This window comes from Cuculus canorus, chromosome 1 (assembly GCF_017976375.1).
Source record: "Cuculus canorus isolate bCucCan1 chromosome 1, bCucCan1.pri, whole genome shotgun sequence".
Classification (NCBI taxonomy): domain Eukaryota; kingdom Metazoa; phylum Chordata; class Aves; order Cuculiformes; family Cuculidae; genus Cuculus; species Cuculus canorus.
This window is the reverse complement of record NC_071401.1, coordinates 6,702,014-6,846,192: the sequence shown is the minus strand read 5'-3', so window position 1 is coordinate 6,846,192 and position 144,179 is coordinate 6,702,014. Positions and strand designations below refer to the sequence as shown.

At 43.2% G+C, this 144,179-nt stretch overlaps 1 protein-coding gene across 2 annotated transcripts; it reads left to right on the top strand.

Moving 5' to 3' along the window:
- Positions 1-76,406: 76,406 nt before the first annotated feature.
- Positions 76,407-143,753, top strand: ARHGAP20 (Rho GTPase activating protein 20). Of its 2 annotated transcripts, none has more exons than XM_054056525.1 (15): positions 76,407-76,602; positions 86,675-86,760; positions 107,443-107,613; positions 114,180-114,332; positions 116,193-116,234; positions 117,199-117,283; positions 120,404-120,481; positions 126,253-126,319; positions 128,253-128,435; positions 133,593-133,771; positions 136,689-136,850; positions 138,243-138,352; positions 139,279-139,468; positions 139,950-140,061; positions 141,708-143,753. In XM_054056525.1, the coding sequence occupies exons 1-15, from the start codon at positions 76,504-76,506 to the stop codon at positions 142,760-142,762; spliced, it is 2,772 nt and encodes a 923-aa protein (XP_053912500.1). In that variant the 5' UTR covers positions 76,407-76,503; the 3' UTR covers positions 142,763-143,753. The 2 variants fall into 2 exon arrangements, with proteins under 2 accessions (XP_053912500.1, XP_053912501.1); XM_054056526.1 differs by having other exon boundaries at positions 114,183-114,332; positions 141,708-143,750.
- The last annotated feature ends 426 nt before the right edge of the window (positions 143,754-144,179 follow it).

Below are 144,179 nucleotides of genomic sequence, written 5' to 3'. Positions count from 1 at the left end.
GGAAACCTGATAAAAATACCTAGAAAACCACTAGGAACTCAGAAAAAGTTGGAATGTGTTTGCCTTTGTAGGAGGCACCCATCTTGTCTAGAAGACTCCTAAAATCTTGTCAGAACAGAAAGCTATGCTTGGCAGTTCCTATTTTGTAGATGGAAAGAGCTGAAGATGGTTTGCTAGGTTAAAACGTGCAACAAGAAGAAGGTGCAGAAAGTGTTAATGTAGAGCCTGGCTTATCTTCAACACAACAGAGGCCACTTGTAAAATAACACTATCAGCACCAGCATATAGACAACTTAGAGGAGTTTCAAATATTCCAGGGGGAAAAAACACCTTTAATTCATGTTCAGGCAGAGTTTCTGCACTGCTAATGTAAAAGATGGAATTTGTTGTCTTTGGGGTGGAATCATAGAATCATAGAATCACCAGGTTGGAAAGGACCTACTGGATCATCAAGTCCAACCATTCCTAACACTCCCTTAAACCATGCCCCTAAGCACTTCATCCACCCGTTCCTTAAACACCTCCAGGGAAGGCGACTCAACCACCTCCCTGTGCAGCTTCTGCCAGTGCCTGATGACCCTTTCAGTGAAAAGTTTTTTCCTGATATCCAGTCTGAACCTCCCCTGGCACAGCTTGAGGCCATTTCCCCTTGTCCTGTCCCCTGTCACCTGGGAGAGGAGGCCAGCACCCGTCTCTCTATAACCGCCTTTCATGTAGTTGTAGAGAGCAATAAGGTCTCCCCTCAGCCTCCTCTTCTCAAGCCTAATCAATCCCAGTTCCCTCAGCTGCTCCTCATAACACTTGTTCTCCAGCCCCTTCACCAGCTTCATTGCTCTTCTCTGGACACGCTCCAGAGCCTCAACATCCTTCTTGTGGTGAGGGGTCCAGAACTGAACACAGTATTCAAGGTGCGGTCTCACCAGTGCCGAGTACAGAGGGAGAATAACCTCCCTGGACCTGCTGGTCACGCCTTTTCTGATACGAGCCAAGATGCCATTGGCCTTCTTGGCCACCTGGGCACACTGCTGGCTCATGTTCAGTCGGCTGTCAACCATTACCCCCAGGTCTTTCTCCTCCGTGCAGCTCTCCAGCCACTCTTCCCCCAGTCTGTAGCACTGCATAGGGTTGTTGTGCCCCAAGTGCAGGACCCGGCATTTGGCCTTGTTGAACCTCATGCCATTGGCCTCGGCCCAGCGGTCCAGCCTGTTAAGATCCCTTTGCAGAGCCTCCCTACCCTCCAGCAGATCCACACTTCCACCAGAAATTGTGATGAAGGCCCTTGTGGGACCATGTCTTCATCTTTACAAGGATTTTATGAGAGCCTGCTGATTCTTCCAGATGCTTCAATAGTGCTGACCAAAGAAGATCTCTACACACAACTTGGCTCTGTATCCTTTCTGAGCAGCTTATGGGAACTATGGCTCAGAGGGCCATGTTAAGGCCCTGATGGTTCAGAGTCACTTCTTAAATGTCCAGGGGTAGACTCTGTCTTTGGGTTGCTGAGATGCTTGTGACATATGTGTAGAGTTGCCAGGCACTGATCACTTTGGATGGAGCCAGCAGTGAATGTAAGCACAGAACTAGTTCTTTTGGCAAAATTATTCAAGTGTTTAAACCCACAATCAGATCTCTTTCTGGACTAAACTAATGTACCCTGCTTTGGGCATCCCCCACCCAAAGATCTTAAATGAAATATCATTGTCCCTAACAAGCATGGTATTTTTATGAGTCCAGTATATACAGGGGGAGACTTTGTAAGAGATGGGGAAAGGGATTGTGGGGATCTGGGGAATCAGGGAAGGGGAATCAGAAGGATATGAATTCTGTGTCCTCCTAAGCTTGAGGAAGGAATGAATCGAGAGCTCTTCTTGAGAGATCAAGTTGCTGTGCTGTAATCACCTTAGCCAGGCATCCCCCATAGCCAGGAACCCATAACTAAACAGTTTGTCATCAGGGCTCTCAGCAGAAAGGCAGGTCCTGAGGCATAGGCCAGGTTTTTTCTCATCACCCATTACAGCCTATGCACTCTTGTTTCAGAAGGAACCAAAGTGCCATACTGCATCTCATTCTTCATTCTTCTGCATATCCAATATGAGCAACATGAGTCATCTTAGGAATAGCTTTCATCTGATCCCTTTCTGAGACCAGGAGTAGTAGCAGTTCTTACTGTACACTAAAGTGTTCTGCCTATCAGTTGGGACATGTTTCCTTTCATCATGAAAGTACTGACTAATGCTACCTGGGAGAATCACATCTCTGAGAGCAATGTGTCTTCAGTGACAGGTACGTGCCAAGCTGGAGTAGGATCAGCCTCTGTTAGGTTCCCTCACATATTCTGGTGGTACAATCTGCACGCTGCCCAAGCAGAACTTCCCTAGCCCACTCTCACCTCCTCTGCTGAGGAGGGGAATGCTGCATCCCCTTCCAGGATCGTGTCAATCCCCGCAAACTGCCATACATCTCACTTGAATTCCTTTCAATCTGCTGTCCTCAAACTTTAATAAAGGTAATGACTGTTGTCTGCTTCAGGCCATCCCTTTAAGCCAGCAAAGAGTTCTCTGATCTTGTAAATCATGCTGTAAATTGACTACATATCTCTTAGACTTTTTTAGTTTATTTGTTTTGGTTTTCTTCTGCAGCTCTCAGCTGGTGCTGGATGAAGAAGACCAGATCAGATCAGTCCAATCGTGCATTCAAGCCAGCGTGGCAAATCTGGAACATTTTCTCTTTAAATTTTTCAATTCAGCAGCAGCAAGCCAGCTTTTAGGCCAGAACCACACACTCTCTTGTGACTCTCACAGATATAAAAATCATGTGAAGTTGCTTGGTAACACTCAAATGCACGTGCTGTACATGTCACAAGGACTGCACTGTTATTTAATCGTAAGTAACAAATACTATACAAACACACCAAACTCAGGGGCATCTGCTACTAACTCGACAGAGTTAGGCTAATAGTGGTACTCACAAATTTGAAATTCTCTACATAATAAATAGGAATTGCTGACAACAGAGCACTTACCATACAATCTATAAGAGTGGGGAAAAATATGATTCGCTGGCCATTGATGGATCAAAGAAATTAGACCTATGGAGCAAAACCAAGACACAGTGAACACAGTCTGTCAGAATCAAACAAAACAGCATCCAAATTAACCTGAGCAATATCCAGACTCAGGCTATAGCCACAGATCAAAACATTCCTCTGTGTATAAACATCTTGCCATGAGGGCTGATCAACATCTCACATTAGTAATAATATATTCCCCGAGAAGGTCTTTCAAGGCACGCATCAGCACAAAAGATGTGAAGTTCAAAACCAACAATAAGAAAACAAGTAGAAACAGACATATCCTACTCAGGGACTCTACCAAGAATGGCAAGTTTTTTTATTTGCACAATAATCCCTGCAGTGGCAAAGGAGAGCGCTCAGAGAAGTCAAGAGAAGAGACAAACTAGTCTGTAAAATTAGAATAACGATTTACTAGTGGACAATATTTTACATGTGCAGAGCGGGGGAAGAAAACAAGCCAGAAAAAGAGTAACACAGTGATAAAGAAATAAAAGGATTCAGACTTAACCCCCAGGTGAGCTTCAGTTTATCTTACATATTTTTATATTGGTCCTACTCCAAAACTGAAACACTTTGCACTCTTAAATTTATTTATGAACACGAAAACTTTTTGATAAAGAGATTATCTCTATTTTACATGCAGGGAAATGAGATCTTACACCAGTACCCTGTGAGGAAACCATGAACTGAATCTACCCTTTTCAATGTGAGGCCAATCCTGGACCACGCCTCCTTTCTTTACTGTAGATTTTCTCTAATCTCATACCGTCACTAGGTATACAGGTGTTTTAATAGATAAAATAGATGTATAATGTTGTCGTATTCCATCAGGAAAAACTATTTCTTTCTGCTATTGTGTGTTTTAAAGTGTGTTATGAAAATGTTTGCATCGATAAAGGAGCTCCTTTTCTCTACTCAGGATTGCTTCAGCTCACAGATTATTGCTGCAGCTGCAGGAGAAGGCATCCCATAGTTAGTCTGATGGCACTAATCACAAAGTGTTACAGTAAATTTTACTATTTTTCGTTCAACTAGAATTATGCAATGGCTGTGCCGCTGGATCATGTCCTTTGGACTTCCTTCTCTCTGTTTTCTGCCCACTGCTCCATCATGGGCTTTACCTGCACCATCCTGGAATTGCTCTTATTACGGCTGTTGCTACAGATACTTGAGGCCACTCTGGAATTAGCTCCCCTTTTCAGGTATTTATTGTTCTTTTAAATTTTTTTGTTTCCTTTGTGAATGTAATCTCATTGATACCAAGGAACCATCAACGACAGATATTTGCTTAGAGGTTTCCTGTGCAGCAACAGAATCCAGGAGGAGTTGTGAGGCCCTTGAAGACTGCTTAACCACAGGTGAGACTTTCCTGTCAAGGAGGTGTTCAAGGCCGTGTTGGATGGGGCCTTGGGCAGCCTGATCCAGTGGGAGGTGTCCCTGCCCATGGCAGGGGGATTGGAACTGGATGATCTTTAAGGTCCCTTCCAACCCAAACCATTCTATGATTCCAAGGAGGCGCTCAGAGGGTGGTTACGGCAGGACATATTTGCCCCATCTGAACAAGACCCCTGGGATCCCCCAGTCAGTATTTTTGCAGAAATACACCATTGACAGCACTTCTTTCGGATAGGGAAGGCAATTACACGGGAAGGCTTATTCAGGGATGATCAGTCATCCCTAAATGTCCCTTATCTTTCCTATCAGCACTCTGGTGTGCTGTGTCATAACAACACTGGAGAGCTTTGGCTAAGATCCAACAGTAGATTTTTACTGTTCAGAATTATATTTTCAGAAACATCAAACAAGAAGAAACCAAGATAAAGGAGGAGGTGTTTATACCAGAGGAGTGAATCTCTGCACCGTTTCCTCTGTGTGAACCCTGATGGGCCAGGGTTACCTGCCACTCTTCTCTCCTGTGTTTGACAGCCTGAGACAAAAGGAAAGAATGGGTGAGGGAGGACAACGCTGCCCTTCATCTCATACCATTAGGTTTTTCTTGATTTCATTTGAGAAAATGTAAATCTCCCTGAGTGGGCTGCCAGTGTGAGCTGGTTTGGGGAAGGGTCATAGAGACATGACCTTGGGGTAAAATCAACTTCCCTGTTCTGATCTCCTCAAATCTTTGGCAGCCCCTAGGAGCATAAAACAAGTGATTTTGTAACTGTGCCTTATTAAAACCAAGTCATAAAGAAAAAAACCCAAGCTTTAAAAGTAGAGAGGAGTGGTGATGAGTTCCAGACATGGTCCTGAGTGGCAGGTGGTTAACGGGAACCTTCCGAGGAGCTGTACTCAGGAAATTGCCCCAGGGATAGGTTCTGCAGTTGTATCTGTTAGCAATAATTTCTTCAGCAATTCTCAGAGGTTATGAAATAAATATAGGCTTCAGTAAAATAGATGGTGCTTGTATTTAATGATGACTGTGCTCAGAAAGGGCTTGCGCTGTTTCAGGAGGGCCATAAGGTGAACAAAGAAAGTGAAATATAACCTGAAGAACATTATGCAGCTATGAAGCTACATTTGGATCAACTAAATGGATCAGGACTTAAAAAAACAATGCAGGTCCTCCATTCTCAGATATGACTTTGAATATGCTATGCTTAAATCCTGCAAAGACGTGTGCCAAGCCAAGTCCCATATGGTCATTTCCATCTTTCACTGACTGCCCTCAAAATGAAGCCCATTCACTGAACTTGATCGCTTTTAGGGTAAGATTTTTACAGGGACCCTATATCCAATAAAATCAGCCTGCTATGACTTCCAAATACAAAGCACAGATATCGGCTCTGGCTGCAGGTCCTGCAGGTTCTCAGTTTTTTTACTCTAGATGCTGTTTTCTGAACCGAGGTTGGGCACATCACCTGCTCCTCTGTGAAACAGTGGCCGATGAATGGAACAGTGAAATTGGGATGTTGTGAATAAAGCATGTTTAGATAATGTTGCTAGCCAACATGATCCCCTTATGACACAAATGTTTAGACAAAGCCTGGTCTGCTAAAGGTTATTTCTATTAAGAAGGAAAAATGATCCTACCACGAGGTTTTAATGTTGAAACATTCTGTTTACTTTTTGAGACTAATGAAGCTCTGTTTCTCCAAATCAAATAGCAATTAGCTATTTCTTTTCAGTTTAAAACCTCAGCCCTAGAGATCTCCCTTTTAGCTTGTTCTGGGACCTATAACCTTCCACCTTTTTTTTCACATTGACATAAACCTTCAGGAAAAATAACCAGTGTTTTTTCTTCATTAACATGTTGACTTGGTTTAGAAAGTTGTGCTACAGAAGCCACTGTTATTTCAGCTATTTGAGTTCATAATGGAGCGTAACTGTTCCTCGATGGCATCGTGGGTGGCTGTCAGCAGTTTATACCCCATCCATAGCAATGATTCACTAGAAATGTCTGAAGTAACTATAATGAATTAGGCATAAACTTTGTCATTGGACAAGGTGTGCGTGCAGGTACACTAACAGCAGAAACACCGTAGCAATCAGAGACGTCAATCATCTCATCACAAATGACAGCAATATCTAATTAAGCAAAACCAGTGAAATATTTTGGAAGTATCCTCAAGACAAGCCCAATTCCAAGCCCCACTACCCACAGGCTTCTGAATAATAGATTTCAACTGGGATGAAAATGGCAACAGTGCTAATTCTGTCATTTTTTACCTTAGAACTTTGCCCACATGCAGTACATTTAGTTTTGGTTTTGCCAGTGATGATCACTTCTCTTCTAATTTATAGGGCTGCTCCGGAGTGTTTGGATCATGATAGACAATAAAATGAAAGCATTAACTATCTTTTTTCACTCTGCCCTCTCTTTTTCATCAAGGATACATTAAACTATGTAAGGAAATCCGTAATTTTTGCAGCCATTGTCAGCTTGTGTCTTGTTCAGCATTTTCAGTTGAAATTCAGTTTAAATTTTTTAAGAGAAGACCAAATCCATTTCTGCATCTTGTGGTATTTTAATTTGACACCTTGAAGAAACTGCTATGAAGCTCAGTGCCCCAGCCATCATGGGGAGCAGCAGGTCTCCCAGTCAGGAGAACATCACAGTGAGACACACTGCCTGGGACTGACAATGCGCTGTGTGGCTCCTAGAGAGCTGCTGCAGACTGCCTGCGGCTGTAACTCTTTATTTCAGTTGTAACAGATGAAATGTAAAATTCCCTTTTGCAAGGAAGCCCTTATAACTCAGGTCTGGCTTATCTGTTTGATGCTAAACTGCTCTGAAGGACCAGTGCCTTATTGCTATGTAGAGCAGATAAAGTCAGTGTGAAGGTCATGTCTGGTTTGCAAGGCTGTGCGATGGGATTCATTGGGACCTGCTAGTGAGAGAGGCTCGTACATGTGTCACCGAAACATTGGCATGACACACGCCTACCAAGGGCATCGCCTCCTCTGTGTGAGCACTATCTGTTGGGCCAACTATGTGCACATATTGTCGGAAATTTAAAAGCAGATTTTGCCCAAGGCAGGGTTCACGCCTGCAAGAGAGCATCAGAAAGAGCCTTGAATTTGCAATAAACAAAGTCAGAGCTGTTCACTGGAAAAGCTTGTAGCATGCAGGGCTATTCCAAACCTTTGGAGGAAGCCCTTTTCCAGGTTCCCACCAAGATGCTCACAAATGCTGGGACTTCTGTTCACCTCTGCTGCCCGTGCAGCAGGTAGGAGCACATGTTAGAGGCTACCTTTAGAGCAGTGCCATAAATATCCTTGAATAAATGGTAAATAGTGGGATAGTAGAGGCCTGGAAAGTGAAGTGAGGAGAATAGTACCTGGGAGAAGATGCAGAAAGGAAAACAGGGGTGTTGACATCAAGAAAAAAATGGTTTGGAGGCAAAAGCATGAAGGTCAGAGGGACTTAATGAAGAGAGAGTGCGAAACCGCTATGGGAAGAAATGGGGAGATTGGGAAGGGCATGGGCAGGCTGGATATCTTTATTATACACAGCAAAGAAAGCCTAGCTACACCTCTCCTAGTAAATAACAGGCCAGGGAACATTCTTGACCACTGCAACTTGACTGTCCGTACTAGCCCTAGCGGTTTATTAGGGGTGGTTTGCACATGACTACAGTTTTGGAGGGTGAGAGTTCTGCCTATAGATCACTCTGGGCCACCTGGCCTTGCCTTAAGAGGATAGTCCTAGGCACATTTCATCGTCCAGTACAGATACACCCCTTTTGGATATGATTTTTACATCATGTACCATCTCGAGAGGTCCGGGGCACTACTGAAGAACCTGCAAAGGAATATAATAAATTGTTTTCCTGCTTCATTAGACAGACAAGTAGAGTCTAGTCTCACAGCTCAGGTGACGTGGGTTGGGTTGATATCTGTAACACGAAGTCATGTCTCACGGAGCAGGCAATGAAGCCCTAGTCAGAGCATGCATAGAAGTTCTGGTCCTTTCTGCCTTTGCAGAGTGCTGCCTGGTGTGTGTGCAGTGGACACAACATTAAAATGATGGTATATTGGCTTATGAACTTCTTCAAAGATCAAGTCCTGCTCAAAAGGACTTGGATCTTACTGTTTAGAATAGGTTGAAAAAGTCAGATTGCAAAACAGAGGGTCGATGGCTGCAAGATGATCGATGAGTTAATAAATGCCCAGCATCAAACAGATGAGGGTAGCCTCAGAAGAGCTCTGAGCCACTGAATCATATGCAGAGGAGTCATCAAATATGCTGAAGGCTCAGTGAGGTTAGAGCAAGAATGCAAAGTTCACCAAAGACCTTAGAGTTAACCAGCCTCAATCATACAGTGCTATCAAACATAGTAATAAAAAGGATCCAGAAAAGAGCTGATAAAATCATTAGGGGGATAGGTCTGGAAAAACTTACAGACACAGAGAAGGGAGAAGGCAGGGTGCTCACTGCGTATGCTTTGTTAGGGAAAGAGAGGTCATCACAGAGATTTTGAGGAACAATGAGAAGATACAAGAAAAAAATTGTCTGATGATATTGAAGACAGAAGGCTTCTCTCTAGCAGCTCTTATCTGAAATAGCAGTGTGCTATTGCAGAAACTATTTTTGTTCCTACAGTAACACATAACCAATTGTTTATTCCTGCCTGCCTGCTTTCCTTCCTTTTTTCTCTCTCCCTTCTTCCCTCCCTCTCTCCTTCCTTCCTTCTCTCCCTGCAAAACATGCAAACTTGAACACTGCAGGTCTACGGCAAGCAGATGGTTTGTAGGCAGAGAGAGATGTTCAAGCTGCCTGGCCCAGAGGCATCACTACGCATCTATTCAGACCAGTGTCTATTTTGGGCTTGGCCCCCTCTTTGGCACAGTCCCGAGCTCCTCCTGTGACTCTGCCAAACTGTGGGATGAGTGTCCTTTTTTTTTGACAGAACTGGCACATGTTGTTCTTCATTCACAATCTGTTTTTTAAGAGTCATTTTTTATAGCAGATAGCCAAAGGATACAATATTTTATTGCATAACAAGACAGCCCAGAAACAGTGAAGAGAAGATGAGAAATGCATTATTAGGAATGAAATTAATCATTAAAAAAAAGAGGTTTGAGAGCAGGTTAGCTCATGGGTTTGTGCTAATTTTATAACTCCTACTATTGCATTGTCAGGTCCTAGCATAGCACTGTGTCTGGAGCTCCAGCCTGTGCTGCTAACTGCAAAATAAGCACTCACTCTGGAATGCTTTTCTTATTTAGTAAAGCATCTTTCCATAAAGGAAAACAATTGACAAGGGACCCAGACAGTAGAGTTCACCCACTCAAGTAATGCTGCAAAGCCTGGGATGCCGAAGCCTGTCCTGGCTGTGCCTGACACTGCTTCCACCTTGCATTTGTACATGGGTTAGATGGAGCAGAAACAAACCCACTCTCCCTAGCCTCCAAGCAAGGTGTGCAAATGAGGGCTCCTCTCTAAGAAAGGCACCTCCCGTGCCAGATTTAAATGAGCCACAGCCACTCAACTGCTAATACCTATATTTCCACCCTTGATCTCTCCTCAGCCCTGCTCAAAACACAAATATAACTTCCGTGTTATTCTTCTTGAACATGTGTCATCAACGGTCCCCAAAGCAGTTGCATATCTCCCAGTCAGTCTGCATTGCTTCCACACTTTTCTCTCTTTTAAGCGCCTTATAGCAATGAGAGCTTTTCCTAGAAGGATAGTCATGGTCATCCTATGAGCCCAAAAGCTGTATCTGTGCTGGCATGAGTGATGCCTAGTGCTGGTGTTGAGGCCAACACTGAAGCAACAGGACAGGTGCACTGAAATGGTGTATTGCAAATGCCTCCTGAACTGTGTCCAGTCCACCTGGGGTGGAGTAACTGTTCGACTCCAAAATGGTGCTGGGATAGTGCTATCAGCTTAACAGGCTAGACACCCTAGGGACATTCCCTAGAACCCAGGTACAAACCAGGCTGTCTAACCAAGTGAAAGAGTTGTGTGTGCCATGTCTTCCTTGAGTAATGGGGTAACTAGCTCCTCTGAAGCTGTGCAGGACCAAGGCTCCAAGTCTGTCTGAGCAGACTGGCCCTTTTTCCTAGTCTTGGCCATCCTGAATTTTTCCCATCGGGAAACCAAAGGCATCTACAATGTAAGAAAGAACAGGCAGAATGAGAGAGAATATTTTCCTTGCTCAGATCATTCCTGCCCACAGACCTTGTCCTGCAAAAGAGAACAGTGCTGGCACGATAAAAGGAATTATTTACTTGGGAGGTTGTGTGGATGGATAGAACAATGAATGGATAGAGAGCAGGGCAAAGACCAAGTGAGAAAGAATAGTTACAGAATATTTAAAGGCTATACATACAATCATAAAAGAAAAATAAAGATAAGGAAAAGGCTGTTTTTCTAGCACCATTTTTTTATTTAGCCATCAAAAGGCATGCAGCAACATCTTTTCACTACAAGAAACCCCATCCCATTCTCAGCAGGTCTGGCCTGGCTCTGCTGAGGTCCAGCAGAGAAATGCCCACTTGCAGCAGCTGCTGTGTGTGTGGCATCCAGAGCAAGCACCACACATTTTAATTTACCTGAACTGACTAACACAGACAGAAATTACTTTGCAGGAGACTCTCCCAACAGGTTTCATGTCTGCCTCTGCTGGGAATATATTTGATCTTGGTGCCTGCGTAAAGCATGGCCTGCAAGTGTCCAGCAGGTGACCTTCGGGGCCCAGTGTCTAACGGTCCTGGGCTTTGTAGGCTGGCTAAAGTTTGTCATAGACAGCCAGGAGTTTCCTCTCGCTTCTCTGTAGCAGCCACCAACATGCTTGGTTTGCCCAGTCTGGCTTATGGGAAGCATCTTCCTACCTGATAGACCCCAGGTAACTTCCAGCTATAACTATGAAAACCAGTATTAAATAGGAACAAAAGCAGTATTATATAGGAACAACTGCCCTTCAGGTCATGGGAACCATTTCACATCTAACAGCAATGATTTTAAGCCTAAAACTTATCTCGCCTACCCTTATTTGCCCATAAATGTTGTTCTTCATAAATGCAGACACAGACAGGTACTGGTTTCATACAGGCCTTTTTAACACATGTATCAAGGGAACTAAAATTAAGAGCATAGTTTCAGCTTTATGCATTTTTGTGGGAAAAACTAACATAAAATGAAGCAAGTACTTTGCAATAAGTGCTGCACAGGTCAAACATAAGTTTTGTTACAAACTGACGCTGATTAGACTGGAGATTTTAGGAAGGTTTCAAATCTCAATGAACCAAAGAATTGCAAAGACAGCTGGAGAATTTTTAGCCTCTATTTTTCCTTAGATGTCTCCCTGCTAGGAATTCGAAGTTCATGTTTTTGCCTGTGGATGGGGTGATGTATGTGGGAATTCATGTGGCACACACTTCAGTTCATTAAAAGAGTAATAAAACTTAAATCTTCCTGCAGCCATAAAAAAACTGCTTCTCACCTGAATCACCACTATAGAGAGTTGTGGATGTTTTCAGCTGCATTATACCTGAAATATAAAAGATTAATAAAACAAAATCACTTCAACCATGTTTGACATGTGTACACCTATATGTCAACCTTACTGCGTATGCCATGAACTTAATCCATACATATCCTTTTACTTTACTTTCTTCTCTTATTATTTCTATTATTAATTAATAAAAAAGCCCCACAAAATCTAAGAAAGCAGAAAGAAATATTTCCATTTCTTGCAATGCTGCTTATTTACCTGCAGTTCTCTCACAGCAGGAATACACATTCCTTGTCTTCTCCGTCTGTAGGCTCTCATCCTTGAATGATCAGGTTGGGTTTCCTTGTGGCTGCAGGGAACCACGTCCCACCCTCCTCTCCTTTCTAGCATAGTTATTCTATGAGTCATTTAATTGGTGGCATGAGGACTATTCCAACACATAAGTGCTAGCCAGCACAATTTCTACATGAAAATCTATAGAAAAATATCCTGTGCTCAGTAGCTGGATTAAACTGAACTCTCTTCCTGTAAGAAGCTATTTGATGATAAAAGCAATGAATGACCTTATTTTCTAACTTCTGATGTTGCAATTACTGCTTCTGTGAAACTACTCCAAAATGACAAAATAAATTTTAAAACATTTTTACTTACATAATCCAAACCTGAAGTGATTTTTCCTTAACTTCAAATTCTGCATTTATTTCTTGACAGAAAATTTGCCAGGTCCCTCTCTTCTTTGAGTGTTTTTCTTTATTGCTAAATTATAGATTTCAGAAAGTCAGAGAGTGTATCTAAATGTTAACATGACCTTAACTCCAGGCTCACAGATGACGTTAGAACAGTTATTTCTGTGGAGAAAAATAATATAGAAGCATAGGAAAGAAGAAAGGACCAACATAACGGTGAACTCCATGCTTGTGCAATTAAAAAAAAACTCAATTCAAACCAAGAGAAGGCAGAGGATAAAACACCCCTGTAGTTGCAATAGAAACTGTTCATACATCAGTGAGCCTGCCCACCGCAGGATGGAGCTTCACAGTCTTCCACTGCCATGCTGGTGGGTTGTCATAATGGTAAGAATATCCCCAAGTTGCCCCTGAGTAGCCCGTGGTCAGAAGTAGACCGGCCTTCCTGGAGCTGACATGAACTATCACTGGTGGAAGTAACACACAGCTGAGCTTTTCTCCAAACCTAAGAACCTGCCTGTGCTGCAGGCAGATGGTCTGAAACAAGAGAACCTGAACCTGCAGAAGTCTCTATCCAGGCTGCCATCACCTCTGGATTGAGGAAATCTTGTGAGCAGGGATGACACATCGCAGCCCAGCTTTGGGGCCCAGCCAATTTTACCTAAAACTGGGATTTTACTGCAGGGCTGGGCAGAGACTGCCTCACTGCTGAGCATTTCCACTGCCTTCCTTGGTGGCAATTGAAAGGACACTTACAGTCTAGATCACAAGCAAGACAAAGTGAAGCTGAGCATCAGCTAGAACGGTAGCCAGGAAATGATGTAAGAACAGCGAGGAGAGTCTGTCTGTGTAAAATTTTACTGTGGTGTAAAATCTGTGGAGAAGGTGGGGATGGCGGTAGCAGCAAAGGCAGACTAAGGCAACAGTAAGGATGTCTGGCTTTGGTCAATGTTGCCTTGAGGCAGGGATTTTCCCTGGGTGAGCAAGGAGAGATCTCTTCCCCTGTCAGAGCTTTTGGCCAGACTGCTGTTCTCACACCTCTGTGTTCTCTAATGAATTTCTTTATTTTTATGAACATGATATGCAAGTGCCATGGTGCTGGGTCTTAGCATGTATCTGGGTATGCAAACAGCCACAGCGAATGCAAACAGCTGCTCAGATGGGCATTGCTAAGGCTTCTATTTCTTATAGCTAATATAGTAGAAGGTAAGGGTCTTGCATCAACTGCAGAGACTTCTCTCAAGTTGTCTGAAATGTCTCAGCCCTCCTGAACTGTGCTCAAGTTAAAATCTTGTGCTTAAGAGGTTCATGCAGAATGATGCTCTTGGAAAAATGTGTCAAAGGCATAAACCAATAGATTTTTTCTACATTTTTCCTTCCGTGTAGTGCTTCATCCATCTCCTCATACAATGTGCTGTAGATTAACACTGGAACAGAAACTTGTGTAACTTATTTTCTAACACAGAAAAAGCCCAGCTTGATTACATTGGTACTTGACATATCAATCATCCAGAGAAAATGTCAATAGTTGGGACCAGCAATTTCATCAGAGGGAATGAAATTAAAGTGAGGAAATGTAATTGTAGCTGACTTCCATTCTCTGGAAGAACACACTATAGAAGGTTGTCGTAGGCAAAAAGTAGCTTAAATTGTGAATACTAACAGGCAGAGATCATTGGGTATATGTGTGTGGGTGCATGACTGTTCAAAATTGAACCTTCGAACATTGAAGCAGAAACTGCTGCTTGCTACCAGTTGCTGGGATGGTCTGCTTGCAAATATTGATAATGCATGAGCTAAAGGAAAGCAGCACAACATGTATTCTCCAGTGCACAAAGCGCTATGAAACAAAGCCACTAGAAAGGAGGCTCATCATGTTCTGGGCTTCCATATATGGACCATTCCAGTCAGGAAAAACGTGGACTTGGGGTTCTGGAGAGAAGAGCTGGTCCCAAGGGTCTCTGGCAATTATAGAATCAAAGAATCACCAGACTGGAAAAGACCTCTTGGATCACCAAGTCCAACCATTCCTATCTGCCACTAAACCATGTCCCTGAGCACCTCGTCTACCCATCTTTTAAATACCTCCAGGGATGGTGACTCAACCACCTCCCTGTGCAGCCTCTGCCAGTGCCTGATGACCCTTTCAGTGAAAAGTTTTTTCCTGATATCCAGTCTGAACCTCCCCTGGCACAGCTTGAGGTCGTTTCCACTTGTCCTGTCCCCTGTCACCTGGGAGAGGAGGCCAGCACCCGTCTCTCTACAACCGCCTTTCAGGTGGTTGTAGAGAGCAATAAGGTCTCCCCTCAGCCTCCTCTTCTCAAGCCTAAACAATCCCAGTTCCCTCAGCTGCTCCTCATAAGACTTGTTCTCCAGCCCCCTCACCAGCTTCATTGCTCTTCTCTGGACATGCTCCAAGACCTCAATGTCTTTCTTGAAGTGAGGGGCCGAGAACTGAACACAGTATTCGAGGTGTGGTCTCACCAGTGCCGAGTACAGGGGCAGAATAACCTCCCTGGATCTGCTGGCCATGCCGTTTCTGACACAAGCCAAGATGCCATTGTCCTTCTTGGCCACCTGAGCACAATGCTGGCTCATGTTCAGTCGGCTGTCAATCAACACCCCAAGGTCCTTCTCCTCCAGGCAGCTTTCTAGCCAGACTTCTCCTAGTCTGTAGCACTGCATAGGGTTGTTATGCCCCAAGTGCAGGACCCGGCATTTGGCCTTGTTAAACCTCATGCCATCATTCTCAGCCCATTGGTCCAGCCTGTTCAGATCCCTTTGAAGACCCTCCCTGCTCTCCAGCAGATCGACACTTACTTCCAGCTTAGTGTCATCTGCAAACTTGCTAAGGGTGCACTCAATGCCTTCATCCAGGTCATTGGTAAAGATATTGAACAGGGCTGGACCCAGTACCGAGCCCTGGGCGACACCACTTGTAACTGACCTCCAGCTGGAGTTAATCCCATTTACCATATCTCTTTGGGCCCTCACGTCCAACCAGTTTTCAACCCAGGAGAGTGTGCGCCTGTCCAGGTCAGAGGCTGACAGTTTCCTAAGCAGAATGCTGTGAGAAACTGTGTCAAAGGCTTTACTTGGACTGAAGTCCAAGAAGACTAAATCCACAGCCTTTCCCTCCTACAGTAAGTGGGTCACTTTGTCGGACAATCAGGTTTGTAAGTGATCTCATAAAGAAAAACACTGAAGGAAGATCCTGGAAGTTAGAGAAGATCCTTGAGATTAGGGAGATGGGTGGAACAGAGGGGCTAAGAGTGCCCAGGGACATTGGCCACTGATGCCCCAGGCTGACAGAGGGGAGCAGCACCACAGCAGGACCTGACACTGGTTTCTGCCCAAGCACCCTGGGGCAGCCACAATCTGCCTGTGAGAAGGGATGTGGAGGCCTGGGGAAAGCGAGGGAGTGAGCGTGGGATGTAATGACAGGGGACTAGAGTTCATACTGTGTCAGCTCTCAAATAAACCCCAGTACCCAGATCCACTGTTTATTGTTATTTACTGTGTCTTACTCCCAACAAAGCTGTAATTAAACCTTGAGCAGAGCAGAGAGGACTCATAGATGAGTAATGCAAGGAGGTTTTATTTAAACGGGCATCTGTGGAACAGAAATGGGAGAATGCCTGACTGGACATTTTCTTTTATAAATAAATTTTGATTCCTTTTTTTTAAATGGGAAACCGTTGGTGCAACAGCTGCCAGTTATTTGACTGCATAAGATTTGCAAAGTGAGATGAGCATACTTGGAATACATTTTTGTTATACTATTAAAAATATGTTGGCAGGGGAAGAGACACTTAAAACTACTTTAAAAAGTGTACAGATTTTATTTTCTACATCTGAAAATTTTCTTAACCCAAAGGAGCCCTGCCAGAATTTGAAGCAAGTTGGATGGCAAGCAAGTAAATACAAGACAAAGAATGATAATTCTGTGTCAAAGAAAATGTAGGTGTGTGAAGTGCAGTTTCCTTCTGACAGGTCAGAGAAAAAGAGCTGCTTCCACAAAATAAGGCATTCCTCCAGCTTTACAGTCTGACCAGCTTTAGTATTTGGAAAAAATTATTTCTCATTTTTATTGAGATGACTTGGGAAGTCCATGGTCATGACTTACACCGCTATGTAAGAAATCACATAAGGCACGTAAGAAGATATTCTATGCCTCAGAAAACTCAAAAAATGTGGAAAATAAGGCGATCAAAGTAGCTAGTCACAGCAAGCGGGAAGGATGCTGGCAACAAAACAGTTGTGGCAGCTCTTAGCCTCCCAGCTAAGTGCATTTCCTAACTAAGTGCTCCAGAACGTCATTCCCAAGGTGGATGGATAGTGTGTAACGCTGTATACACTTTATGAAGAGGAATAGGCTGGCAAGAAGGGCTGAGCACCAGCCCATATTTAGTGCTCACCTAGGCATGGTACTAATCTGTCATGCTACAGCTGTCCCCAACAATGTTTGCTGGCTCCTTTTAAGCACCTGGGACACGCTCACCCTGTGCTCCCTGAGGGACAGCTCAGCTAGAAGCCGTGAGACTGAGCAGATGGAGGGTTGTACAAATACAAACCTCTGGCAACATGAAGTACAAGCCCAGGAACCCACCCAGAACACATCAGCTCTGCCACCTGGATCTGGCTGAAGGCACTGGCAATGGTTTCACTACAGTTCATGATAAACAAACACCAAGAGATTTTCTGAGCTTGTGCCAATATTTGCCTTCTGCAGGACTGTAGCATCTGTTTGCACAAACTCCTGATGCCTCGGCACAGGGAGCACAGCATCACTGAATTTTGGAAGGTGGCTGCAGAGGGATGTACATGTGTGCTGCTGTTCTGTGCCGCCAATACTTTTTGCCTCTGAGATGTACTTAGATGTCTCAGGGGAAGTTATCGGGGCAGGAGTGAAGGGAGGTTTGTATAAGCTGGGTCAAAGTCTGAGTAATGCACAACAACTCCTGTTTACAGTGTCTGGTCCAGGCCCTACTTTTGCTGTAGCTGAGAGGACAGACAGTAAAACAGTTGCTTTAAAGATTGATTATTATCATAGAATCATAGAATCACAGAATGATTTGCTTTGGAAGAGACCTTAAAGATCATCTAGTTCCAATCCCCTTCCATGAGCAGGGACATTCCACTAGATCGGGTTCCTCAAAGCCTCATCCAACCTGGCCTTGAACACCCCTAGTGACCGGGCAGCCACAGCTTCTTTAGGCAACCTGTTCCAATGCCTCACCACCCTCAGCGTGAAGAAATTCTTCCTTATGTCTAGTCTAAATCTGCCCCTCTCCAGTTTATACCTGTTCCCTCTCATCTTATCACTACAAGACTTTGTGAACAGTCCCTCTCCAGCTTTCTTGTAGCCCCTTCAGGTACTGCAAAGTCGCTACAAGATCTCCTCGGAGCCTTCTCTTCTCCAGGCTGAACAAGCCCAACTCTCTCAGCCTGTCCTTGTATGGGAGGTGCCCCAGCCCTCAGATCAACTTTGTAATGGGTCCCTCGTTTGGACCCATTAGCCCTCCTCTGGACCCATTCCAGCAGTCTATTCATCCTGTTTAACTGTCTTCTTGTTTTGTTTGCTTTTTAAATTCTCCTCTTTAAGCCAGAAGGCTTGTGTCTGTGAGTGAGGAAAACTAGATATGAGCACCAGAAACCTCAGTTAAACTTTCCCAGGCACAAAGATGCCTCAAACTGGTGTTTGATTAGTGACCCTAGAAATATGCACTTTTCCCTTTTTGCTGTTGATCAGAGAGGTTGGAAAGAACGGTTATCCAAAATAAAGGTCTTGTTGCTGGTTTCATGAGTGACTTAGTCTTGTCATTCCTGGTTTTCAGATAGTGAGGTTCATCCACTCTCCATGTGCTGGAAGCCCTGAGACACCTCTGGGAAGCTCCACCTCAGCAGTGATAAGCTTTTTTTTTTCCACTTTGCTCAATTATTTCTCCTCTCTCCTCCTCCATCTTTTCCCACATCAAGGCTTATGCCAGACACAAACAGTGTTTCTTCTCAAATAACTCAACCTCATGGAAGGAGACGAGTTGTCATTTATTTTTTATCTTGCTCAAATAACTTAGAATCTGAACAACTAATTTGCCCTGTGCTTGGAGAAGGAGGGAAATATCAGGGGAATGCTGATAAGCAGGCAGATTTTGCAAAGCAAACCTTCAGGCTGGCTTTGTCCATTTAAATTAATGTCCTATCCCCTCTCTCCTCTCCCTCCCTACATCCAGTGGTCCCTGAATTTCTCTATAGCCTCAAAATGTTTCTCCACTGCTATGTGCCAGAGCAAACCATGTGCATTGTGCTTCTCCTTAAAGCACTGTTTAAACGCTACCAAGCTGGTGCCCAGGCTCTGTACTGACCCGCTGCTTTCCCCTGCCCCAGCGTAGGGCAGAGTCTGGCAAATGTGTGCTCTTGGAGGCTTGGGAAATACACATTGCCCTCAAAGAACCATCCTGTAGATCTGCTGCCAGTAAGAGACACTTCAATAAACTGGATGAATGGCTGATTAAAGCCTTGCCCAGCCCTGCTGGAGGCTGGGTTTGTTACTCTGCTCCGATAGTGCTTTGGCTGTAGGAAAGTGCCTCCTGCAGCTCCACAGGGAGCCCTGGCACGATCTGCCCTGTGAAGGTGTCATGTCCTGAAATGTTAGCAGGGAAATGATTAGTTAGCAATGATTTTTCTGGCACTACAAAGCCAGTTCTGCATGTGCTGCCTTGTATCACAGCAGGACTGGGTGGGTGATAGACAGGGCTGGTGGGAAAAGCTATTTTCTCCTGAAGCTCACGAGGCCAGAAAAAACTCATGTCACTGCAGCCAGCTAGTGGTGCCAGTGCCTCAGATAAAAATCAGCTCCCTGATTGTGGGCTTTGAATAGACCTTAAAAGGCATCACAAGCTGCAAGTAGATGAAGGTGCTTCATAGCTTTCATTTACTCAAAAAGCTCTTGGAGCAAGGAATTTTCTCTTTCTTATAAGCTGTCCAATACCCACATCTTCCCAGCAAGCAAATGCACAGAGTATCTTGCAGTCATTCCTTCTAACAAACCCCGCTGTACTTCTTCACAACCAGATTTGACACCAGTATCTGCCTTGAAGGCAAGATCTTGTTCCCTTTCACACTTTGAGCTCAAAATTAACTCCCTCCTTGCTGCGGGCTCTATAGGGTATATCATCCTGGTAGCAATTCTGGCTTTCTCTTCATGCAGTTTTATACTAGGGCAAATCCTGGATTTAGTGGTTTAACCTGAATACATTTCCACTTTAGTAAGAGAAAAAGTGCTCCTTCTTTTTGGAAAATGCTGCATCTATTTCTTGATTTAGCAATGTATATTGTAATTAAGTCAGTTTACCTATCCATCCACTGTATCTAAGTGAGCACATACACATACATGTGTCTATACACGCATACGTGTCTATGTCCAAGTGAGATGTGTTTAACTCCATGCTTTTACTCACATGTGAGTGAAGCCCAGTGAGCATCCTTCCCTCCTCACTGGTCCTCCCTCATAGCGAGGTTATTTTCCCAGACCTCTTGGCTGTGCCATGTGGTAATGCAATAACAAAGTGAGGATTTTGCTGAGAATAAAGACTCATTTTCTGGAGGCAGTCCCCGTGCCAACCCCGACTGAGATGTACACTCTGATGCATTTGAGGATGCTGTGGGTGGAAGGTGATGGGTTGGGATACCTGTCACAGGCACAGGGATTCATCCTCCACAGGGAGACTGGCTGTGGGAGATACTTGCGTAGAAATGTTTTAATTACAGCTGGCACTTCTACCTTATGTCTCCTGCTGAACAAGTCACAGCATTTGTGACTGGTGCAATGGTAACTATCCCAGTGTAATGCTTCAAGACAGTTTGTGCCTGTATCTAGTTCTGCTCTAACACCCAAAAGGGTGTTATTTTTTTTAATATTGAAACAAAATATGGTTCATATTTGCACATGCAAGTCCAGTTCTCTTGAGGCTTAAAACTATACTAAAACAAGAAAAGAAGTTAGTGCCTGAAGTGACAGCTATGTCAGTGTGAATACTTTGATTACAAATATTGCTGGATGTGGACTCAGAGTTCGAGCATAGTCCACCCACACCTTGAAAGTTACTATAGACACTCCTTTCCAGAAAGACAGAGGCTGAAGTAACGGTAGTTGCTTTTCCCCTATGACAATGTTTCCGTTCACAAAGCAAAATTAATTAGAATCAAAATCGCACAACAGCCACCCTACCCCTGTGCTCTGCAGTGGAATATATTGTAGCAGATGTCTCTGATGCCCTCTAAGAGAATACAGACATGATGATTTTCAGCAGAGATGAATCCTTAATCAGAAAAAGAGAGTACAGCACAGTGGCTGTGGCCTTCAAATTGTCAATCAAGCCACATCCAGCATGTGAAGGAGAAGAAGGTGATGAGGATCCAGGTCCTGAGTTTACCAAGAGCAAATGAAGCCTAACCGAAATGATTGCTTTCTACAATGAGATTTCCATGGTCAAGAGGGGATTGTCAGAGACTTCAGAGACATCTCAACAGACGGGAGAGATGGACTGGTAGACTCCTTATATAGTTCAGTAATACAAAGACAAAGATGGAATAGCCCTCTATCACACTGCAGGCTGAGGGTTCACTGGCTGGAAAGCCACCTTGTAGAGAAGGACCTGGGGATCCTGTAGACAAACTGTTGGACATGAGCCAGCAATGTGCCCTTGCAGCAAAGAAGTTAAATGGCATCCTGGGTTGCATCAGGCAGGGCATTGACTGCAGGTTGAGGGAGGTGATTCTTCCCCCTTGTCCATCCCTGATGAGACACATTGGGAGTGCTGCATTCAGTTCTGGATTCTCTGGTACAAGAGAGCCATGGACATACATGAGTGACTCCAGAAGAGGCTACCAAGCTGGCAGGGGACTGAAGGACATGGCTGAGGGAACTAGTTTTGTTCAGACATCAGAAGAGAAGCCCAAGGGGAACCTAACTGCATCATTAGCTACCTAATGGGGGCTGTAGAGAAGATGGAGCTGGACTTTTGAAGGTGCACAAAGAAAGGCAACAGGCAGTAGAGATGAGATGCAACACAGGTAATCCTGATTCTGTGCAATGTGAATTTCATCTGAGCAAGGATGAAGAAGAGAGCAGAGGCCCACAGAGGCACCTCCATCCTGAAGGAGCTTCAAAACTCATCTGGGCAATGTGCTGTAACTTTGTAGTTGACTTTTCTTCAAGTAAGCAGTGGTGTATGAAGGTGAGATTTCCTCCAGCAAAGGTGAAAAAAAGTTTCAAGATTTTACCAGGAGAATACTATGGTTCCTATCATTCATCAGCTGGAATGCTAATGATTTCACTGATGATATTGTTTGTCTCCATCTTCTCAGCAATGCAGAAATTGTTAGGGGTTTGTTGTGATTTGCTTGGCAAATGTTGCCAACAGAAAGTAGAGTATAATGCTATGACTACACTACACGGAGTTTCTTGGTTAGCTGTCAATCCTGCTTTGTTTTTAAGGCAAATTCTACTTCTCGAAGAACATGTTCTTTTATTTACTTTTCTTTCCCCATCTAAGTGGGTTGACAAAGGATATAAGGAAGAATTCTAGACATAAGGAAGAATTTCTTCACCACGAGGGTGGTGAGGTACTGGAACAGGTTGCAAAGGAAACTGTGGTTGCCTCATCCCTGGAGGCGTGCAAGACCAGGTTGAATGAGACCTTGGGCAGCCTGATCTAGTGGGATGTCCTTGCCCATGGCAGGGGGATTGGAACTAGGTGATCTTTAAGGTCCCTTGTAAACCAGACATGATTCTATGATTCTATGATTCTATGATTCTATGATTCTATGATTCTATGATTCAATGACAAAGGCACCTATAGAGTTTCATGTGGTGTCTGTTGTCACTAGTGGACAAAAATCAAATAGTATGAAGGGAAGGGCCATTTCTGCTTTGTGGCTGGCATGATCTCTGTTTCCCTCAGCAGTAAAAATTGGCTAGGATAACTAATGTATGCAGGAAGAATATACGCACTCAGTCCAGCAACTTCACACGTGTCTGACACAAGTAGGTTTCCACATTTGCTCTTGCATTCAGAGAGAAACTTGGCTGTGCTGGGTTTGAAAACAGACTTGGAAAACATGGATCTAGCTCTGGTACATCCTGAAAAACCCCGTCTCGCAAGGACATTTAGTACTGATGTCAAGTCTGCTCAACATCAGCGTGGGGGCGTGAACACAACCGTGAAGCCTGTCGTTGCGAGCCGACAGTGTGTACCCAGAGCGTGATGGAGAGCCGGGGAGCAAACCTCCTTCTCTGCTGCTGCAACAACATTTCTGCACTACTGGGGCTTGCCTCCAGCATGCTCTTAGCTGTCACCTCCCTGCCTCCTACTGTCACCCCCAAAATTAAACTGACAAATCACCAAAACTAAACATGTGCAGCCTGAGTTGCTTGTATGGAAATAATTAAGTGTCTGGATGAAAGAGTGCATTTAACTCTCTGATGTCTAGGGGTGTCTATAGGTCCACCTCCTGAAGATGAGTATTTCCTGTCAGCCTCTGGAAGAGTGCAGCGGCACTTGGCTCCTACAGACTAGGAGAAGTCTGGTTAGAAAGCTGCATGGAGGAGAAGGACCTGAGGGTGTTGGTTGGCAGCCGACTGAACATGAGCCAGCAGTGTGCCCAGGGGGCCAAGAAGGACAATGGCATCTTGGCTTGTATCAGAAATGGCGTGACCAGGAGGTCCAGGGAGGTTATTCTCCCTCTGTACTCGGCACTGGTGAGACCGCACCTCGAGTACTATATTCAGTTCTGGGCCTCTCACCACAAGAAGGATGTTGAGGCTCTGCAGTGTGTCCAAAGAAGAGCAACAAAGCTGGTGAGGGGGCTGGAGAACAAGTCTTATGAGGAGCGGCTGAGAGAGCTGGGGGTGTTTAGCCTGGAGAAGAGGAGGCTGAGGGGAAACCTTATTGCTCTCTACAACTACCTGAAAGGAGGTTGTGGAGAAGAGGGAGGTGGCCTTTTCTCCCAAGTGACAGGGGACAGGACAAGGGGGAATGGCCTCAAGTTCCACCAGGGGAGTTTCAGGCTTGACATCAGGAAAATATTTTTCACGGAAAGGGTCATTGGGCACTGGAACAGGCGGTCCAGGGAGGTGGTTGAGTCACCATCTCTGGAGGTGTTTAAGGGATGGGTGGACGAGGTGCTGAGGAGCATGGTTTAGAGAGTGTTAGGAATGGTTGGACTTGATGAACCAGTGGGTCCCTTCCAACCTATTGATTCTATGAGTTTATGATTCTATGATTCGCTTATTTTTGTTGACGTATTATTCTGTACTGGTAGTGCTGAAGTTCAGCATTTTGGGGAGTGTTTTTTCCTGGATGTACCTGGTAGTAACTTCTTGCCAAAGGGGTATTGTTGTTTCTTAACTGCTTTTGTATACGCATGCGTTTTCTCTGCATTTGTTCATTTAGATCCTATTTCATACTTTGTGTCCATTTTTAGAAAGCAAATCTACTGTTTAATCCAAACTTTCCCATATTCTCAACAAAGACAGCCTAATAGTGATTTGCACAATTTTCTCAAGAGAAAAAAACAGTGTTGAGGCTGTTTTATGTTAAAGCTTTCAAACATAGTTGTTTAACTTCTTCTAAGTGTCAGAAATTCATTCTTTAAATAAAGGAGAGCTACAAAACCCTAATGGGACTATGCAAGTACTTAAGTGTACTGTTTAAATGTCACCTGTTTCCATTACGCATATTGTAAGGAATCTGTTCAGCTCTCCAGTAGCTGTGGTTTATGTCTTGCGGTGCCGTGTACCCGTATGACACGAGCGTGAAGGCTCCAAATTGCAAAGGAGTTACCGTGATGTTTTCTAGAAGGAAGGACGACGTGTCTTCTAAATGACAGCATGTACTTAGGGACCACAACTGTGCATTTCAAATATCCTCAGCAGGCAGCCTGATAGCAGGCGGCTAACAAAATAAAAAGCAGAAAATGCCTTTAAAGAACATACATTTGGGTCTGGCTGACCTCTGTGCAGAAGTGATCATCAATCCCTGCCATCTGCTCTCTCTTCCAGAGCTGCAGAGGGATGCTGCAGCCTTCTCATGGGTTAGGGTAGCTCCTAGGAGTTGTTCAGTGTCCTCCAGTTTGTAATAGGCCTTCAGATGTTGCTTCATGAGTTGGGGCAGGTAAGACAACAGCTTATAATGGGGATAAAGTTTTCTCGACTTCGCCAACGCACTGGACACTACTTAGCTTCATGGCTGGGGGTTATTCACAAAATCACTCTATGCACCATTCAGTCGTAAAAGCTGTGATGCTTGGGGAGGCAGAGATACAAGAAAGACCTTCGTGAAAACCTGACAAATGAAGTGTACCTGCTGGGAGACAATCAGGAACAATTCTGGCTGCGCCCCGCCCCCAAGAGCAAAGAGGGGTAAGGAGGACATCGAAGAGGAAGTCTTGAAGTGATTAAACACCTAATTTCAGGTGTCCAAATTAAGTACTTAAATTTAGGTGAGATGACTCTGGGCAAGGTTGTCCTTATTGCAAACCATGGGGAGCTATTTGTATTTTTCTAGCAGAGGTAAAGAACATTTTGGCAATAAACCTGATGGAAAGCAACACTTTCCCATATGCCAGGTGTGGGCCAGAGTAGTGAGCTGGGCTTCTGTAGGTCTTTGCTGGTAAGGCCTCCCGGCTCTAGACTGGAAGTTTCTTTCACAGTCTTGATGACCTCCAGCTAGTTTTGCGTGACATGTTAACCTAAGAGCAGGTTCTTGTGCTTTTATTCTTCTTGAGAAATGTTGTCCTTCACATCCAGCCCCATGGAGTTACCTGAAATAACTTTTGTCAATGTCAGTCTCTGTAGTGTATTTTTTCCCAGTGAGGAAACAGCAAAGAAATAAAAGGTTCTTTATATCTTCTGACTCTGCAATACCTTCTCTGAGACATACAACAGCCTTGGAAGCTTCATGTAACACCTCATTTTGCCTTTCCCTGTTATCGGTGAGTTTTCTCTAGATTTGGGAAAAAGGTACTGATTCTGATTCCTGTATCCACCTGCCACTGCTGGAGCCAATGGACAGGAGGCACACAGGTCCTGGAGAGGGGGATGCTGGCTGCATGCTCACCGTACCATCATCACAGCCATGAAGATGATCAGAGGGCCGGAGCACCTCCCATATGAGGACAGGGTGAGAGAGTTGGGCTTGTTCAGCCTGGAGAAGAGAAGGCTCTGGGGAGACCTTAGAGCAGCCTTCCAAGTACTTAAAGGGAGCCTACAGGAAAGCTAGGGAGGGATATCCTATGATATGGTGGAAGGTGTCCCTGCCCATGGCGTGGGAGAGGGGGGCAGGGGTGGGACTGGATGATTTTTAATGTTCCTTCCAACCCAAACAATTCTATGATTCTGTGATTCTACAATTCTGCCTGATACAACCCAAAACCTCTCGACTTCTGTAGTATGTTACAAACATGTTCTCTCCAAGTCCTGCCCCCTGGGTAGTCAAGAATGAAGGGCAATGAGAGACTCGGATTTTCTTTTTCCTTTTTTTCTTGATGGATTGATTCCTGTCTCGTTAGTGCTAGGTTGTTTTAAAAATACAGTTCTGGCAAACAGTAAATTTGGCAGAAAATATGACCCCACATCATCCTGTAATCAAGCTAAGAAGAAGTTAAACTGAATTCACTAGAGGGTTTCACTTGGAAAAATATTTTTCTATTTAGGACTCCTGTAATCATAGGGTGTGATGCCATGCCTCCTTCATCCCAGGGCTCATCACATTTCTCCAAAATATGCAAAATCTATATTCAGGGGCTCCACCTGCAGCCTGAGAGATTCTATCCCTGTCCAAAAGCACCTGTCTGCAAAGTGTAAGGTATGTGGCATTCAAGGGCAACCTGAGATGACGTGTTCAAACTTGGTGTGGACTATATTTGACCAGTGCCAAAAGCCCATCTCTCCTCTGAGTGCCCCACTCCAGCATAGAGAGCTTCAAGAGCTCTAAAGCAAGTTGGTGGGATGCAGTGCTTCCCGCACTTGGATATTCTAGGGTTGTATCTCTGTGTAGGACTGCTAACCCTTCTCTTCAAGCTGTAGCCTTGACTTGCCTGACAGAGGGGTTACCACATTTGAGAAGAAGCTTGTGTCTCTGAACATGTTATTTGCAGGTCCCTACGTTTCCTCTGCCATCTAGCTGCATAGTGGAAGGGTTTTGGAGTTACCTTGCTGCAATCAGAGGATTATTCTTAAGCATTCATTTGTCAGCCCCAGCAGGAGAAGTAAAGGGAAGGAAGATGCATCCATAACCAAGTAGGGAAGGGCCATGCAAACACAAGTGGTGAGAAGTAGAAGAACACCAGAATCACTGGTGGCCTTCAACCCCTCAGTGTGTGACAAGTGATGGATAGGTGGGTCCTCACTTCTGGTCATGGTTTTAAAGAAGTTTTCTTCTATTTATGCATGTGTCAGGGCTTCTTTATTTAAATCCTGATGGCAGCTGGTGGGCAGGCAGCAGCTCGGGCTCAGAGTGGGCTCCTGGCTCTGACAGCCTGTCTGGTACCTTCTGTACCTTATTCTGCCCCTTTGCCTCTGCCACACGTGGCTGTGCTGCCTGCGGAAAGGAGCACCAAAGGTGTAGGGCAGCCCCCAAGCAGCTGCTGCATGATGCCTTGCTCAACTGGAACACACAGGGAAAGCCAGTTGACTTATGCTTTATTAGCACCATTCTCAGAGAAAATCTACTCTCCGTTCACCCGGCAAGGCTTAATGGGCAAAGCAATGACATCCGTGTGAAAAATAGCCGCTAGGATTGCAGTGAGGTAAGCGTGGCTGGCTGCGGTGAGCCACTTTCTCACAACTGTGTGACGCTGCTGACTTTAATGGAGAGCCCCCTAATTTATAGCCATGTCAGTGGAACAAGAATAAGTGCTAATATGTCTCTATTTTTTCCCTTTGGTCTGCTCCAGTTCTAAACAGCACTACCTGCTGAAGTCAATGCAGCTGGACCTTGGGCTGAGGTGAACCATGGCTTGCCACTGATGATGACCAGCAGTATCAGCTGATGCAAACTCTTTCTATAATAACTGATTTTACTCCCTCAGTTCCCTACCCTGTTCCAAAAATACTCAAGGAAATATAAACCCTAAGGTGCTAGAATAGCAGAAAAATCTACAAGAACAACAGAAAAAAAGTGCCAGTCCTTCGCAAGATTTGGCTCAACCATGTCTGCCACCATCAAAAGAGAAGGCTATAAGCTAAACACCTCAGCAAAACCCTCAAGCAGAACCAACACAGGCAAATGGCATAAAACTCTAAGGAATTTCCCTAAAAGAAACCAAGCTGCAGCTCTGATAACCACATAAGGACTGGAACAGGTTGTCCCGAGTACTGGATGTCTCATCCCTGGAGGTGTTCAAGGCCAGGTTAGATGAGGCTTTGAGGAACCTGATCCAGCGGAAGGTGTCCTTGCTCATGACAGGGGGGTTGGAACTGGATGATCTTTGAGTTGACTTTCAGTTCAAACCATTTCATGATCCTATGATTCTATAAACTTTTCATAAGCAATTTAAAAAATATTCCCTTTCTTTGTTTTGTGAAGATCATGAGCTATAACTCTCGCTACTACAGTAATTATTGAAAGATGAAGTATTTTTTTTTTCTGATATAAAATGACACACAGAAACAGGGTGGACGTGGTGGGATCACCCACAGTTGGCCACAAACACATGCCCTGTGTTGAACAAAGGAAAACTCGAGGATCCAGCAGTGTCCTTTGCCTGGAGTCCACTGGAATGGGTGGTTGCCAAAACACTGAAGAGTAAAAGAGCTCATTTCTCCTATGTTATAACATAAACAGGAGTGCATGGGGCTCTGCCAGATGAGGAATTGCCCAAGATCACATGTTTTCCATGCTCTGGATGACCAATAAGCTGCTTTGAGTGGAAACAAACATCAAGGTAGATGGGTTCTCACCAGAAAACATCCGAGGAAGGAAGCAGAGAATGCTGAAGAATCATAACCATTTTGGTTATGATTTTTAGCTTTAATATATCAAACAGGGTCCTGCTACAGGCTCGCTTCATTCCTGCAGTGCCCTCATCATGTGCGTGTTGATAAAACTTACCAAGCAAAGATAAAGCGCAATGCTGAGGAACCCTTTTAGCATGTGTTTCATGTAAACGTATCCCTTTGAATGCCTTTCCCTTTAGATCAAAGTCCTGTCTCGACCTGCCGAAGTGAATAATGAGGGGCAGGGAAGTATTTTTAACTTCACAGCGGGAGCTGTAGGCATAGCCCAGAAGGGAGATGCGGGGTAGCAGCGGCACCAGTCTATAAAAGGGATGGTTGAAACAGCCTGGCCTTGAGCTTGTGGGGCTGGGGCAGTGACCTGGATTTGCAGGAACCCACTCAGCTCTCTCCCCAGACAGGGACATTGCTGTGTAATCATAGAATCATAGAATCACCAGGTTGGAAAAGACCTCTTGGATCATCGAGTCAAATGGGAAGGGGATGTTAATTTTTAGATGGGGATTGATGCGAGGCCAGAGACAGAGGGCTCTGGGGAGGTGACGTACATTCTTCTCCTGGTGGAGGTGGTGATGAAGAGTTCTGGTTCCACCACTGGTTGAGAATCAACCACCTGTGCACCTGGCAGCTAGCAGCGACCCCACCCTGGCATGGCAAAAAAAGGAGGATGTAAATCCAAACTTCCTATTTCATATTTAAACATCTGAATATATGAACCAGAAAAAGCTTCTTTGGAGCTGCCTGTTACTCAGCATCCCAGAAAAAAACCAGATCTAAGTGCTATCAGTATGAATTATGAAATTAGTGTGAATTTAAAAGTCCAATTTTTGGCACTGAAATTACAAAAATTTTAAGTTTTCTAATCTAATCCATTGTTGTAAATTCTCCTTTTCAGCCTTTGCCAGCTTTCTTTCCCAGTGTGGCTACATCTGAGCAATGTAACATATTTCATTTTGATTTGTGAGGCACTTTGGGGCAGGAGGCTAAAGTCACTTGCTATTAATATAGAACTGAAATCCTAGGAGCATTTTTCTAACAAATATTATGAGTAGGAAAAGGGAAAACAGGGAATGGGGGAGAGAGTAGAGACATGGCATCTTTAATAAAGTGAAAATGGAAACAATGGAGTATATATAGTTTGACTACTATTATTACTGTTGTTGTTGTTGTTATTGTTACTATTAATTGGACAGATCAAATGAAACGTAGACTACCTTTCCAAGAAGCCCACTGTGTGAGTCTAAGAGCGCTTACAAGTACATGCGTTTCTCATCCCCTGACATCCCGGAGATTTGGGGATCAGTAGATTTACGGCCATTGAGTCAAGATAATTCTTTTTCATGGACTTTATTTCAGTAATATGGGTAGCACTAAATTCAGTCGAGTCATAAATCCTGTGCTGGTAATTCAGTTATAAGTGATGATGCTTTGTCAGCGCTGTCTGCACACCCTCCCCAGCAGGGCGGGTGCAGTCCCTACACACGCCTGCATCTCCAGCCCTGGCTGTCCTCCCCACCCTTGACTCCTACGCAAAAGCAAGGGTCCTGAGGAGAAACCTCAGCCTGCTGGAGCAAGGAGGACACCACTGCACTCACAGCTCAGCTATGTTTTCACGGAGTAATGTTTTAATTACAATATTGTTCTCAGTATGAGAAACGAAGGTCCTCAGGTGGCAGCGAGAAGCTCCTCAGATGGGAGTGATGTCCTGTACACGGCCCTCCTGCCATCCCTGATGGAGCTGGAGACAGCAGTTTTATTCCAAAGGATCTGGCTGTAGCACAAGTTGTAGAAGGAGATTACCTGAATTAAAAACTGTTCTGCTTTTAGGAAAAGCTGCAACACCTTCCTTACCACACAAGCACCACTCATCTGCTCCCAGGCCAAGTTCTTCAAGTGCTCTGTCAACACAATTGCCAACTAAAATAATGACAAATTACTACAGCCAAAAGAGGGACCCCAGGTAAAGAGCATGTCCTGAAGATACGCCAAGAACTCCATGAGGTCTGTCCACCTTTCGTGGTTAAGTTCACCTGAAAGATGCTCAGCTGTGACAGTGGTGGAGGGGAGCGGGAGGCAGGGAGGCAGTGGTGTACTCAAGCAGCTTTGCAGAAAACAATGATGTAAAATAGGACTAAGCAACAGGAGCTCTTCCAGATGCTCATTTTCTGATCTCACCTAATGTTAGACACCCAAAATGCGTATCTCATGTCCCCTACTCTGCTGTGGTTTGTGTGGTGCTGCAGGTTCCCACATAACCCACCTGCCTGAGGCAGGGAAGAGTTACTCTGAGGAAGTGCCTCACTCCCTCTGGCACAAGATGTTTAGCTTGGAAATTTATCTTTAAATTAATTACCTTAACATGAATGAATTAATTACAGCTATTGTCATTAGAAGGGCAGCTAACTATTTGATGGTTCGTGTTAAATGAGACATATCTTCCTCTTGCTTTGTTTAGCTCAGATAAGGATACTGCAAGCCCTAAGGAGTTAATGTTTACTGTAAGCTGAGAATCAGGGGTTCCAAGACAACAATCACTGCAAAACTTTTAAGCACAGCCATACAAAGAAACCGAGCCATAAATAGAGCAGCAGACTCTCCCATTTGTGGTTAGGGATAATCTTTCTTTTTGTCTTAAAAAAAAAACCAGAAAGACCAACACACAACAAATTTCATCTCTTTGATGAGATGTGAGATTACATTCCTTTTAACTTGAAATTTTATGATATGCTGTCATGGAAAAGGAGTGATGAATCTTCTGCATACAAACTATTCCCAGCTGTTGATAAAACTGTGATCACCAGCAGCTTGCCCTGGCCAAATGCTGTACACAGCCACTGCAGCCAGATTTAGAGGAAAGAAGCTGCTGCTTCTGTCCAACTTGGGAAGCCTGTTTTACGGATGAGCTTTGCTAGGGCGCATGGAGAACTAACCAAATTTAACGTAATCTACCAGTTTTCTGGAGGTAAGTTGGGGTTCATCTTATTTTTGAAGTCTTAATAGTTCACACTTGATAGTTCACATACTTCTCCACATACAACTTGAGTGGTGAGACACTGGAAGAAGTTGCCCAGGGAGGCTGTGCATGCTCCATCCCTGGAGGTGTTCAAGGCCCGGTTGGATGGGGTCTTGGGCAGCCTGATCCAGTGGGATGTCCCTGCTCATGGCAGGGGGCTTGGAACTACATGATCTTTAATGTCCCTTCCAACCCTAACTATACTATGATACTATGATACTATGATACTATGATACTAGGAACTTCACAGCTTGCCCGCAGAATTCGTGGATGCCCCATCCCTAGAGGTGTTCAAGACCAGGTTGGATGAGACTTTGAGTAACCTTATCTAATGGAAGATGTCTCTGCCCATGGCAGAGGGATTGGAACTAGGTAATCTCTAAGGTCTGTTCTGACCCGAACCGTTCTATGATTCTATGATTCTTTGATTATACGATTCTATGGTTCTTTGATCATTCTTTCTTCACATTTTTCTTTTAAGGTGTGTGACTGCAACTGAAGTTGCACTCTGCACCTCTCATTCCAGGTGGCTGCTGTTTCCTGGGGACACACAGGAGATGAGTTGTGTCTCACCTTCTTAGACGCAATTGATGGAGAAGGCAGAGTGATACAACCTTTTTCAGCACTCTCCTCTGCCCTACGGGCTTGGTGAAGGATCTGTGATGGGTGAGACAGAGCAGTGACACCACTGGGGACAATGGGCAGCGCTGGCTGGCCTGTTTTCCAGGGTCTGGGATGGAGAGAAACAGCATATTGCTGACACCCTACCAAAACCTGCACTGCTCTCAAACAGGGCAATACCAAGAAACACCTCAAATAGTTTGCATGGAAGAAGCTTCTCAGGCTGTAAGGACATCCATGTCTACAGAGGGCAGGACAAGAAGTCCTGATGCCTTGAAAGGCATCGGGGTCAGTTTGAGCTAGATTCACAGGATCTCATTCATTCATTCATTCATTCATTCATTCATTCATTCATTCTTTCACAGTTTCTAATGGACAGACAGTGAGAAGTGGAGAGGATGCCTGAGAGGCACTGGCTTGTCCTTTGCTGGAAATTTTTGATTAAACAGGCCAGAGGATTATCTATTGAGAGCAAAGGTTGCTCTCCTCGGGCAGTAGGACAGAACAACAAGGAACGGAGACCACAGATACCCAGAAATTGTATTTCTATAAAATACATCACATGGGCCCAGAAAAAAAAACCCAACTTTTTTAGGGTCTCTTATGCATCTTTCTTCTCTACTGAGGCCATTGCAGCTGTGAGTAACAAGCAAATCTACCTAAGTAAATGAATATGTTTGATTTTATTACCAATTGCAGAACTGGGAGGACATCAAGAAACATAAGAGACTATAGTGTCTTCAGTTTAACTCTTCCCTTAAATTGCACAAGAACACATTTACACTGTTAACAGGGGGGAAAAAAAAGGAAGCCTATTTCTTTCTTTCACTTTGAGTCTCTCTGCCAACAGTGACACCAGTTCTACCCCCCTGCCCCTTCTTTTTGGAGTGATACTCTCTTAGCTTTTAGTTCTGAAGTTCTACTGGTTGCAGTTTTTCCAGACTGCCCAGGCTTTTCACAGATGTCTATACACAGGTCATAGGCATTTCAATAACTTGAGGCTCGCTTCCCAGCTTCCCAAGGAATAACTGCCGGAGATATTTATTTTAAAGTAATAGAAGGCTGAAATTCTGCAAAACATATTAGGAGCTCAAGAAAGACTAATGTATAGTACTGCCAGAGGGTGATTCCTCGCATCAGTGGCAGATGAATGTTAAAATTTCTGTGCCGATTTTTAAATGTTTTTGAACAGCAATCATATTTACAAAATACTTTTTGCTTTCAGTTTATTAACAGAAACAAAGAGGTGTGTGCTGTGAATTAATCGTGTATCCTGACCACCCTTTAGTGGACCTGACATCTCCACCATTGGGTGCTGGAGATCTTTCCCTTCTTCATTTTGATAAATGCTTTCTGACACAGGAAGATCTGAGATTGATGAGTCAGAAATGCATCCTCTGGGTCTCTTCTGAAGAACAGTGGCAGAGTGGGGAGTCCAGAGTGCATCTAAGTGATTGCTGCCTGCCGAAACGTGTTCAGAGCTCTCGCGTCTGGAAAAGAGGTTAGACAGGTCATGAGAACAAGCTGTTCAGTTCTTTCTGAGATTTTGGCCAGGTCAGTAATAATAATAAAACTCTGTCATACTGCATATAACCTTATCTAGTCAGCCTGCCATGGCATGCGTGCTGTGCTTATCACCCTGGTATCAGAGTGCTTCAGCTCAGAAAAATGATTGCGGTGGTGTCACCAGGAGAGCCTCAGAGTCCAGGGCAGGATACATGGGAAGAGATAATATCTTTTATTAGACCAACAGACAGAGCTGACAAAATGTGCACAGCCCACTCCTCTCTCAGATCTGAAAGGGGGATGAGGTCTTCCCATTCCTTCTCTTGGTGACATCCTCTGCTCTCCTGAATACTTTTTGCTGACTGTCTGGCAGATTCATATATTCAGACTAAGCATGAAACATTCATTCTGGACTTGCATCAGATCCTTTGGCTGTGCCAGTTCTAAGGCAAACTCTGGCTCCCTTAATGCTTGTTTACTACAACCAGGGCCATCCATCTAAGATGGTATTAGTTCTCCCATCATTTGGCTCAGTGAGAGAAGCCGATTCAGGCCAGAGAGCCAACCAGGGCACAGAAGGAAGTGGGAAATTAAAGTTATAATATACAGTAATATTCTATTCAGTGGCTTAACCTGGTACACCGTGATTTTGTCCCATGCCTCAGCTTGCAGAGCTGTTGACCTTGCAGATAGCAGCAGGCAGCTCTTTAAAACCTGATAGAGGCTAACCTCACTGGTGGGTAAATTCAGTGTTTAGTGGAGCACTCAGTGCAGCCCAAGCAAGGTCCTGTTTGGATCATTAGCCCACTGCAGAGGTGGCTCCAGAGTGTGCACGATTCTAGGGCAAACCCTGCCATGCACCGACGGGAAGGGCACAGATGTCCCATCCCATATGTCTCTGAAGGAGCTGGCTCCTGTCTGCAGGCAGCAGTGGCATCTGAGTGTCTCCATGAGTCATCCCACCAAGCACCCTGATCCGTGGGAGCTCACACTGGGAGTAATAGATGGGTTTATTTCAGTAACCAGGTTGTGCAAGCAATTTCTGCGAGAATTCGTCTTCTTCCCTTCTCATCAGTTTTCAGAGTGTGTATTTTTTCCCTTCTCTCCTTAGAATTTATCTGCGTAGTTTTTTCATACTGATTCAGACACAGATGCTAAGATGAGCTATTAGGGGATCAGCCGGAGCTTGGAGCTGTATTCATGTAAACATAACAAAGCACAGCAGTGTAGAGCACTGCTATGCAAAGTAGATGGCACTTAATCCTTTAGCCACAGATAGTCTCTGCCAGCACTACTATGTAAGAAAATCTGATCCCAGACTGACGGAGCTGAGATAGTAATGACAATTCACATACAGCCTGTGCAAGCAGGGTGCTGTTGGCACAAGAATGGATTCTTTTATCTGGGCAGAACAGGTAGTAAAAACATAAAAGAGTATACATCCACCTGCTGTAGGTCCAGCAGGTGCAGAATCATAGAGTTGTTTAGGTTGGAAGAGACCTTTAAGATCATCAAATGCAACCATAAAACTAACACTGCCAAGCTACCTTCCAGTACCTGAAAGCGGTGTACAAGAAAGCTGGAGAGGGACTATCCATAAAGGCTTGTGGTGATAGGATGAGGGGGGATGGATATGAACTGGAGAGGGGCAGATTTAGGCTAGACATTAGGAAGAATTTCTTCACCATGAGAGTGGTGAGGCACTGGCACAGGTTGCCCAGGGAGGTTGTGGCTGCCCCATCCTTGGAGGTGTTCAAGGCCAGGTTGGATGGGGTCTTGGGCAGCCTGATCTAGTGAGAGGTGTCCCTGCCCATGGCAGAGGGGTTGGAACTGGATCATCTTTAAGGTCCCTTCCAACCCAAACCATTCTATGATTCTATGAAGTCCACCACTAAACTCTGAATGCCACATCTACCCGTCTTTTAAATACTTCCAGAGATGGTGACTCAACAACCTTCCTGGGCAGCCTCTGCCAGTGCTTGACAACCCTTTCAGTAATATTTCCGAATATCCAGGCTGAACCTCCCTGGCATGACTTGAGGCCATTCCCCCTTGTCACCTGTCACTTGGGAGAAGAGACCAACACCCACCTCACTATGACCTCCTTTCAGGTAATTCTAGAGGGTGATAACGTCTTCCCTCAGCCTCCTCTTCTCCAGGCTAAACAACTCCAGTTCTCTCAGCCACTCCTCATAATACTTGTTCTCCAGCCCCTTCAGCAGTTTCGTTGCCCTTCTCTGGACATGCTTCAGCATGTCAATGTCTTTCTTGTAGTGAGAGGCCAAAAATTGATCACAGTATTTGAGAAGCAGACTCACCAGCACCAAGTCCAGGTAAGGATCACTCCCTTACTCCCTATGTCTACACCACTTCTGAGACAAGAAAATGTGGCCACCTGGGCACACTGCTGGCTCACATTCAGTCAGCTGTCGACCAGTACTGCTAGGTCTTTCTCCACCGATTTTGATGTTGTCTGATGTTCCAGAGAATGTAAACTGTACCATTCTTGGTACAGCCCCCAGTGCACACTAAGTCTTCCTGCTTCCCCTTCCTTATTGTTGCAGCAAAGCACGCCAAGATTCAGTGCAATTCTTTATGGACTGCCAAAGAAACAAGTTATTATACACTACAAAATGAAACTGGCATTTTAAATCTAAAACACATGACATCAGTATTACATGTGGAACCAGATACCATCAAATCACATGCCACCTCATAAATATTCAGGTTGGTGGGGCAAAAGAAATGAGAGGTGAATTGCTGGCCAGCAATGTTCCCTGAGGTCTGCTGCTTCGTAAAAGGCTTTTGAGCAATATAAGGAGTGTACATACAGTCCACTCTGAATAACTCATGAGGTGCTGACTCTACAGTGCTTGCAGGTTTGCTTGGGAGATTGTAACAGGGGGCTTTTCTGCATCAGAAAACTTGGACAGCAGTGCATGTCCATCAGAAAGGCCACAGAAGGGGCCAAGTGCCACAAGGCCAGCGACAGGAAGAGAAGTAATATAAAGAGCAAAGTTATTTGGCTTGAAATCCTGGAGGAGTGTTCAGCATCACATCGCCAACCTGCCAGTACATGTGGAAGTATGACAAAGTGCCCGTTTGCTACCCCTTCAGTAGAGCATCCTTCAGAGCATGGAAGGGCTGCTCAGCTTGTCCCACAAAGCAACACCTGTGGTACCTGCTGCAGGGGGACAGAGCTTGGTATTTGCCTTGCCAAGAGACCAGGAAACTCATGCAGAAGTTGGAAGTTGTGATTTGGTTTCCTGGAATCAGCCCCCAGTGCAACCCCTTCTCCAAAGGAACTTTTAGACACTTGAAAAGTAAACTGAAGAAACTTAGCATTTGATTAAAACAAAGTTCACCAATTTGTCTTTTTTTGGGGGGTGGGGCATTGGAAAAATTTTAATTTTCAGAGAAAGAACTCTTTCAGCCTCCAGAAGAGCTTTGTACATTAGAAATATGATTCTCCCATTATCCCTCTGTGCAACCTCCATGATAAACTCTATTTAAGTCACATTTACATAATTATGAGAATAAACTATCCTGCTCTTAGTATCCTTAATTTATTATGAGTTTATCAAATATTTGCCATTTCTTTCTGTACGTAAAAAGGGTTAGAAAATCATAAGCATAACTTGATGCAAAGCTTATGGAAGATTTGGAAAGCATACTTACTATAAGGCACTTAAAAACCACTCCTAAGGGTGGTGTAGGGTGCTGGAAGCAATATGCTGTAGTAATAACCATTTCCTGATTTTTATACTTTACTTGTGAAGAATTGTTCCTCGGATTCAGAGAGGATGAGTAGAAATTGCAGAGTGCTCAGGAGACAGAGGATGGATTAGGGTTTATTTACTCCTGCAAGATCTCTACTGATCCAGTGCCACAAGCTATGGAAGGGAATCACTCCTCTGTAGCACCCACTGGAAGAGGATGAGAGGGGCAGGGTGCTGTAGCTTGAGGACCTCACTGCAGAGACCTAGCAGAGCTGTCACAGGCATGGCACTCCCGTGCCAGTTTTGGCTCCAAATGGGGAGAGACAAAAGCATTGAGTGAGCCTTTAAATGAACAGAGCTGCATAGCCTCTGCAGCTCAACATCCTCAAGCCATGTAGACAGTGTATTTCCAACAGCTTTGACATTAGATGGCAAGCAGAGCTGGGTAAAAATGTGGTTCGAGCTAAAATTTCATGTAAAAAAAAAGTGTGATTTCAACTGAATGGCCTTGCTGGGCTTTTGCAGATGCTTCTGCTGTCTCTGTGTGGCTAGAGGACAAGGAATGGTGGAACCCGATTCTGTAGAGGTGGGCAGAAGAACTCTGTATGAAGCCAGATTCTGCTTGGATAGGGCCTTTATGTGAGTTTGAGGGACATGCTTATCTGTGGAGTAAAATAAACAGCGTATTGTGGGGCTGCAGGGGAAGCCAAGGTGGAGACAATCCTCCTGGCATAGCCCACAAATCAAGGGGCGTATCACCAGAAAGGGATGTAGCTATGGCTGAAGATGCCTTGGCCAGAACTGCTGGAAGCATGAAGGGTGGTTGTGGTGGCCCAGAAGGGACTACTGCTGGCCCTGAGCCGGGATGTGCCACGAGTTTGCCATTTCCTGCACAGCCGCAGCCAAGGAGGAGGGCGGATTTAATTTCACTTCTTATAAATAGTAAATTTCCAACTATAACAATTATTTGGAAAACATGACCCACAAAGGGTCAAACACCAGAAGGCAGGGAACAAGAACCCATTATTCATAACTTTTATGATATTTAGAGCCAGCCCGCGGCTGGGCAGCAGTGTTTGGACAGCTGGGGCTGGGAGCGGGGCGTGGGGCAGCTCGCACCCCCGGGGCGCCCCGCCACTCCTGGCCCCAAGAGACTTCTGCCCTGCTGCAAGAGCTGCCTCTGCCTCTCCCCTGCTAAAAGCACACACTCATTCATAATTAATAAAAATAAGATGATTAAGGTGCAGAGCAACAAACGACAGAAAAGCAAACATGAACGCATCACTAGAAGTCATAGCACAGCGAAAAATAAAGCTCCTTTAATTTACATTTTGTCTTTTGGTTTACTTTTAGTCGGCTTAAAAGTGCAGGAAGGGTCTCTGTCTTCTTCCTGCGTCCTGATATAATTTTTATTAAAGAAAATGTTTTTCCCTCTGCTGCAACTGTACAACAAACCTCTGAAGAGGGAGAGCGATGGTAAATACAAAGAGGCAATAGATGGCTGCCAAGAGATAGAGGGCTGTGTGAATGCACAAACAGGGGAGGGTGGGGAAGCAAGGAATAACAGGGACTTCTACTTCTGCCTTGTTTTCATTTGTACTGAGTTAAGGTTTTATTTGTAGCAAGAGATGCTAAGTAATTCCCAAAGGCAGACACATTAATTTTTAAATTGATAGTGCTCTTGTGAGTACTAAATTGTGTTTCTAATAAATACATTTAGTACAAAAAAAAGATAATAGAGGTGAATCTCTTCTAAATATGGGTTTTGGGTTTTTTTTGCTGTTCCCACAGACCTCTGGCTTTCACTGTTTTCCCTACAGAGTGAAGGACAGTGACGGAGGGCCATAGTTTGCCCTTCTCTGCTGGTAGAACAGACAGAAACTTAAAGTGAAATTTTATTTAAAAAAATACTAAATGGAATGGAATAATATGTAGTAAATTGCCATCACCTTTAATAAGTACAGAGAGGATTGCAGAGGTTAATAAGGACATACTTTAGAGTGCCTGCTTATCCTGAGCTTGCAGTCAGTTAGCCAGTGCAAATATTGATGAATACAGGTGGGAAGAGCATGGCTTATTATGATTATAGACTATTAGAAGAAGCAATAGGAGAAATGCAAGAAATAACTAGATATATGCTGTGACACAAAGGTTCTGTTTACCTTACTGTTTTATTACTGCCTCTTGCCAGCACTTTCCAGCACTCCTTAGGCTACATCTTTAAACTTGGTTAACCACAGTTTAGACCAAGCCTTTCTCCTTTTCCCCACCTGTGGGCCCTGAGAGGCTGTTCAGTTAAGGTAGACTGTGAGCGTATGATCTGTTGGGGTTTCCCAAGTTATCATCTACTTCCTTGAGTACCAAAGCTGACGAGACAGAGCTAGTCAGCCCTGGCTTTGTTCAATTGCTATAACCAAACATCAGGCACAACTCAGCCCATCTCTGCCTAGGGACAATGGGGACATCTAGTGAGAGGAGCTGTGCCCCAGAAGTGCCATTCTTGTAGGGGCACTTTTGGGTGAAGCCACTTGCAATATCCTTACCATAGCGCACTTTTGTGGAAAGGAAACACCCTTGTGAGGGTGGGTGATTCCCATCAGCATCATAGTACTGACAAGGCTGTTGGCAGCTCAAGCCAGTATCTGGCTAACCCTGCCCTCATCCAGACCAAGGATGGGGTGAAGGATAGGAACAATGACCTGGAAAAGTGGCTTGTGGGAATAGGACTGGGGGAATGGGTATAAACTGGAGAGGGGCAGATTTAGGCTTGACATTAGGAAGGATTTCTTCACTATGAGAGGGGTGAGACACTGGCACAGGTTGCCCAGGGAGGTTGTGGGTGTTCCTTCCCTGGATGTTTTCAAGGCCAGGTTGGATGGGGCCTTGGTCAGCCTGATCTAATGAGATGTCTGTGCCCATGGCAGAGGGTTGGAACTAGATGGTCTCTAAGGTCCCTTCCAACTCTAACTATACTATGATACTATGATGTTCTAGCGTTCACAGGGCATGTTTGGAGCAACCTTGAAGGGTTGCATCATGAACCTTAATGTGGGCATTGAGAAGCTATTGAAGAAAACAGAAGCCAGAGAAGCTGAGACACCCTCTGGTAGGCCAGGCTGAGACATAGGATGAATGGAAATATGAGGGGGATGGAATCTGCAGAAACAACTATTAGACACATGTTCAGATGCTGCAAGGACCTCTCTCATGGACTGCCACTCATTCAACAACCATCAGTCTCTGGATGATTGGGCTGACAGGGCATAGCATTCCACTACAAAAATTTGAATTGTTCTTATCAAAACAGGGCTAAATAATGATGATTTAAACTCATTTCTGGAGCTGAGAATTGTGGCTGAATAAAAGGTGTGCTTATTGATAAGGCTTTCTGGCAGAAAACAATGATGATTTGTGGCAATCAATGTGTCATATCTATGATGATTGTTGTGCTTTCAGATTCAGATAAATGATTACAATCTGATATATGACTGCTTCTTGGCTACCAAAGTTACGAAGAATTAAATCTGAAAGTTTTAAAGCACTCAAAGCAGCCAGCTCCAAAAAGCTCGTGCCATTTCCCAGGTGTCTTCATCCAGCTTTGGAGCTAAGCAACGCACTCATTTTAGAACAGCACAATCCATTTGGGATTTGAAAATTAACATAAAAGTTTAAATTCCTTTTGATTATTATTTCTTGGTGATGAATTGGTTTTAACAGAGGATATTAGCTCATAATTTACTGCACCATTAACCAAATGACAGGATCTCAAAATCATGGCTATTCCCTGAGTAGTCCATTCTGAATTAAAATATTCACCCCTTAATACATGTGGTCCCCTATTCTCAAGTGAAGGTCAATGTTAAAGTTAAACTAAGAGAAGAAGCGAGGACTATCGTATTTGTTATTATTTTAGCATCTCTAAGGAACGTCAGCAGACTTGAGTTTTAAAGTCCACAACTGTTTCAGAAATTATGCTCTCTCTAGGCAACATGCCACCTCAAGACAGCTTTTTCGTACCAGAAGTTCCTCATCATTCATTTCACTGATGAGATGTTTCGGGATGAATCATACGTTGCTGGAGTTCATTTTGAGAGCTGTCTTGTACCCATCCCTACATCCAATTCTACCATGAAATACATGACAGCGTCTGGTGCACAGAGACATGGAGATGACAAGCCACATCACTCGATGAAGAGTGAAAACCCCGTAAGTCAAGTAGTTGGCGTCATCACTTCTGAGAAGCTGTTACACCTGGATAAAGCTCGTGTTGAAGCTGCCAGACCCCGGGTATTCCATTTTCCCCACTGTAATCAGCAGCAACATACCACTAGACCAATATCTTCTACTTTTAAACCCCTTTTTATTGAAAGCAAACAGGCAAAACCAGCTAATAAACATTCTACAATTCAAAGAATTGTGCCTGTTAGTATATTCATCTCCAGAAGCAGGAGAGGCAAATATCTGGATCTGGCAAACTGCTGCAACCCATCCCCAAGATCAAGATCTAATTAGAATCCCGTACCTTGAACTAACATGCATTTAAATTGTTCTAGCTGATAACAGAAAGGCAAATCCCCTGTGCTTCAGACAGGGATGGCCAGAGAAGGGCTCACCCTGTGCTTGTGTCATCCTCTGCAAGAAAACCTTGTGTGAAAAATAGACCACTGAGGTGGTAGACGCCTCATGCTTGGAAACATTCAAGGTCAGATTGGGCAGGGGTCGAAGTAACCTGATCTAGCTGAAGATGTCCCTAGACATCTTGCATTGCAGGGAGGCTGGCTACATGGCTTTAAAGGGTCCCTTCTAAACCAAATACTTCTATTATTCTATGGTTAAAAACAAGCCCCTAAGGAGATCTGAACAATTTAAGCCTTCAATAAAGGTAGGTGGATCCCTTGGAGCAGTGACAATTCAACATCAGATGTGCTTCTAGAAATTTGTATGGTTTCCTAATTAAGAACCTAGTAACAGCTTAAAAAAAAAAAAAAAAAGGAGATTCTGATAGAAACTTGCAGTCTTTTCCTACTAGTAATTGGTCAGGCAGCCCATGGACCAATGTGCAGTGGTGTAATTTGGGGGAAAAAAAAGCACATTTTCCATACTAGGTATGTGTGATGTCACCTCTACCAAATGGAACTATTACAAGCATTGCAGTAAATTTTGCCACAGACAGAGGTGGGCTTTATTTCTACTAGCACCCACTATGCCATGTTACCAAGCTGTGAATATGCTTAAATAGAAAACTTGACAGCTGTTAATTACCCAGAAGTCCTTTCTCCTCCACTCCTCCTTGTTCCCCTGATCCCACCATCAAGGAACAAGCTGTGATTGGGACAAGGGACCAGGCTGTCCTTCTCACCATCAGGTTGCATGGGCTCAGCCAAAGCATGAAGCCACAGCCTCACCCTGCACGTGGATTTTCACAGAGACGCTGGAAACAACCAACCTTACTGAACAAGGGCTGTGTGCATGGAGAGGCAGACTGATGCTGTCCATTTGCATTATAATGTTTATACTCATGGTAACAAATTGCAAGCTTCCCCAGTGACAGTGTCTGGACACCAGCCTTCAGCTGTGTGCTCACTTAGCACCAACGGTAATGCAGAGATGTTTCAAAGTGCCTTGCAAGATTTTATAGAATCATAGAATAGTTTGTGTTGGAAGGGACCTTGAAGATCATCCAGTTCCAACCCCCCCTGCCATGGGCAGGGACATCCCACTAGATCAGGCTGCCCAAGGCCCCATCCAACCTGGCCTTGAACACCTCCAGGGATGGGGCAACCACAATTTCCCTGGGCAACCTGTGCCAGGGTCTCACCACTCTCATGGTGAAGAAATTCTTTCTTATGTCAAGCCTAATTCTGCCCCTCTCCAGTTTATACCCATTCCCCTCGTGCTATCACTACAAGCCTTTGTGAACAGTCCCTCCCCAGCTTTCCTGTAGCCCCTTCAGGTACTGAAAGCTCGCTCTAAGATCTCCTCTGAGCCTTCTCTTCTCCTGGCTGAACAAGCTCAACTCTCTCAGCCTGTCCTCATATGGGAGGTGCTCCAGCCCTCTGATCATCCTTGTAGCTTCCTCTGGACCCATTCCAACAGCTCCATATCCTTCTTACGTTAAGGATTCCAGAACTGGACACAATACTCCAGATGAGGTCTCACAAGAGAGGAATAGAGGGGCAGAATCCCCTCCCTCAACCTGCTTGCCATGCTTCTTTTGATGCAGCCCAGGATATGGTTGGCCATCCAGGCTGTGAGCGCACATTGCCAGCTCATGTCGAGCTTCTCATCAGCCAGCATCCCCAAGTCCTTCTCTGCAGGGCTGCTCTCAATCACATCATCCCCCATTGTGCGCTGAAATTTGGAATTGCCCCGACCCAGGTGCAGGACCCTGCCCTTGGCCTTGTTGAACCTCATGAGGTTCTCACTCACTTCTCCAGCCTGCCCAGGTCCCTCTGGATGACATCTAGTCCTTCTGGTGTGGCAACTACACCACTCAGCTTGGTGTCATTTGCAAACTTGCTGAGGGTGCACTCAATCTCGCTGTCAATATCATTGATAAAGATATTGAACAGCACTAGTCCCAGTACGGACCCCTGACAGACACCACTTGTCACGGACCTCTATTTGGGCTTTGAGCCATTGACCACTACTCTTTGAATACCACCACCCAACCAGTTTCTTATCCACTGTACCATCCACCCGTCAAATCCACATCTCTCCAATTTAGAGAGAAGGATGTTGTGGGGGGATCATGTCAAAGGCTTTACAGAAGTCTAGACAGATCATATCTGTCAGTTTACCCATGTCCACTGCTGCAGTTACCCCATCATAGAAAGCCACTAAGTTGGTCAGATAGGACTTGCCCCTGGTGAAGCCATGCTGGCTGCCATTAATCACCTCCCTGTCCTCCAACTGCTTAACGTAGCTTCTAAGAGGATCTGTTCCATGATCTTCCCAGGCACAGAGGTGAGGCTGACAGGTCAGTAATTCTGAGGGTTGTCTTTTCTATCCTTTTTAAAACGGGGCACAATGTTATCCTTCTTCCAGTCACCAGGGATTTCTCCTGATTGCCATGACTTTTCAAATATCATGGAGAGTGGTTTGGCCCCTAATTCATCTCTAATTACTTGTGAAAGAGAGGGCTTGGGCCTGAGATCCTACGGCGACAAATCAGACTGTTGGTTTATTTTAAAAAATCGACCCACAATCTTTAAATTAGGACTGTCAAAATGTCAAAGTATGTGTTTATACATTTGCTGATATGCAACACCATAACTTCCTTAGTGAATCAGACCACCACCAAAACCCTCAATGGACATAGAATCATAGAATAGTCAGGATTGGAAGGGACCTTAAAGATCATCCAGTTCCAACCCCCTTGCCACGGGCAGGGACATCCCACTAGATCAGGCTGCCCAAGGCCCCATCCAACCTGGCCTTGAATACCTACAGGCGTGGGGCATCCACAGCCTCCCTAGGCAACGTGTGCCAATGTCTCACCCCTCTCATAGTGAAGAAATTCTTCCTTATGTCCAGCCTAAATCTGCCCCTCTCCAGTTTATACCCATTCCCCCTTGTCCAATCACTTCAAGCCTTGAACTATCAAGTTTACACTTGAACTACGAGCCTATCACTACAAGACAAGAACCTCTTAAACAGGCTTTGGAAACATTTTGAGGGAGACTGGCATACTTCATCAATGGACAGGGATATGACAGAGCAGAAAGGTCACAGCTCTTTCCCTGCTGATTGTGTTCGGTGACTGCTTTTGGGTAGGTGGCACCCCTCCACGCCCGGCTGCTCAGCAGGCTGGCTTGCACGGGAAAGAGAGGAGATCCATGAGGCCAGGATAGGGCCACTGGAAGACTGACCAGTATCTCTTTCTTCACTAATTCAGTCTCTTCAAAGTAGATGTCCAGAGACTGCCTTTGCCTTGGGCCAGCAGAGTACTTCAGGAACTGCTTAGGGCTGCATGGCTATAGTCATACCAATGTAGATGTGGTTGCATTGTCTTGTTTTTATTATACTGGTATTGGCTGTTGAATATTTGGGACTACTGTGGAAAATAAGCATTATGTTCCCTTTACCAAAGTGGCTTACAATCTTTTTGCTTATCTCATTGTCTGGCGCAGTGCAAATCAGTTGAATATTAAGAGCTGAGCGGTCTGTCCTCAGACCAATGGTTGCTTCATCCATCCATAGACAGAGGTCAACTAGGTAGGATCATTTTTCTTATGTCCAATTGTATTTTTTGACTTTTCCTATGTCTTGTGACTTGTAATCCTTTTGCCTCTGCACAAAGCAGCTTAGCTCCCTTGGTCAGTGTTTCTCTCTGAATTAACGGAGTACATCCAAGCAGCCTTACTGTCAGAAAAGACAGATCACTGCAAAGTTAATGAATAGGAGACATGAGTCAGACTAAACTGATTTGATTTGCTTATTGCAGTGACTTCTACTTTGGGGCTTACTTTAGTTGTGACTCATGTTGTACCTGTACTTCCAAAAAACCTGCCTTGAAAATATTTTGCCAGGGCATCTCAAGTAATTGGCAGGTTTCTGTTAATAATGTATCCTGTGAGTGCCAGCTGACCTTTGCAAACGTAGTTCAGAGTAAGCAGAGAGTAAAAAGGAAATTCTGACTAATTTTGCCAGACCTGAAATATATGACACCAGCTGACACACACCTACTGCTCTGCCAGACCATGTTGTGCTTCTCCTTGTGAGGACACCTTGTGCTATAGAAATGGGGTCTTTCACAAGGTGGGCATTTTGGCAGTTAACAAATGCTTGATTAACATGAGCTACTACATGCTTAATTATAAGGCTGAAATTAAACGACTGGGGAATTGATTTAGGTCAGAAGCTATGGAGATAAATGAAGGTTGTCGGGGTTATGGGCGATGATCTGCAGTGGAAATGGTTCAGCGCAAGAGGCTGGATATCAGCTTGTGAGATCCGAACATAGACATTCACAAATTGAAACTGTTTCCAGGCAAACATAACTGAGATTTCAAAATGTGATAATAAAGGTGATCTGCAAGTGGTTATTACTCGTGTCCAGTGAACTGTGTTGCCGCACTGACATCCCTGGAGAAATACTGATTGCTGTTGCATCAAGATGTAATGCCCTGACCTTCAGTAATCTTCATTATCCTATTTTACAATCTCAGTTGGCATTTTGCAGCTTCTTCAACCTAATGAAACCATTGTAAGCTGTGAACGGCTGATTGCAGGCAGCACACCTGAGGGGCACCGTGCCGCTCACTGCACAGCACGGTGCAGGGCATGGTCACTGGTCATTCCCTTATGTTCTCTCTAGGCAGGTTCTTCTTTTACAAGTGTCTGAATCTAATAAAGGAAAGCGAGAGATTAGAATATCTGGTTCATCAGTCAGTAATTGACCATCCAGAAGACGATGAGGAGCTGGAAGCAGGTCAATAAGCAGATCTTACCACACAGGGTGTCTGTATGGCTGGAAGATTATTTTTACTCTCGATAACCATCTCCCTCAAGTGTCCCCATCTCAGTTGTTCAGGAACCATAGCAGGCGAGTTGCTTCAGTAACAAAATCTACCCAACCCCTTACATCCAGCTGCCAGGGAGACTCTGTGTTCCAGGATGGGGATCAGTTCTGGAGAGAAAGCCTGGCCAGATGTGGCATGGCTTTGGACACCTTCCACTAGATCAGGGTGCTCAAAGCCCCATCCAACCCGGCCTTGAACACCTCCTATCCTGCACACTACAAAAATGCATGCTGGCTGCCTGCAGACAGTCATGAGCCCACAGCATGAAGGTCTTGCTCTCCTGGGTAGCAGTGTCACCTTGTCTTTTGTTTAGGTTGATAGCTGAGGAGCATCTTCCCTACAGAGAATAATAAGCAGGACCTTCCTAGCTCTCTGAAAAGCCTCCCGGGGAGCTGCTGCTATATGTATCCCACCAGCTCGATCTACTATAATTTCTGCAAGGTGTTGGCTTTGGTCACAAGTTTCTTTTTATGCATGTTTTTAAATCCTTTCAAATTTTTAAACTCATGAATGTGATTTTCAGTCTGGACTGTGGATGCTGTGCTACAGACATATACTTAAGGTAGAACTATTGCAGCACTCACTGATTGGAGGGATTAATACCCTTGACAATATTTGGTATCATTTTACTGTTTAAAATTACATAAATCTCTGCTACAAGTATAAGAAAATGTGTCCATGGAGACACTGAAGACTAAACCAGGTCCACTAATAAGCCGTGTACCATATAAGTAATCATACTCTGAAAGCGGACAGGAGACAAGCTAACATAAGTCCTTGCATGAGGCCACTACACCCTCCCTCTGGAAGTGATATTACAACTCAGAAAAACTTGCAGGAACAGATCTTTACTGTGCTGCTGCCCTGCTCCTCTGCTTGGGATGTCTGCCTGTCCTCTTTGACTCAGCCTGGACCTCCAGTTGTTTGTCCTGCCTCCATTGTGGGTCTTAACCTCCACGCTGTCCTCCACATGCTTTCCTGTTTTGTTGAGGAAGTGGTAGCCTGTTTTGAGAGATGGAAACACAGACCTTGTGTCATTTGCACAAGACACTGTGCAAATGGAGTAAGGAACTCAGTGTAGAGAAATCCCCAAGTATGAACTAAACTACTGGACCCTCCTTCTCCTCTCAGCTTCTAGTCAGTGCTCAGAAATCAGACCTGCTAATTCAGTGGGAAATGGCATCAACCTTTGACTCTAGGAGCTTTCTTAAAGATTTTGTTGCAATCATAGACTTATCCCGTGAGATCAGTAATAACTATGCTTCTGCATATAATGGATCCTGAAGCCTAGTTAGACCTATCACCTACAGTCATTGAATAATTTTCTTAATTTATATTGGATTTCTAAAGCACATCTGGGTTTGTGAAAAGAAAATTCTACAGTCCCTACATAGTATTGTAGAATGCCAGGTGGCACTGCTAACCCTGCAGCACATCCATGTAACCTGGTTAACCTTAGAATGTGTATGCTCAGATATACAACACACCATGTCAGACCCTTGTCTTATTGTTCTGCCTCAAAGCCATTGCTCTTTCATCACCTTTGTGTTGAATGCTCAAATAAATTTGTCAGATGGTGAGTAGCCAAATACAAGCACAAAAGCAAGTGGAAGAATTTTATCCCAGAAATATATTTTATATATATATATATCATAGAATCATAGAATGTTTGGGTTGGAAGGGACCTTAAAGATCATCTAGTTCCAATCCCCCTGCCATGGGCAGGGACACTTCCCACCAGACCAGACTGCTCAAGGCCCCATCCAACCTGGCCTTGAACACCTCCAGGGATGGGGCAACCACAACTTCCCTGGGCAACCTGTGCCATTGTCTCACCACTCTCATGGTGAAGAAATTCTTCCATATCTCTATCTCTATCTATCTCTATCTCTATCTCTATCTCTATCTCTATCTCTATCTCTATCTCTATCATCTCTATCTCTATCTCTATCTCTATCTCTATCTCTATCTCTATCTCTATCTCTATCTCTATCTCCATCTCCATCTCCATCTCCATCTCCATCTCCATCTCTATCTCTATCTCTATCTCTATCTCTATCTCTATCTCTATCTCTATCTCTATCTCTATCTCTATCTCTCTGTAATCTTTCCTACCAGGAACTGCTTAGCTATAAAGTACAGTGAACATAAAGTTTAATTTTGAGAGTGGAGGGCATGAGCTACTCCCCTGGTGCTAGGCTAGACTCTAGTGGCTTTCAGGAGCCCCTTTCTTTTTGTTCTTTTATGCATGTTTCTAGTGGTAAATTCTGATTTGGTAAGTGTATGCTGGAAAGTTCCAGCCTGTCCCCTGAAGATACTGCACCAAAAATGTTCTCTCTCTGATTTTCAGAATTAATGTCATTGTGGTCCCTCTTAATTAATCTGACTGCTTGTGCTGTGCTGCAGCTTTTGCAGTTCTGCCTATAACTGCCATTAGAAGTGTGATGAATCACTTGTCGTTTCCTGGAAATGTACTTGACCCTTCTGCAGAATTGTCTCCATTCCATTCTCTCCCTTTCTGCTGAAAAAACTACCTATGTCTCTGCTGTGCTCCATGGCTTGAAAGTGTTTCTGAGTTCAAGACTGAGCTGCTCTGAGCATAAATTCTCAGAGTGGTTATAACAAAATGTTCTTTTGAAAAATAGTCATTTCTCCTCCTTCCTCCAAAAAGACAAGTGGTGATAAGGGGAAAAATGTGAGCTCCTTGCTCTGGGTGTTTGTCCTGCAGGAGCACTTCAGTAAGGCAGGCTGAGGACTCAGTACAGCAGGTATTGTGTAAGCATGGTGCAGATGGTCCTAATCCAAAGCGCTTACAAGCTAATTGCCATGTCTCTGGACTCATTAGTATCCGGGCACTTTTCCCAGTCTGTGGAGCAGGTCTGTATATATGTCTGGGCAGCTGATCCAGTTAACCACAGCTTTACTTCTCTGCTCTGCTTTCTCATCACAACCGCTAGCCATGCTGGCCTCAAGCTGACAACCTCCAGAGCTGTGTTCACAGCTTCTCCATCGTCCCAGCGTCACCTGCTGTGCAGGGACCTGCAAAGAACCCACACAGATCCTCACTATCCCTGACTTCTGCTGTGATGTTCATCAAGTGAGTCCTGCTGGGACTGGGGAGACAAGCAGCCTTGGGGATGGTCCCTGCTGCACTTGTTTAACCCAGTTATCAACAGCAAGACAACTTGAGAACTTAACCTAACAGTGTGCAGACAAGCCAGGGAAATGCTCTCTCCTGTTACTGCCCCTAAAAACATGCACGTTACTGCAAGTGGTAGTAGCAGGAGACAATAAATGAGCGTGTGTCTACCCAAAAGGCCAGTTCTATGCCCATTTGAGATGAATAGGTTCCCAAGATTTTCCCTCATTTTGTGGCTTTCTCCTGCTACAAGGGCTGCCCTCTTTATCTCTTGTTTTTTTCATACTTCTAATTTTCTTTTTCAGAAAAATATCTGCAAGTAGTTAAATGGTGCTAATATATATCCACCAAGGGATGCTGTAAACTTTTTAAATGGTGATTGGGTGTTTGGCAGGCAGAAGGCAAATTGCTCTGTCTTTCCATGATCTCACACATCACATAAGGGTGAGCAAGGGATTTTCTAAACTGCAAAGTCCCAGGGCTGCTGTCATTCAGCAAATTCTGGAGCCATACATTGAACAGCTCCTATTTTTATTGGAAATATTTCATGACAGTAAAAGAGGGTGGAAAACCAGAATACCATCCAGTTTCTCAGCCCCAGAAGCAGTATTCTTCAGGGTAGGGTTGAGCAGCTACAGAGGATGCTATGGCTGGGAAAGTTTGCACTGCTCAGCTGGGTGGATGAAATTCACCTCTAAATACAGGATTTAGTTAGGCTGTGACTACCACCAAGGTCTCATATTTTCCCTTTTTACTGAGCTGTGTTCCACCCTTCTAGGACAGAAGCTATTATTCTTCAATGCCATCATTTGGGCACTGAAGAAAAAAATTTACATTAATGATACAAAAAAAATAATCTCTCTCTGTTGTATAGAACAACGAGATTCTGCCACACATATTGTTATATCCTTGCTGTTACCTGTGCTACTGAGTAACACACACACTCAAGCAAGGGTGAAAAAACAGGAAAATGGGTTACATGGAGATCTTTCACATGCTTTCTGATTTTAGATGTTTTCGTGCAGAATGATTTCTCTTCCTTTTTAATCTGCACTGAAATACACTAGTAAAGAGCCAGGGCAGAGTGGCTGTGTTTCCATGATTGTGGCTGGAACAGCTTTATGTTGATGCTGAGCATATGTTTACATTAATCATAATGACACATAAGACTTATTCCTACAAAGAATCACATCCAAATTTGTCCCATGCATGCAAAGCCAAGGGAATTACTCACTGTGCATAGGGTTAAACACACACATATATCTGTGCAGAAGCAAGACCTTGGCTGGCAGACTGCAGAGTTCATGGTGATTCTGAACCAGTGCATCCCATTCCTCTGGCCCTGCCAGAGTTCTTCTGATGGGGTTTTGCTTCACAGAGAACAACCTGAGCCAAGAGCCTTGATGTGGGTTTCACATCCAGCATTGCATGAGTGACAGCTCAGCCTGGGTGATCTCCCACTGGAGAGAGCTGCATCCCAGGGAGCGCAGCTCCCTCACTGCCAAGGCCAAGAGAGAGCTTTCTGCTGCTTCCTAAAAGCCCTGTCTTGGGTGCACACCCAGTAGCCAATTTGCTACAGCTTTAATATCTGCATGGGTCTACACCTGCTGCATGAATTTCTGTGCTGGAGCTGCATGGAGTAGCAGCCTGGAGTAGGGAAGCTTGCTGAGAAACTATTGCTCGCTGCAGAGGGGAAAGGGTGTTAAGGAGGAACATCAGATCAGATGTATTATAATTCCTGAGGTTCGCCTAAAATGTAATCTGGTACATAATGTTCCAAGTCACCAGCGTCTCATATTATGTGTTGCTTCATCCACTCTAAATATCATCTCTTTCAGCAGTTTGGGTTCACATATTCCTCTTAGATTATCTCATTTTGCTTTGTACAAGTGCATCTGTGGCTCTACCCAAAGTGACAAAGGAAATATCGTGAAAATGGGTTGTTCAAGCCAGAGCAACCAGAAACTGAAGTTTGCCTTTAGTGTGTAAACACAAATTTCCTCATAGGTACCTTTGGTATTAGAAAGCCAGTTTATTCAAGTTAAATATTAAAATTAGGTCACAATTCACCAGAAGACATTCTCAACTTTTGGTGCAGAGCTGTTCCTATAGACATTGAGTGAAATATATCAGGGTGTGCTGAAACCCTATAGAAAACATCCAAAATTTTGTGCCTTTTGTGCCCTTGCTGCTTCAGTCTGAAATAAAGGAAGCATAGACCATAGCTTTTAGCTTTAGAAAATTGGTTGCTGTGTAGGTATCTTTCGCAGTCAGGGTATAAAAAGCTGTGAAAGATTGGATGCACAGTTGCAGTGGACAGCAGCTATAGTAGTCCCATACTATACAATCTGTAGTATCACCAACATATATTGCCAAACCCCACGCTGCAGTGTTTCCAAGGAGATACTGCATCACATTAGTGATGGAGTAGGAGTTGAAACCTGCTCCATCTGACAAGTTATTTAATGTTTCCATTAATAGAGCTTTGTGAAACTACTGATTCCTGGTCAAACTTCTCTCAAGTCAGAGACTAATAACTACCCTTCCACACTGATGAGAGTTTTGGTGTTTACGTATTAATCGATGTCAAATAACCTGGGAGAAAGTGCAGAAGAGAGCTTCAAAATGTTCTAAGGTTAGTAAGGCAACTTGCAGTGAGAAGTCTGAGCCCAATTCCTGGTTTGCAAGGAGCAGGAATGAGAGCAGAGACGGTCAGAAAAATCAACAAGTTTGTTCTCCAAGAATTTGTGTCTGTCAAAATCGAAATCTTTTGTGAAGATTGGCTCATCATGCATTTTGGAGGAGAAAAGGATAAAAAATTGACTTTTGCTGTATGAAACACAGGTTTTTCTTTTCAACAGTGACACCATATTGAATAGTAATGAGCACAGAATACACAAGGGACACATCCAGGAAAGGTTAGAGAAGCACACTCCTCTCCTGAGCCCACAGGAGAGAGATGAATGGAGCAGCAGTGATCACCTTCACACCTTGAGATGTGGATTTGTTTTCCTATTGTTCTCATCCTTCAAAAAATGTGACTGTGTGAATAACAGTTTCACTAGTAAAGCAGCAATGAAATCCTTACTTTGGCCTGGATTTTGACCCTGAACCTCTATAAATTACCAACAAGCACTCAGAGCTCCTCTTATCCATTGTTACATTACTTCCCTGGGGACCAATCTGGCACATAAGAGGCAATGAGCTAAATTTGCAGCCAGAGACATTTAATTTTAAAACTCTCCAATTATACGGATAATTAAATATTTTTTTAAGACAAAGTCAGAGAAACATTCATCAGGGACAGTCTGGATGCCTTACACCCTGCTTTCATGCCTTCTGGTTTGGCCCGATAGCTGCAGCCAGCTCAGCTCTGGATGCAGTGCCTTGGCCCACCAGCTGTGCTGTGTGATGTTTTTTCTGACAAGGGAGACAGGAGGCTCTCCAGGTGTGGGACCATTAAAAGCAAATATAATCTTGCATCGTAAATGACAGAGCCCAATGTCTTCCCATCTCTGCCAGAACCACTTGTGTGGCACCACACTGACTAATTTTACTCTCACTTCATGCTGGAGAGTAGGACTGGGTCACGGATGATAACAGCAGAATTTGGCTGCCTTTAGTAAAGCTTTTTGGCTGCATGCATGTGTCTTCCAGCCCCATGAGAAGCTCTTCTTTGAATTGCCATAGCTCTCTAATGAATGATGTAGGTCATACCTGATAGATTTGCTTACTGGATTAGTGGATGCGAGGGAAACAGTAGGCATGGTTCATCCAGCTGTCAGGGTTGTATTTAATACCACATTGTATGATAGATTGATTTGCAAGGTCAGAGAGCGCTGCATAGAATAGGCAGAAAAATGCTGAAAGAGATTAAATAATGGCTTAAGGGCAGAGAAAAGGCAATGTCACTAAAGGGGAGAATTTTATGGAAGTTATCCTTATTATTGGACCCCTTTTTTCTGCTGCCAGTCCCCTTGAGGAAGGTACTGGGAACATTGCGAAGAGGGAGAATGCGAATGCAAAGGTGAGGTGTCTTCCAGCATGCTGTTCTCTGTCCAAAGGAACTGGGCACTAGTTTACATCAGAAGCTGATTTGACCCAGAAAGCAGAAGTAGTTGATGAGCAGAGGAGTCAGTCTGGTTCTGTGGGATCTTGGGGTTCTGCTCACGCACAGGGAACCACAGAAAAGACTGAGGTTTTCCTCTTCGCTCTTACATCTTGCCCCTGCACTTCCCTGCTGTTTGAAAGAGATACTTAAGCCCTTGGTTTCAATTCACCCAATAAATAATTCCTCCTCCCAGCAACGCCCAAAGGCTTGTCTTTGCCACCTGTGAGGCCAGGCTGGGCAGTACTGATGGGATGAATAGTTTGGGAAGGCTCTACAGATGATCCCTACAAAGCTCCACCTCTTCGGCTTTGCAAGAACCTTTGAGAAATTGGTTATCATCTGTCACTTCGGACACACTCAGGCTGTAGCCCTCTTTGAGCAGTTACGAGACCTTCTTGGCCCGAGAAGAAAACACAGGCAAAAAAAGTGAAAATGTAGGTTGCCTGTAAGTGCCGTCTTGCTTTGATATTACTTCTCCCGATACCACTTTCAGGTCAAGTTCTGCATGAAATGCTTAGTAGGTCTAACGTGCCTTAGACAGCATTGCTTTTGGAATCTTAAGGCTTTATTTTTTTTTTTCCTGCTTCTTCCTGGCTTTTAGATTTAACACATTTTCTTTTTTCAGCCATACGCAAAGTAACATCAAACTGTAATGAGAGAGAATAATTCAAGAAATAACTTCAACCAGCCAAGAGTTATAAAAATAACAAATCCTGTGGGTAGCATCCAAAAGTCTCTTTCATGGTGACTGATTAGAAGGCTAATTTCATTTTCTGAATGCAAATTTTGTGTCACCAATTCCTGACATTCAGAAATTTTGAGACTTTAAAATTAACAGGTTTAGATCACTTTTATTTGTCTTTTGGCTGATTTTGGGACCTGCAGGTTCCATTGTTCCAATGTAAAGATTTCTTTTTCTGAAAAGTTGAGGAAAAGAAGCTTTTTTTAATTCTCAGAAGCAAGCTGAGATTCACTCATGTCACTGGGTTTCAATAACTGTGACCTTAAGTTGCAAATGTCAGGTATGTCACAAAGGCCTTAAGGAACTGCAGGAGTAATTTCTTTTCAAGATAAAGAAAATATGCAGATTTCAGTTTCAAAAGCTCTTTTTTTTTTTCAGTGTTAACACATTTCTCTCAGGAATTGGACTGACTGGCTGCTCCTGGGCTCTCACTTGGCCAGTGGTGTGAAGTGGACAGAGCCTAGTAGGAAAAACAGGTCACACAAAATGATTTTTCAAGGGCCGCATCCTGGAGGATCTAAAATCTTCATTTCATAGTCTCCTGAAATGACTGGAAAGGGTCTCATTGCCCTTCCCTGATTCAAGCACAGCTGCCACTGCTTGTCATACACACTGGGAAGGTGCCTCATTTGTTTACAAGACTTTTAGGTACTCAAAGGGCATTGTCACCTTCATCTCTGCCCATAACTCCCATGAGCATTTCCTGCAAGCCTAGGCTGAACTCTCTAGGCTGCCAGCCAGATGGGGCCAGGAGATGGACTCCAGGGAGAGCTGGACTCCCCAAGGAGGATAACCCGGGATGAACAGTGCTGGCAAAGCTACAGTGTGGTTGCTGGACACCACCACAGCCTTCCTTGATAGAGTTATGCTGGCTCCCGGAGCAGACAACTAAAGCTCTGCATGGCTGTTGCCTTCAGGGAAAGGGATTTCAGGAGCACTGGTGCTGTATTTCTAGAGACCAGGTCTGCCCAGCAGCCTGCTAACTGCAACTGGTATCTCAGGTATCAAGCAGAACTGGGAGCCAACCATTTAACCTCCCAATTTTTATCCCTGGAGCTGAAGACACAGGTGTTAATCCATGACGAGGAGTGGTTTAAAGAAGCAGTGCCAGTAGCAGTTAAATTGTCCATAGCCAAACTTTCTTTAAAAGTTTATCAACCCCATTTCAGAGGCTTTACTCAAGTAAGGTAGGGTCCCACTTGACCAGACAGATAGTGGCTGATAGCTCGAGAAACATGTGAAAGTGACATAAAAGGGACAGAGCTGCATTATCAGCCCTGGTACCAAACATGGCCATGGTCATAATTGAGTTTTGCGTATATTGGCATTGTTTAAAAACTGTGCTCCAGCCAGGCTGCCCTTGATTAAGAGCAGCCAGATGGACACTATACAGGAGTTGGAAAACCCTGGGCAAAACTCTGTGCTCAGACTGATTCAAACAGCTCCATTTAATTTTAAAAATGGGATTTGTGCAAATGGAATCCAGAGCAGAATTTGGCCTTTCGTGTTTGTTTAGAGTAAGAAATTTGGACAGTAAAAGCCTGTTTATATTCTGGATAGCAGGCTGGTATTACAGCACTCGATAGTGGGAAGCCCAGACAGATGGTTACATGAATCACACTGAGGCAGGTCTGATTATCTTGATATTTTCCACGCGATAAAGTGGAGGGACGTGGTGCCATATGGTGGAATACAGCTGAGGGACTCTCCGCAGCTGGGCAGGATGCGAGCACTCTCCAAGGCAAGTGGCTGAATGCAACACCCACTGAGGTGATGAAGGGGGGAGCTGAGGAAGGGGCAGCTTTACGGGACAGCCAAAGATGTTGAGCCACTGGGGTAACAGAATCCTGATGGGGAGGTGGGAGAATAAAACAGGGCAGGTTGGTCAGGTCCCCCAGTGAAAACACCGCAGGAAGAAAGGAAGCAGGGTGGCGGAATGTAAATGTATGAGGGTGAAGAGAGAGGAAACAGGTTTTGCATGAAGGAGGATAGAAGCCAGCAGCTTTTGAGGGGCTGAATGTCTACAGAAAATGCAAAGGGAATAGAAGAACAGCACTGCCAGTGGGGAACATGTCTGCTCTCTGTTTCCAAAGGCTGCTGTTGTTTTGCTGGACCTCACAGTTATTTCTTACAGGCTACCCTGGAATAGAAACAGCCTATGGTCTGCTGCCTCATCTTATTCTGAAAGCTGCAGAAGAAAGGAAGTTGCATAAAAGGAATGGATTTCCACAGACATCTAAGAGCAGTTTTCAAAAGTGAACTTGAGCATGGAGACCTTTTAGACCCACTTCGCTTTTATAAGCTGTTGACTGGGGTTGCTATTCCAAGGCTTTCCATTTTGTGTACATCAAATCTCTTTGCAGAATATCACATTTTTAAAAAATATGCTACCTAAAAGGAAGGAAATTCACTCCTCTAAGGTAATCAGAGGATATAGTGGCTTTAATCATTTGAACTCAAATGACAACAGCTCTCCAGCAGAAAGTGCCCTGGGCAGTGGGTGCGAATTGTGTTGAGAGCATCAAAAAAGATGCCACAGCGCTGCAGGACCCACCAGAAATAGCTCTGCCTTCACACCAGCAGAGAATCCAGTACAGTGTTAAAAACAACATTCAGCAGTTACAAAAGATTTTAGTAGCAACTCCTTAGTTAAGCAAGGGAGAACGGGGCTGGTCTCCAGAGTCTGGGTACCCAAAGAAGGTACCAGAAGCATGTGGTGCAGAGACATGTGAAGTATGCGCTGCAGCTTGACTAGCATTTGCCAGAGAGGATGATTTGGGGTTTTTTTGCAAGGTCTGGCAGGAAAATCTCACGTGTTTAAATTGGGGAACTGTTGTAAATGTTGTTTGGGTCTGGTCAGGGAAATGAGGAATGAGTTTTCTTTTGTTTGGGTTCTGTGGTTTGCTTACTGAAGCCCATGGCTGGCTATATACTTAGCAGACCTCAAAAATAAGCTTAGATACATCAGCGAGCAAATGGAAAAGTACTGAAGAGAAAGCATGTGAGGGCTTTCTGCTGGCTGGACCACAGAGTGTGTTCACCGAAGCTCATGCCCCGTGCCCCTGGATCTGGCCGTGGACATGAACCCCATGGGACAGAGCTTGTGATCCCTGGTGATGCTGTGCCAGTGGCCCTCCACCCTGAGGACCAAAGTGCCAGAGCTGCAGAAACCAGCACAGCCTGGCAGGACAAACTGGAACTGTAGCACTGGAAAACACTTCAAGAGATTAAGTATCAATAACTTGAGCTGCAAGGAAATAGCAGAGTAAGTAACTTTAGCTGTAAGTAACTGGGATGAACAGTTTCAAACCAGGTGCCTAACTTTACACACTCTTTTGTAATTTGGCATGCAGGTTGCTGCTCTGATTCGTTATCATTAAATGATGTCCAGCCGTGCAATTCCAGAGTGAAGACATAATTTCCATTATTTTTATAACTATAGGCCTCTCTGTAAAGGCTGCTGGGAGTCTGTGTAAAGACAATACAGTGACAATTTTCAACATTTTCAGAGTGGAGTTCAACACTGTTGTTTCATTCTCAGAATAGGAAAGGACCGTACTTTGTCGCTGTAAAGTCATTACGCCATAAAAAAGCTGACTGTCTCCTGCATGCTGAGGAAATAGCATGTCTCTTTTTCGCCTCTTCTTTAGAAGATCAGATAGACAGATTTCACAACAGAGGAACTTCTCCTTTGCATGGAGAAGTAGCTGTGCACAGTAAATGATGGCCTTTTGAATCAGCAGACGACTCTCTCAAGAAATATGGGGTCCATTTGCAGGGACATAAAAGTGCCAGTGCTTCACTAACCTCTTATCAGAGGTAGTTAACAAGAGACCCCTAAGGGAATGGAATGGAAGTCGTGAGGAGCAACCTCATTATGCTCCCAAGGTGCTTCTCATGTCATGGCACACAGTGTGAAAGGTAGGAATGATTAGCTGTTGTCAAAAAAACAGGATTTACAATGAGAAAAGGGAAATGATATCAGATTTAGTGTCTGAGGCATTTTATGGAATGACTCTGACAATTTGTTAGCCAGATCAACATATGATTTCTTGCTTAGAGAGGAAATGTTCATCTCTGCTCAACACACCAACATGGAGATGGATGTCAGTGAAGACAAGAAAAAGAACCAGTCTGCCTCATCTGGCCTCCTTTTGCAAACGTCTTCACTTTAGGCAGTTTATATCTTCCATCTTCTCTGCATAATTCAGAAACACCTCCAAGTAAACCCTGAATTCAGAGTTCAATACACAAAATGATGTGCCAGCAGTGACTTGGCACGTGAGAGCTGGGAATTGGTGGCCAGTCCTCTGCTCCTGCCATTGCCAGCAAAAGTGTATTGAGAGGTGGAGGTCTCCTCCCAGATGTTCTCTGAGTTCAGGGACCGGCAGTTGAGGGATTTCAATGCACTCCCAGCTGCGGGGTTTTCATGTAAACTGGTTGCCTGGATGGGCTATGCAAAATCAAACTCTGTGCAGCAAGCCTGATTTCTTGGAAAGTGATGCAGACTTGCTGCTTTGCTGGAGTTGCCCTGACTGCAGTACACCACGTATGCTGTGAGCAAACAGCAGTTAGCTGGTTTTAAAGCATAGTTCACTGTCAGTACTGCCAGACATCCTCTCTGGTCACGAATGATATAGTAAATAATGACATCAATCCAGCCTGCGAGTTCAGCTTGCAAAACACAGCTTCCAAGGTTTGATTTTTAAGACGTTTACCCTTATCCAGGGACTATAGCAGACGTTTCCTTGTTGGGTTGCTCTCCTGCTTGTGCTGACTCGTGGGCTGGACTCATCTTGAACCTGCAGGGAGAAAGTTGCGTGTATTTACTAAGATCACACCATTTGGATTTTATGACTGCAGATATCTCCCATCTCTGCCAGTTGCAGGAGGGCAGGATGCATGCTGTCTTCCTGGCTGGAAGTGGAGGCCACCAGTTTGGCTCCTGTTGCAGCTGCCCATGGTGCGGTCAAGTAGAAGGGACATGCGAGGTCTTAGTGGGAAAGCAGGACGGGAACTTGCACACTGAGGTCGTACTGCCCTTGCAGGCAGCCAGACCCCTCGACTGAAAACTGTGGGATGAAACTGGAGCAGGCAGTGGGCAGGAAAGTAATGAAACAGTCTAGGCAGGTGTCTGTGCACATGAATGCCTGGACATACAAGATGCTGAGGAGGCTGACAGAGCCAGAAATGCACACAGGGAAGTCTTCAGAATCCAAAGCATGTTAAACCTTGATGTGCTTGGGCTGGTTTGTGGGTTTTTTTTAACAATGATTTCCCTCGGGCTGGAGCCTGATTCTCCCTGGTTACTTCCTCTCCCCTGGACATCATCTCTTCACTTTCAGTTGGGTACCACTGTTTCTCATTCTGCTACTTCTGGCTGTACCACTGTGAGCTGAACTCATTTATCTGAGTGTTATGATTTCAGAACAGAAAACAGTTCTGAGATAATTTGGTGGCTGACTCAACAGTTTTCCAAAGGATAACTTCATTTAGAGACAGGGTCCAAATTCCACATCCTTGACATATTGAAAAGTAGCAGCTCTCTTGCAGGTGACTCACTGCATGTCGCAGTTAGGCCCAAAGTCTGCCCGTCTGGACACGTGAGATGGTGACGAGTGTGACACTCGGCCTCTCTTCAAGTACAGCACACTCAGTTACAAATATTTCTGAGCCAAACTTACAAAAAATGCTGAATTACTGCTGTCCTTCCCCAGAGGACAAATGATGTAAAATACCAGTTTAGCATAGACTTGTTTGTTGTGAAAATCCCACAATGAAGAAGGAAAATAAATGAACTGTTTCTGTCCCAGTGCTTGGTGTGATTTTTACTGTGGTGCTCTACAGCACAGTTTTCACCTCTCCTTGTCAAGTGGATGCCACAAACTCTAAATCAATAACTCTATCTCTGACAACTTGTCTATTATAGTAACAGATCTAAAGATTTATACCTCACTCAATGTAAGGTAGTTGCAGCTTGTCTCTGCCGAGGAAAAAGTCACAAATGGAATTTTATGTCATTTAAAAAAATTCTTTCTCCTTAAATCAAACTCTGTTCATTTGGTGATTTAATTCAACCTGTCTCCTGTCCTTACTACCAGCTGCTCAGAGATGCCTACTCAGCTTTTAGCTGGCAAAATAAATCTCTCCAGCAAGTCCCACCAGTGTTTTCATGTTATCAAGGCAAAAATAGAGACCCTATTTGAAGAAATTCTGCTTCAGATGTATCAGAAATACAAGCCACCCCCTTCCAAACAACCAGTTCATTTTTAAATTATATACATCTTCCATTTCCTCGATCAAACATTTTTGTAAGATTTCCAAGGACAAAACGTGCATACATATACACATCCCCCCAAGCTCACAGATCTATGAAACTATAATGTCTTTACTTGTCCCTGTCAGCTCTCTCTTATGCATATAATAGTTTATTTCCAAGCCTTCTCCCCTTGCAGTCAGTAGTAAACTATGCAGAAGAAGGTGAGTACACTTGAAGTGGTCAAAAACCCTGCAGAGGGAATATGCTTGAGTGGACATAACATATTTAAACCTCAGTAACCTCCATGCTTATGCATTTTGCATTTACAGAAACGTATATATACCTACAAAAAAGGATCAGAGGCATCTAGATGTTAAGACTGAAAAATGTAATTGGCAAATTTGGACTAATCTTTTCCAATTTGTCAACATCCAGATGTTTCCTGATTGTCATCCTTTTTCTTCTTGCTGGGATTCTGTGAGGACAATTAAAAAAAATGAAAGTAAATAAAAAAGCCAAAAGAAACCAGTGCAGCAAATCTCTCCCAAATCTTGTCTCCTATCCCCAGCCCTGTGTTTTCAAACTGGCCAAGACTTGGTTTACTTATTAAAAGCTATGGTTCTCTGTTAAATTGTGGTAAGCCATGGCGTGGTTGGTAAACCACAGCTCTGTGTATAGAAAGCTCTTGAAAACATTACTGAGTTGGCATCGCTCAAGCATTTTACAAGTATTAGATCTGTGATGCAAGTGATGAGAGAAATCTTTTTTAGGTTTGCGAAAGTAATAAACATCTGGGGGAAAGGATGACCTTCTTACTGAGAATTAATGATAAAACAAACAGCCTAAATCACATGGAAAAAGAACATGGCTCTCTTGCATATGTGCTCTGCATTATAGGATGTGTAAATGCATAAAGAATGATTGGTCAGGTATGAAATAAATGCATGGGTGCACCCCTTCCCTCCACATTAATACAACATTAAGATTGAAAATATAATCATCAAACATCAAGAGGGCAGTGGAATTACGAGCAAAAAGCCACATGTGTTTCTAAAGTAAAGATCTTGCCAGAAAGTCTTGATTACATTTTATGATGGATTTTTACCATTACTGGATGAAGGCAATGATGTAAAGGAAATATTCTGGAATTTTAGTAAGGCAAATGATAGGGAATCTCACATCAAAGAATAATAATCAAAACTGGACTGGAAATGAACATTGTCCCATGGACTGAAAACTGATTGGAGAGCTACAACAGTGCTATGAAGGATAACAAAACATCTAGCAGAGAAGCCTCATGAGGGACCATAGCGACCAGTGTTTGATGCATTCTTACTGAAAAACTGGGTCCAACAGCCAAGACTGGGGTGTAGCCAACCTGCAGATTGGGGCAATATTCTGCCCAGAACAAAGTATCTGGCCAACAGCTTCCTTTTTGCTGCCAGATATCCTCAAAGTTCCCCAGACACAAGCAGGATGTGAGCATCACTGAGAACAAATGACTAATGCTAGCAGCTATTCAGAAAGATGAACAAAAAATAAACTGGGATGAAACAAGGGAGAATGCATTTTTTTATGCCTGGAAAAATATTCCTTGTTAAAGGTAACTGTAGAAAGCAGGGAGGGAAGTAAGTGTACAGAAAGAAAACTTTAACTGTGAAATCAAGCAAAAGCAAAATCCTCAGAGATTTTGGATATCACCATCTCTGTCATTCTTCATGCAGGGCAGCTAAGACATCAATGATTTTACATCAGCCACAATTATTCTACTGAGCTGCAGTTCATTTTCATTTTATATTTAACATCATCCTGTGAAATTTCTAGAGTATTGTGAGAATATATGCTTTTACTCCAACAACACTTTCACACCACTCAGAAATGAACGCTGCTATTTCACTGGTCAATAAGAAAATGTGCACCACAGCTGATACAATCCTACAGCCCAGCCCAGGATCTGTAAATTTATAATGCTTTATGAAGGGAGCTGAGTGGGTTTTGAGCCAAGAAAACTCCTGGTTGAGATTATTCTCACTTGACCACAGCAACAACAAATGATACCCACTCCATATAGATCAACACATAGTCCAGAAAGAAAATCAGTTTTATGATGGAAATCCTTCAACAATGTCATTTAGGTATTAATCTAGCAGCATGATACTATTATTCCCTAACATGGCATTTATTTTACTGCCACGTCTTATTGTATTCAAAGCCCTGAGTAAAAGAAGTAGCTTTCAGTAATCAGCCTGCTCTGATTGCTAGCCTTTTGGTGCAACACTCTGGAAGAGCAAACCTTTATTATCCCCATTGCTATGCACATAATTCATTAGCTAATGTTTATATGCCAACTACACATCAATCCATATGTGCTAATTAAGCAATAAAGCAATCAAAGCCAAAGACTTGCAAGCCAAGCTCACCTTCGTTCGCACCATTTCTAAGACACAGAGGTTAAAGAAATACCTTTTTGGCTTGGGTTAGGCAGCAGGCAAAGATGTAACTGAAGATACTTGTCCCCCTCTCTGAGTGTGGCTTGGTTTATAGTGAGCAGTGACTGCTCTGAAACAGGGTGGCCACCCCAAACCAGAGGTGACAGATGCAAGGGGAGATGGAGCACACCAGTATCATGGGCTGACATGGAGTGGCTGACACCACCAGCAGCTCTCTTTTTTTCAAACTGTTCGAGAGGAAGGAAAGACAGGCCGGGGCTGCAATAGTCTGGCACATCTTGGTTATTCATCAGGTTAGTAAGTCTGCAAGTGACCTTGATTTGCTGGACGGTGTGAGGAGCTGGACTTAAAGAGGTGGGCTTTTATGCTAGAACTTAAAGGAGTTGACATTGATCCTTCAGGTCAAGACTTACAAGGCACAGGAGAAGATCCTATGCCCTACAAACCACCACATCACACAGCAAAGCACTCACCAAATTTCCTTCCGAAGTCCTGCAAGGATGAGGCACAGTTTTGCATCTGCACTCTATCCTCCTCCCGCTGACACAGCACTGGAAAAGGGTCTTAAATGCAAGGCATCTTTCATGTGAGGAAAGGAGACTTTCACATTGCTGGAGCAGTCCAAAGGGCCTGGCAGCAGATGGGAAGCAGCACGGCTGCTGTGTTTTGGGACCTATACAGTGGAGCAGCCAGGGCTCTGGAATTTGCAGTGTAAACTATTCACAAGATGCGATGGGGGATTTTATTATCCTGCCAATAGAAACTTTTGAACTAAAGAGAATGGGAAAGGTCTCACACTGATGTAATTCAGAGGGTTTCCACTGATAACAGTGGAGGTATGCAACCATGCATCAATATCCTTTCTGGCACTGGTTCCTGCTCAAACACAGTGTTACCCTAGAGTCTTTATTAACATCAGATTATAAACCCCTGTTAAAGAAACACGATTTATGAGCAACTTGCACGTGAATGCAGAGGTAGAGGTTTCCTGGACAATTTTTAATGGGTTTGCATTCAGGTAGAGCAGAAGGAAAAGTAAGCCAGGAATGGCCTGGGCTGCTGATGACTTTGTGTGTGAAATAACCTTCTTCTGGAACCTTTTTACTTTTCCTCATCAATCCAGTGAGGTAACTGTAAAATTATGGCACCCAAACAACATTGCAAAGCATCAAATAAAGCACCAGGCCAGAATATATTGAAGAATAAGTGGATAATGTGACACCAGTGTCAGCTCAACTTTTTTAAAGCAGCAGAAATGTTCTAAGGACATAAAAATATGTGCCATTATGTCACACTGCAAATCATTAAAAATCCTGCAAAACCTAGACTGTACATTCATATGCATTTTAATTTCAGTTCATTTAAATGGATTTTTTGCTGCCTTGGTTACCGTAATTGGCCTGGTAAGCACATGACTTGGCCAAAATCCATAATTCACTCGTTTTTCTTGACAGGCCTCTCAGGACCAACAGTTTCCACTGACCTGTAAGTCTTTGAGCCAACAGCAACCTCTTTAGTGCAGAATCAAGCTCTGAACCTTGAATGGCACCAGAATCAATGTGATAGTCTTGTGACAAATATTTCAGATTTCTTTATAATAAATGCACAGTCCACTTCACGACACTAATTTTAGCCTGGTTTTTTTTTTTTTCATTTTAGTGGCCAAGTACACATCTCCACAGCCAACTATGTTTTAACAACTGCAAATCCCTAAGATGGGAAGCTCTAGGCTTGCATGTTGTTCCAAGAAGATGGTACTGAGGCATCTAGTAGTGGTTATCTGTGCTACACATTTTATTTCTCCTCAGACCTGTCATTAGCTTATATCCCAATGACATTAAAATAAGTGTAAGGTGTTCTTGTATTCAAGTTGTGTCCAAAGTATTACAATGTGTGGTAATATTATATTGCTGATGCCATATTTTATGGTGATCAGCTATCCAACCCCATGCCTGAGATTCCTCTGGAGAGAAAACTCCCCTGAGAACTAGGCTGTCTAATGCAATATTTAAAAGCATCTGCAGGAGGGGAAAGTCATGTTCCTTTAAGAAAAAACATGGCTTTCAGTGAAGTAATTTGAACGTGCCTCACATTAATTAGTTTTTTTCCGCACTCTACCCTTGTAACAGTTATAATTAATGCACACACAATATTTACGTTGCTATTTTTAGTTTGAGGGAAGATCCAGTTGTTCCTTTGCCAAGCTGATACTGCTCCCTGCTTGCTAGAAGGTCCAGGCAACATGGCACAGAGGTGTCCCATCCTCCCCATCCGCATCCCTGACCCACTTTCTGCCCACAGCAATCTCTGTGACAGCAAAAGCTGATGCTGCTGCTGAGGACATCCAGATCTGTGCACACGACACCGTATGACCTCCTTGTCCCCTCATGGATTTCTTGCCTCTGCAGCACCACGGCTGCCAGTTCCGCACCTCCTCTGCCTCCACATCTGTTCCCACCTTGCTTCAGGTCCTCTCCTGCTGCTCCTCTGTCCAAAATACTGAGCATTCATGGCAATGAACTTTTTGACTCTTCCAGCATCCTGAAGGATATTTTTTTTTTCCAAAGTAGGTTAACCATTTTTTTTCAGATTATTTTTCCCCTACTTAGTGGTCTAAAAAAAGCTTAAGTTTCAACAAAATTTTAAACCAACTTTTGTTTTGAAGGGTCTGGGATTTATTAGAGTTAACAAACCATTTTTTTCTAAAGCTTGATTCCTAAAATAGTTCAAGCCCACAGTTGTCCTATGGGTTAGGTTTCTATCCAAATTAATGCTCTTCTGTAGCAATCACCTTTCTGGTAATTTAAAAGCAGTAACCGTTTAGCTTTACTGGGTAACTAGGATCTACATCCTGCTGATTCAGGAGAAATGCTGGGTCACAGCTTTCATATTGAGAAATAAGTATGATAAGAATATCATACTCGAATCTTATCTAAACTTACACTATCCAAATGTTTTAATATATTTATGAGTATTTTCTGGCTTCAACAGTTATAACGACACTTAGAAAATGTGAAACTAATACATTTTTTCTTTCTAAATGGCCTTCTGAATAATGGGGAACAACAAATGCTTTTGTAAAACATTGAGGGTGGACCACCAACCTCCCCGTACTCCTCCCCATGGCTACACCTTTCTTCAGTTAATAAGCAGGGAAACATTTGTTTTGGAGGTGGGGTATGAAAGGAAGAAAAACATGCATGTCTTTACAAACAAAACAGATCCTGTTTTGGAAATGACTTTGAAAGATATTTAACAAATGGAAAGAATTCTGAGAACAAGACTGATCGGAGGATCAGGAATCATCAACTGCAAGGGAAAGCTGAAGGATTTGGTATTGTTTAGTCTAGAAAAGAGGATTGTGGGGACACAGTGTCCAAATATGTAGATGGTAGCTCTAAGAAAGAAAGAATAAACTCTTTTCATATCCCCTGAGCTTAGGACAAGTTGTCATAGGCTTAACTGAGTAGGAGGCTGTTTCAGTCAGGTATCAGGGAACACAGTTCCCAATTGTGGGGACAATGCAGAGACGGGCTCACAAGGGAGGCCGCTCGTTTCTAAGAACAAATTATCCAGGAGGCCTTTAGGAAAGACGTGATGTTGCTTGATTACAAGGTTAGGTGATTTTCTGAGGTCATTCCTAGATCTGCTTCTTACAATTACCCTGTAAGTCCGGAACAGCTCAGTGAGACCGCAAAATCATTCTTTTTTCTCTTAAATGTTGGGATGCTGGAAGTAGCACTTGAGCAGCAGACAGGATAGCGATGGGAGCCTGGCAAGGACCACAGGCACTCCTCTGCCCGGCTCTCGTCAGCCACTCCTTTCCAGCAATTAAACCCTCTAGCAAAAAGCCAAATTCCATTTGAAGATTGACAGTCCTCACTGTCCACATCAGCTAGAAGATCCAGGAATTTCAGCCCTCATATAACAGACTATTTAATCTGTAAACTTCTAGCCATGCGATTAAAGGCTGAGACAGGCAGGAGAGCCAAGTCCTTGCTCGATGGAGCGCAGTGAAGTTTGAGTCCCACCTTGGCTTACAGAAGCTGGAGATATGTACATCAGGTTATACTGAGTAATTCAATACCGTGTACAAGAAAAATAGAGCCTTTTCCTCTTGGAGTCCCAGTCAACAGGAGGAGGTCTAGCTAATTTTTTGTTCATCTGAGTCAGCTTTGAAACCATCTCACTCTTTCAGTGAAAAATTTTACAGCGTGTTATGGAAGGACAACTAAAAATCTTGCCCATCATTTTTTTGATGTCTGTCACCCACAGCTTAATAGTCCCACAAGCTGTTAGGAAAGGGGACTTCTCTATAGTGAACAGAAAATAATAAATCCAGGGAGGGATCAGAAATGCAATACAATCCATCAATGTGCTAAAAACACAAACTGACAAAAAATATGGCCCTCTGGGTTCTTAAACACACTTGCAGTAAAAACTGTCTAGGTTGTGAATTAGAGAGAGAGAAAACGATGCCTGAAACGAATCCAGAGCAAGGATGATAATGTGATAACTTTTATGGATGAGTGCACGTTACACTCGAAAGGGTCTCCTGTTCAAGGGAGCTTCCTTCATGTTTCCTAAAGGGCCAATGTCAACAGTCCACTTTCTGCTTGCAATAAATTCAAGTCCCATCAGCCATAAAACAAAGATGCTCTATTCTTTATGCAACCCCAATGACTTCCCATTCTAGGCACTATAAATGTTCCTGTTATGAATATGTAATTCTCACTAGGCATATATATGCCAACCTGACTCATGTTACCTAATTTATCACTCTGTGCCTCAACCCACTGAAATGGGAATTTAGCTGTCTACGTGGTCAATGCTTTGTGGAGCTCCAGGGAGTCTGTCAGCAACACCTGGCTATAACACAAAAAATAGTACAGGTTATTTATGATCTCTGTGCTGATAAACATGCTCCTCAACAGTAATTTTGGGACAAGCATCTGAAAACACTCCCTTATCACATTTTAGGCAATAGGATGTCTTTTCTCAAGAATAGAAACCAACCACGGTGTTGAGCCTCACCCTCAGTACTATGGACTGTGGGTTTTCCAGGAGTGAAGTACTGTGATGGGTACAGTGAGATTCAAGAAAGTTCAAGCTTGTACTAAAAAGACATGTATCCTTCATGTAATTGAACACTTACAAGGTGGTTTGGAAACCTCCCTTCTGCTAATGGCACCTGCATTTTGTACTCAGGATTATGTTGCAGGTTCAACTCTGTGTTCAACACTACCCACCTAGCTGAGAGCAAAGTTAAACAGCTCCAGGTGCAAGTCCTCAGATTTAGTTCAGAAATGTTGCTCACAAAGGGAAGAGATTAGGCCTTATCTTTAATGAAATGCTATCCTTTCATGTCTAATACTTAGCTCCCATGTGAGATCTCTCATGGATGAATATCCAGTTACTGAGTTTTAACTTTGCCTCGCAATTTGCAGTTGAAAGGTTGAACTCTGGACTATGACTGTAAGAAAATCTTCACTGCAGAGAAACCAAAAATAAACAGCCTTATGAGTGTATTAATGTGAGCAAAGGAAATAATGCATAGAATTTGGAAATAAGGTATAGGAAAGACAGGGAAAATATGAATGGTAGGAAACTCCTATTGACATTTGTTTATGGGCAGTCTTGATATCAGGCCATATGCATGTTGAGGTGCTCACAGCAGCCGTATTTGCTCACAAGAATCATACTGGTTTAACCACACTGATTATAAAATCAGGCTTAATTAAATCAGAGCAATGTTTGCATGCAGGAAGCATGCAGCCCTTCAAAGGCAAACTTCCCTTTGATGCGCTGGACTGAATTTCACACTGCATATGTAATAAGGCTGAAATGGATATTAAGAATTAGTAGGTTTGCTGGTAGGTTCCTCTGTAACGTTGAGTCATGACAATCTTTCCTCAAATCTGGGAAGTGGTGTGGCCAACGGCAGTTGGCTTTAAACATAGCAGAGTGCTCAGGGCTCCCCACAGAGCACTGCAGGGATGGAAACACACGCACATAGTGGTAATATCATGCAGAGTACCCAATACTCAGGCTGTCCCAGTACTTGCACTGTCCCCATTTCTACAGCAGACTTGTCAACTGGAGTCCCCATTCAATGTGTACACTTATCCCTGCTACTGGAAACACACTGCGTGCTGCAAACTCAGAGTCCATATTCACATGGGGTCACCTTGTACTTCTGGGATAGAGAGAGCACCTAGATCTTTCTTCACTTAACAGGCTTTGGCAGACCTACTCAGGTGAGGTGTTTCTCAGCACCTATGGAGTCTCTGAGGCAAATCATCTGGCTCAAAAGGCCCTGCAAACTTTAGAGCATGGGAAGGGACAGAACAATGTTTTTTCCTGTCAATGTGATCCTGTCTACACAAAGTCTTATTAACTGCTGTGGCCTGGATCCCAAGATGTTTGTGAATTCCGCTTAACAAGTGCTCATACAGAATTTAACAATTTTATTAGCAAGCTGCTATCAAAACAGAAGGGAAGGTCTTGGTACCTGGGCTTTCTTCTGTCCAGACCCTCCAGGATCATGGAGCATGGAGGATGCTCTCAGATTACCACAACTTTTTTGGCAAGGAGCACCAGCAAATACTGTGAAGATAAGCGATGAAGGATTCACATTGTAGGGTAAATACCTGCCACTGTGTTGTTTTCCAGAATTCATTCCATCCATTTCGTTCTCCTTCTCCAGCCTTTTCTTTCAATTCAGTTTTTCTCCACCTGAGTAGCTCCAATCTGTCTAGGACACAGCCCTATTTTCAGCTGCATGAGCAGCATGAGATTCTAGATATTGGGATATTAAACCAGAAAGTCATTGCATCAGATTTAATTGAAATACAACTGCCTCTAGAGTTTCCAATTTGAATCTACTGCATGGCTTTAACTGCATGAGGCATTTGCGAGGTTCATAAAATCAGCGTTCAGGCAAACATATCCTTTTGGGGCAGGTTTGGTAGAATCACATTTATTGGGTGCAAGTTAAGTACAGCTCACTCATTTCCAGCCTCACATAGTTCCTCAGATATCATGATTTTCTTGGAAGGGAACGTCTGCTAGTGCTAATGTTTTTGGAAAACTCATAAAAACTGGAGGTAGCTGCAGCCTGTGTATCTAGCATTTGCTAACAGTTCACTGTGGGTTTCCCTAATGTGGCAGATTTACAGGGGTCATATTTCCATCTGGATGGGTTTGCCCATGAATAATTCTCCTGTGTCTTGTGCACAAATGTGATTTTCTTACAACACCCATATATTTCTCCGTCCCAATTCCCCCTCTGTCTCCCCAGTATTTTTCTTCACACAACACTGTGGCTAAGGCAACAGAAAAAGAATCTTTCTAAGAACACGCAAGCTATTTTCTGAGCCTTGCACCTCTTTTTCAGGGCAGAGATCAAGTAGGATTTTAGCTGGCGGTGATGACAGCTGGTGCAGTTTAAGGATGGTTTTGGTGCAATTATATACCTCAAAATTTTTACTGTTCACACCTAGATGGATCTGAAGTTCCCAGGCTGATATAAAAACCTAGATAGTGCTGATGCTGTGAGAGGAAGTAAGGAGACCCCTGGCAGGCACCCCATGGGCTGCCTGATGTCAGAATGTGTCTGCACTGCGCTACAGGGTGGCAGCGACCAGGGAGGCTTGGGCAGCAGCAGCCCCATCTGTATGTCTGCCTCCTCATCAGCCCACATAGGAGGGAGTTTCTGCATCCCCACAGTGGACAAGCAGTGAGGGAGAGTCAGTCGTTTTCCTCTTGGGAATCTCTGCACAGAGGCAGGTAACAGGCAGCCCTGAGGATGCTGCACAAGCTGTGATTGGATCCTGTCCCCAGCCTCCATTACAGCACCAATTTTCAAAGGTCTCTCAAAATCCAAACTAAAACGAATAAACAAAGTCCTGATCTGCCAGAAAGAAATTATCAGTTAAGCTCTGAACACTCCTTCAGGAAAACCTATTTTTCCTGTTTCTCGGTTTTGGCAGTTCTTAACAGTTTTGTTTATTCATTTTTACCCTCTGAGATTAATCACTAAGAGGCACTGGACCTGCTTGTTGCCATCTCCACCCCAGATGTCTTTTTTACAGGCAGGGTGCTCCAAGCTGACTGTACATCGCTGTTGTACCCTGTGTGGTCTCTCCGTGCCTCTGTTGTTTGTGCCACAGGGAGGGCAAGTGAGGATTGTAGAACCCTAGTCTCTCCAAGTCACTCTTGCCAGCTCAGGTCTCCGGCACTAAACTTCCCATCAATTCTTCTGGCAGAGCAGGCTAAGGAAAAGTATGGGAAAGTTAGCACCAGGGAAGCTAACAAAAACTTGATGGCACTATGTTTGCATCTGCCAACATATTTGTGCTGCATAGAGAAGAAAGCTTCTCCAATCTTGCTCACCAAACAGTAAGATTTCTATCTATTTATCTTGGTGAGTTGGTGAAAGAGTCAGTATTCAATGAAGAGTGTAGGAAATGTGCTCATGATAGTAGACAAATGAACACCTCTAAGCATGTGCAAGCATTTTGGAAAGCTTATGTAAAACTTCCTTTGCAAAATAAACATACTTACAGCCCCATTTCCAAAATGTCACCAAGAATATCATCACTTGCAAATGTTTCTGTGGAGGAGGTTAGCAAATTCCTAACGATACTTTGGGCTTTGAATAAACATTTTGTAATGTTTCCTTTCTATGCTGATAAATCTTTTAGCCTTCTCACAGAAGCTCAGAGACCTGCTTGGGGATGGCATCCCACTGGGTTGGGTGCTGTGCAGTAGGAATCAGAGATGTGCTTCCTCATTTTATAGACATGGGTGCCATGTCAGAGCAAGCCTATGACTCCAATTTTGCTCCGCTTGCCACTAACCTTCACAGGACTGGCACTGCGGAGGAACAAGGGGAAACAGGGGCACGACCAACCAAGAAAGTGGGAGCAGAGGGATGGAAGAACATGTGAGAGCACTAGGATAAAGTCTACATGGCACACGGGGGGGCTGCTTGCCACCCAGCTTGACATGGAGTTTACACCAATGCCCAGATGCGCAAAAATTAGCTGACATCATGATTTTCAGAGACTTATGCTTTAAATATTCAGTAGGGTTTTTTTTTTGTATGCTGGTTTGCCTTCGTATATATGGCCATCTGTCTGTAAATTAGTCCAGACACCAAGAATGCATCATTTCAGGGTTTTCATGCTTCAGCTGAAAGACCGTCCAAATTCAGTGGAGAGGAAATGGTGCAACTCATAACATGTTAACATACATAGTGCATAAAACCTCTGTCTTAACCATCCATTTCTCATTCCAGAGGATATTGGGGCAACCTGGTGGGCTTTCTGAAGTCAGAAATAGAGGCATGGTGTTATCCAAGAGCCATCTCCTGGTGGTCCAGTGGTCATAGATGAAAGGTTAACAGGAAAAGAGGAAAAGTTCACAGTCAGATCCAGAAAAAAAGCCATGCTTCTGCATGAGAAGGCAGAAGTACTCGTAATGCATCCTAGGCTTTAATATTTCATCTTTCCTTCACTTACACTTACCTGATTCCACTGACTTGCAGAAATGAGGGTTCAAGGAGAAGGCAGGTGCCCACATCATTCTCAACAAAGAACTCACTGAAGCACTATCACATGGGCCTAAATTACCCATCCACGTGGTCGCATAACATGGAACCAAATTCATCATTCACTGTAATTTCAGCCATTTATGGCAAGAGAAGCTGCCACCAAGTTATAGAACCATACATTTCTGCATTCAGGAGGAGAATCAGCCTGGATTCTCCAGATGAAAAGTAATCTTATAGAAACTGGATCAATTCCTAATGTTGTTCATCACAGAGATGTAGAAACTCTTCTTTTGGCAGGAGAAAAGTGGTACGCATGAAAAGCTGCACATGCGATGGCAGGATGTCTGTTCTGCTGCTTTTTTTGTGAACAACACAGGAGAAAATGCATGTAGAGCCTGTGACAGATGGAAAGGCTGGAGATAAAAATATCCCTTGTGAAGTATAGAAAGACAGGATTGGAATGTACCTCCTGGGCAAACAGGAGTAGCCCCTTGCTTTTAAAGACGCTGTATTTAACGAAAGTATATGATAACATACAAACACAACAGCCATATCAAACCATAGTGACAGAGGTATGTCTTTTGCTCCTGGATAGCAGGGCTCCCCACAACCTCCTCTTCTTAAGATCAGTGTGCTTTCTTCCTTTCTCCAGACAAGAATTATTCATATCCTGTTTACACCCATGTGTTCTGGAGCCAAAGCCATCCACTAGCTTAACTTCCTACTCCTTACTGTTCGTGGCTTTCTTGAGCACAGTGGCATCCACGCAGCTTCCCCTGGGCTTCCCCGAGCCTGTGGCTGCCTCTCTCTAAACCTGTACCTTCACCTGCATCCAACCACACCCCTGCACCCCCCCACACCCCTGCACCCCATTTGCTGCTTGCTCCTCAAACGGTTCAGGAGAAGGTCTAGCATTGACCTGCCTTCTGCAGGGAGGCAGTGGGGGACCATCATTCTGGGGCAGTGCAACACCCAAAATCACGATCCCAGAATCCCAGAATCATAGAATAGTTTGCGTTGGAAGGGACCTTGAAGATCATCCAGTTCCAAACCTCCCTGCCATGGGCACGGACACCTCCCATCCAGCCTGGCCTTGAACACTTCCAAGGAGGGGGCAGCCACAATTTCCCTGGGCAACCTGTGCTGTGCCTCACTATTCTCATTGTGAAGAACTTCTTCCTCATGTCCAATCTAAATCTTCCCACTTCAATTTAAAGCCATTCCCCCTCATCCTGTCGCCACATGCCCTTGTAAAAAAGTCCCTCACCAGCTTTCTTGGAGGCCCCCTTCAAGTACTGGAAGGCCATTCTGAGGTGTCCCTGGAGCCTTCTCTTCTCCAGGCTGAACAACTTCAACTCTCTCAGCTTATCCTCATAGCAGAGTTACTCCAACCCTCTGATCAGAATCGTTGCGGTTAGAAAAGACCTTTAAAATCATCAAGTCCAACAATAAACCTAACAATGCCAAGTCCACTACTAAACCATACATCCAAGCACCACATCCACAGTTTTTAAAGCGCTCCAGGGATGGTGACTCCAACATTTCTCTGGGTAGCTTCTTCCAGGGCTTAGCAGCCCCTTCCATGAAGGAATGTTTCTTAATGCAGTCTAAACCTCCCCTGGTGCAAATTGAGGCCATTGGGATTGCAGGGACAGGAGCTGGACTCGATGATCCTTGTGGGTCCCTTTCAACTAAGGATATTCTGTGATTTCATCTCCTCCTATCCATTGCTATTTCTATTCTTTCCTATCCTGGGATATCCCTACTCCTTCTACCCCTTGTATCCCTATCTGAGCATCCCACAACACCCCTGGACCTCCGCAGCTCCTCCCCACTGCCACACACACTCCTGCAGCCCCTGCCACTTTCCTTCAAGTGCTTCCCACTGAGCGCTTCCACCCCACCCTGCAACCTCTGCTTGAGGGTAGGGAGACTCTACAGAGGGGTCTGAACAGGCTGGATTGATGGGCTGAGGCCAACGGGATGAAGTTCAACGAGGCCAAGTGCAAAGTCCTGCACTTGGGCCTCAATGACCCCATGCAGTGCTACAGGCTTGGGGAAGAGTGGCTGGAAAACTGCCTCACAGAGAAGGACTTGGGAGTGTTGGTTGAAAGCCGACTGAACATAAGCCAGCAGTGTGTCCAGGTGGCCAAGAAGGCCAGCAGCAGCCCGGCTTGTATGAGAAACGGCGTGACCAGCAGGACTAAGGAAGTGATTATGCCCTTATACTCAGCACTAGTGAGGCCGTACCTCAAATCCTGTGTTCAGTTTTGGGCCCCTCACTACAAGAAAGACATTGAAGTGCTGGAGCGTGTCCAGAGAAGGGAAATGAAGCTGGTGAAGGGGCTGGAGAACAAGTGCTGCGAGAGGTGTCTGAGGGAACTGGGGTTGTTTAGCCTAGAGAAAAGGAAGCTGAGAGGAAACCTTTATCACAGTCTACAACTGCCTGAAAGGAGGTTGTAGCAAGGTGGATCTTGAGTCCCTTCACCAAGTAACAATGGATAGGATAAGAGGGAATGGCCTCAAGCTGCACCAGGGGAGGTTCAGATTGGGCAATAGGGAAAATTCCTTCACCAAAAGGGTCATCGGGCACTGGCAGAGGCTGCCCAGGGAGGTGGCTGACGTACCACCCGTGGAGGTATTTAAAAGACAGGTAGATGAGGCGCTTAGGGATACGACTTAGTAGTGGACAGGTACGGTCAGATTCGATGCTCAAAGCTCTTTCACAACCATCAAAGCTCTTTTCCCACCGACTCTGCACCTCCACGCGCGCAGGCGAAGAGCGAGGGCGCGCCCCCTCCCCGCCGCGAGTGCCCCCCCTTCAACCTACCGGAGTGTGCGCATGCGCATCGCGCGCCCCATAACGAACTTGGGGGGGTGGCCTACGGGGCACGGTCGAGAGGGCGTGGCCCAGGAGATGGTCTATGGAGTGGGTGTGGCTGTGTTTTGTTCTATGAATGGGCGTGGCCTCGAGGGCGTGTTCTATGGAGTGGGCGGGGGGCGTGGTCTGCCTAAGGGGCGTGGCCAAAGTATATGACTTATTATATGGGCGTGTGTTTAGGGGCGTGGTCTAAGGAGGGGGCGTGGCCAAGGGGGAGCGGCGCGGCGCGCCCTGTCCATGGTGCGGGCGGCGGCGGGTGCGCCTGTCCCCGCGGCGGGAGGGAGGCGGCGGCGCGGGGCTGCATGGACGTGATGTCCCCGCAACAGGAGCACCTCGGCCCGAGCCGCTCGTCCTCGGTGAGCGGCGAGAGCAGGGGCTTCGCCGCCGCCGATAGCAAGAAGGTGAGGCTGCTCCCGCGGGAACCCCTGCGGGGATGCGCCCCGCGGTCCCACCGAGACCCGCTTCTTGGCCACAAGAACCCCGGGTTCTGCGCCTCCGCGAACGCGGGGAGGTGTCGGGGATGCTGGGGCAGGAAGTGTCCGCGGGAAGGGCATCGGTGCCCCGGGGAACGGGGGGTTCGGTGGAGCACGGGGGGTTCGATGGAGCTCGGGGGGCTCTGCGAGATGGACAACCCTGGGGAGCTGCTGCAAGGATGTCCCGGGAGCGAAGGGTGGTGGCTGGGTGACTCCGGTGGGTGAGGAACGCAGAGATGTCCCGTGGAGACAGGGAAAGGTTGGCTGAGGGGCGTTCGGTGGAGCCAAGGGGCTTTGCTGCATAGCTTTCCCGGTGAGCTGCATGGATGTGCTGGAGAGATCTAAAGAGGGGGCTTGGCTGGATGGATGGAGGTTTTGCTGGGTGGGAATCATCGGGCGCTAACGGGAGGTTTGCTGAGTGATTATCCAAGGGATCTAAGATCTTTCCGTGTATGTGTGTCTGCTGGGAGGGAGGGAAGGGTTTGCTAGAGCTGAGGGGTTTGCTGGCTGCTCTTGCACGTGCTTTGTACCAGAGAAATCGGAGCATTTTCCCAAAGAAGCGCCTTGCGGTCTCGAAGTGTATCACAGCTGGTAGCAGAAGAGCATCACCACATCTTCCAAACTGGTTGTAAAAATGTTTGATGTCCCAAATTGCTTTTCAGCATCTGACACAATCAAGTGGAAAATGCTCACTTCTGCTTACAGCCAAGTTATTTGTTTCTGCCTTATTCTTAGCTGTAACGGGCGTGCTGTAACAACCACGTTCTTCCAACTTTGTGGAACAGGAACTCTTTTTTTGTTTGATTTATCAAGTGCTGTAGTGGTTTTCTACCTGAGGCAGCCCTCTTGTCTTCCTGCCTTACCAATTTTCCCTTGCAATCCCTTGCAAAATCTGTACACTGCCTTGTCTTTAGAGGTGCACAATGCCACTGACTGCCACACAGGCTGGCAGGATTAAAAGCACTGGCCAGGTTACAGTGTCCTTTACTAAATCTGTCCACCTGATGACATGAATTTAGGATGGGTGGTAGTAGAGGCTGAGCTTGTGTCCAGTCCTGCTGCTAAGCGGTGGCTGGGGCTTTGCTGACCATGGCACAGTGGTGCAGAGAGGAGACTTGGTCCCTCTCCTCCTGCCGAAGCATCTCTTCAAGCTAGAGAGAAGTGCTTTTCATTTCCATGGAATGTGTCCAGGTGTGCTGTGTCCCACCGAGGCACATAGCACTGCAGCCTGGGGGACCTCTTCTCATGGCAGCTGCTGCCAATGGTGAAATAATTGCCTGGAAAGCATTTGACCAAGATTTCTACTACATTTTTTCCATGGTTAGTACCTGATTGGTTTCTGAAAACGGAGTGTGATACATCTACACAAAGTGATGAAGTACCTTCTACTGCCTACCTGGACAAAGTGATGGAGTAGATACACACCCGCTCCAAGTACTCTGATCTAATTTGAGATGTGCAGCTTTTGCTTTTTCTTCTGTCATTTTTTTTTTTTTCATTTTTGCTGAAGATAGAGTATCATGTACCTTCCAACCTGGCACAGCCCCAATGCCAAGCGCACACCTGAAATGAGAAGAAGTGCTCAGGTACTGCAAGGGTGAACATTTTTTCCTATCAAGTTCAACTTCGTGATTCAGCATTTTGAGGACAAATATTAATGGTAGTATGTGTGTTTCCTATTCCTGCTCCAAAGAGCCCACAGTCGAAGGAACGCAGACCTTGTTTTTGCCAACACTGACAAAGGAGTGGGGATATTACTCTTTACGGATCTTGGCAGCCCTTTTGGAATTCCTCAGCGTGGAGGCAGATACGACGAGGGTACAGATGGGAATGCTCCTGCGGAGAAGCAGCTTGAGACCCTGGCTGGGCGATGCAGCATATGGCAGCTTTGCATACCATGCACAGCCAACACAGGCAGCCACCAACATCCAGCCAACTGCTCAGCTGCTCATCCATGGTTATGGTGCTCCCTTGAGACTACTGGCACGCCATCTCTTTGTCTCTGTCTGAGGAAGAAGATTCCTACCTTTCTGCTTGTGCAGCAGTGGGCTAGTACTAATTTTCCCTGAAGCTGGGTCTCATTGACTGTTTGACTTCTTTTTTTTCAGTACTCGGGTCCTGTGGACTTTCTATATGCTTCTATTTTGTCTTCCACTTAGTGCCAAAAACATAGTATATTTTTTACAATACAGAAAACCTTTCTCACTACCGGAGATTGTACTGCTTGTATTGGTTACATACACTTAAATGGAAGAATGTGTTGGCAAGAAATCAGTTTTGATACTGACGACACAGCTTGTCAAGTTGAACAGTTCTGTTGCAAATACGTATTTAACATCAACTATTTTACTGCCTGGTACAAATACCCCAAATATGGGATGTTAACTGACCACTGAACCTTTGTCCCTATTTATTATTGTCACTATACCTTTATCAAATTAAATTTATTTATCTGAGATTTGCTATACTGTTCTGTGGTTATCTGAACTCCTACTTCACCTTCCACTAGGCTGAAGGATCACATGCATGATCACATCATAGGACAAGAGACAGAAATTGTCCAGGACGTTTTTTCCTGTATTTTGTGTGACTGTTTAAGCTATTTTCTTAGAAACATTTCCTTTCCTTTCCTTGACGTGCAGAGTAGTTTGAACTGCTAACCTACCTCACAGACACTGGGAGGTTCTCTCTGTTAAGCGCTTAGGCGCGTTCAAGATACCCTACTAAAATGTGACATTGAAGTGCAGTGTTTTAATTATGCTTTGTGAAAATTCTGGGCCAGATTGCCTCTTTACTGGACTATGTGTAACTGACCTCGAGAGAAGTTTTGTACTGACTGTTTAGTTTAATAACCAATACCAGTAAATTGATGCAACTCTGAAGTGGACTGAAGTAACATCAGGAAGAGTGATTGTACTGATAGAGCTTATTTCTACAAATTTATCAAAACAAACTATGCAGCAGAGACATCTTTTTTTTTTTTTGCCAGTGTAACTGTGTCAGCAGTAGCAGCTGCAGTCATTTAACCATATTTATAAGTATTTCACTTCTCTCTTCTTAGAAGGGCTAGATTCCAACCAACCCTGAATATTTTACACAAGACAATATTTGGTAACACAAGGAGTCACTCTTAGGATTTTTGCTGCCTCCTTGAAGCTTTCAAGTAACTACTTAGAATGTTTTGGAAGCTCAGCAATTTTTAAGATTTACTCATACAATGTGCTCCAAAACTTAACCATTTTGCACACTAAGTGAAATAGTATTTGCAGTTTGAGACTTGCAGTTTGAGACACCATAAAAATGCATTTCTTTGTGATTGTGATCACAAACACAGCAACAGTTTGCTGGCAGGAGAAGGAGAGTTATAGTGTTCCCCAGCAATGCATTAAGTTGTTAAAATTAAGCAAATTAATGGCATCGAAAGTGTAAAGGTAGTCATACACAATCTTCATCCCTTTACTTACATTACTCTGCAAAGATGAATCAAGTATGTATTTGCCATTATATTTGGTGATACTTTGATCTCATGCCCTTATAGATATGTTTTTTAACTTAAAGCTCCTTAAGCAAAGATTTCTTCTTCCTGCAAGTCTCTGTTCTGTTTACTTCAATCCTGGCTCAGGGTCTGGTTCCTTCCAAAATCACACCTGGTAGTGTTTGGAATCTCGTCTGTCCGGGAACACTTCTGGCACTGTTTAGTGAAGTGATGGACAATCCCCATCATCCTGCAGAGATATCCTGTAGCAATTTTGTCTCTGATGAGGACTGAAAAAGCCCCTATTTTAATGAAGTCATCTGCATATTTGGTCTTTAGGTTGAAATCACCTTGCCAGGCTGTGCTGGCTTATGATAATTTACTGTTATGGTGTGCCTCCTGAAGCTGCTTTAATTATGAGCCAGCACTAGCAATCCTTCCGCTCTCTGTCCATGAGAAAACCTGAAAACGATGCATAAAACAATGTGTTCTGGTTCTTGAGTTTCCTTGTTTTGTTTTTGTTTGTTTGTTTGTTTTTTGGTTTTTTTGTTTGTTTTTTGTTTGGTTTTTTTGTCTGTCATGGTGGCAGTAGGAAAGAGGGGCACTTGGCAGGTTATTTGGGATCTGATACCCAAGAACTACATATATCAAATTATTGCCTGTTTACTTAATGCAGCTTGAAGTATCCATGTGGAGTGGGAGGAATCTCCTCTCTCTGTCATCTGTAAACTGCTCCTTGGAAAGCCTTGGTGCACAGAAACTGGGACAGAATTGTGTCTGTGTGTTAACTCTTCTGCTTTGTGTCAGGTGTGAAAGGAAACACTGGGCTTCACCAAAACCACCACAACCAGAGCTGTTGGTCTGAGCACTGTGGGCGCAGTGCAGCTGACAGCAGGACCCATAGGCGAAACAGTCAGTGCTCCCCTCCTCCACGTTTTTAGTAGTCTTCCACATCTACAAGGGTGTGTAGTGATAGGATGACGGGGAATGGCTGTAAATTGGAAAGGGGAAGATTTGTATTGGACATAAGGAGGAAATTCCTTGCAGTGAGGGTGGTGAGGCACTGGGATGAGTTGCCTAGGGAAGTTGTGGATGCTCCATCCCTGGAAGTGTTCAAGGCCAAGTTGGAAGGGGTCTTGAGCAGCCTGGTCTGATGGGAGGTGTCCCGGCCCACAGCAGGGAGTTGGAATTAGATGATCTTTAAGGTCCCTTCCAATTCAAACCATTCTTTGATCTCCATCTTTAGATGTAGGTGAGTGAGATCTTTGGAACACATCCATATCAGTGCTTCCAAAGATTTATATCCTTTGGGAGGTAGTTGGTAGAACATAATTTGCTCTTAGTTTCTTTCATCCGTTTTTTTTTCTACTCTGAGATGGCCTTTAGTCTCTGTCTTTGCTCTGCTCTCCAGCAGCTAATGTTCCATGATGATGCGCTTTTGCTTCCACTATGCTGAGAGCTCTTTCGTCTTTTGCCCCTGAAATTGTTTTCTCCTCAGTTATCCATCCAAAATTGGTTTCCTTTTTAGAGAGGTCATTGTGAGTACAAATATTCTGCCAGCATATACAAAAGCACATAGTTTGTTACCCTGCTCTACATTTATAGTAATTGGGCTCTCTGCAGGACCTACACATCTCTGTTGCCCAAGCCAGCAGTTCAAAATCAGTCATCTTCTCATCCCATTTATAAGGGCTCAGGAACGTTATAGGTCACTATAGGGCCATTTCTTGCTTTACCGAGGTATACAGGATTCTTATTATTTCTGGTATTTTTAGACAAACATATGCTGTAAGTCTAACAAATACTGGATTATGGCAGGTAGGAAAAAATTATTTATTACTTTTGTAAGTAGTCCAGTAGAAAGAATTGTCCTAGAAAATTAACTGCCAGGTGCTGACAACTGATTTGATTTTTTGATTAGCAGGCAGTTAGTTGAACTTTGGCAAAGCCAAAAATGTCTAGCTAAACCAGAAATGTATGCCACAGTTAGGTTTTGTTGCTTAGACAACAAGAACAGAGTTTGCAGGGGTGAAATCCCTCACGGTTATTAACTTAGGCTACTTCTAAAGAGCAGGCTTTGTTAAAATCAGACTTCCTTTTATTATAAAATTAAAGCTGTGAGAGGGAGAGTTTAGCCACTTGCAATCCTCAGCTCAAGGTATTGCTATATCTGAGTGTTGTCCCTGTCACCCAGTTAAATGACCCAGGCAGCTGTCCCAGCCTTGACCCACTTCTGGAGCCAGCCTGTAAATCAGGGGACTGAAATCCTTTCATCTCTAGGGAGGCTTTTACAAAGGTGCCTGCACATTGCTGAGGAGGCATTTCTCCTGCATTCACCTGTCAATCAGGAACTGAATACATTTTTCATCTATTTTGTATATAAATCTCTTAAAGAGACATCAGGTAATGTCATTTTCTCATCCCAAACTCAAACCAGTCTCTGAGAAGTCAATTGTTTCCTGTGTTACGGAGCTCACAGTCTGTTCCCTGTCCTTTGCCCAGATAGCAAGGAGAGGACTGAGCTAAATAACTCAATTTTCTTGGTCATCTCAGTTCGCTTTTACAGTTACTGAAAGAAATCAGCGCTTTTAGGACAAGACGAACCGTGCGGTAAATGTGTCCTTTTCCCTCTGTTGTCTGTTTTTATTCCAGAGAGTAAACAGCTCAGGTGTGCAAGTCTGAGGCTGGGTGAGAGGAATCCTCTTGCATGTGTCTAACCATCGGATCAGTCAGGCACTATCAGGTGCCAGTGTGGGCTGTGTGCTCCCAGGGAATCACAGAACACACTCCTCTCGGTATTATCCTACCTGCTCAGACTTCCTACAATTTTGCAATAGCTACAGCAGGCTATCCACGTATTGCACAGATTTTCACATCTCTAGATACTTGTAAAATATTATAAACACTCTGCATCTAGTAAGTTATTTGTCATCACAAAATAAATCGCAAACACCATGATTTTTTTCACGCATTCTTTATTTATTCAGGTTCTGCTATTCTCTTTCTAAGCTTGACGTAGTTAAGTGATACACACAAAGTACAGGAGGGTGCTTGGTCTTCACTTCCAGCGTTTTTGAGGACTTCATGCAGATGCTGCTGTATGTTACCTTTTTCACAGAGTGGGAATTAATATCATAATCCTGCAATTTTATATAAATTCCACATAATACCATTATCCACTTCAACTGCGAGGCAAAATTAGTTGAATGCAGACAAAAGTAGATTTTTCCTCCAGCTGACGACTTGTGAGATACTTGTGAAAGTTTTACTGTAATCCTGTAATCCGTAAGGGTTCTGATTCCTGAGGGGAGAGAGCATATTTTTGGTGATGATCTGCAAGGTTACTGTCCTCAGCATGGTGGGCTGATCTGCGCGTAAACCACCTACCATCATAGTTTACAAAACAGTGTTTCAGAGTGTAGGTCTGATTGTTATCTGGTGTAAATTCAATCTTTTGAAATCTGTAGCCCTATGTCTGTTTATACCAAAAGAGAGATTAGCCAAATACTAATGCGTACCACCAGTCCAACAACTGAAAAAGCGAAACTTTTTGTTTCTGTTAAAAAAAGCAGTCAAGGCAACCACCACCAGAAATGCAGAAAGTATGAAGTTAAACCTGAATTGGAGGAGGGCAGGAACTCGAGCTTTTGAATGTGAGGAAGGCAAAAAATCACACTAGTTTGTCCTGACTGATAGTTTATCATCTTTGCATCTGGCACACAGTACATTCATTATGGATACTGATTTTACGATAGGGTTCACATGGGTGTGACTCAACCAGCAAGTATGAGGGTTTCTCTCTGTATTGACCTTTCTAATATTTACATGAAAAAAATGGGAGGTTGTGATGTGGGACACATGTTGAGAAATGCTTCTCTGTGTCCCACGCTTCGATAATTGGTCATTGGATCTTCTTTTGCTCCAAAACATCTGCTCTCACCACAGCTGTCCAGCATGTATCTCTTCTCCTCCACATGGCCAGGGTGACATCTTTGCATATGTAAATGCAGTGTAACTGAGGAGAACAGGTATCTGAGTCCAACTTAGCCAAAAATGAATTTGTCCTCTTCCTTCTCAAAGTAAATCAATTCAAATTATCATGGCCACGTATTTTATTTTTTTCAGACTTTGTATGTGGCAAAATGAAAACGTCCCTGCCCCCATTTCTCTCTGTAATCAATGTTTCTGTGTCATGTTTTCATTTACATACAGGTGACCTGACTCACTTCACCTTTGCTGTGAGAATTTTCTTTTTCCAAATCTCATCAGTGGTCTTTTTATGTTTTAAGACTCTTTTTTTTTTTTTGTATTAAGCTTTGCATAATAGCTGTATTAAAGTGTTGCCTGGAGAGGCTGTGGAATCTCCTCCTTGAAGATAACACAGACCCGGACTGGAGCTCTCAGCAAGTCCGGAGAGGCTGGACCAGACATCCCTTGGGATCCTCTCCAACCTGAATTATTCTGTGACTTTGCCAGCCGTTTGAGCTCTTTTTAAACTTGCTGTAGTCCTAATCTTTACCTTAGTTCTCACATATTTAAGTCAAGACTGGAATCTCAGCTACCGTAGTCACTGTTTAGTGCTGTTAACCCAAGTATGAAAAAATTGCCATAATTGAGAGATATTTTAAAATGCTGCAGTTTTTTGGTTTGTTTTTTTTTTCAGTGGCTTCCTTTTCAGACCTCAGAAGTCGAAGGGTTTAAGATAAGCAAATCTCAACTGCATTCGCAGGAGCTGAGATGCTCTAGTTTTAACCACACCCTGCCCAATAATCAGACTTGCAGTAAATTTGTTTGGGAATTGATGCTTTATATTAACTCTAGGGGGAAATCTGTGGCTTGTCTTCTGTAGGATGTTAGACTGCATTGTTATGTAGGTCTCTTTTTCCCTTCGTATTTATAGATACACTACTTTAAAAAATGCTAACAGCTTCTCAGATTTTCTAGCAGTAAGATAAACAGATTTCATTCACTGGAAAAAATTTAAAAAGTATTTTTTTCTCTTTTTTCCTCAAAACTATAAAAAATGGGTATTTATGTTGTTAATATTCTGCTAAGTTATTATCCAGTTATTTTCTGATAGAAGACATCTAAATGTTCCCAGGCTTAACTTATCAATCTTGAGAAGGTTATTTTTTGATGAAAAAAGAGGGAGGAGGGGAAAATTTTTATAAGATTAATTGAAATGACACAGTTGAATTCATAACAGTTCCTGCACAATAGCTGTAACCGAGTATCTGACAAAACAGACAAGTTTTCTCTTCATAAATAAAGAGGGAACAAAAAAACTGACACAGTAACAAATGCACTGCAATGAGTAAAAGAAATACACTTGTCAAAAGCAAATAAAGCACATAGTACTGTTAAGTTTCATTTCTCCAAGGAGAGCACACTGTGCACCTGCCCAAACAAGACGTGTGCCACATCCAGCACATACATTGGCAGAAGAATCAGTTGTTCCCTAGCATATCTATTCCTGGTAGTCAGTGGTTATTTTTAGTGTAAAGGAAGAAAGTCTTGCTTGGGGATTAGCTGAGAACAGAGACTTCAGGACTGTCAAAGGTTCACCTGTTTGTGGGCTTTCAGCGGTTACCAGGCTGGTGTAAGGGACCACAGCATTGGATACTGTCCTCTTGGGGTCTCAGGAGGAGTTCAGCACTGGTCCTTTTGTTCACCAGTTTATTCTGAAAAATATTTGAGCTAAATAATGTAAAAACTGCCCTTCTGGTGGAGGGTCAGTGAGAGGAGAGGTCGTGCACCTTGGCAACAGCCTGCACAACCGGTTCTGGAGAGCAGCTCCAAAGCTAGGGCCAGGACTCCTTAGTCCTGATTCTGGCTGAAGAAGAGAGAGGATACAGTGGTGAATACATTTGTGTTCAGGGAAATGTGTGGTTTTTGTCTCTTGTGGGTGCTTTTGAAAATTTCTACCTCTGGGGAAAGCAGTGTTGGTTATTTGCTCAGTAGTCTTCTTGTCATATCCAGCTTCACTCAATGGGAATCCATGTGCCCTGACAGGTACTGGCGTTTTCATCTCTTCCGTGTACTTTGTCTGTTTTTCCTTGTTTCATTCTCTGTCTCTGAATGTCTCTGTTTTCCCCATTCCCTTCCTAGTTCTGTGCTAAGAACTGCCTCTCAGTTTCTTGTTTTGTCCCATACGTAATCAGGACTGAAAAAAATGTCATTATTGCCTACTGAGAGACAAGACGTAATGTTCCAGCTAGATCAGTAGGGAAGGAAAATGCCCTCATCTCTAAAGATCTGGAAAAAACATAGTGGTTGAGGACAGGGTCTCAGTGTTTACTTCGTATGTGCAGTGTACCTCAGGTGTCTGTGTATAGACGCTAATTATCAGCTTTTCTTTATCACTGGCTTTCTGGTTGTACTTCATTTTTGTCTCTCCCACCTCTCAGGGTTCCTGATGGCCATAACTCAGCGTTTTTTCCTGTAGTCTGAAATTGGAGTCTTGATGCATGCAGTTATTGTTCTGAATCTCACCTATGATTTCATTTTGTTTGTCTTTCCAATCAGAAAATGAAGAGCTTGGCCCAAAGACGCCAGTCTGCACCATCTTTGATCTTTGTCAAAGCACTTAACAGATCTCGATCAGTCTCAAGGTGAGTCAGTGATTTTTGCTGGCTGTACTGTTTTATAGTTTCTCAGACCAAAACTTGAAATGTTTTTGAGCTGTGGTCCACACCAGGTTGTCAGTCACAGTCCAGGCTGCTCAGTAGCTGCACAATTACAAAGTCTGATGAAAGATGTGATACACCTAGCCCAGATGCCAGCTGATCTTCTAGAGGATGTTTCACCAGTGCTGCAACACTGAGCTGTTTATACCCAACTGGGCAAGCAAAGCTGCTCCCCAGTTTGCAAACAGGCATGCAACATCTGAGCTTCTCAGTTCTAATTAATTTGTGACTGGCTATGTTTGCCTGCTGGGGAGATGGCATGCAGAGAAGATGATGAGTGTTTCCTACTTTCTGCCTTGTATGCATACACAGTGCCAGGCATAACTCAGTAGTGGTTAACGTGGGATTGTACAATTTAATTTGAGCTAAGTTTCTGTTAGGGGCTGCTGCGTGGTACAGGCTCTCTGGAAGCACCTGCTTAGTTTAGGACAATGCTGTGGGCCAAGGTCTGGTGGTCACAGCCTTCTCCCGTACAGCATTGACAGCTCGCAGGGCTGTGTGTGTGGGGATGAGAAGCATTTGGCATTTTTTGTTTTCATCTTCTGCCAGGATCAGCCATTACTCTTCCCTCTATTCTCCAACATAAAGCTACCATAGAAATGGGAGTTTGTGTGGAGCTAGTCCACTGTCCAGCCCCAGCCCTGACCTGCCTTTTGAACCACTCTACATACGTAACTTTCATCTTCCTGCACTACAGTTCATTAGACTTTAAACTTACAAAACCTAAGTGTTTATCGAGAAGGGAACCATCTGGTAGACTGTTAATGCTTCCAGCTGTGTAGAGCTCTTTATGAAGAAACGTTACTGAGGGAAATTAAAGTATGGCTTTGTAAAGAATATTTTTGTCTACTCTGTGGTGTGTTAAGTCATCAGTATGTGAGCTTTGGAAAGTTTTTTGTGTTTGATCTAACTAATACTTGGTTTCATATTTGTCATTATGGTGAATTCCACAGTATTTCAGAAACCTGTGAAAGTATTCTGTGAAAACATCAGAGTTGCAAAATAGGAAAGGAAAATGAGTTGAAACTACTTGCAGGTCTTTTTGCTGGCTGTAACATAAAAGACAAAACTTAGAAATGAATTCCTAAAGACGTTTGCACCTTTTTGTGTAGTCTAGTGGCCTGAGCCTAGGACTGAGAGCCAGCAACGTGTTCTGGTTCTGTCTGTAAAATTTATTCTGTGGCCTCTCTTTGACTTTGTTTGCAGGTCTTTAAAATAAGATGAATGGGTATTTTGTAATCCCTTCATGAGAATGCTGAATTTGTTTAGGTTGTCTGTACTCCATATTTATTCTTCATTTGCTATTATTTCTTCCTTGTGTTTGTAGCTATGTTCATAACTGTGATACCACCTTTTGGGTATCGGCTGTGATATCAGAGACAGGCTGTTACTATGGGGAGTAGCAATAACCGGAGAATACAGGGGACATAAGATGGGATGTCACAGCCGTTGGGCTTTAGGGTTTCCTACAGTTTATGCACTTAGTCTCCATAATGTCTTCCCTTCGAGCTGTCTTAAGACTTGCTTCTCAATATTAAAGGAACAAACTATGTTCAGCACTTATATTTCAGTCTTCCTTGTGGCACGTAGGGACACGGTTTACTGTTGGACTTGGCAATGTTAGGTATCTGGTTGGACTCAATGATCTTAAAGGTCTTTTCTAACCTAGACAATTCTGTGATCCTGTCATTTGGCTGCTGAGGTTCAGATGTGAACGTGTTTCTTCAATTCCACTTTTATTTTTTTTTGTTGTTTCTTTTATTGCCTGCTCCTTAAGTATCAGAAATTGTACATACATGGAGAGGCACTGAGTGGGATAATAATAAGCTTGAGTATTTTTACCTAAGAATTATGCTTTCTCAAGAGTGCATATGTCTTGCTTGTATAGCCCAGATCAGAATTACTTCTGTATCTGGTGTGTGGAAGGTTTTTTTCTTAAGGCCAGTTGGCAGAAACTTTGTGGTGGAGAGGACTGAAGAGGGGAAAACGTTGCCTTGTTGTGTAGTAAGGACGATGCTTTGCCTGCTTGATAGACACTGCCACTTTCACAACTGATGGATGCTGCCTTGTTCATGTCTATCCTCTGCCTGTGGCATGACACAGTTTAGCTGCTCCTGTTGTTTAGAACTTAAATCTTGGCTGTAGTGAGAGGTATCAGGTGAAGTCTGAGGGCCCCAGAGCCAGAGCGTGTGATTTTTTGTAGCTTCAAAGTTTGTCAGTTGGAGGTAACACTTTGGATGGAGTTTGTTATTATCCACTAGAGCAGTTAATTCTCACGTGTGCCTGACTTCCTTGTTTGACTGTGTGAAACACATTCCTCTTCGTCACCAAACTGATGGATGAGTTTGAACTTTCCACTTGCTTTGCTGTGTAAATGCTTAACTCTTGCGAAGTGCTTTCTCTCAAGGTGAGCTGAAGAGCAGCAAAATGACTTCTCGTGTTTTCGAATCTCCAACAAATGTTTAATCTCAGCCCTGTCTCAGCAATTAGTTCTCCTTCTTGTGGACACAGCCAGCCTGCAAAATCCATTATTCTCTCCTTAATATTGTACTAGGACTCCATAACACTTGCTTGTTAATGGTTGATTAATGACTTGTAGATAATAAAGCTCCTATCTGAAGTTAGCAAACATCTGTGAAGGATTTATATGAATCCTCTCACCTCAGCAGCTGGCTCACGTCAATATTTGTTGAAATTAATGAACAAGTGCAAAGTTTAAAAGGGCAGGAAATACTTAGAAGCACGAATCAGTTTGTACTTTTTATACCACTTAATATGTCAGGTGTCCTTGGTTTATATTCAGGGCACTTTCATAAAGTGTAATGGCACTCACTTTGAACAGGTTGACTTTGGGAAATTTTAGAGTTTATTAGTGGTGTTTATTCAAAGAAACCATTGTGACATCTGGAGTTGTCCGCATTTAGCATCCAGAGGATTAAGGCTTTTTTAATTGTAGCGTTGTAGCTGTGATGGCACAAGGATGTAAGTGAGGCGAGTTGATGTAGCTGAAAAAATCAGGTGCTTGTTTGTGTCATTGTCCTCTTCCTCAGTCCTGAAAGAGAAGCAAATCTGAAAGTTTTATTGTGCTTAAAAGCTTGACTACTTTTTCTCCAGCTATATCATTTGGTTTAATGAAAGTTAAGCCTTCCTTACAAATATTGCCTTGCTGTGTCAGTTGTATAACAGGAGTAACAAGATATTTGGCCTTCAGAGGAATTCTGGGGTGGCTCTATGGCACAGCGGTGAGCAGATGTGCAACCATGCTGTAATCCCTGCCTCACTCCACTGTAACTGCATGCAGCAGAGAAACATAGTAAAGAGCAAAGATAGCATAGTGGAATTTGAGCCCTTACTTCCAAGAGATAAAAAATATGCAGAGTATTTGTTGCCTCATGTTCTCATTCACTTTTCAGTACAGTTTCTCTTTCCTCACAAAATAGTCATGAATAGTCATGTAAGGACTGTTTCATATCATCAGATGTCCTCTTTGGAAGCACTCTGGGCAAAGTTATTCTAGAAATACACTGGAAAACTAAGCTTTTGATATTTTCCTTGGCTGATATTCAGATGCAGGAAAAATAAGTTTGACTGTTAACTCCATTCATGTGTATGAAATCAGCAAAGGATTCAGATTAGCTATATTTGGCCCAGGGCCTGTTCTGCAGTGTAGTTTTCCTCTTAATTTTTCTTAGTGTCCTTTAATGAAAAGTGCACAACATAACTTAATTATATACTTCAGCACAATGCAAATTGTGGGCTTGAAACAGAAATATCTGAGGTCTGGAATTAAGCATCAGGTCTTGTCATCTCAAAGTAATTGATATAGAATAATAAAGACTTGTTTCAAGCCAAATTTTCAGCCTTTGCTTTGCTGTTCCTCAAAACAATATTCACATGTGACAAAGCCCAAGCTACCATGTTTCTGCTGTATGTTGGCAGACTTCTGCTCACGTCTTGGGTATTTCACAGGCACAGCCAGATTCTGTGCTGCAGTCGCTGGCAGCTTCCCCTTCCCTAATGCATTCCTCACCAGATCTTTGAAAGTGATATTTTTACATGCTGAAACTTAATAATATAATTTTACAGTTTCTGAGTCTGCGTGACCATTTTTAGATATGTGTCTCGACACGCTAAAGGCGTTAAATATTAGTAATGAAACTGCTCTTTATGCCAGCATGAAGCGTGCTTATGATATTATTTTGGTGTAAGCTAGAAGCAGAAGAAGTTTTGAAAAAAGATCGAGCATAATTTTAAAAAAGTCTTTACGAACAAATCTTTAAAGAACCTGAAAAGGAAGTGTCTAGAAAGTTCCCCCTGCCTAATTTTATGATGTGGCTTTTATGGTTGAAGAAATTACATGTAAAAACTGAGGATTTCACAAGTTTCCATGTTGTTTTTTCCCCTCTGTACATGGAAGCAGTGTTGTGCCATTCATGGAGAGGCTGCTCTTCCTTCTCCCTACACACAGTAAGTGGTTCTGGCGTGTTATCTTCCAAGGATCCTGTGCCAAATGCTAAACATCCCAGATAACAAAGATAATATGTTTAATCTAGTAATACAATCCACTTGGCGCTAGTCAAATACAGAGTGTTCCCAAAGTCTTGGACATTGTGTTTTCAGGGGTTTAGTCAGAAGATATCTGGATGATCCATGCTATGTGACTAGATGAAGGTAGAGACTTTTAATAAATGTAAATTGCCAGAAGGCCTTCACTGTCTCTTTTTCACAGAGAAGATGAGTATTTGGCGTTTCAGGTAATCTGACTGCAGGGAGGAAGAAAGTAAGAAGTTCATTGCAAATAACTAACTTGTTAAATAGGTATTTCAGTTGGAATAATTTTGCTCATTTTCACTTGTTTCCATGGTAGCGAATAATTTTGCCTAGCAAAATATTCTCTGTGCGACTGGTGAGGCTCAGCATCTCTGTGCGGTACGGAAGCACTGAGAAGGAGCATCTGCCATCCCATCGTGCCCCACAGCTACTTTTTTACTGTCTCTCAGAGGACAAGGCCAGTAGAGGCAACTACACCCTGAGCAGCTGCTGTCATAGAATCATAGAATCACTTGGTTGGAAAAGACCTTTGAGATCATCAAGCCGAACTGTACCTGTCTCACTACTAAATCATATCCCTAAGCATTTCATCTCCTCTGCCTTTTAAATACCTCCAGATATTGTGATTCAACCACCTCCGTGGACAGCCTGTGCCAGTGCCTGAGAACCCTTTTGGTGAAGAAATTTTTCCTAATGTCCAATCTGAACCTCCTCTGGAGCAACTTGAGGCCATTCCCTCTTGTCCTATCACATATCACTTGGGAGAAGAGACTAACAGCCACCTCCCTATGCCCTCCTTACAGGGAATTGTAGAGAACAAAAAGGTCTCCCCTCAGCCTCTTTTTCTCTAGGTTAAACAACCCCAGTTCCCTCAGCTGCTCCATGGCCATTGTGGTGTTGCTCTCATGTAGCCCCCCAGGCACCACGACAGCATTTGTGTGGTGCACAGCCCCAGGATGGTGTGAGAGAGAGGATGCCAAGGAGCTTTGAGAGACAAAGGCTGCCATACTGTGTGTGTGCCCATTTGAGTGCCTTACATGTGTCAGACGTGAGGTTTTGCCTGCGGAGTGGTCACAGGCCACCACCAGCAGTGGTGTGGGGAGAGAAGGGCTAAAAACCAGGATGGGAGGTAGCATGGCCGGATGCTGCCCCAGCATCCTTCTATTGGGCCCCTCGCTACAAGAAAGATGTTGAGGCTCTGGAGCGTGTCCAGAGAAGAGCAACGAAGCTGGTGAAGGGGCTGGAGAACAAGTCTTATGAGGAGTGGCTGAGGGAACTGGGGTTGTTTAGCCTTGAGAAGAGGAAGCTGAGGGGAGACCTTATTGCTCTCTATGACTACCTGAAAGGAGGTTGTGGAGAGGAGGGAGCTGGCCTCTTCTCCCAGGTGACAGGTGATAGGACAAGGGGGAATGGTCTCAAGCTGCACCAGGGAAGGTTCAGACTAGGTATTAGGAAAAGGTTTTTCACAGAAAGGGTCATCAGGCACCAGAACAGGCTGCGCAGGGAGGTGGTTGAGTCGCCATCCCTGGAGGTATTTAAAAGACGGGTGGATAAGGTGCTCAGGGACATGGTTTAGTGACAGATAGGAATGGTTGGACTTGATGATCCAAGAGGTCTTTTCCAATCTGGTGATTCTGTGATTCTATGATTCATTTCAAATGCAGGTGTTGCAGTTCATTTGAGGGGGGGGGGTCCCTTGAAGGCTGCAAAAAGGAGGCAGAAGGGGGAGGATAATGGAGTAACGAGTCACTTGTAAACTGGTACTGTAGACAGTATGGAATGATTTACAGAGGCAGAAGTGGCTGTCAGACAACCCAAGGTGCTGCTTGGGTGTTGCTCCCTGGTGTGGCTCTCACCTACAGCCCCATGGCTGGTGAAAGGCTGACTCGGGTGGAAAAGGGCCGGGTAGCTAACGCTGGACATGCATGTGCACAACCACAACATCATTTAAAGCCTCCCTCTCTTGTAACCTTGGCCACCTAGTTGGTGGGGTGACAAGAGGTGAGGGCTCTTGAACACCTTCGTTCACCCTTGGGAAGAGGCATGCCAAGGAAGGGAGCCCTTGCAAGGCAGTCTTTCTGAAGCTACAGGACTCATGTTTTTCGGGGAAGTCACAGTTGTCAGAGTGGTTCCTCCAGATGAAAATCAAAGTGGCTGCAACCTGGTGGCAGCCCTGTGTCCTCTGCTTGCCATCTTACTGTCCCTTGCCTGAGAGATTCCATCAGACTCAAGAATACAAAAGTGTCGTTCTGTGAAAGAAAGGAAGATAAATGGCAAAACCCCACAAACTAGAATTTCCCAATATGAGGGATTAAGTACTGGCAACACTCATTTTATCTGGACTTGTGATATTTCTTACCTTTTTTCCATAAAGCTCCAGTTCCAGGAGTCATATGGTTATGAAAGTCACAGCTCCATTAGAAATCAAGTTTCTAGTCCCTCAGATGGAGGGAAAATCCTGTTCCTAAAGGCTCAGTCAACAAAGCAAATGAAAAGTTCTTTGCTTCTGGGTTTAACTTCTGGATTTAATTCATCCTTAAAAGTTCTGATCAGGATTTTTTCTGAGATTTTCCATTTAGTGAAAAATTCTGATGTTTTAACATTTTATGCTTGATCTGAATGCGCAGAAATCTGTGTGAGAACTTCAGATTTCTCCCTTCAGTGTGTTATGTTTCCCTCCATCAGGTAAAGATGCATGAATTTGTAGACAAAGTGTGTTTTTTTTAGAAAAAAAAAACCCACTATTTTGTATCAAATTGCTCTTCCGTTTTTAATGGAATTGCACATGATTAAAATAACATGATGATATTGTACAAGTTGTTATTTTTATAGTATTTCTCATTCATGCTTGATTTAAGCTAATTATGACACTGGAGTATTGTTTCCTTAAACGATGTGCTTGAACACAAAAGTTATTTTTACCTAGTAATAGCTGGGGATAAAATTTTATTAACTGTTAACAAGGAACAAAGTGAACTTTCTGAGGCCTCAAATGGCCTTTTAACTCGGAGATTGGCATTCCTGTCCCCCCGCTGTGTTTTTTCTGTTTTGTTTTGTGCATGAGCATGTGTGTGTATGTGTGCATATGTTTGGTTTTGATAAAACCCACCAGTTCTTCATTTATGACTTACAAACTGGCTTGTAGTGATGTTTGTACATCTGGAGATCGAAATGAGCTGCGGCTCTCAGAGATATGCTGCCTTTTAATGAAAAGAAAAGGACTAGAGGTAAAAAGACAGAAGGCTTGCAAGCAGGGGTTTGGAGGGATTGGAGTTTAAATGGGGGATTAATTTTACAATAAATGACTAATAGTTTAACACTAGTGCTCTAAGCCAATTCCTCTCTGGATAGAGTTCTGACAGTTTTAAGACAAGACAGCGAGGGGCACTGCTCATCGGGATGAGCGCAGAGCTCTGCTTGTCCAGATGTCTCATTGTCCACATGTGCTTTTGGCTGCAGCGTATGTTGGAGGCTTTTTGGATTAGGCCTTGAGATCTGGCAAAATGCAGCTGTTGTCCAGTCATTGTGTATCCCTGATTTTAGACAGTAAAATCTCTGCAAAATGACAGTCTGGCCAAGCAGTTCGGGCAGCGGCATACCTGAGGAAATCACAGACCGACTCGCTCAGACTGCTTTGCGATGGTTTATCCTGTGTAAACAAGCAGGAAGCCTCTAATGATGTGCAAGCTGATGTGCGGCCTCTGGTGCTCTCACCTCTGACAAAGGCCAGCATTAAATATGCATTGAATTCTCCTACTTGGCTGGTAAGGCATCGCTTCCACTTGTCAAGTTCCTTCCTCGTGGTACGTAGAACTTCCAGTGAGGAGTTTTTAATCACACCACAGGAGTAACAGGCAGTCTTTTGATTTCTTCTGTGCCCTTGTCTTAAGTGTTTGAGTACCAAGGGCTAGATCCAATGAAGGATAATAAAATCTCAAGGGCAAGACATGGGAATAACTTAGGTACCTGAAATCTAAAACTGTGGCTTAAAACATGTCATCTCAGTGGCAGCCTGACTTCCGAAGTGCCTCTGTTCTTTGGGCACTCTCCTACTAACCAGAACGCTCCCCAAACACCTGGAGTTGTGCTGTTGCACGTCCCAATATGACACGACTGTTGGCAGCAGTGGACAGGTCTATGTCGAAGAACTGAACGCTGCTTCATGAGAGGCTCCTGGGAAGCTCCATCCTGTAGTCCACAGACCCTTCCTAACCTGCCTAGGAAGGAGCAAGGCCCTCACAAAAGCAAATCTGGTAAATCTCTGGCTGAGTCCACTTTTCTGGGATGTTTTTTTAATGGTTGTTTAGGGCAGTGGTTTCCAAACATGCCGTGTCAGGGTTGAAATAGGAAGGAGTCTAGTTCATCACTTCTTTTGGCAGGGAGAGACTGTGTTCTGTGTTGCAACCTATGTTTGTGATATCTAGCAAGATTAGTGTGAATTAAGCCAGATGCTGCTAGCCTGCTCCTTAAGCACATCCCTACAGACCACCACTTTCTGTGAAACTGCTGGCCTTGAAGTTGGTGTGGGTTTGATTAATTCAGCTCCCAGGTTCAGCTCTCTGCCTTCTTAGACAATTCATGTTCTACTTCCCAGAAGAGTGATGTAACTACTAAAAGCAAAGGGTATTTGGATTGAGTGGAGACTTTCCTTCTCCCTTCTGCTGTTGAAGCTGGCCCACTGTGCAGAAGGACATGCTATGTTGCGGGGACCAAAAACCCTGTGTTCAGTGGAGCGAGCTTGGCTCCGCTGAGGAATGGTAAAATCACTTATCTTGGAGGGGAAAGGACTACATCTGTTCTCAGGATTGCTTTTGCATATAATCTTCTGTCACATCCATGTTCAGCCTGTCCTGTTCTCTAGCTGGAAGTGGCTGTAAATACCGAGGTGAGTGTGCTGGTTTGGATCCTTGTGTGCTTTCTAGGGAGCCTGTGCACTGGATGTAGACTGCATTCAGCAGGTATCTCTGTACATCTAGGTGCATCCTAGGTCTTCATGGCAGGATTAGTCAGAAAATGCAGAAAGGAGAGATAAAGACTTTCATCTGAATGGCGTTTCTATCCACTTTCCATCTCTCTCTTGCCTCTACATTTTGTCCTGTTAGTAAAACTGCATCCAATATTTTACATTTGTTAGAGCTCCTCTGGAAACACATTCAGTGCCCCTCTGACTGAGTGACTTCACGCTCACTGTTCCAAATTTTGCTATCCGAGAGCAGGACAGGCTTCCCAAGGCGTGGTGGGTGAACATGGCTTTCTACAAAGAGGTCACTAATCAGACACAGGGAAGCTCTGCTGCTGTATCAAAACCTCAAATAAGCATGGGGAAAACAGTCATGATGGGAAAAGCTCCTATGTTTCCCCTTTCTCCAGGCTGCTGATCGTTGCAGGTAACCGGCCTCTGCTGGCTCCTCCCTTATATAAAGTAATTACCATTAGGTGCACCCATGTGGGGAATCCTCTGACAGCTTTTTTTTCCCAGCTGAGATCACTGATGGAGTAGAAACCTCTGACTAACCTGCTGGAGTAGCTATGCAGAAAACTCATTGAATAGGAAGGCAGTTAGTTATAGGAGAGCAAACAGGTGCATGTGGTTGCAACTAATTTGTCTGCTGGCTGTCCATAAGGAATCTGGGTCATTACACTTGCAGTAGCTGGCAGCAGCAGGCATATCAAGTAATCTCTTCATCGTAATAGGATAATTCCTGTGCTGTAGTACAATTATCAAAATATGGTTTAAAGCCCTTGAGGCAAACCAAAGCCAGATTTGTTCCTGTTACAGCTGGGACAGGTGCAGTGAAGTGACAACCCCATCTTCAATATGGCATAAGTATTGGGCATTCCTCAGAGGGAAGTGGTTCTTAAAAACTTAAGCCACTGTGAGGGCTGGATGGATCCTCTCTTCACATCTGCAGTGGAGCTTTGTGGAATTCACTCCACATTGTCCCACAGCTGTGGGGATCCAGGCACAGCCGGACAGCAGCAGCTTCAGTGAGAGCTGCAGCAGCTTCAGTGAGAGCTGCAGCAGCTTCAGTGAGAGCTGCAGCAGCTTCAGTGAGAGCTGCAGCAGCTTCAGTGAGAGCTGCAGCAGCTTCAGTGAGAGCTGCAGCAGCTTCAGTGAGAGCTGCAGCAGCTTCAGTGAGAGCTGCAGCAGCTTCAGTGAGAGCTGCAGCAGCTTCAGTGAGAGCTGCAGCAGCTTCAGTGAGAGCTGCAGCAGCTTCAGTGAGAGCTGCAGCAGCTTCAGTGAGAGCTGCAGCTTGAGGGAGGATAAAGCTGGTGAAGGGGCTTATCTTTTAAAAGCAGTACTTGCAGCTATTTATAGGTCACTTTGTATGTGATTACTTTGTTTACAATCAGCAAGTTTTCTCCTCAAAAAGGGCGATCAGGGAACAGCAATTGATGGATTCCAGGTTTCCTTTACTTGGCCACATATTTGCACTCTTTGCCTTGCACTCTTTTGAATGCATTTGTTTTTCTTAAAACTTGTTGTGGCCTTACTGCAGACTCTGCCCAGGTGGCATGGGCTGAAGGACGGAAAAGCCTAGCTGAATTGTTTCTTGAAGAATGGGAAAATCAGAGAGAGGTTAAAGGCTGCTAAGCTATGAGACTGAGAGACCGTGAGCAGCCCGCCTGGTATTACTTGATAAGTGTGTGAGATGCCTGGCTGCCATTAAACTTGGGCAGTCACCATGAAAATGTTGTGTTTCCCATTAGAAGGACACGGTCACATGAATGCCTTATTCTTGCCCGTCTACAGCCTATGGAACACGTAGCTGCAGACCATGGGGTTGACAGTTACTCAGACATGCGCTCACTGACAGATGCATGTGATGGTCCAGAAGAGATTTTGAAAGATGCCTACACCAAGCTTTTCTCATGTCCACCTCAGCTTGATATGACCTGTTTCTGCAGAGGTCTGCAGCTATTTTTGGTAGCCCAGAATTCCTGGCTGTTACATGACCTGCACTGAACTCTTGTAATATAGTTTGCCAGAAGATATTTGAAACACCCTTGTGAAGGAAAGGTTAGTTTCATCCATGAGGTAACTCAAAATCAACAGAATTGAGAAAGGCTTTTATATGTCCCAGTTGTGATTAAGTGGGATTAAATGTCCCGGTTGTGATTGCTGCTTCCCCAAAAAATTAAGGTAGAACAGAAACCTTATCCCTTCAGGCTACTAAAATAGCACTGGATCCAACTAGAAGGACATGGTTGAAATTGAGATCCTGTAGTGTTCCCCTTGGAAGTATGCCTCCTTGGAATGGGCAGGAGCCAGGGTGGAAGTGGCAATGATAACCTGTGCCTCCGAACTTCTTGAAGCCCACAAGGAGCTCAAAAAATCCCACATAACCATGCAGTGCTGGGGTGCCAAGTCCTAGCCTTTTCTTTGTTATCTGTTCATCCAATGTTTTCTCTTTCTTATTCTCCACCCTCACAGTCACTTTTTTCCTGACTTTTTGTTTCATGAGAACAACTAAATCTTTGTTTGGGTAGACAATGGTATTTCCCTAGTGCAACTGGAATGGCAGAGTAACTCAAGGTGATGGAATGAAAATGTCACTCAGTAAAAGCAAGTGGGAACTGAAGTGGAGAACAGAAGATTGATTCGTCCAAAGGTCAAAAAAGATTTTATTGACTTCTGCATGTGAATATGTCATCCCCCAAACTTCACCCCTGCTCAGGGGGATGTGGACCAAACCACCTTGGACTTCTTGATTGCTAGCAGAGCTTTTTGCAGGATTGAAAGACACCTAGACTGTAGAGGCTTTTCAATATGTTTTAAATAACTTGCACTAAATTCTTTTCTGGTGGAAATAGGCAAAATATGAATGAAACCTGTGCTGCTAATTTAAACCAATAGAGAATTCAGAGTAAACACCTTGCAGCTGATTGTTAAAGTAAAACAAAAAGCCTTGGGAATAAACCAAACCACAAGCATGTTTCATGTCTTCAACCACCACACTGTAGCACATATTTGGTCTGTAGAGAATATTGTCCTTTTGGCTATGTAGAAATTCCTTAAATAGAGCTTGTTTTCAGTAAAGCTGCCAAGCTTCCGTCTGGAAAGGTGTGAGGATAATTTTTAAATGATGCATTTTACCCTACAGCAATGTGATATTTTCCTGCACGTCTCAATTGTTTACTGATCTTTGCAAGAGCACAGAAAAATAATACAGTTACATGCCTTGACACTTTAAACATGTAGTGTAAATCATGTTGATACATCATTATAATTTTTATTACTTTTAATAAGATTTTGACATCATGCAAAGATGGTTTCAGATACTTACAAAACAACTTGTAGAATCCTAGAATAATTTTAGTTGGAACATTTTCTCAATATATTTTGAAGTAAAATGTGTGGATTGAGTTTTAGAAGCAGAGAAGGGGCACCTAACTTTCTAAATATGAGCTGGACCTGATTTCTGCCCAGAAATATAAATTTATCTATTTATCTAAATGAGACTTGCTCCCAGCCTCTATTAATATTCATCTTCATTCCATTGTCCAGGCTTGTGCTTGCACTGCCTGTGCTGGAAGCAGGGGTTGAAGAGCATCTTGATCCAAAGGCTCTGTTGGGAGACACTCCTTTATCTTGGTTGAGGAGTTTGCTGCAGCTGACTGAGGTGCAGCTGCTTGCATGGGTAGAGCGAGGCTAGCCCTGTGCTACAGGCTGTGAGCTGAGACTGATGCGTACCTGTGGCAGAGGGCTTTCTCTGAGATCCACAGGCACAGTCCATGAGGGAAAACACAGGGCTGTGAGAGGTAACTGCCTTGGATTTGTTCAAATACATTATTCATTAAAAAGAAGTTGCAGCCAGTAAAGCACACTTATTAAGCAGAAGCAGGCATCTTACTACTTAGAAAGTAACTAATGCTGTTTGAAAAACCGAGCACATCTCCCTGGTTTCATTGTACAAAAGCCACTGTACGCGGTGGTGATGGCCTAGGGGACTTTAACTGAGTGCTGCAGAAAATAGACCTGCTATTTCTGGAATGCTGCACTGTTTGCACAAAGTGCTGCTTCAACTGTATAAGATTTACCATAGATAACAGCAAGCAAACATGCCCAGCATCCTCAGAAAGAAGCTCCCTTAGCATAGCAGGGATCAAGCTGACAGCAGCTTTTCAAAACTGGGTTGGCAGCCGATGTGATAAAGAAAGTTTTATGCTTGTCTATCCAAGTCCTTTCTATAAATAGTCAGTGTAAGATTACAACAGCATACTAACTTTGTGTTGGCCCATATCTTACCTACCACCTTCCTGGAAAACACTCCAACTCTCCAAACTAATACTTTTTGTGCTTCCTTTCACCCTCAAGGTATAACTATTATTTATTAGAATAAAGTTCCACATAAATTTAGGTGAAAAACATATTCCAAATCATGAGGTGTCGAAGTGGGAAGAAGCACCAAAGATCCTGAGCACGTGGATGACTCCCCACAGGCACCAGTCCTGGCTTGAAGGCAGGGACACTGGTGAGCGATTACAAGATTTAAACAGGCAGAGGGTTTTCTTTCTCTAATCTGCCTGTCTAAATAGTTCTCTAAGCCTGCAGATTGCTCTGTGTGTGTGTGTGAGCCTCATCTGTGTGGAGCCTCATTCATGGTGAGAGGAGCTGCAAGTGCTTGGCCAGAAGATCTTTGTGTGACCATACCAGACATTTATAGGGACGGGGAGGCTCGGCTGAGCAGCTCTTTAAAAACCATGCACTTTAATATGCTGGCAGTGTGACAGAGACTAAATTCATCAGGAGCATAAGCAGAACCATCTCTGTTATCTTGCATTCAGTCCGAAACATGGTTTCAGTGTACAAGAAAAGTTCTTCTTTCAGTTCATTTTTTCACTCTTCTCTTTTCTCATGCAGAACGTGATGATCCCTTATCATGATATTGTCAGGTTGGCCAGGATACAGTACAAGTCACATGCAAACTATCATTTATGATGAAATTAGATACGTGTTGAAGTTCTGAAATGTTAATATTGCACTCGAGTGCACTATAAAGAGTCCCGTAACGCAGATCAGCACTCACTGCCGTATTACAGATCTGGGTTTTTTTTTCCCACCTTATCTCAGGGGAGACAGGGACTGCGAACAAAATTGGAGCTCTTTTCTTTTGATTGGTTAAAAAATTGCTCTCAATACCTTATGAAGTTAATTATCTTGAAGACAAAATACCCTCTAGCCACGCGATATGGATAATATGACTTATGTGTTAAAGGTTTTGCAGCAGTAAACCATCTTTGCTTCCAAGCTTCAGTTAGCAGGGCCTGCCTTGTTAGCAAAAATATGAACTAAGCACCTAGTAAACTAGTATTAAGGTTCCTTCTCACAGGAGCTTAAGGGCCTGAGTAGGAGGCAGAGAAAAAAAGTGCAAATATTGTTACCTGATTTTCAATATAAGCTCTATTGAGACAATGAAGGAACTTGACTTCTAGATCAGTCTTGCTTTTGTGGGTTCCTCTGCTGGCCACAAATCATGTCCTCTCTAATTGAAATATCCATGTTGGCAAAAATCCCTAATGTGGGCTGGCTTGTAAACATTTCTTCCTGTGCGGATAGCTGCTCTTTTCAATAGCCTTGAAAAGGTGTGAATACCTCCTGCTTCTCTCAGTGGGTTGCCTTGGCTCCATGCTGTGACTCAGTGATGGTAAAGTAAATGCTTTACTGAGAGACACAAGTTGGAAAATCATTTGCTTTATTTTTCCTGAAAGATAACTTGCTGGTTCCTTAGAGCCAATCCAAAACTGGCCTTTGAGATACACAAAATAAGTTTGTCATCTCTGAGCACCGTGAGGAGTGTTGGCTCTCTAGCCTGTAGGCAAAACAAGGTTAGGTTTATGCTGCAAACTTGCAAACTCTACATGTGTAAGCACAAAACTGGAATAAGCTCCTGGTCCTTAGCTGGGCTTCAGCACTGGCACAAGTATGCAGTATTTTTGCTTATGGTACCTATGTTTGAATGAATATAGGCTAAGCTGTTCACTGTGAGAGGAATTTGGAAAGGTATTATGTATGTTTGTTTGACAGATCATGCACAACCTCTCACATGGCTGGGCTGAAACAGATATCTCCTTTCAAATAGCTGCCATTTTACTGCTTTGCTAATTAAAAGGTGCATTTCTCACCTACTTCTTGTGAAGTACTTCAGAGGTTAAAGAGCAAAGTGATATTTCAATAGATATGAGTTGAGCATCAGTGCTACATGATAAGAGGAAATTGATTTTTGGGCTACAGAGGTATCATCAGTGGGGAGAAGTTCTGGCAGATAACAATAACCAAAACAAAGGAGTGATATTTAGGATGGAACATGAGCAGTTTGTGAGAGGAGTGAGATGCCTGCAATAGCTTGTGCTACCTTAGGTACCTTGGAACATCTTGTTCCTCTGAGACACATTATAGCTTAATGTAAATCACAGATAGGCTAAAGTCATAATTGACTGAATCAGCTGGAGCAGCTCCCGTACAAGGACAGGCTGAGAGAGTTGAACTTGTTCAGCCTGGAAAAGAGGAGGCTCGAGGAGATCTTATTGCGACCTTCCAGTACCTGAAGAAGGCTATGAGAAAGCTGGGGAGGGACTGGCTTGTAGTGACAGGACCAGGCAAAGGCTTGTAGTGACAGGACCAGGAGCAATGGCTGTAAACTGGAGAGGGGCAGATTTAGACTAGACATAAGGAAGAATTTCTTCACCATGAGAGTGGTGAGGCACAGGTTGCCCAGGGAAGCTGTGGCTGCCCCATCCCTGGAGGCGTTCAAGGCCAGGTTGGATGGGGCCTTGGGCAGCCTGATCTAGTGGGATGTCCCTGCCCATGGCAGGGGAGTTGGAACTGAAGGTACCTTCCAACCCAAACTATTCTGTGATTCTATAATACTATGAAATCAAGAGAGGGCTTCCCATTGACATGAATCACATTTGGATCATGGATTTAGGAACCACTTGACGTGGGCCGTTAAACTCTCCTTTAGAAAGTATAATTTCATTCCTTGCTTTCACTATTAATAGATAATAAAGCTGAAATCTTCATTACACTAAGAAAAAACTTTTTGTATGTCGTGCCATTCAGGTATGAGTTTTACTGAAAAACCCAAGGAAGCTGGGAAGGGGAAAGATGAGGTATTATTTGTGCTTTTGTGGCTTATGGTAAATGCAGGGTTGATGAAGTGATCACTGATGTGTTTGCTTTCACACCAAATGCCGTGGGTGTGTATTTTTCAGTGCTTGGCTGACTACTTCAGATTTCAACTTCATATATTACACCTACAAAATCAAAGAGTTCTTTTAAGTCATGGTGTCTTTTAAATAGGTACAAAATGCTTGTTTTGATTAATTTGAAAAATATTTAGTCTAAAATCAAGGCTCTGGAGATGGCAGGAGAAAAAAAAATTCAATGATCTTTCTGCTAATTTCAGCCAGTGTAGTGTTTTTAGTCTTTTCCTAAATAACTCAGGAATGTTTCTATAGATATCATCAAATTGCAGAATTTACTCTTTGGTTGAAACCACATATGGAAGTTTCAGACCCCAAAATAGTACATTCAGGAAGAAATGTCTGCTTCAGACTATAGTTATGATGGCAATGCCATGTAAACATTGGTATCAAACTTGCTTCTACAGAACTGGAATATGGCTGATTGCTGACCCTGCAGGATATCCCCATCTTTCAGGAATCAGTTTGCATTTCTTTCTTAACCAACCAAGAGAATGGCTTTCTTTCTGCCAAACTGGAAAGATGTTACTTTTCGGGCATTTTACATGTATTAATCATAGAATGACTTCTAGGGGAACACAGAGAAAATAGAGAAGATCCTACATCACTAACTTTTACTTTTTAAATTATATCAGAAATCACATTGACATAAATACAGAGTTTTGCATAATTCTATTAAAAGGAATTTTCAGAGAATCAGTATTTGAGTGCTTAGCACTTTTTCAAAATTAGACCCTTTTAATGGCCAGAAAAATCAATGAACCACTAAAAACTGAACTCCAAAAATACCTCTCTTACATAAATCCGTATGCCTGAGGGTATAGCTGATCTGCATTTTCTTCAGTGTAACAAAATTTGAGTTTCATTCATGTCTTCTAACAATGGAACATTAATTGAAAGGATCAAAAGCATGCTTTCCAAAAGACATTTTTGTTTCTGATGGTGAATTTCCTCTATGTTCCTTTGTCCTGGGGCTTTAGAAGGTTCCAACTGAATTAATGGCTTTGATTTTTTCCACTTTGTTTCAAAGGAAGAAAATATTTTCTACGTTTTTTCATAAGGTAAACTCAAAGTATATGAGGGTGTTTATTAGAGTTCAGATTACAGACATGCTTGAAAGGCACTGAGTCAAGAGTCAGATGTCTTGAAAAAGCTGATTTGTGTTGTCGCGTTTTCTTGTTCTAAAACAATGTTTGATTTGCTTGACCCTGATGGAGATAATAAACCTACTAAACCTTCATTTGCTTACCTATGTGACAAAGATTTTGCTTAGTTTAATATGGGAGGTTCCTGGGCTTACATTTCAGGATGCAGAAAAAGTACAAACATAAGTAATCAAACAGAGTTGCCTATATGGAGACATGCGAACCTGAACCTACAGGAAAATCAGTAGAGACAGGCACTTCAGTAGGATTTTATGAATGTTTCTGCTGGTTTGGTTACAGCAGTATAATACGAAAGGGCTTTTTTTAACTACTGTTGTTACTGGGTTCAAATATAAATGAGTATTTCCCTGACTTAACCTTGGAGGTAAAGGCCATGCGTGCCTTATTACCACCTCATTACCATGTATAGTGGACTGGTCATCATTCCTGATTTCTGCTTAAGTCTCTGTGCCAAGTGCTGCTGGGGAATTTATGAAATTGAACCCCAGTAAGCTATCCGGCACTAATGAACTGCTGAATTGGTGAATTCCCAGTCCCACAGAAGTGGCAAGGTAGGAGAGATGCTTGCTGTTCCCCTGACTCCTGTTGCTGGCTACATAGCATGTGTCACTGTTGAACTGGACCAAAACTATCCTCTCTGCTTTAACCTTCACACTCCTGGACATCCTTTCTGCTTAGGAATGATCAAATAAATTTAGATTCACATTATTTGCAAATATTTCATTATTTGATGAAGTGCTTAGGGACATGGTTTAAGAGAGTGTTAGGAATGGTTGGACTTGATGATCCAGTGGGTCCTTTCCAACCTGGTGATTCTATGATTATTCATTCTGAAAATCATTCCTTTTCTTTCTTTTTTTCTCTGAAGAGGTAGGTAGTGAAAGACAAGATTAAGACACAGTTTAAGACAAATAAAGTTGGCGAATTATTTCAACAAGTCAAGCTCCCAGCCAGGAAGGGGAAACCAAGGCCAAACAGGGCTCTCCCCAGCAGGTAGAGATCTTCACCAGCGCCTTACAGATCAGTGAAAGTGTGTCCTGCTAATGTAGGCCAATCTCGGAGCTTATCCTTTCTCTCCCAGCTGTCAGGCTTTCCTAAATCATTTCCCGAGTAATCCAGCACAGGCATCAAGGAGAGGAGGGTTGGGAATCAGCCAGGCTCTAAAAGAGGTCCAAGAAGGTTGATGACCTTCTTTGAAGGTTTTCTTTGCTCACTCTTGTTTTCTTTCATGTCTTTCTCATTTCTTTTGTGACTTTCACTGTATAAGGTCCATTTCTTCTCCCAGAAAAGTCATTAGGTGTTTGTCATCCATTCTAGCGGGACCACAAATAGACTATGATTGCAAATCTGCTCACTATAACATTTCCTTTCTAAGCAGATCCTGCCAAGTTTTAGCTTAGTTGTTCTTTTTCTTTTAACAAGAAAAAATAAGTAAATGCATTTGAACAAAATTGAACTGATTCATTCAACCAAAGGGAAATTATTCATTTAGAAGTACCTCTAGGGAAAGCAGATAATTGAAAAGTTGCATTTAAAAATCATGAATAAAGATGCTGGTGAGTCTTGGGTTTTAATCCTGAAATTAATTATTTAAGGTACGCCAGAGCGTAGGAGACCCAAGTTCAGTTCTCTCACCTGCCTGGGAGAATTTGAAGCCATGTCTCTGGCTTTCCAAGGGAGAGGCTAACCTGCAACCAGCTTCTAGGGAGCCCTAGAGAAGGAGTGTCCCCTCATCAGACCCTCGCATTCATTCAGTTTGGCTCTGTATAAATAGATATTTGTTAGGGCAAGGCTCAGAAACTAGGAATATCCTGTCTTGGTGAGTGACCTGACCATTGTGCTAGAGCAGCTCCCATTTCTGCTTCAATAACTATTCAACTACTTTTTGTCATGCGGAGCAGTTAGAACAGGAGGGGATGAGGCAATTGTGTCTCCACCATAAGTAGCCTTGGACTGTGACCTACTCAATACCTCCTTAGAAAAGATCAGTGTATTCCAGGAGGGAGCCCTGATCTGCCCCCCTATACACCTGGGTTGGGATTATTCAGCAGCCCCTACACACCACACCCACAGTCCTTCGTAGCTGTGCTCTTGACACACAACCAAACCCTGCAACAGGAGCTTACTTCAATGCTTGCGGGTCGTGTGCTGGGAGAGAGAAAGGCTGAGCAGCCTCTTCTCATGTTGCATCTAGTACATGATCTGTCTCTAGCAAGATTCAATTGCATCTTTTATTTGTCCTTAGTTCTGAATAACTTTTATAATTTGCTCTTAATCCCAAATATGAGTCCCTTTCTGACCAAGGTGGGTGTGCTGTTATTCCTTCATCATGCATACTTCTCCTCTCTCTATTAAGAGCCTATAGGAAGTACAGTATTTTCTCTAAGACTTCAAAGGGAGAGAAATACAAATAGAAAAAATGAAGACTGCTATATTTAAATTATTGTCTTTTGCTAAATGCTTGAGTTAAAAAAGATTCAGCAAAGACAGTCCCTAACAGATTTTGTGTCAGAACCAAACTGCGGAATTATATTCATTGTCCTTCTCACCTTTCTCTGAAATATGGTGAAATAAATTGCCTTTTGGCAGTGGGTGCAGGAAGTTGCTGACTTGCTCTCACTGACAGGCAATTGACTGATTTGCTTTCCTTTATGCCCTTTATTTTCTTTATTTCCTTTTGCAGGGAAGGCTGCTTCTCCCCCATCAGCCCAGAGGCTTGTCCCCTTGTGCAGTCTTTCATGTGCCACAACCGAACATTCCTCCTGGATGGCCACGTGCAGCTGAAGACAGGTCTGCAGACCCAGGAGCGACACCTGTTCCTCTTCACAGACCTTCTGGTTGTTGCCAAGTCCAAGTGAGTATGGCAGCTCAGGCACTGCTCTTAGAGAACCACCCTTTTTCTCAGCAGATTGTAACATGGATTTCCATGCTTTTTCAGTAGCAAATCTTCCCTAAATTATAAGGAAGCTTTTTATTTGGTCAATGGAGGTTAGGTGCCTGACCTCTTCAGGGACCTTTGAGAACCCCATAGCCATGGAAGAATTCCAGAAGTATTAGCTGTTCTTGAATATATTGCTTGCTTTGTATTATCAGCAAAGGGGTACAAGTTATTTCTGAAGAGAACAACATTATAATCTTCCCTGCTTTGGGGAGTCGAGTGCTTGACTCAACAGTGCTTGACTGTGTCCGTTGCGCGTCGTCTTCAGTCCTGTGGGACATGCTGAACACCAGTGGCTGTGTCACAGAGGGACTACAAGTCTTAACGCTGAACTGGAAGCTGGTTTGATGCACACCAGTGGTGAGCAGCTGCATAAAAATAAAGATTGCAGGTGGCATCACAGTGTCCATCTCTGTAGGTTGTGCTGTGCCAGGAGGAGTGTGGAGAAGGGGATGGAGAAATGAAGTGATGCTGAGCAGTCTGGATAGTGTTTTGTGTGTAATCAGGCTTGCTGCTGAGCTCTGATTATTCACTCTACCATTCACAATTAAATCAGATTTACAAGCTGTGTCTAGCATGCCAGCTTTGTGCAGCGTTTGTGGTTTAAGGCAATTTTAGAGGGTGCTTTCACTTGTTGTTATGAGTTATAGGGAAATAAGAAATCCTGATGTGACTTCAGTCTCTGTTAGGCACTGTGTTTGTGGTTTCACAGGGTGGGTAATCTCAATGTGAAGCCTGGGCTTTTGCAATGTATCTTTTCGCTTAAGCAGTTGTTTCAAAGGCTGCTGGGAAAAGCCAGAATAAATCTTTGTTTTCTGTAGAAATCTGAGCTGCATCCATTTGAATCACACACAGTAAATGTACACCCCCCCAGATAAGCTTCTTCACTTGATGTAGTGTGACAACACGGAGAACATTTTACCCGAAATATGTTCCAGTACAGGTGGATGGTTAACATAAGAATATTTTGGGGAAATTTTGCTCTTCTCCCAGCAGTAGCAGTAATGGCATTGTTACTGTATTTATGTACCTTTGTGTCATCTAATTTAAACCTTCATATGTTAAATATTTGCAGTTTACCTAGGCTTCTAGGCTTCTTTGAGGGAACACCAGCACCTTCCTGCAGCAAACTCAACTGACCCTTAAAAGTGTGCTGACAGAGGGGACCATTCCAAAATCTGGTTCCCAGGAAGCAATAACAGCTCATACAGAATTTGATTTAATGTAGTGAAGAGCCTGTAATGTTTGAAGAAGGTAGAAGAGAACAAATTGTGCTTCTGCATGTGAAGAAGAGGGAAGGGGGGGCAAGTCTTTCCTAGAAATGGTAAAAATAGAGTTTTGAGTGATGTTACTTCATGTATTTTAAAGAACTATTTGGGATGTTCTCTTTACAGCTACTCTGTCAGCAATTAAAGCATCAGAGTTGTCACTAACACATACTACTTAAAAATCAGCGATTTTAAAGATCTCACACTAAAATACCACTACTGATTCCTAGAGGGGAAACATGAGTGGTGTGTATGTATTGCTATGCAGCCATGACTATTGATTGCTATTGACATCTTAATAGCTGATGCAGAGGCAAGGCAACAGGTCACCAGGATGGAGTCAATGTTACAGTTGAGTCAGGATTTAACTTCAAAATTATTCCTTATGAAGGTGCTAGAAATTTGTAATACATTTTTGTGTGAAGTAATTTTTCAGCTGGGGGCATATGGACACCTAAGTTACTGTAGGCGCAGCTCAGCCCTGTACCGGTGTCAGCTCAGGCACAGGTAGCTCAGGCGCGGGCAGCCAGTCACGGGGCAAAGGGAGCTCAGGTATATTTAGACTTTATATGATCAGCCAAGGGGTGCAATTTTTTTCTGAAGAAAGCAACAAGTATTTAGTGTCCTCTGTGCTCTCTGAGGCAATCCCTGCACAGCACTGAGCTGCAATGAATTGGCATTGCTCCCAATTGGAAATATGGGGGGGGGGGTGTGTAAGTCGTCTCCACAATGATTCTGTGTATGCCTTTGGGCAAGGTGCCTGAGGGTTCATTTTCTGCTACTTTCTAATCATTTTTGAAATGTAGACTGTTATCATTTCAGATCATAGAATGGTTTGGATTGGAAGAGACCTTAAAGATCATGCAGTTCCAAACCCTCTGCCATGAGCAAGGACACCTCCCACCAGACCAGGCTGCTCAAGGCCCCATCCGACCTGGCCTTGAACAGTTCCAGGGAGGGTGCAGGCACAGGTTCACTGGACAGCCTGTTCCAGTGTCTCACCACCCTTATCATGAAAAATTTCTTCCTAATGTCGAGTCTAAATCTTCCCCCTCGTATTATCACTACATGCCCTTGTAAAAATCCCTCCCCAGTTTTCTTGTAGACCCCCTTCAGGGATGTTTCATCAGGCTTTACCCCCTGGTCCACATCTTGTCATCTGTTGACCCAGAAGGGGTGAGGAGAGCAGTTGCCAGTGAAGGCTGAGGCAAAAAAGTTGTTGAGTACCTCAGCCTTCTCCTTGTCTGTTGATACGAGGTCACCATTCTTGTTCATTGGCTGGGTATGCTTTCTTTAACCTTCCTTTTCTGGTTGACATACCTATAGAAGCCCTTCTTGTAATTCTTTACTTCCCTTCAGCTTCAGCTGCACCTTGGTGTTCCTGACCCCATCCCTAGTCAACCGGGCAGCATCCCTGTACTCCTCCCAGGTTCCCTGTTCCTTTTTGCACTGCCTGTGCAGTTCCTTCTCGCTCTTTGGTTTCACCAGCAGGTCTCAACTCAGCCATGTTGTTTGCTTCCCTTCCCTGCCTCATTTCCTAATTCTGGAGCTCTTGCGCTCTATGGAAAGCATTGTTAAATATTTACCAGCTCTGTTCTGCTCCCTCATCCCTGAGGGGGTCCAGTCACTAACTCCTTGAGGAGATGGAATTTTGCTTTCCTAAAATTTAGGGTCCTGACTATACTCCTCGCCTGTCCCATATCCTTCAGGACCTTGAACTCCACCAATATGTGATCGCTGCAGCCCAAGCTGCCTCCAATCTTCATGTCACTGATGAACCCACATGCACTGGTGACCGTCAGGTCCAGTATTGCTTCCCCTTAGGTAGGAGTGTCTATTACCTGGGTTAAGAAGTTATCTTTGATGCACTCTAGGAATTTTCCAGCTTATGTCAGGATAGTTGACATCCATAAGTAGGATGGGAGCTTGTGAGTGTGAAGCCTTCTATAGCTGAAGGAGGAAGACTTCATCAGTAGGCTCCCCTTGGTCAAGTGGCCTATAGTAGATACCAATCACAAGGTTCCCTTTGTTGCTTTAGTCTCTTAATCTCCCCCATGCATCAGTCCAGTTTATAAAAAAATAAGAACAACACTCACATGTCATGATTCTTTCTCTGCTGTCATGTCCTTTACTGCCTTCCTGTGAGGATTACAACATAAATTGATTGAAAGATTTTTTTTCTCACTAAACCAATGTGTGTAAAATGTTGTACTGTTTTCTTATCTTGATTAGATTTCTTACAGAGAGCGTGTGTTTTAGTTTAGCAGTGTCAACATTTTAAGGATCAGTCAGTTCAACAATCAAGGTTTCTTATGTAAGTTTTTTGTCTGGGAGGCACAGAGGAATCATAGAGTGATAAAATGATAAAATCATAGAATGGATTGGGTTGGGTTGAGTTGCAGGGGACCTTAAAGGTCATGCAGTTCCAACTTCCCTGCTATGGACAAGGATGCCTTCCAATGGATCAGGTTGGTCAAAGCCCCATCCAACCTGGTCTTGAACAGCTCCAGAAATGGGGCATCCACAACTACTCTGGGCAAGCTGTGCCAGTCCCTCACCACTCTCACAGTAAAAAATTTCTTCCCAGTGTCTAATCTAAATCTACCCTCTCAATGGCCTCCTCTGTCTTCTTTGTAATACGTACATGCATATATACAGATGAATTTTAAGGTTAATTTCATGGTGGGCCCGACATAGAAATTAGTGGTTGAGTACCTACATGGAATTATGGGAGCAATATCTCACAGTAGATCCATTAATGCTTTTGTCAGAGGGTCCTGTTAAGGAGATTAGCAAATCTAGTGAGAAGTTAATCTTCCATCTGTTAACGGCTGCAAGGTATCCTATTGCCACTTACAGAAAGCAAAAGGAGCTGAATTTACTCTGAGAGGTGGCAGAATTTGAGGTGCATCAATACCTACACCATTGATGTTCATTATTTTTCTGTTTATTTCAGTGGACTTTGAATCTGTCTGATATTTACAGTATGACACTAGCAAGGGGACTGACTTCTTGAAAAATGAATAAAATCTTTGTTAGATTGTTACTGATTCGATTTTTCACATGTTTAGGTATGCTGTTTCCTTTGGTCAGTGGTGATATATTTATTCCTAGAGGTAATGCTTTGACACTTAAATAGAAGAACCGCATTTCATGAACACTGAGAACCCATGGACTGCATAAAGGGACATGGCAGATAGATATAAAATTATACTTCAGGCTCTTTAGATGTTAATGAAGGCTACTGTTTCAGCGCCTTTGGAAACCAGGCCACTTGAATACTGATAATAGCTGAGAGCTGTAAGTAGGCATGGCAAGCAGGGTAAGAATATACATCAAGTATGATTGGGAAACGTCTTTGTGCTTCTGCCAATACCCTGCCGACACCTGCTACTGGCACTGTAGGGGTCTGGCTTTATGAACTGTAAGTGTTAAAAAAAATACAGCAGCACGTAGAGAGTTCACTGTACTGAGTAATGGGAAAAAGAAATTGAGGAGAAAGGGGGGATCAACAGATTTATTCGCTGGAGTCAGACTAGGTATCCATTCATTAACATCTATGTTAGAATTCACAGCTATATTTTTTTTTTTGTTGTAAGCCTGCATTTTCACAGGTCATTCTGTGGTCAGTCAGTTACAGTTATTTCTGTATTCTTGACAGATTTTACTGGTTCCATCACAAACTGATTGTTGATGAGCATGTTGAAATATTCTCCTGTACTTTAAATTTCTCTTTGATGGGGTAACGAAACATGATAAGGAGAGGCGAAATGTACAGCTGACTGGGAAACACCATGATATAGTTAAAAAAGACGTCAACTTGAGATGGTATTTTATGGCAATCTAATTGAAATGCACCTTTTCGCCAGGTGTGATATGCACGGATGGTCCTTTCTTGCTCACCCCTGTAGATGCTGCTGGGTTGCAGGGTTGCTCTGCCCTGTGATACCCATTAGCACAGTGTCAGCTGGAAACCTCAGAGCAGTCAGAGTACTGCAAGTTCATCCATGCCCTCTTTAAAGCCACAAGGTTCAAGTACTTTCGTGCTTCAGACTGTATTAGTTCGGTGTGTCCTAAGTCAAATACCTTGTTAATGAGACTAGTCTCAGAGAAGGTAGTCCATGTGTATTGGAGTGCTAAGAAACTGCTTACCTGGCATATTTATTTATAGAGCACTAATCACCATGGTTCCTGGCACCATCCCCATCCCTATTTGCAACACAGTGATGAGCTGACGTGCTCTTGCTTGCAGTCCTTGAATTAGAAGGGCAAAACATTTTAAGGGAGGGGACGCTTTTCACCCAGCATTTCCTTGCTGGCCCAGAAGAAGCATAGCTCAGTAATTCAGTCTGCAAGGCTTCTAGCACAAACCTGCCTTGAAGTGAGTGGCTGTTGCATTGCTACAGAGCTGCACTGACTTTGTGAGATTTGCCTTGTTTCTCTCATAGCACTGGTGTCCACTGATCCTACAAAGGGGGCAGACAACACTGAAAAATTAAGTTGAAAAGTTGAAAATAAACTGTGAAATTATGTAATTTTTACCTTTATCGTACTCTAATGTTTAGTTAGATAAAATACAGGAAGGGCCAAATTTTTAAAAATTGGGGAAATTAGGTGTTTTCCTTGTAGATGAGTAGATATTTTGAGAAGACTCAAAGTCTTGATTTATTCTGCAAGTGATCTGGGCCTAAAGCTACCAGGCAGCTAGTTTGTGGAGCCTGTATGTGACCTGTGCTGTAGTGAACACAAATGGCAGGTTTCTGCTTGTTCTTTCTTCAGGATCACTTCATTTGCTCTGGCCTAGTTGTCACCACTTAAACTCACCATAGTTGTTGGCCATGGGGCTAAGCAATCCAACCATAATGTCAACTCCTCAATGGCTTTAACGTCGCTGAAAGGAGAGGCTAACACAAGTGGCAATCTTTGCCTCATGGTGAGGTTTGCAAGGGAGCTCTAGACATGGGCAGTTTTCCTCCAGGAAGGGTGATGTCCAGGGATGCCACAAGCAAACTGTCCCACGTATGAGATATCAGTTGACCCACTTTAGATGAGAAATTGATATATTTTTATATGCAACACAAGTAAAATACTGCTTTCTTTAATTAAAGCAGAAGCACTTCTTCCATGAGCTCCAATGCAAGCTTCAAATGTGTCTGAAGGAAGAAGAAACTGAGTTGTTTTCATGTTTGTGACATACCTGTGAATTTCTGCCAGCAGGTCGCACTCTCATTTCAAACTAAAGTGCCAAGCACGTCTTTGCGAGATGTGGACAGCATTTTGCACAGAAGAAGTCTGTGAAGGCAGCACAGATCCAGAGAGGTCCTTTGTTTTGGGCTGGCCCACCACAAACTGTGTGGCAAATTTCAGGTAAGAATTGAGAGATGTTTTGTTTTCCAAGTTTCTTATGTGTTTTAGGCTGACAGGTTGTTCATTTCGGCACTAGTTAAGCAGGATCTTAACTGATTATTGAACTGGTTCCTTCTACTGCTGTGACCAGGTCACCCATCGTGCCTCATCTTCTGTCTCCCTGCAAATGTGGCAGTGATACTCACCACTTAAAAATTTGAGAAAATGCATGATTTGGCAAAGCATTGTCTGTACTGCAAACTTGCTCAGTGGAAATTATTTTTGGGTTTTTTGTATAACTTGACAAACAACTTGGATAATTAATAAGATGAACTACAAGTAGTATATGACCAAGCTAATGAAAAGAACAAAGAGACTCTCATAGGACACTTTTAAAAGAGAATAGCTTGTACTGGAGACATACAGTGAAATACTGACCTTGTCCTGATTCTCTTTTTAATTTAATTGTGCCAGAGAAAATGTCAAAATTCCTCTTAAAGGAGAACTTCTGCATTTTAATAGAGAGAAAGATTTTTGGTCTATCTTTGCAGCATTGTCTGTAGGACGCATAAGGGCTGTAAAGGTAATTTGAGTGATTAGGCTAATTTTAGTCTCAGCAGGAGGGCTCTGTCATCACTTTGGATAAGGGAGGGCGCCATCCCCCTGAAATCCCAGCTGCTTAGCCACAGTGATTTGGCTGGATATTGGAAAATGCATTTTCCTCTTTACCAACAAAGAGCAAAAGCTGACGCATGCAGCTTAATTTGTGTGTCACATTGTCCATATCCAAAGAGAATGCTGCGCACAAACTGCTCTCTGTTGAGCTGCTTATGCTGTTTATGGCTTTTTTTCACTTAATAGTCCTAAAACAAAGCTGAAATTTTCTATTGATTTTTGATTGAACACTTGCCGATAAACATGAGCTTTGTTCTGGGGATGGTACGTGATCCTTTACAGCTATCAGAATGTAGTTGGATAGGAAGGCAATAGCTTTGATCAAAAAGAGAGTCAGAGATTTTCTAGAAGTGGACTTATTTTATGTCTGGAGGTACAAATGCCATGCATGAGTCCAGAGATGCGTATCCAACATAATTGAAACAGGTGAAGCAGAATCACATTTTTAATGTTTATAAAGTGCATTCCCCTCACAACATCATTCAATAAGTTTGTAGTTCACTAAATACCTGCTCTGAAAATTTGAAGAACTTGATTTGCGGAAGCAACAGTGGGAATATCAGTTACTTCATCTGGGGCAGGATTTCAATCAAGAAAGTTGAAGCAAAATTAGTTTAGATTCCTTGCACTACCCTATTATTAGCTACATTTAGCTGGATAGTTTTGTATCCTTGAAAGTCTATAGATGTGATAAAGATAAATGAAGTAAGCCTTAAAATGTCCAAAATTAAACAATACTAAGTACAATGGGACCTTATTTCATTGTGGATATGTGTACTTTGTGACGTGGTGATAAACCAAGTAACAAAGAAGAGAATTAGAATATTGAATGTGGGAAGGTGTCTGTATACCTGAGGAAACACCTTTAAACTTTTGAATTAAGCTCTTATTTTGGAGTGCCCTCCTCTTCTATTTGGACATTAGTTTAAGAACTCAACACATTTCCTACTGAGTTCACTGGTAAAGCTTTAACTTCTCTGATAAAAAGTGGTAGATGTGGCTTTTGATCTCTGTGGCAGACTTTTCAGTTGATTTTTTTGAATGAAAAACAGATTTTTCATTCAAATCTGAAAAAAACTTTTAGTCTTTGTAGATATTTATGGAAATTGCAACCATGAAGCCGTCCATTCCACTGTGGTTTGTACAAGGGCTATTTTGGTATTCAAATGATGGCTCATTTGTCCCTGTTTTTCTATATTCTTGCAGATCTGCGGAACAAAGGGAAACATGGCTATCTTTTTTGCAAAGGTACTTTATTATACAGTCTTTCAAGGCACTGCAAAGAGTTTAATCATCTAGACCAGTGATTCCCAAGCTGTGATGCCTATGCCATCATGATAGATAATCTCTTTCAAATTGATAATAAGGAAAAAAAAAAACAGCTCATGACTTCTCGCTGAAGAAGATGGTATGTGCTGTTCATGCGACAATCAGTACACAAGGAGGAAAATGCTTCCCTGTGTCTGAACATGGCTCAGTACAAAACTGTAGCGATCCCTGTCACGTATGGTCCCTTACCTGCACAGTTGTAGGAGACTCTGTCACTTTAGTTGAGCTTAGGGCTCTTTCCATGGTGATGGCACCTAAGCAAGCCTGGCTTGGGAACCTCTGCTCTAACCTATCTGCTCATGGCTGGCAGTATTTTGGTCTTACAAAATGTTCCCTAAGCTGGAGGGTATGGTGGGAGGGTTCACTTAAATAGAGTTGCCTTATTTCAGTCAGTGTTTGGACAGAGAACTACTCGTGGTGTGTTTGTTTTGTGGTCACCTAGTTCTGCTGGTTGAGGTTTCTTATCTCCAGAGTTCCTGAGGCTGTTTAAATCATCCTTGCTGGGGATGATTTCTAATTTACTCTCCTCCTGCTCAGTCCTTTGAACTGGTCTGTATGATGGGATGTTACTGATTCTACTAGTAGCCTGTAGTACAGGCTGAGGCATCACAATGATGGGTAGTTTTAGCTTGATTTATAAATCCATTTTCTCGATTACTCTGATTTCGGCAATGAACTCTAAGACAACAGAGTAGGGGCGAAAGTCAGCATCCCTTCCAGATACTTCTGGATGCTTTCTTGTCCTCAGAGATCTTTCTACTGCAGTACCTCTGCAAACAGCCTGCTTCTTACCCAGTTACTGCTTGATAGCTATTTAAATCTCCATCTTGCTATTTATGTTTACAATATTAAAAATTTACTTGTTTTTTACTTGTTTTGTCAGTCGAATAAGAGAAGAGAAGGAGAAGGACTATCCTAAAAGCATTCCCCTGAAGATAATTGCAAAGGATGTGGGAACTTGTGCATATGTAAGTGCTCTTGAGCTAAATGGGGGTCTAAATCCACATCACATATCATTGCTAGTAAATCCTTTGGATATTGGGGGACTTCCTTTAGTTTGCAACAACCTTTAAGGACCCCTTTAAAAATCTTGGTGTATGCAGCCCTGAAATGTTTGTTTCCTGTTGCTTAATACATGAGTTCTGTTTTAAAGATAGTGTGCTTAGTAAGAAATACCGATTCTGGCACACAAACTAAAGACCATACAGTGTGAAGTCCGAAGCAACACCTCTAGCAGAACTTATACATAAGCATCTTCAGAAACGCCAGCACAACGTACCCTTTCTTGGTTGTAAAACTGATCTAAACCCACAGATGCCTTCATTCAGTTCTGCAAAGTTGCAATGTGTTTTATTGTTTATAATGGTCCCAAGTCAGTGAAGCTGAGTATATGGACACACTGAAACTGCCCTAAGCATGTTTTTAATTAACTAACTGTTGTTCGTAAATTTACAAAAATAAGGCAAATTGGTAAAGAAAAGTCATCCATAGGGTGATTTGCACCTTTATTACTAAGTCATTTTTAACTAATTTAAACTACATTCTTGTATGTAGCCAATTCCTTAGGGATACCCTAGCATTTGGTGATAATCCATACATTCTTCCTCTGCTTCTTATAAATTTGTCTTTTCTTTTTAACTGTGATTGTAAAATCTGTATTCCATGTGGAGAAACCTAAAGAGCACTTGCAGGGATGCAAGAAATTTTCACAGAAGGTAAACTTCAGTGCAGGCCTTTGCCGAACAGTGAATCTCCACTTAGAATTTTGTATTTGCCTAGACGTAAACATAGAGAAGTCTCCCTTTTTTTTTTTTTTAGAAAGTTGTTATTAAGGCAAAAGATAATAGTTAGAAATGCCAGGTTGCTAAGACAAATGTTAACAAACGATAATTGTGATAGCTCAAACGCAGGAGTGCAAATCAAGTTGTGCTCAGATGTAAATGTCTACAAATCACACATACTCTGAGGTGTTGCGTTCTGGTACCAGGGTTTGTTGGGGTTTTTTAAAATGTCTTTTCTCCTTAGCTATAATTTGCTTATGTGTCAAACATGGTTTCCTGATCCTGACAGTCCTAGAAATGACATACTGTAGTCTAGCTATTATCAGTAATAAAACAGAGGAGGAGCAGATGGAAACTTTGTGATGCAAATTGTTCTTATGGCACTATGGTCCCAGCACTACAGCAGCTGGAGATGCCCAAGAATTATTTCATTTTTGGAGGATTGGTAACGCACAAGATAGAAGGCATTTTATTATATTCTAGCCAAGGGCAAAACTTATGCAAATGTGCTGACCTACTCCTGAGAGCCAGATGTCATTGCTTGAGGCAAATGTTAAATATTTATGGTATGAGCATTCAGATATGTCCAAAAGCAAGATATACAGTATTCTTACTACTTTCCTTTGATTGCCATGGCAGCTTGTTATCGTCAGGGTCTTATAGAAATGTACAGCTCAGATCTTTTTTAAATGCAAAATGTCAGGCCGTTGTTTCATTTGAACATCCTATGGCCAGTATAAAATTGATATGCTGCACAAGGCAACGGGGCATAGCAAACTGTCTTGGGACTGGCAGTGAACATTTACATCCCAGCTCTGCGACCTTCCCTTCTTTGGGGTTTTGGATATGCCTGGGCAGTTATTGCAGTGAGCAGGCATTTGTTCTGCCAGGGCTTTAGGCTGGCCACGAACCAGCTGCAGTCCAAAAGCTGTGTAGTTTTGTTAGTGGAGCCAAACTAGCCTGCCGCTAACTAGGGTTTAGTAACCTGTGGTTGGTGCATGGGAGCTGCCATTTCATAAAATCATAGAATCATAGAATAGTTAGACCTTAAAGATCATCTAGTTCCAACCCCCCTGCCATGAGAAGGGAGAGTCCCACTAGATGAGGCTGCCCAAGGCCCCATCCAACCTTGAACACCTCAGGCATGGGGCATCTACAACTTCCATGGGCAACCTGTTCCAGTGCCTCACCACTCTTGTGATGAAGAAATTCGTCATTATGTCTAGTCTAAATCTGCCCCTCTCCTGTTTATACCCATGCCCCTCTCCAGTTTACACACATTTGGCTTGAAAGTGAAGCCAGCATGCGTGTGGTGGTGAGAAAACCACTCTGGACCTGGTCTGCGCACGTGGTTTTGCCTGTGCAAGGTGATGACAGTGGTGCTGTCACATCCTGGCGGGGCTGTGGGTGGAGTTGTTAATCCTGATGTATTTGAAATGTGCTTCTCTTTGTAGAAGCAAACCACATTACCGATGTAGAGAGCATTGCCCAGCTGTATGGGAGTGATACCGGTGCCACGCAGCTGGTGCTGAAATCTCACTCTGCAAAGATTGCCTTGTGAAAATGGCACTTCCTCCAACACAACGCTTGGCACTTCATGCTGGTTGCCCTAGGTATTTAGAAAACTGGTGTTTCTGCTAATCCATACTTTTCTATACTGCTGTCAGCAGATTCTGGAGGATGCTGGAGAGGCAGAATTTTAACTGGATGAAAGATTAACAAGTGGAAATGTTTCTGGTACTAAGCCAAATCTGGCTTTGAGAAATCTGTGTAGAATTTGACGAAAGATATAGAGATGAATAGCCCATGTATAGCATTTTCTTAGCAGAAAGATCTTCAAAGGACAGAAATGATTAAGAAGTGATAGGAGAACCTCTTATTTCATTGAAAAAACTCACTGAAATATTTCATTTTTTTCAAAGGAAACTTGCATGCTTTTAAATGAATCAGACCATTAAGTTTTCCTTATGTAATGTCTAAAATGCAATTTTAGTGGCTGTGTCTTTTTGCATATTTTAACCTGGAGGTCTTGTCCCCGGTAATCATGGCACTCTCCCTTCTGATGGAGCTGTTGGGGAAGCAGGGAGCAAATACAGAAAGTATGTGACAAAGCAGAGGAATCAAACCTTGGTTTCAGACAGCTGGATCTTTATCTACGTAGTATAACTTATTTATCAAGTAAAATTTTAACAGGATCCTCTCAATTTTTCCAACAATGAATTATGCAGAGCTGTTGCACTTCAGATACACTTTGCAAATCCAAATTTTTAATGCAGCTTTCCCCTTCTCCGTTTCTTCTCTTGACAGTCAAAAACTCTAAGTGTAACCAATGGTGATACCGCAAATGATGTAATTCTGATGGCCTTGCAGCAGCTGGGAGTTAACGTAAGTTATTGCATCAGTTTTAATGAGTCTTTTAATAATAAAATCTTCTCTCACAGTTTTTCCAAGTTTCATGAACAGTACTTAAAACCTTTATCATAGCAGCTCAGTGTTGTTGAAATGAAGCAAAATATAGAACTCCAGAGATCAAGTGCCTCTAGAAGTTTTGAATAAGTCTCTCATCCCTGTAAGGGATCTGTCATGTTTGAAGTTGCTTTTAAATCTATTTTGCTGATGTCTAAGAGGAGGTGTCTTGACAGTGATGTAGTCGTCAAGCCACTTTCCATGATATTTGAAAAGTCACAGCAGTCAGGTGAAGTCCCTGGTGACTGGAAAAAGGCAAACATTACACTCATTTTAAAAAAGGGTGGAAGGATGGACCCTGGGAACTACTAACCTGTCAGCCTCACCCCTGTGCCTGAAAAGATCATGGAACAGATCCTCCTAGAAGCTACGCTAAAGCACGTGGAGGACAGGGAGATGATTCGAGACAGCCAGCATGGCTTAACCAAGTGCGAGTCCTGCATGACCATCTAGTGGCCTTCTAGGATGATATGACTACGAGTGGACATGAAAAGAGCTACAGATGTCATCTCTCTGGGCTACTGTAAAGCCTTTTACACAGTCCTCCACAACATCCTTCTCTTTAAATTGGAGAGGTGTTGATTAGATGAGTGAACTGTTCAGTGGATCAGGAATTGATTGAATGTTCATATCCAGAGAGTAGTGTTCAACAGCTCAATGTCCAGATGGAGATTGATGACAACAGTGTCCCTGAGGGATCCCAGTTGGGACCAGTACTATTTAAAATCTTCATTAATTACACAAGCAGTGGGATTGAGTGCACCCTCAGCAGATTTTCAGATGACACCAAGCTGAGTGCTGTAGTTGACACACCTGAAAGATGAGGGGCCATCCAGAGGGACCTAGGCAAGATTGAGAAGTGGCTTCATGTGAGCAGCATGAGGTTCAACAAGGCCAAGTGCAAGGTCCTACACCTGGGTCAGTGGGGTGAATAAATTGAGAGCATACCTGCTGAGAAGGACCTGGGAGTGCGAGTGGATGGAAAGCTGGATGTGAGTCAGCAATAGGCATTCACAGAGCAGAAGGCCAACTGTGTCCTGGGCTGCAGCAACAGAAGCATTGCCAGCAGGTCAAGGGAGGTGATCCTTCCCCTTTGCTCTTGTGGGACCTCACCTGAAGTACTGTGTCCAGCTCTGGAGCCCTCAGCATAAGAAAGACCTGTTGAAGTAGGTCCAGAGGAGGACCACAAACATGGTCAGAGGGATGGAACATCTTTGCTGTGGAGAAAAGCTGAGAGAGTTGGGGTTGTTCAGCTTGGAGAAGAGAAGGCTCTGGGAAGACCTTATTGTGGCCTTCCAGTAATAAAGGGGACTTCTAAGAAAGATGAGGACAGATGTTTTAGTAGAGTCTGTTGTGATAGGACAAGGGGTAATGGTTTTAAACTAAAAGAGGGTAGAGTCAGATAAGGAAGACATTTTTTTTACAATGAGAGTGGTGAAACAATGGAACAGGTTGCGCAGAGAGGTGGTAGATGCCCCATCCCTGAAAACATTCAAGGACAGGTTGGATGGGGCTCTAAGCAACCTGATCAGGTTAAAGATGTCCCTGCCCATAGCAGTGGGGTTGGACTGGATGACCTTTAAAGGCCCCTTCCAACCCAAAACACTCTATGACTCTATGACACAAGAAATGAGAGTTTGATACAGCATACTTCAATGTGAACAGCAGACCTACTGACTTGCTTGTTAGGTAGTTTCAGAATGTGCAAATGTGTGTGATCAGCTGTGTCCCCAGATTACAAGTACAAGCACTGCTCTCAAGTGTCCAAATCAAGCACTCTAATTATCCATGGACCTTTAGTGTTATGTGTGATATGAATGTAACTGAGTGATTGCACAGAATCTGAATGCACACTATTTAAGCAATGTCCTGAAACTGGTCTATAAAAAGGCTTTTACAGGGCTTACAGTAATGCAGGTAGCACAGAAAGTAGATGCAGTGACTCCTAGTAGATCAAGTACTGCCTCAACTGCCTCCCTTTGCTCTAAACCAGACGAGGTAGTGTTTCGGGTGTAGTAACGAATCAGTGCCAGAGACAACAGTTCTGGCTCCCTTATTCTGTTTCTCTTACTGTTTCACAACATGGTCAAACCTACACCAATGGACATCAAAGCTCCTGGATGGCTGCTTTTTAACTGGCCTGTCAGTTTGCTGTTTGGCTAACAAGATTTTTTAAAATGTCTTAGAATCATAGAGACACTTAGTTGGATAAGATCTTTGACATTGAGTTCAACCATACCTGTCGACTACTAAACCACGTCCCTAAGCACTTCATCTACCCATCTTTTAAATACCTCCAGAGGTGGTGACTCAACCACCTCCCTGGGCAGCCTCTGCCAGTGCCTGCGAACCCTTTAGGTGAAGAAATTTTTTCTGATGTCTAATCTGAACTTCCCCTGGTGTAACTAGAGGCCATTTCCTTTCATCCTATCACCTGTCACTTGTGAGAAGAGACCAGCACCTGCCTCACTACAACCTCCTCTCAGGGAGTTGTAGAGAGTGATAAAGTCTCTCCTCAGCTTCCTTTTCTCCAGGCTAAACAACCACAGTTCCCTCAGCCACTCCCCATAACCCTTGTTCTCCAGCCCCTTCACCAGCTTCATTTCCCTTCTCTGGACATGCTCTTTCTTGTAATGAAGACCCCAAAACTGAACACAGGATTTAAGGTGTGGCCTCACAAGTGCTGTGTACAGGGGCACAATCACCTCCCTGATCCTGCTGGCCACGCTATTTCTGATACAAGCCAGCTCTTGATGCATACGGTGATCTTGTTGCGTAGGATCTAACAAGTCTTTCCATACCACAGCCCTGGGTGTGAAGAGTCAAATATAACCAAAATGCCACTCTTGTGCTTCCTGGGTTTTTCTGGAGACACTCAGACACCAAAGGCTGGAGTAACCTCAGAATTTGCCTTCTCTAGCTTTCATTATCCTAATTTGTACAGGCTTTTAATGCATCTAAGGGCCTATTCTGCTGGCTTCATATTTCCCAGGTACAACAATTTCTCTCTAGCCATCTTGTTATGGCTCAGACATCGCATTTATACCAGGGCTGGGGCTCTTGCCTGAGCTTGGGATCCAGCAGTCTATCAAATTAAAGTGGCTCTTGAGTTAGTGGAGGAACTGCAAGGAAAAAGGATAATATATGTTAAAATTAGGATTTTAATTGCAGATTGTCTTCCCCAGTCTACAACAAATATCAAGAGACCATGCAGTATTATAACTATGAATCTTTATTATGATGTGCTTAATTTTTACTCATTTTATTTATGGGTATCATTTACACTTCCCCATTCTGTGTACAGAAAAAAAAGAGGAAAATGGCACTATTTGAAATAAGCAGCAGGAGGAACTGGTTAGATTTCAGCTTTGTGTTCTTTTGTGTTTATCACAGTCAACCCTTTCCTCCTCTTGACATTTTTATTTTGAGTGGAAGAAGAATGAAAGCCATGTGAAAGATGTAAAATCTTGCCTGCAGAATTATTTGCTCATGTAATACACTACATTTTCTCACTGCATCTTTGTAGCATAAAGCCTTTTTCATTAGAGGCATATCATAAGATTAGCAATGAAATCAAACAAGCTAAATAAATTAAGCTGTAGCTTGTGTATCAATCCAACACCCACCCCCCTTGTACGATTGTTCTGACTGTGAGGTAGCTTTTCCTTATGTGCCGTCTCAAAGCTTTTTCCCAGAGAGAACCACTTGAAAGGAGTTCTATGGCTTTCCAATGGCAATTATAAAAACTACATTTTGCATGAAGTGCAATTAATGGGGCTGTTGCTTCTGCTGAGTTCACTCTGGTTTAGCACATCAGGGATTTTCCCTCTGCCTTTTCTCTGGTAAAATGACAACTAGTTTGTGCAAAATTACATTGATCATCTGTTCCAAATTATCAAGTGAGGCAGAAAGAAGGGCCTTAGGTTTCCCAGCTCTGTGAGTACACTTGCTGATTTTTCTGGGACAGTCACATTTATACTGACAAATGGCCTCATAAAGTCTATAAAGGACAACATTTGTGACTGAGAGATGAGCAGTCTGCCTCCTGAAACGGCGCTTCCTCACTCTTTCCCTTCCCCTGCTTCCCCTTCACAGCAACTAACCCTTTCGTATATATATTTAAAAGGAAAAGTAAATACCCTTTCTTGTGCTCCTCAGCTGTATTTATTTGCTCCTGGCTGCTTGCCCTGAGGCATCAGAGATGTCTCCAAAGCCTATTTATTTTCCTTCTACCCCCTGCTAGCTAGCTTAGCAGCAGTGCTAATATGGGCCAGAAAACTCTTTCAGTCAGAGAGCAAACTGGAAAGGCTTTATTTGGTGTATCAGCATTACACCGGGTGCGTGCAGCAAGTAGAAAGAGTCTCAGGAGCTTTGGGGACGCTGGATGAAGGTCCAAACAATATAGGATGACAGGTTAAAGGGTTTAAAATGAGGTGGGGTTTAATTTTAGAGTTAAATGAACAATGTCGTGAGGTATTTATTATCTTTTATAGCCAGAAAACTTTTAGTTTGTAATCATCCTGATTCAGCAGCGTCACTGAAAATGGATTTAAGGTGTAATAGATGGTTTTTCATGGATGGTATTTATCCACTTGCTATTAACTTTTGTCCTGAGAGAGGTTTATATTACATGTCATTCTTTTTATTTCTATTGTCTCACCATCGCCTCTGAAATAATGTGCTATTCTTCTTCAATTAAACTGCAACATTAACTTGTATGTTTATGCTAAAGGCAATATTTAGAATTTGCTTTCAAATCAGCGGTTTTATACAGCTTTTCACAAAGATGTTCACATTCTCCAATCCTCTAGAAATTGTCTCCTTTGATGTGAATTTATCCTCTCCACCGTAAATTTTCAGAGAGCTCAGCAATCTCAAAGCATCATCCAGTGCTCCCAAGCCCTTCCACACAGAAGGGCTGCACAAAAGGGTTGAGAGCAGCCCTGCAAGGAGATTTTGGGCAGCACTGAGTGCCAGAAGGCTCTTGGGTGCTGTCCTCACTTTGGCATCATTAGCGTGGGCTCAGATCTTGGGGAAAGGTGCTCCTGCTCTGCTGTCCAGTGCAGAGCGCGGGATGCTGTTGGCTGATGAGTCTGAGCTCCTCCTGCTTGCAGAGGACATAGAGGAGCTGGGGAGATGGTGGAAGAAGGGTCTCAAGAGTGAGGCTGGGATTGCCTCCATGACAGAGCACATCCTAGAGAATGCAATTACACTGTTACTCAGGATAAAGCTAAAGGGTCACCTTAACACAAATGAAGAACCTGCTGTCCACCACACACTCCACAGCAGGCCTCTTCATGCTGATCATCCGTAGTCTCTGGGGGTTCAAACCCATTTCTTGTCAGGGCTGATTTCTGCTCAGCACCGGCAGGGAGAAGTCCTGGCTGTGACCTCCATCTCTTTGCTTCCAGGAGCAGTGAAAGAGCTGGGACAAATCTCCCCTTTTTCCATCAGAAACAGTGGCCTCCAGCCCCTCTCGCTGCTCAGAACTGGACCCTGGTCACACAAATCATGTTGCACATGACAGACCGCTTCAGAAGCTTTGCTGGTGGCAAATTTGGGCACTGCAGAAGTAAAGGGGGTTCCTTTGATCCTGCTAGCAAGGTGCAGGTTATCCTTATATTGTGAGAAGCCTAATGAAACCCTTTTCTTAATGGCTGGCAAACTAATTCTTAATTTTGGTTTTAAAGGGCTCTGAAAAAGACTACAAGCTGTGGGTGATTTCAGGAAGAGAAGATGCTCCTTACCCTCTTATTGGTAAGTTCTTGACATGGTTTTGTTTTTCAACATTCACCCAGTTTTTAGTGCTGAAGGAAGTAAGAAATACAGAGAAGACTGAAATGCAGTTTCCTCTTTTGCTTTGTTTTTCCCATTTTTTCTCCTACTTCCCTGTCACACAAGTTTGCCTGCTTGGGGAGCTAATCAGATGCTGATCCTTTGTTTTGAAGGACGACTGTCTGCTTATATCACTTAGAGGGTGAAAAAGTTCATTTATTTATGCCCCAATTTTATTGCATGAGCCTCAGTCTTTCTCCAGAGTCAGCCTCTCCACTCACTGACCTCTTTTCCTGGAGCTGGCCCAGTTTTACCATATTTCTTCCTACTCTTCCATAGCATTGTTTACTCTTCTCTTCAGTAAAACTCAGCAGAGTTTTGAGAAGTGTCCTGTTTTTCCACAACTCAAGTCAACTGAATCAAGAGGTCCTTTCCAATCTTGTAGTTTGCTCCCCTCTGATTAGGAGCAAATTATTGTTTATTCACTTTCTAAAATGCTTTTGGAAACATTTCCTCTTGAGGAATCAGCCCTAAGCTCAGAAATGATTGGATGGAGTAATTTGATTTTGGTCCATGATTTACTGAGAACAAATCCATTCCTGTTATTATGAATCTTTTCCTGTAGAAGCCCAGAATGACTTGTGCTGTATGAGAACTCACGGATGATTAGATCAAGAAAAATGGATGGATTTTCTGTTTTCCTCCTGCAATTCTAACCCTACTAAATCTTAAACACCCTTCTTAAAGCAGCTTCAGCTAGAAATGCTTTGCTGGAAACAGACAACATTAATATTTATAAAATGTCTAACTTGTGCACCTTATAGATAGTGCAAACTCTTTTGTCCATGAAACATGCCAGGCTTTGTCTTTCCAACAGTTACGTGTAGCTTCTTCAGATAAAATCACAGCCTGATTTTTAATGCAGAAACAGAGAATTCAGAAGTGAGAAAGACCTTTCTGATTGACTGTCTCACTCTCACTGTGCATTCAGGTTACAATCTTTGAAAAAGAAGAATCTGATATTAAATTGATACTGTTCTTGATATTTATGCAAAGGCTTATCAGACAAGACCAGTTTTAATCGTAGGTAGATATCAGAAGCAGGGATTGACTGTGCTTCAGCTTCACAGTACCTGTGACCTCAAATAACATCTCTTCCACTATCAGCGTTCAAGTCTAAGTGCAAGCTAACTAAAACTTCTTAACACAGCACTGACATTTGATATATTTCAACTGCCATGTCTTTAGACGTCTAACGTCCAAAAAATAGCTCTCTGGTGGCAGTTTTGAAAGCTCCTCCAGAAGTGAATTGCCTCTGTGTAGTCCCCAACGATGCTGGTTAATGCCAAACATAGCTCATTTGCATTAGCCCTGTGATTAACGTTTCCTTCCTGTTTCAGCCTCAGACAGGAACTGTAATTGTGTCGTTTGACTCAGTGGATGGCTGTCACACCGTGGAAAGGGAGGGAAGATCACTTTCACACTGGATTTTTTGGATTTGCCTGCTCAGCAAAAATTTGACAGATGACTGTTCCCGAACTCCCCTTCCTTGCCAGAATTGTATAAGCAACCAGTACCTACACTTTCTGCATCACAAGTAAAGCAGAAAAAAGAATAAACACTGCATTCAGAAATAGGCACTTCCATTTTTTTCTCATTTTTTTTATGTGATGCAGCTGTAATAGGTCTGATTTTACTTTTATGTCTGTTTAAGTACACTGAGCACAGTAACTCCATATCTGCCACTGTATGATTTATGCCTGTGTAAATATACAGAAAAGCATCAATTCTGAGATTACTGAGAGAGAAAGTACTGCAGGCCAGCATGCAAAATCTGCTTTTCCTCCAAGGCAGATGGAGTTCTGCAAGTCTCCAGTCAATCCAAAACAGATTATTATGATTTCTCTTTGAACAGGACACGAATATCCCTTTGGAATTAAAATGAGCCACATTCGCGATGCTATGCCCCATGGATCAAAGCACTGTGCCTGCCCCAGGCAGCTTCAGGGGTCCTTCTTGACGGAACAGCTGCCCCAGGAGCTGCAGTGCCAGTTTGTGCTGAAGCCAAGCCGCCTGGCTGTGTGCCAGCAGCTGAATGGTACGTCACCCCGCTTGCCCCAGCCTCATTCACCCACAAGCCGGCTACTTCTCTGGCCCTGCTATATAAAACAAACAAGCTGGGATGGTGGGGGGCGATGGGAAGCAAAGAGGAGCTCGCAGATGTACATTCCAGCTGCACAAGGAATTTTGCAGTGTAGCTCTCCATGATGTGTCATTTTTTTAAGTTATATTTTGACAAGCTGCCTGTCAAATGTTTGTTCTCAAACCAGCAAAAGAAAGACAAGGTCTCTCCCGTGCTATTTTTCAGTCTATTAGCTGAGCTTCTCTCTGCAGCCTTTGCTGTGCTCCGTAACAAGACAGAGTAGGTTTAGAGTTTAGGAGTCTTGACTCCAGCACAGAGTTCCCATGCACCTTTGGCAGCATCCTTTATCTCAACAAGGTACTTAGGACTACGCATCTGCACCACTGGGACCCTCACCTGGCAAAGCTGAGGCGTATGCATGAGTACCCAGCTGAAGTGAGCAAATACAACTTCTTTATTTCGGTTATTCACTTTGAATGAAATGAAGTCAGTAGTATTTTCTTCTGCCTTTGGCCTTGATGCTATAAAAATATGATCACCTGCCCTTTGTCTTGTACTCTGCTGTCAGTGACACAGTGACTGCTCTCTGCTCATGAGTAAAACAAACGAGGAGATCTTTACAGGATTGGTGCATTAGACTAAAAACTCCGTAGGGCAAGAATGCATTCTACAGTGTGTTCTTATGGTGCTTAACACACTGGCATGCTCAGCTCAAGTCAAAATTCTGCCCTACTTCACTATGAATGAATATTTTAATAAAAATAAAAATAACGTAAGTACACTGTGCACTTCCCAATAGCTAAGTTCTCCCACAATATATGAAGAGCATAAATTCGTAACATTTTTAGAAATTAAATATACTGAGGCTATACCAGTGTCTATTGCAAATTATTCCGGAAATTGATTGCATTTTATATGAATTAATTTCCTTTCCACACTCCTTCGTTCCCCCTTCCTCACTAATTTGTATCATATATTACTTCATGGCATATTTTAAGAATGAGGCAATCTAGCAAAGGGGTGTAATTAGATTTACAGGCCCCACTTGGCAGCTGACGTTGACTGGCAAGAGAAAATAGAAATGCAAATCAGTCCTGTAAAGTTCTAATGCAGATGTGTTGTCAGCAGTGCTGTGTGAGGTGCAGGAAGGGAGGTGAGGCTGGCTTCAGCCCCAACAAAAGCCTGGGGCAGCCCAGAACTCATGCACAGGGACTGGGCTAAGTGGGCGAAAGAGGCTTTTAGTCCATTCATCTTTGCTACTTTGATCAGACAAATGCTTTTAAAGTGATGTATAGGTCTGGCTGCAAACCATATTGTCTTGCATACAGCTCAGTTTGTTGTATTCTTCTTATCAACTCCTCACCTATTTCACTTTTGGAAAATGGCAAAGGTACCTGTGTGCACACCAAGGCTTTGATCTGGCTTTGTGCTCATCTTCAGATCAGCAAGCCAAAATCTGTGTTGTTTTTACGTAACCACTAGGCACACCACCACATACAGGGCAGATTTACAGGGAGTGGAGTCTGTAACCCCACATTTCACTGCCCCACATGCTGTGCTAATCTCCCTCCCATCACTTTCCCTCCCTCCCAAGGGAGAGACAGAAAGCCATCCCAAGCTGAGACAAGGGAGGACTTCTCATGAAGTGATGGGTATTCTAGTGGCTCATTGCATTGCAACAGGAATTACCTGAACACTGAGATTATTCTATGTATTCTTCCTTAAAATGAGATAAAATCAGAAAGTTGGAAACAGAGTTTGAGCAAAGTCTCCAGTAAAGCTCTAAGCTGGTGTTTGTAGTGATCTCATTGTAACCCTAGTGAAGATGTGGCATGTGCACTTGGCAAGCTCAGAAACAAATATTTTTAACCAAATGTTACCCTGGCAAAGATCAAATATCTGTGTGGCCAGATTGCTCCTGTGCCAGCCAGCCAGCTTATCCTCTTTCTTGTCCTACCTCTTTGCCATGATGGCCTTCCAGTACCTGAAAGGGGCCTACAAGAAAGCTGGGGACAGACTTTTTACAAGGGCATGTAGTGATAGGACAAGGGTGAATGGCTTTAAATTGGAGGGGGGAGATTTAGATTAGACATTAAGAAGAAATTCTTCATGCTGAGGGTGGTGAGGCACTGGCACTGGTTGCCCAGAGAAGTCGTGGCTGCCCCTTCTCTGGAGGTGTTCAAGGACAGGTTGAATGGGGCCTTAGGGAGCCTGATCTAGTGGGAGGTGTCCCTGCCAGTGGCAGGGGATTGGAACTGGATGGGCTTTATTGTCCCTTCCAAGTAAAGCACTGTATGATTCTATGATTCTATTCTATAACCTGCTCGGCAGCATGCCTGCTCGTATGACACTGATACCACTCAGCCAGACACACTGTCCCTCCTGGAACCAGCGAGGGGTAGCTGCCCGGTTGTACCAACATGCCCTGTGGTTAGGCAGTGTTGTAGTGTTGTAGGTGTTGACAGGCAGACATGACTGACAACTGGTTACCAGGTCAAATAAGTAGCAGTGCGGACACCAGTTGTGATGGTGTAGTTGCATCAGCTGTCCTGGCAGGATGGTTAAAAAAAGTATAGAAGAATTTACCGCATGGAAGAACTGCAGTGTCTCTATTGCCTCTCCTGCAGTCTTTCAGCACGTAACAGGAATGGCCACCTACCAGTTAAACATAGCCATTATGTAATGTTCGTGATCACGTGTCTAAAAGTAGTGTAAATACTGATTTGCTTAAAGTTTAATTTGAAAGAACTGATTGCTGTCAGTGGCTACTCTGTAACCCGAATTATTATTTGTCTGTTAAAAGAGAAAGAAAAATTTCAGCCAGTTGGTCTCAATACAGAAAGGAGGTCTTTGAAAGCTGTTTGACAGTTAGGGGTTTGATCAGAAAGGGTGCTGTGTTCTTAAATAGATCTGAGGTTTTATTTAGAAAGTTCTGATTATTTTGCAAGAGGAGGAAATGCCACTTGCATAGCTGGGACACTACCTATGAATAGAAATTCCCTGCATGTAAAATATGAGCGGAATAGACGGCTGCTATGAGCTCTGAGTGCAATCTGCAACCAAAAAAGTATTGCTTTTTTTTCCAATTCTGGTCTAGAATAAACCGGTAGAGCAAGCCCTGATGTTTTTGTGTGGAAGAGCAATAATTGGCATTGGCTTTGGCTGAGAGGAGGCTGGGCTTCTCCTAATGTTGTAAGTTTGTGCGGGTTCAAGAAAGGAAAGCATGCACCCTGCCCTTCTCGTCTGCTCTTTACCTTAAGACTTCACACCGCCCTTAGAGAAGAGAATATGAAAAGAGTGAGTTTTTCTGTTGTTCAGCGGTTGTTAGTTTTGTAAGTGACGTGGCATTTTGTTGCTGTACATCAGTTGCTGTTTTCTGCCTTGATATAATAAAGAACACTGATTATGATTTCCTTCCTATTCCAAGAGAGACCTGCATTTCATGACAATCACCCTTTGCTCACACCATCAGTTTGGGCAGTGACTTTTAAGAGTGGTGCAAACAGTGAGACTAAGAAAACTTCCTAATCTTAAGACCCTTTTTCCCCACTTCTGCTATTCCTTGTTTTCCACAATAGCGTCTCTTAATTTTTACTTCCACTGAGATCTGCAGGACTGCCAGAAATAAACACCAATATGTATTTGCCATTGTGTGAGTAGAACTCCAAGTGAAGCAAATTGTGTTCACGTGCTAATATCCAGCTCATCTGAAAGAAAAATTGCTGCTTTGAAAGTTACAGGCTAGTTTTGTTCTCCCAAAACATGATGTGTCAAGTAAAGCCTTAGACACTGCCAAGCTTATATTTCATGGATCTTTGGACTCCTTAAAATATATAGCCTCCTTATTATTTTTTCATTAAAAGAATTTTTCATCAGGCTTTCACAGTCATATATTCACATTTGGAGTTAAACTGTAACTTCTCAGCCTGTAAACCTCTAATGAAAAGACTTCCACCCATTCCCAAAGGGAGCATGATCTAGAATAGAATGATGTATAATGAAAATCACTATTTGGGCAAGTGTAGTGAAGTATAGGAGAGAAAAATGTGATAGTATACCACAGTCCTTACTATTGCAAGTCTTGCTTCTAACCTCTGCCCTCCTTCACAGCAGAAAGCAAAATGTTTGACCAGGTGGAAGGACCAGCTAATAGAAAGGTACATAGAGTAGGCAAGCTACTAAATCAAAACTGACTGGCTTGAAAGCATCTAGAAAAGGAAAAATATATCAGAATAAGTTTGTTCTAGATAGAACTTTCATCATAAACAGTCTCAACTAGTAGCTCGTGCTGTTAAGAAGCATTTGCACTGGCTGATGTTGAGAAAGGTCATACGAAAAAGCCCTTTTTCTGTCCTAATACCAGTATTTCCTTCTCTATGCACTGCACATAAGAGCTTCAGTTAGTGTTACTCTTTAAATATCTCATGAAATACATTAAAAGAAATGAAGACAAAGTTTGTACTCCGTCAGTACATTAGCAGCATGCTGAAATGCCATCTGGAAGGTGTTGATTAAAGGGCAGGCACCGTCAGTGGGCCACAGTCAGCAAATGCTTGGAGCGAGGGCACTAATGATAAAAAGAGAGCAAAGGTGGCAGCTTTTCCTGGTCTGAAAACATCACCCCATTAGTTGTTTCTCTGGTGTTACTTGTGGAGAGCACAGCTGCTCTCCTGCATTGCCAGGGAAACTGGGATGCCTCTGGACAGCCAGCCAAGGTGAGGGCACTGCTGTTTATATATTTTTTTTTTCCAAAGAAGGCCTGTGATTTTGCACCTGTGGGTGGGAAATGAGTAATTTAGCATAGTCCAGCTCTGTGTGAAGTCAGTGGGCTGAGGTTTGCCATCCTGTGTGTAGCAGTAAACGCTGACACTGTGGTCCAGCAGTGCAGTTCCAATCCTGGTGATCCTCTTAATAGCGTGCTTAAGGCAGCACATTCTCCACACACACACAAACCCAGGTATGCTGATGGTAAATTAGGCTGAGGTGGATGCCAAGGAGTTGGTTGAGTTCATGACATTTTTTCCTTTGAAACCATAGCAACCACCACAAAACAAATACTGGAATTAGAAACGAAATGCATTTCTTCTAATAAACACCTTTCTCTTTTCCCAGACTTAGGCCAAAAATCATGTAAAAGGAAAAGATCTATCATAAACTGGGCTTTTTGGCGTGGCCCAGGCACTCATTTGGACAATGCACCCCTCTCCTCAACATCTGCTGCTCCGGGGAAGCTCTTTGGCCTCTTGCTAACAGCCATCTGTGAGGATGACAACCTGCCCAAACCCCTCTTGGTGAGTCCTAGGCTCAGGGCTGGCTCTTACAGTGGTGGCATTTCTTTCTGTAGTGAATGAGAACATGGGGATACTATGTAAGTGAGATACTGAAATTACACAAGCAGAAAATCCAGAAGGAAACCTCATTTGTGGTTCTCAGCAAGAACTTTGGTTTTTAACACCTGCTATGGTCAGGCCTGGTTAATGCCAAACAGCTGGAGAAATGTATGTGATCATTCTCCTGCTCTGGGCTGCTTCTTCTTTATAGTGTAACCACACTACAAGCCTGGTTCCCTAATCCTCACTTAGGCAGTGCAAATGACTGCCACATTCACATACACTTTTAAAACCACTCCCATCTCTGTAAAATCCCAGCTCAACAAATGTGACCTCTGCTGTCCCATATAGCTAACCCACGCTTGCGGGCAAATGCTACCTGCCCTTAAGAAAAGTTTCAGAGCCTTTCTCGGAGGTATCCCAAAATGGGCAAGCACTCTGGGGCTTTGTTTTTGATCTGATAGCACCACTGCAAAAATGGGTGGGAAAGTGGAGGCTGCAGGACCACCTCAGCATCTTTTCATCCTGTCTCGAGAGAGTGTTAGTGCTGTGGGTGCTCTCAAAACCAGTTGAGGAACATGAGAAAGGTTGTCCTAGAGCCCACTCCTAGGCATAATTAAGGCAGCTATGTGGCATTTTGGGGCAGGACTGAGGACTGCCCTGTTGTCGATGTAGCCACTGAAACATTTACAGAGTGGGAGTGAACCCTGGAGAGTTGGGCCCTTCATCCTAACAGCCTGACTTTCAGCTGGAACAACTTGCCAGAACCTCACTGACATCAGTGGGGTTGCAACAGTATGCAGGAAGAGATGCTTTTTCTCCCAAGCTGGATGTGCTGCTTTACCACTGCCCGAGTAGTGAATCATAGCAGGACTTTTTAGGTCTTCTAGTACCATGGATTTTTAATTTTCATTTGGGAAAGAAGTGTGCATTTTTATCATTTAAATAAGCCCTCCAGAGATGATCTGTAAGAACCTGGTCCCTCCTTCTCTCTGAATGCTGCATTTCAGAAATTTTTCCAAAATATTAGTAAATTTTTATCCGAAAGAAACTCAAAACTAGTAAGCACAGAATCACAGCTTGGTTGACTTTGTCCTTTGAATCTTAAACATTGTGTTTAAGCCACAGAACATATCTTACTTTTGATTTCACACAGCATCTCTGGAGAATGAAATACTACATCCAAGGGACTGTGTGAGATCTGCCTGCAAGAAAAGGAAAGTACCAGGCATGAATGCTCCAGGCATATTTGATATCTCTGCTTCAGAGCGTCAAACTTGCTTTCACAGCTGAAGGGGTCTCTTTTACCCATTGCCACACTGAATTGTATAACACCATTAGCTTCACTTATGTAATTTGGTCTGGATTTGCTACTTTAAGAGGGGATTCCCAGTTTTATCTTGTGGGTATTTTGTTCAAAATACATTTTCAAAGCATTTGTTCATGCACTAAGATCCTGTGCTTTGGGACTCAGCTTGTTTTGACAGCAGAGCTCTAAATCCCTGCAAAGAAAGTGGAAATGCTGACACGAGTCCTTCTGCCATGAAGGTGCTCCTCCAAAGTGTCTGCGCTTACCTGAATGCTTATCTTTCTACTTCTGCAAGAGTGAGAAAGAGATGTTAGAGAAGAAAAGTAAAAAGAATAGTTTCCATTACACTTATTTGTGTTGCTGTGTGTCAGGAAGACCTTTGTTTTGGCCCAGATTAGGAAAGTTACCAAACCCCACTGCTTAGTTATTACTGTTATAGTAACTTGGTTTAATGATGACAGACTCTCCCCCAGTGTCCCTTTTCTTGCCATCTCTTTTCAGAACTTGGTCCTCAGACCACTGTATGCATGCATGTAATCCCAGAGATTGTTTGCATGTGTTTGCCTCTTGGAAGAAACAAACATGACAAATTCCACATCACTTGGAGCAGGTCTGGGGAAAGGTGACCAACATGTCTGAAAGATGACCCACAGGAGACTACAAAGAATTAAGCAGCTGGAAAATGTCATGTACACATTTACCTCAGGAGAGGTCTCTAATTTCAGGATTTCCTTTTCTGCTCATTTTCTTCTCTTATTTAGCAGAAGAAATCAGGCCCTCCTGCTATTTTAAAAGCTAGGAAAGAATCTGCTTGCTTTCCCTTTCCTTTATTTTTTTCCTTTATTTCATGTAGTGAGCTGCCTACCCATTTACTCCTTTGCAGCCTTATTGACTTCAGAGGGGTTATGAAGTCAAGCTTTGGCCCCTTCTGGATGAGCTCCCAGGCAGGAGCACCTTGCCCCAGAGGTGGTCCTGCTAACAGCCTGGCTTGCAGAGTGTTATACTACTCAGAAGAAGCAAAAGAAGAAAAAATCTCACTCTGATTTGCTGTAGGAATGCAGATGGTTATTAATAAAGCACTTGCCAGCTTAGATAAAAACTCTTTTTTTTCAGATATCGGGCATGGAACGGAAGTCTTCATCTCCGTTGAATGATATTATTGAACACTCTGATTAGTAGTGAGGGTTTCATATCTTCCTGAAAAGTGGCTGAGGCCACTGTCAGATGCAGAGCTTTGGGTTGGGCAGAACACTCTCACTTTTTCCATACCACAGTGTTTATATATTTAAATGACTTAGCCCAAACTTGAGCAGATCGAAAGGTCATTAGAGAGGATAGCAGCAGTGGTAGCACAGCATTTCTGAGGGGATGCTTTCCAAAATCAGTGCTCCAGACCACAGCTTTGCTGGCATAGCTTGGACAGTGAGCCTTGACTTGGGTTTGATTTGTGAGCTTTTGCAGGACTCGGAGGTTTTCACCTGTTGCAAAAATGGCAAAATTACATTTTAATGGCACTAGACAATGAAACGTATTTCTGAGGAAGCCTCTCTGCCTTTTAATTTTGCTTAGGACATGCTTTCCCTCCTTTACCAAGAGGGCCCTTCTACTGAGGGTATTTTCAGACGCTCTGGAAGTGCAAAAACCTGCAAAGAGCTCAAGGAGAAGCTTGATTCAGGTGCTGAAGTGGACCTAGCCTGTGAATCCATTTTTGTGACAGCTTCTTTGTTTAAGGTATGTGAAGAAGGTTCCTTTCCTGCTTTTTGAGTGGAAGCAAAGCAGATCCCAGACACAAACAAGAAGGACTTTTTCCCACGAACAGGTGCAGAAGGGAATTGGTGGTCTGAATTAAGAGGGATGGGCTGTTCCATTAAAATAATGAATATCTTCAAAGGAGCTACCCCTGGATTAAGATGGGGACAAAGACTAGCCAGCTTGTTTTAATGCTAGCTTTCCTGAGGTCTCAGTTACAGTCTAAGACTTTATTTATCTCTGCTTAAAGTCAACAAAACACCAGAAAGGCAGGTTTGCGGACTTATTTCCTTTCTCATTAGTAATAACTTACACTACAGATCCTTGTGATTATATAGTGTTACCCAAAATATTTGGATTAATTTTCCCATGGATTAACTTTTCTTACAGACTCGTGTGTTAAAAACTACGTTGCTTGTGCAAAAAGCATCCCAGGCCTTCAATAAAATTGCAGCTACAAGGAAGATCAGCAAATTTGTTTTCACGTTTTAATACAGTGCATCAGTGCATGGGTAGTTTTTGCTTAAAAGAAATAATAATCTCCATTTTCAATTAAGCACTGCTTCAGTAGAATATTTTTATTGCAGAAAGCCATTCCTGTTGCTACTATGTGAGAGGTTTGCATAGATGAGACACAATTATTTTCCTACTGGTCAGTTTAGGACGTGCATTTAGGGCAGGACAGCTGCACCACGGAAAGTTCTGGTGTGCAATACTCATGGTAACAGATTCACTGAGGGATAATTGCTTAGCAGGTATCACAGTGAAGAGCATGTAGGCAGTTAGTATCTAAGAACAAACATGTTGTTTATGTGCAACATAGCTTCTCTTACACTGGCTTGTTTGTGAAGCTGGGATTCTCCTTCCCAAATTGCAACAGTTTGCCTGCCAGGAAACAGGAATAGTGAGACTTATCCATGGCTCATATAAATCCTCTGTTACCAAAAGGGATTGATTAGGAAAAGGAAAGTAGGAGCGCTTTGGAGCGCCTATGGTCTGGTGGTTTTGGAGCTTATCATCTGAGAAGAAACAGCGACTGCAGATAAAGTCAAGATAGGCATTGTCAAAATAACTGTATTATATAAATAACAGAATTTTTTTAGTTCGTCAATAGCAGATGAAGCATCCAAATACCTCTATTTCACAGGAAAGGATGAGGACTGGGCAGAAAAAAATATTCACTTAAAGTATAATCCAAATTACTTCTTTATCTCAAATGATTTTCTGCTGGTTTTGGTTGCTGTGTGGAACAAGATTCTTGTCAACTAGTGTTGTCCCCCTGTTACATCCTCTTGTATCTACATAGTTTATTCCTGTTCCCTTCTGCGCTCCAGAACAGCTTCAAGTGTTTTCTTTGTCTTTTCTCTTGATAAGGATTTTCTTCGAAACATCCCAGGCAGCATTTTGTCATCCCAGCTCTGTGATAAGTGGGTCTCTGTGATGGATCAAGGAAATAATGAAGAGAAGATAAAAAGTATCCAAAGGTAGCGTTACTTATATTGTCTGTATTCTTTTCCTGTGATTTTGTATCCCAGAATGCAGCATCCCAAACATCCAACTTACAATTTTCAATTAATTTTTTAAAATAGATGATGAAAATACATCCAACTTACATATATATATAAGTGATTGCCTGTATGGGATAGTTTCCTGACTCTCTCTTGTCATGCTTTTCTGCCTTTTATGGATGCCAGTAAATAAATGAAATATCCTCTCATGAAATATCATTTATAACATTTATAAATATGCTGTTAAAGCTTTGGGTTTCTGCCTGACACCAAGCCCAAAATCATTACAGGGAACTCTGGGGTCCGGGGTGAAAGGATAGCTGAAATCCATTGCTCGTATTTTCCCCTTCATTCACCTCAAATTTTAGTGATCAGTTTGAAGCCAGGATGGAATTATGAATGAAATGCCAGAGGGTAGTGACAAGAAGCCTTGCAGATGACATAAAACTAAAAGTGGGCAGAGTTTATGTCATGGGAAACAGAGCTTTGTACACTAGCTGACCTCAGGCGTGTATATATATATATATACACATATTTATATGTATACACATGGCAGCTGGATGGCATGGAGAGATGATTGAACTGTTTTGTTAAGTGGATAATGAATTATCAGGCAGCTTAGGTGAAAAACAATTTCATGTCATACATTGTACTTGGTTCATTGGTTTGACAGAGTAATTCTGCTAGGATGTTTCCTGTCCTCCCAGGAAACTATTTGGAGATGTGTCACAGTGAGGGAAAGAAACTGAGCAAGAACACTTCTTTGACACACTCCCTGGTTTAATTGGTGGACTATGTTTCTCTCTTTGCTTATTTTCATTATCTTGACTTGTGTGTATCTCAGGAAAATGGTGTTGTCCAGTCAATAATTTGATGAATTACATTTTTGTGTGTGTTTTCAGGTTAATAGAGCAACTCCCCAGAGCCAATGTTGTTTTATTACGTTACATCTTTGGAGTTCTGCATGGTATAGAAATGCGATCCGAAGAGAACCAGATGAACGCATTTAATTTGGCTATCTGCATTGCACCTAGCCTGCTCTGGCCTCCTACTTCTTCTAGTCCTGATATAGAAAGTGAATTTACAAAAAAGGTAAGAGGCACTGCAGTGTGGTAAAAAACTAAACCAATCGTCATCCTGTTCGACCAGGCTGTTGGTTAGAAATGTGAGAACAGGCAGTACCTCTTCAGATCAGGACTTGTCCTCTTATCAAGGCTCCAGAAATGTTCATTGATCCATTCACATAATCTGCCTGGAAGAAAGGGAGGGAGATAAAGCAATACGCAGTGTGTTAACAAAGTGTTTTTCATCAGAAAGATTTCTGGTTGTGGTGGCCTTGGAATGAGACAAAGTAGAAATGGAAAACATGTATATAAGAATGTACACTGGGACATTTTAGCTGGATCTGACTGTTTTCCTCAGGCCCAGGTGATTGGGAGAGGAGTTTCTGGCTCTTGGGAGGCACGTCATGGATGGGCAGTTTGTATCTGTTCCTCATCTGTATGCTGAGCTTGCCCTGCGTGGAGTAATAGAAGATCTGACAAGACATCACTCTCCCATTGCTTTGTTGCAGATTTCTAGTCTGGTACAGTTCCTCACTGAGAATTGCTGCAGGATTTTTGGAGATGAAATCACTTCTCTCTTTGGAGAAATACTGATGACATGCAAGAGAGAGAATGGCTCAGGTAATACAGATAATATTTTCAACCTGTTAGACGGCTAATCTTAGCCAGGCAAAAGATCAGGTATATTCCATGGAAGAATGCTATTTCCTCTTCATATTGTGTTCCCAGATACTGCTGTTCTCTTTCCTTTGTCCAACATATCGGTGATAATCACTTACCCAACTTATCATAGACCTGGGCCATATCACAGAATGCTCTCCCAAAGAATCCCTTGCTCCTATTCCAGTGATCTGAGATACTATTTTAAAAAGGGGGGAGGAGGGGAAACAAAGAAAAAGAAGTAAAATAAATCTAGAGAAGGTTTCATCTCAAATCTAGAATTTTTGCCCCAGCCTATGCTTTCCCAGAATATGAGGAAGTCATTGATCAACAGTGGTTATAGTACAGCTGTCACACCACTTTATTAGGGTTGAAAGCATCTTTTCTTCATTATCAAAAGAGAATTGCAATGGCCGCTGCCGATTCTGCTCCTGGCACGGAAAAATTGTGGAACTGGGGACTGAAAATGTCTTACAAACTAGTTGGCAGAGCATTCCAGAATATCATTGATGCTTTTTTTTCTCTCCAGCCCTGTGGTACTGTTGATTTTGACTGGAGTTTTGGGTCTCTCCTTAAAAAATTTCTAAAGTGGTGTTTCTATAAAATAAATTCTGCCACAGCTGGCCTATACTGAAAGCAGTAATGGCACTTGCTCAGGCCTACCAAACTGACTCAGTGTGGCCCTCCCAAACTCCTCATGCTCTGCATCCAGTGAATTTTGTTGAAATTCAGGGAAATTTGGTCTGCTCCTTCCCCATGATTGGAAGCACGTGGGGTTTGCTGTGCTGAGATGTGTTGGGACTGAGAACTCAGATCCACGGTAGGTCACGGCAGCTGAACAAGTTTTCAGGCACGCACTGAGACATGGTGACTGCCCATAGGTGAACTCTGTCTGCTGCAAATGTGAGATAAGTCAGATTAATGTAGCCCAGAGAAAAAGAGATTTAGTGTAATTCCAATTATCGCATATATGGAACAGGGTGCAGATGTGCATTGCTCAGTGGAAATGATGTGACTGTTTAAACTGAGACTAGAACTTTCTTGGTAGTGTTCCTCTTAAAAAATATTGTATTTACTGGCAGACCATAAAAGTATGAAGCTTTTTTTCTTCCTTAGACTAAAAGATGGAAAGAAAGGCTAAATGTTGCTTTCGATATTCAATAGCAAAAAGAAAAATCCAATAAGTTACTGATTCAATACACTATGTGTAAATTGGTTTTTTACAGCTGGATTATCTACTACTGAAGTTCCTCACCTATAAAAATAATACAGCACGCCCTAACCCTTTAACTGAGCAGTCCCCAGATTCACAGGTTTTCTTTTTTTTAGGAAACTGTCTGACTAATATTCTCACATAAAGCTTTGCAAGAACATTGTAATAATAATAAAAATTTTCTGAATACTGAACTGCAACTTCACATTCATTTCAGTTTTTTCATTTCAAAATTACACAGTATTTTTTCCTGAAATTATTGGTGTTTATGCTTGAGGAATGTTTAAAGGGCTAATGCTCCTGAAAGTAAAGGACACTTGCCAAAAAAATACGCAGCTGCTTGTCAGCAGGGTGATTCAGTCACTGATGTGTTAATACTTGATTTGTCTTGCAGATGCTGCCTCCCTCCATCTGAATGACTCTTCCTACGACAGCCTGGAAAACGAGGCAAACGATGAAGCTGACTCTTCTTCCAGCGACTGGATCAAGAACCGAGATCAGGACAACAGGAGCAGGGAGTCTGTCTTCACTCTGAGCGATGGTGATTCAGAGCAGACAGAGGTGGATGAAATCCAAAGTAAACCCAAATCAAAACAGTTGACAATTTCTGTTGATGTACACCGAAAGTTTTCATCCCAAGAGAACTCGGAGAATCTCTGCTCCAATGCACTGGGCTTCTCTTCAGCAGCTACCTCAGGTGCTCTCAAAACCTTGAGGAGACACAGGCGCTCCTCAGAGCCTGCAATTGGCCTCCTTGCCCCCAGCTTCACCCGCATTGGCGGTGGTCATGAGAAGGCAGCACGCAAAGCTAGCTGTGATGTTGTCTTGTCTCATGAAGATGAAGACTATCTCTGTCAGCTTCGGTCACTGCAGGTGGAGGGGCAAAAGCTTATCAATCAGAGTTTGATTATAGGGATTAATGTTGGTAAAAGTGACAACACAAAACAAAACATTGAAAAGAAAGACTCGTCCCATTGCCTCATGCCTCCAGCGCTAGAGGGATTAAATATTTGCTCAGGATTTAGCTCTTCTAGCCTGTCTTCTCCTGGGACGTCTCCATCTATGTCATCGATGAGCTCTCTGGACAGTGCTTTCTCTCAGTTTTCAGACCAATCTGTGTTTACTCCAACTGAAACTTCCTCCCCTTTTGATACCACTTTTCAGTCGCTAAAGGAACATGAAGATACTGCCACTGGAGCGGCTGATGACTGTTTGGTTACACCCACCAGGGTGCCACCATCTCCACAACCTACCGATGCTTTGGCTGAGGGGGACTTGATGGAGCCCAACAGCAGGCCTGCACCCCTGAAGCCCACTGACGCAGTCGACAGCTATTTGATTAAGCCTAATATTCAGCCATTACCTCTGAAAGTCACAGCAAGAGAAAGATTTCACGATCCAAGATCAAAGAGGAGGTCTAGAAGAGCATTACAGCTATCCAAAGTTTGAAGAGACTGACCAAAGCTATTTTTGCAGAAGAATCTTAACGCTTAAAATAAACACCATCAAGAAAATGCCTTTGGTGTTAATGTGTGTTCATTTTAAGTTTACTATCCAGATTGTTCAAAGTTACTTGAGCAGTCCCCAGATCCACAGGTTTTCTTTTTATAGGAAACTATCTGAGTAATATTCTCACATAAATCTTTGCAAGAACATTGTAATAATAATAAAAATTGCTAAAAAGCAAGCAAACAGAAATCTCTTGAAAATCTGGAAGGGTTCCGGGAGGTAACTAAGAGAAACGCCCTGTTCTCCAAGCCTGCCAGGGCAGCAGGGTGCCTGCTGGGCCTCTCCACTTCAACCACTCATGTGTTGAGCCTTGCGGATGTGAGTCCCAGTCCTTTGTGGTTTTGATGTAGCGTGCAAAGTCAATATAGATTCCATAACTGTGGTATTATACTACTGTTCTGAAACTGATAGGTATTACCTTCATTGTACTCCAAGAAATAAGTGTATTGTTTTCTGTATGTTGATAAGGTGTGTTCGATAGGTGTAGTTCTTTCTGTCACACTGCAAAAGAAAGAAAAAAATAAGCTCAAAAATATGTAAAGAGAAACGCCGAAGCTTGTAACTAACACCTCACAACTCTGTGTGTTTCATTTATTGTGCTTTGTTGGCTGTTCTGTTCGTGTTTAAGTTGTGAATAGTTTCTTAACATTGCTGTAAATGGCATTATGTATTATTGCAAGCAGAACACATGTAATTTTATTATGCAGCATCTAAAACATCATATAATATATTAAAAGTAATGCATTATCTAAATGCTTTGAGTTTGTATAATATATCCTGATAAATTTTGCTATTATATATGTTCTGAAAAAAATGTGTATTTTTGTACTTGCAAAAAACTGCTGCTAATTTTACGAGTTCTGTTTTGTTGTTCCAGCACTGGTATTGATGTGTATGCATTCAATGCTATATATTAAATATTATTTGTTATGTCATAAATTCAACTTATATTCTGTGTAATTTTTTTTTTTTAGGTGTCAGTTCTACAAGCTATTGCTGAAGCAAAAGTCCCAGTGGTGCCACTGCATATCTTGCATGAGGATGGACTGCAGCATTTTTCCTCCTCTGTGGGTGGCATCGTTCATACTGTATGTCATCATCCTGTTAACTTTTGTAAATTTTAGGAATATTCAAACAAGAATTCCTACCCTTTTGCTCTTCAGATAGAGAGGTGAGGGTGTTTTCAGCTAATGAGATGCAGTCAACAATACGGAGGAGCAGAGAGATCTTTTCAGGTAATAGATTGTCATGGTTTAGCCCCAGACCAGAACTGGTTGGCAGCTAAACACGAGCGTTTGTTGTCCCAGTACCTCCCACCCATCCCCAGCAGGGAAATGGGAAAGGGAAATAAGAGAAA

Bases quoted from the DNA above. Each gene is read 5' to 3' on its own strand.
- ARHGAP20 (XM_054056525.1), top strand. From the start codon at position 76,504: ATGGACGTGATGTCCCCGCAACAGGAGCACCTCGGCCCGAGCCGCTCG. The intron at 76,603-86,674 runs GTGAGGCTGCTC...CTTTCCAATCAG, and splicing joins CCGCCGCCGATAGCAAGAAG to AAAATGAAGAGCTTGGCCCA. The intron at 128,436-133,592 runs GTACGTCACCCC...CTCTTTTCCCAG, and splicing joins TGTGTGCCAGCAGCTGAATG to ACTTAGGCCAAAAATCATGT.